Source organism: Parasteatoda tepidariorum, chromosome 2 (genome assembly GCF_982258835.1).
Source record: "Parasteatoda tepidariorum strain Cologne lab strain chromosome 2, Ptep-v5.0, whole genome shotgun sequence".
In the NCBI taxonomy this organism is placed as follows: domain Eukaryota; kingdom Metazoa; phylum Arthropoda; class Arachnida; order Araneae; family Theridiidae; genus Parasteatoda; species Parasteatoda tepidariorum.
The window spans coordinates 128,064,488-128,208,666 of NC_141756.1; the positions used below are offsets into that span (position 1 = coordinate 128,064,488).

The 144,179-nt window shown below is 31.0% G+C and overlaps 2 protein-coding genes, 1 long non-coding RNA gene and 1 pseudogene across 3 annotated transcripts; 2 read left to right on the forward strand and 2 right to left on the reverse strand.

Moving 5' to 3' along the window:
* Positions 1 to 1,014: 1,014 nt before the first annotated feature.
* LOC107438911 (uncharacterized) lies at positions 1,015 to 12,054 on the forward strand. Its single transcript, XM_087156730.1, has 5 exons — positions 1,015 to 1,081; positions 4,495 to 4,513; positions 9,023 to 9,146; positions 9,657 to 9,767; positions 11,855 to 12,054. Exons 1-5 carry the CDS (start codon positions 1,015 to 1,017, stop codon positions 11,930 to 11,932), a joined length of 399 nt encoding a protein of 132 aa, XP_087012856.1. The 3' UTR covers positions 11,933 to 12,054.
* An 8,387-nt stretch (positions 12,055 to 20,441) lies between these two features.
* LOC107438914 (uncharacterized) lies at positions 20,442 to 68,654 on the reverse strand. The gene is made up of 16 exons (XM_087158379.1): positions 68,432 to 68,654; positions 61,840 to 63,029; positions 45,316 to 46,010; positions 43,421 to 43,471; positions 39,479 to 39,601; positions 36,875 to 36,958; positions 34,252 to 34,383; positions 33,589 to 33,649; positions 33,278 to 33,329; positions 31,619 to 31,715; positions 31,416 to 31,496; positions 29,611 to 29,803; positions 27,929 to 28,022; positions 26,981 to 27,145; positions 24,875 to 25,121; positions 20,442 to 21,744 (listed from the first exon to the last, which is right to left on the reverse strand). Exons 2-16 carry the CDS (start codon positions 62,978 to 62,980, stop codon positions 21,595 to 21,597), a joined length of 3,366 nt encoding a protein of 1,121 aa, XP_087014505.1. The 5' UTR covers positions 62,981 to 63,029; positions 68,432 to 68,654; the 3' UTR covers positions 20,442 to 21,594.
* LOC147816197 (uncharacterized) lies at positions 64,145 to 73,196 on the forward strand. The gene is made up of 3 exons (XR_015431873.1): positions 64,145 to 64,249; positions 72,744 to 72,814; positions 72,904 to 73,196. It is a non-coding gene; the product is annotated as an uncharacterized LOC147816197 (long non-coding RNA).
* Positions 73,197 to 97,920: 24,724 nt separating this feature from the next.
* Positions 97,921 to 98,838, reverse strand: LOC147816198 (small subunit ribosomal RNA; annotated as a pseudogene; the record flags this gene model as incomplete).
* Positions 98,839 to 144,179: the final 45,341 nt, after the last annotated feature.

Here is a 144,179-nt window from a genome sequence, read left to right on the forward strand (position 1 = left end):
TCTCCTAAATAAAAATCCATGACATGCATGGTTAAATGTAAAAGTATTGCCTATAAACTCGTGCAAAACGTGTCATTATTAAGACACTACAGTGCATCAAATAATTCGGTATAATTATTATGGTATACTGATATAATACTTTATATAATAAATATTCTATATTTATATAATATATCGTCTAACCTATCCGATTGTCGAATTTATATAATATATCGCCTAATTTAACCTATTGATACGAGAATGTAAACAAATGTAAAAACAATAATGCTGCATAGCATCACCTGATAATTAAGATTTTACAGAGACTCTAAGAGTGCGTCCAATAATATGACAAAGGGACTGTATAGCTCTAAAAATAGCATTAGCAAGCATTTCTGTAATAGATTTTTAGTTTGATAACAAATTACTTGTTTCTTCCCCTTTCCTCTGTATTAGTTAAAAAGGTGGTTGTAATAAAATGGCGTGACACACGTAAATCATCAGTTCAAAAACCCTGAGGAAAATCTAAAATAAAGCAGACCTTGAACTTCTGCTTAGTTTTGATCACAAATTAGTTTTTCATGTTCCTTGAAAATATAGGCAACCTATTTGTCGAATCAAGCGAACTATTTATCGCAATATATCGTGACATTTCAATAACATAAACAAATAGGGGAAGAAATAAATTCGCATTTAAAAGAAATATTTTTACTTACCACACATTTGAAATATTATAATTTTAATCTATTTATCACAAAATTATTTCAAGAAAAGTAAACATGAAAACATTTATTTCTACGAGACATAGGAACGCATCGCTTTCAAAAGACGGGGGGGGGGCACATGTAGTGGACAAAGATTTAGGTGTGTTAGAAATAATAGTCGTCTTAGGTGTGGTAGAAGTAAAATTATTTTTTTCTTTATCACTATTAAATCTGCATACAATACTATGCAAAAAAAACAATAAGTTAATAAATTGTTGGGCGGGAGGAGTTATTAATGAAGCTGATTTTGAACCCAATGCGTCAAAAGAGGATGGATAAAAGGCAGGTCATGAGACGCGATAGCTCAGGGGGTGATAGAGCGTTCACCTTTCAATTGGGTGAGCTGGTTGGAATCCCGGCGATGGCTGGTCGATACGAATTCAGCATCCGGCTTGCACAGATCCCAGTGTTGACGTGAAATATCCTTAGTGGTAGATGGATCATGGGTCGCTTTGCCGTCAGGCTGACCATGGAATGTTCTCGTGGTCTTCCTCTCCATGTTAGTCCCGCAGTGGACTGATCATTAAGACACGGTTCCCAGCAGATCACCGAAGTCAAGCATCACTGGCTACGGTCAGTGTGCGGGTGGGTGACCACTTGGATCAGTCTGCGTAGGGACCGAGGGTGTGCGGTATGGGTCCTCGTTAAACTGTGCTACCGTAAAGTGCTCGACTTCGCGCGCAGGTCGTCGGGCTACCGAAGCGGGGGTGCCATCCCCTCCGCAGAGGATCAAAATTGTGATGGAATGTCTTCGGATCATCCTCCGGGATGTTTCCCAGACCGTCGCCAATAGCCCATTGTGCAGCTCTAGTGCGACGTAAATTAACAACAACAGCAACAACAACATCCTCTCCATGTTACGCAAATGCGAGTTAGATCCATCAAAAAGTCCTCCACGAAGACAAATTTCACCAGATGCTTGATCCAAGAGTTCCCTTGTCTTCTGCAGCGGGTTCAAATTGACTAGGCTATGGAGTTGAACACGAGAAGTCATAAACCCAAATTTGGGTCAGCCTGTTGAACGGTGGTTATAAAATATTAAATAAAAAGGAAGGCCGATATATTTGCTTTGAGAAACACACTTCATGTACAGATTATGTGAACTGTCCACACAAAAAAAAAATAGAACTTGTACAAATTACGTCAAAATTGAAAATGACTAACCTTCGAGTCAATCGAATAATCTGAAAAAAAAGAGAAGGATTTTCATCTAAATTAAGAGAAGAAGGCTTTGCAGCAACATTTATTTGATAAAGTTTGATTTAATAAACCTGAATATTACTTTGCAGAACTACTGAAAACGAAACATGAATGTTTTGAGGCAAATTTTGCAATGCAATCCTTTTTAAATGTATCCAAATGCAGCATCTGTTTCTGAATAATTTAATAACCTGAATTTACCTGAAAGTGTCTTTTAGAGTCTCCTCCACAAACATAGACAGAGAAAGAAAATATTTTTCATTTGAGAGGTAGAACCGAGAGCCCGCGTCCAAGAGGTCGTGGGTTCGATCCCCGCGTACTAAATGGTGACTGATGTGCGTAAAATCTGTCGAGTGGCCTCCATGTTCCCACAACAAATCAAAACCTCTAGGGGTACTGATACAAGAGTTCCCTTGTCTTCTGGATTGGGATCAAAATGACAGGGCTAACGGATCGGCTGTTCAACTGTTGTAAAATAAATTAACAGAAATCAAGAGAATGTCGCTTTTGTGAATGGTTGAGATATCCGATTTGAAATTAATTTATTCGTTGTTATTATTATGTGTTGAGGATAGATTGGGAGAAACATCAGTGCCGGTTAAATGTAGACTCGAAAGCGGCACAACTACAAAGTATACTTCAACATAGACAGAAATTATTTGTGAATTAAGAACAAATATTTGCTGGGTGAGCCCTTCTGTGGTGGCAATTGCTTATCTCAGCTGATGTTATCAACTAATAAATAGCCTATATAAAACTATTGATTCAACGACAAGTTCGGACACCTTATATATAAAACTCAAGATTTCATAAAATAACATTTGCTACCTTCAAAAGTCCAGCAGTGGACACTGTTCCCAGTAGAACACTGAAGTCAAGCATCATTGGCTGCTGTCACTTGGATCAGCCTACATAGGGACCGAGAGTGTGCGGTATGGGTCCTCGTTAAACTGTTATACCTTAAAGTGTCAGACATCGCTTGCAGGTCATCGGGCTACCAAAGCAGGGGCGCCACCCTCTCTGCAGAGGATCAAAATTGCATTGATATGTCCTCTGATCATCCTCAGGGATGCTTCCCAGATCGTTGCTAATAGCCCATTGCGCCGGTCTCGTGCGACATAAATAAAGTACCAACCCACCTATCTAGTAAGCAAGAAAAAATAAACCTAATTTGAAAAGAACAGAACAATCATGTATTCAGTGGAATTTGAACCTGCTACCTCCACGTTTTAAAGCTCTTGGCGGAAGAGCATCCACCGATATGATTCCTAGACCGCTGCCAATAGCACATTGTTCAACTCCAGGGCGACGTAAATAAATTACTACCGCGTTCTTTTTTTATGATATATAAGAGGATTGTAATTGTAATCGTGGTTCATTTACGTCGCACTAGAGCTGCACAATGGGCTATTGGCGACGGTCTGGGAAACATCCCTGAGGATGATCCGAAGACATGCCATTACCATTTTGATTCTCTGCAGAGGGGATGGCACCCCCGCTTCGGTAGCTCGACGACCTGCAAGCGAAGTCGAGCACTTTACAGTAGAACAGTTTAACGAGAATCCATACCGCACACCCTCGGTCCCTACTCAGACTGATCCAAGTGATCACCCACCCGCACACTGACCGCAGCCAGTGATGCTTGAATTCGGTGATCTGCTGGGAACCGTGTCTTAGCTATCAGTCCACTGCGGGACTTTTATGAAATATAAGAGGATAAAAGCGAAAATTTATTAATTTATTGGTACAACATACATTTAGTGTGCTCAATTAAGGCTCATAAACCTTAGACAAATAGAAGGACTGATTGCACAATGCAGAGAAGAACAGCACGACAATGGGATTCGAATCCGCTACCTGCACGCTTTGAAAGAGAGAAATACAGATTCTTTTCAACATCAACTCAGTTTATAATAAAACTGGCATAAATCAGTGTAACGTGAAGGTGGTGGGTTCGAATTCCTTCTTAACCCTGAATGTGTAGATATTGACTGATGTTGAGTTTGAAAAAGAGCCTCAGAGCTCATATTAATCTTGATAGGATAAATTAAGCCTTACCTATTGAAATGCAGAGCTATAAGCGAAAACAGAGAGCTCGTAGAACTTTACTATACTCAATACTCAATAAACATTCTAAGGGGCCTCCCTGGCCGAGCGGTATCGCCGGTCCAAACGCTCTGTTAAGCGTGGAGGTAGCGGGTTCGAATCCCGCCGTAACCCTGGATGTATTCTTTGTGATGTCTTTCTCTGAATTGTTCTATCTGTATTTTCTACTTGACAATGACTTATAAGTCTATATATTGAGCACACAAGTCAACAAATGTATGTAATTTCAATAAAATCAAAATCAAACATTCTAAGCGTGCATCTAGAGTTACTTGGTGCTGTCTCTTCTACTTGACGAAGGTTTATAAGCCTATTTTGAGCACACAAGCCTTTACGTAATTGCTATAACGTGCATCTAAAAACGTAATTTCACGCGCATATTTCGTAAATAACATAACGTGAAATAATTCCTCAATAATATAATTCATTGCGAGAGTGTGCTAAGTTCTAAGTTTCAATCCAAAGTAAGTAGAACATATTTACTTTTCGCTACTTTTTAAATACGAAATTTTCAAGTAAATAAGCAGGAATACTTAGTTTAAATTAAATAATGTTGTTTAATTAAATAATAATTTTAAGATACTTGATCTTGTGAAGTTATCCTTAAGTAACTTCAATTTTTACGTTGTTTGAAATATCGAGTTACAATAAGTAATTCTAAATTAGAGTTAATGTTTTCAGTTTGTCAATTAACTCTATCTCACTTATTCTATTTTAATTTGTTACAATGTTTTACTACAATGTGTGCTGCATTAATGTTACGTTAATGTTTTGCTACAATGATTTACTATATGAATACTATTTTGCTTGAAAAAATTTGAAAAATAATAATTCAAATCTAATCAGGGACCGTTTTTAATGATGAATTTTTTAAAAATATAAAGCGTTTGAAACATAATTTGTAGTTTTATTTAATAGTTTAGAATGTCTACTTATCCTTTGACTGTATAAAAAAAATTCAGTTGCGTTTGTCAGTATTAAAAATCAATATTAGTGTGGGACATGGTATAATCGACTCTGCCAACCTTCATCTATCAATAGGTAGCTCAAGATTGAATCAAGTTAGCACGTCTTATATATACTAGTGAATTGACATTTAAGTTATATTCAAGTGAATTGACATGTAGTGGTAGTTGCGCTACAATACTCCCCCACCAGAATTTTATTAGGGATAGAACTCGATGAACGGATACCACTAGTTGCTGTATTTGTGAAAGACCGGGAGAGCTGGATTAAGGTCACCAGATTTTGAGTTTTAGCTATGAGAGCTGTATTAAGATCATGGTTGTGTGTGTAGTCACTCCTGTGTTGCTATAAGCAGTCTAGTGCGTGCAGGATCCCGTTGTGTATAAATCAGACTGAGAAGCAACAACGATGATGCAGTCACAAATAGCAAGTCGACTATTCTATGTGGACCATACATCGAAGTTGTCGTGATTGTATCTCGTCGGGGTCACCAATTAGGGGAAAGACCATTAAACATTGCCAACCTTCATCTATAAATAGATATCTCAAGATGGGATAAAGTTAGCATTTCTTATATACTAGTGAATTGATGTTTAATATTCGTAGTGGTAGTTACGCCACAATAGCTCTGAACATTTCGCTAATTACGCCCTAAAGAGGCGAAACTGTGCACACTCGAGACATTTCGAGCGGCGTTGTACTTAATGATGCTGTAATTCTTCACACTCGAATATAATCCAGAATTGAAAATAACAATGTGAAGAGAAAAAAATCGCTTTATTGATATTTATCATTTGCATAGGATTGTAAACTATAACACTTATTTATTCAAGAATAAAATATACAGAGAGGCCAACTTGCTCCGGACAGCAAATATATATTTTAAAGTGGTAGTTTATCAATTGTGATTTTTGGTTTAATAATTTTAATTTAGTTGATTTTTATTCACCATTATTTTTAAATGATAGGCTTATATGGTATACTTAATCTCCTATTTCTAAATGGTAGGTTTATATAATTCACCACTTCATAATAGTTACGTCATGCTATACCTTTTAAAAAGTGAGCAAAAATAGTCAAATATTTGCAACATTTACTTTGTTGTTATATACCGTTTTTTTTAAAATTATTTGGGCGTGCCCGGAGCAGTTGACGTCTCAGAATATAGCCTCTTTCCATGGGACAAAAGCGCAGTATATCAATGATTTGATTTGATTTGTTCATTTACGTCGCACTAGAGCTGCACAATGGGCTATTGGCGACGGTCTAGGAAACATCCTTTAGGATGATCCGAAGACATGCCATCACAATTTTGATCCTCCGCAGAGGGTATGGCACCCCCGCTTCGGTAGCCCGACGACCTGCACGCGAAGTCGAGCACTTTACGGTAGAAAAGTTTAACGAGGACCAATACCGCACACCCTCGGTCCCTACGCAGATTGATCCAAGTGGTCGCCCACCCGCACACTAACCGCAGCCAGTGATGCTTGACTTCGGTGATCTGCTGGAAAACGTGTCCTAACGCTCAGCCCATTGCGGGACCGCAGTATATCAAAATTGTCCACCATAAAGAAACACAAAGTTCTAAAGTGTGTTTATTTTGCAAATAGATTTTTTGGCCGGTTTTTTTTCAAAAGATCTGTGCGTTAAGGGATTAATGTTCGTCTTGAGTGAGAAAAAATCTTATTTTTGCTTAAAAAATCTATATTAGTTCCAAACGAGTTCGTTTTGAAAAACTATGGTATGTTATAGAATATGTTGAATTTACGACAAAAACAAGTAAGGTATTCTCTTAACAACCCATTTCGGAGATTAAACTCAATGTTTTTATGAGCAATGGTAAGATTGAGATAAAGTGTTTAACTGCTTAACACAATAGTCTTGTCTAAGGACAAAAGTAGCCCAAAATTCTCTTTTAATTCCAAGAGAATCGGAAAACTCAATAGATTGGATTTGCTGAGTCGACATTCCTTCTCCTATATAGATCTCAAAGTATTATTAAAAGATAGAACAAAAATTACTTTAGCATGTCTCTCAGTTATTGTCCTGCTTTTTTGAGAAATCTGGATTTCGAAATTTTCATGTGCAAATTGATAGATTTAAATAGTACATTGAAAATTTTCACAATTAAAATAGTCTTTAACTATTTCTTGACATGAGTTTCTAAACCCTTTTCAAAATGCGTGTTTTACTGTCATTTTAAAGCATTAGAATCAGTATAGAACATAATAAAATGACATCTCAATAGAATTCCGAAAATTTGATGCCTGATTTGAATTTTAAGAATGAAGTAGAAATGTTTTTCTCATTTAAAATTTAAATGAACATAAGATGATGATTATCCTAAAAGAAATTTTTTATTCGTAATTTTAACCAAACATCGGAAGTCACAATCTAAAAAAATTGAATATTTCAGGTGAATTTTTAAAATTTTATTGAAATCTTATAGCTATTTAATTGCAGTTGTATGTATTTTTAGCTTTCCGATAACAAGTTTATTCTCTCACTCTCTAAGAAAATGTAATTTTTTTGTAAAGTCTAAAATTTCGATTCTGAGCTGAGATGGAAAATTAGATCATGGTACTTTATGAAGGAATATTTTTTTTAATGTATTCGCAAATACAATTTCTACTTTATAAAATAACCCTTTATTAGTACATATTTTACAAATATTCTCTTTATTTTATTAATATTCTCCAGGAATTATATGGATCTCTAAAAATTTATATAAAAAATGAGTTTCTAAATTAAGGGTGCTGCAGTCATTTTGAAATCAAATATCACTTTTTCTGAAATAGGAATAAATTTAAATGTTTAAAATAAAATTCAGATTTTAAAACAAATAAAAGATAAAAGTTTATTTTTGCCAATTTGTTCAAACTTTCAAAATCAGTCAATTGTAAAAGAATTCATTATTTAACGGAAAAGTTATATATAGCAGAGAAATTTTAGTACAATATTGCTCCTAAACGTTTGCAGGATTTAAATATGTTTAAACAGATATTTTCTAAGCAAACAGAGACCAATACGTTTTGAGCAAAAAAAGTTCTTTCAATTAAAGAGCCTTGGCTTAGTCCTAGCATGTTAAATTGTAGATTTGGCGATATTGGTAAAGCCTGGGAGGCTGATAAAGTTAGATTTATTTCCATAGATTTATGCTTTTTTTCTTCATTTTATATTTATGTATTTGTCGTTTTCAGGTTATGATTTTTTTTTATTTTTGAAGACGCCAGTTCTTAGAGCGTCTTGCGACATTTTTCGAAATCGCGCCAAACGTACATTCGGATTTCACCGAAGCTTCGGTATCAGTTAGAACTCAAGTTAATTTTCATTGGCAAATATTTAAGAAGAGAAGATCTTTCAGTATAAAATTTCCATATATTTATAATAAACGTTTCGTTTATTGAAACAGCAGTTCTTCAAAAATCTCTTTGTGTTTGAAATTTAATTTTGAAGAAAGAATAAGATAGAGAATAAGTGATAAAAATTTTCAAAAATAGAAAGAGCTTCTAATGCTATTAAAGCTAATGCTTCTGAAATTTATGACGAAATTGAGATTTAGAATTGAGATTAAGAAAGTAAGAATTGATTAAGATCTGAAAGGAATAATTGATCTATTATGTGTTATGTGAGACCCAAAATGTGTACTAACATTTCATTTCAATATTTCAAGCACAATTAAAACGAAATCATTGTCTTCTTAGCTTCGCAAAAGGGTATTAAAGATTCCAGAAAAGATTTTTTAAATCTTTAAGTTGCTTTTTATGTAGTTGTTAACGTCAATGACAGAAATAAATTAAATGTAGAATTTCACTGATGTCAACAATCACAGTCGCTTTGGTCAAACCGAATATTTCTCGTATCTGGTTTGATAATTATTCGTTGATATTACTTTTTTATTCGATACCTTAATGTCTGCTGAGGATTAATTAAGAGAAACATCAGTTTTTGGAGTAAAATACCTTTATTAAATGTAGCACTAAACCTCAAAAAATTTTTTTATGTAGGGCATGCCGGGCAGTGGTACTTAACTGGACGTGTTTCGAACAATTACCAAAGCAACTATGTAATTCTCAACATTCATCGGAGGAAGTCAATATCGTTCATTCGCAGTTCAAAGAGTTCCCCAGAGTAAGTAGCATCCTTTGTTTAGATATTGTTCTGGGCAAGTCTCATTCGTTAAACTATTTATTTAAATAAACTGCAATCACAATGCTGATTTTATCCAAAGAAACGATGTTGATTCAATGTCAATGTTTGTGGTGTGACTAACTTTATTATGAATAAGTTAGTTTTGATCAGTATACGGTCGTTGAAGAAAATCTTTAAAGATAACAGGTTTAAATCTGTATTTAAAGTTTCAAAAATAATTTTACAAATTTTGACAAATTATTTCAAACAATTATGTACAGTCCGCAAGAAAAAAATAACCCTGAATAACTTTCGTTCTAATGGCGGAGAATAACGAATGCAAACTTTGATCCTCCTCCCCTTCTACTCGAAGAGTTTCATGTGAGGAATATTTCGGATGTCAATTTGAATCCACTTTTTTTTCACTCGCAATAAATTTTCTTGATCTTCATCAAAGACAGTCATCATTAGCTTTACTTTCAACGATCATCATTTCGTTGCTACTTTCAGAAGCGGAGAATAACGAATGCAAACTTTGATCCTCCTCCCCTTCTTCTCGAAGAGTATCATGTGCGGAGAATTCCGGATGCCAACTTGAATCTTCTTTTCCTTCCACTGGAGGTAATCTTTCTTGAACTTCATCATTTGAAACTTCACTTTTTGTGACTGGTTGTATGTAAGAATGATGTAAAAAGTAACATATGTTAAATACCATAAACATAATTATTATTTTTCAGTGTGATTTAAGTCTAAACTATTTTTCAAACGGAATCTAGTTTATTCATTTCGTTTTCCAATTAATTTTTGGAAGTTTTAAAATACTGCTTTTTTTTCAAATACTTAGCTCTCTCTACGATAAGATTATGGCAGCAAGTATTATTGTAGAGTTTTTATTGAATTCTGATTTCGAGTATTTTTTACAAAGGAAAAAAATTGCGTTATAGAAAGTAAACTGTTCCCAAAAATTATTCATACTTTAACTATATGCCGATAGAATTAAATGCTTTTTAGTATATTATTTTTAACGAATCTCTTCCTTATTGTCTGTTGCCTTAAATACACTTGTTTCTCATTTCTTAATATGTTTTTCTTATGAGTATTGCAGCGATGAAGAGTCAAAATCTTTATTAATGGCGAGAGGTGTTTTTTAGAAGCAATAGACTTCCTTTGCAACTAAGGTACGTACCTTCGATCGAAATTAAATAAGGGTATAGACAATAGCTGAGAATGAAAATAATTTGGTAAAAAGAAAATACAATTTGGGGGGGGGGTGAATCATGCATTTGGAATCAAAATTTTATAACTCCAAGGGTAATGAAGGAAGGATCACAATTTATTGATTAAGCAAAAGAGGGATAGTACAGAGATAGGTTTAATACAATTGACGTGATAACAAACTTTACAACAAAGGATTTGATATGATTTACAAAGTTATGTAAGAATGAAGTGAAAAATAAGGATAATAAAATATAGTAAGGGATATAATGCTTACATAATCGCAATATGATTGGGTATAATAGAATAAAATTATAAGATTTGATAAAGATAAAAATAGGAATATGGCAAGCAGGAATTAGAAAAATAATGTGATAATACATCAATAGGTGGGGAAAGTTTCAAATGAAAAGTACACTCATTAAACTCTTGAAAAGAAAAAATAGAGTATTTGGAATCACCCTATTATAAGCATAGCCTATTATAATCATATACTTGATACAAATCGTCATTATCTTCAAAAATATAGAAATAGGAAATAGCAGTCGACACATTTTAAATGTTCAAAATTAGGCTCCCATTTTTCTTTATATTTTATTTAGATTACCCATTTTCATTCATTTATTTATAAAAAAAATAATGTATCATGATTGCTGCTGTAGTGTTATTTTTTATTATTATTCTTTTCAATTCATTGATATGGGGGGCAATACCAGAAACTCTGGAACTTTTTTTCTAACACTTTATTTATTTCACACAGACGCAAATTTAATTTCAGATTTCACTTGTCTATTTTATTGTCCTTTAGACAGGGAGAGGTAATTTTCCCCTCTTGGGTTGTAATCAGAAGTGGTAAGTTGATTGACAAAGCGTGGTTAAAAGAAGTATCAGAGTTTAAATTGCAAAACTTAAGAGTGAATTTTTTCTTCTTTTGATTCTGGCCACCTAATAAATCAAAAATGCTTGTTTTGAAGCTGCGGAATGTCCTACAAATAGATTTTGAATAAAGCTTCTCCTTATCCAATGGAAACATTCTGCAGGCTTGATCTGTCTGCAGTTCTTCTGAACATTCCATTACAAAGCCTGTTCCTGATTGCATTGAAAGCGATGAAATTGAGCCGAAAATTTTCTGAGGCACAGAACTGATCAAGAGTTTGAAAGCATAAAACTCGGAAACCTTTGCAGTTGTGAAGTAAATAGCCTGCAAAGATGACTCAATTTTTCCGATAGTATCCATTTTTTCGGAAAAATATCCTTTCTCTCCTCAATTTTACTCTCCTGTTTCGGGAGTTAAAAAGTCCAAAGGAAAGTTTAAAATTGGGGTTTCACACTATATTTATATTATGTTAGCCAACAAGAAAAAGGAAATTTTATTTTCGCTATATTTCGGCATGTTTAAAGGTACCAAAAGTATATTTTAATTTAAGCTTTGAAATTATGAACCAGTTTTTCTTTATTAATTATATTAAATAACGATAAATGTTCTATTTCAGAAAGATATCGAGTATTACACCACCAACCCCCTCTTACAAAAAGTGTACGACATGGGTCTTTTGCAGCCAAAAGATTGAGATTCTCAACATATTTTAATGGCTGAATGATAGGTGCGATTTGCACTGAAAAGTTTTCTTGCTGTTTTGCAATAAATATTTAAATATTATGTAATTTAATAAATTTTTCTCTCTAAAACTTATTTATTTTTCGAAATTCTACATTTATTTCTGCACCGATCTTACGGTTAATCATAGATGAATCGCTTCATAATCAATAAATTTATGGAATTAATAAAATATAGAATTATCAATTAAAGATACACTTTTGAAATTCAGGCATATGTACGTAGCTGCTAACTTTTACGCTTCCTAGAGAAAAAAATGTTCCTAGTGGTAACAAATTTCATACAATACGTGACTTTTAACTGAATAAAATAACTTTATAATGAATTAATCGAAGACTGCACATAAATAATTCAAATCATATGCTGGATTATGTGAAATGTTTTTCAAAAAGGCTTAAACGTTGACAGTGTAACGTAACAAGCTGTATTAATAACCAGTTCTTTTTATTTATTTATAAAACAAACATTTATTTCACAACAACAGTACGACATTAAATTACCCGGGTTAAGGGTTTGTAATAATCATGTAATAAAATATAGAAAAACCAGTAACGGAATAGTATAAACTTCAAATTCCAAAAACAAAACTATTCTCTAAAAAAATCAACAACTATCTGTTCGAAAATTTGCTTTTACTTTTAATGTGTTTAGTATTCTCGATCGCAACGAACTATAGGGGGTGTTGTTGTATGAGACGAATACCTGCAATTTCTATATGAACAGTCATTCAGTTACTCTAGAGACGTCTTTAATGTAGCGTGCAGCATTGCAACGTTCCTTCTTTACTGTGGCTTATTAAATTTAAAAAAGAAAAATGTTTGATATTCTTTCTTATGAAAGCGAAAACAAAATGGTATCTCTTTTTTTTTAGAGAAGGAACATCCAAAACACATCTGAAAAATATTTGTACATAATCAGAAAAAAATATGTATATATTCTAAAAAATATGTAAGAGTTAAAACCTACTGCCCGAGAAATAGTTTTAGTAAATTTAATGATGTAACATAAAAAGCCTATTTAAACTTTCCATAGTTTTAAGAATCATATTACTTCAAAAATTAAAATGAACAAAAAGTGTACATAAGCCTCAAAATTTTATAAAATTTAATTTTGTAAAAAAAGTTTTTTAACAACAATTTTTATCAAAAAATTTTAAGTTTCAATGAAAATCATTATTTAGAAACTGAAAAACGTAAAATAAAGAATGCTTACGAAACAAAAAAACAATTCCTTTTTGACGCCATTTTTTAGGGCTACGAAAATTCGTCTTTGTGATTTGCCAAAAACAAAATAAGATGCAATTTTATTTTTTCAGGAGCGAAATATTTTACCGAAAAAACGAAAATGTACCAATTCTCATGACATGAAACTTTATTATGGTAAACGTACGTTTTGGAATTGTAATTTCATTTGGAATCTTATTTATTAGAGTTCATATGGCGACGAAAGAAAATGGAGATTGTTTTGAATTAATGTTAAAATCTATATCGGCCCATTTACCACCGAAATTCGATAAACTACTTTGATTTTAAATAAAGTGTTTTGAATTTTGAAAGTGTTTTGATTTTAAATAAAGTGTTTTATTTTATGATTTGTCGTAAAATTTTAGGTGCAGATTGGCGGAACTTAAAAACCGCCAAATCTGTAGTTGCGGTGGCGTTAAAACGTAAGTACCGAATTTTTATTCCATACTTTTCAGAATCATATTACTTCAAACATTAGATTATGCAAGAAGTATACATAAACACATAATGTTATACCATTTAATTTTTCAAAAAATGTAATTTGACAACAATTTTTATCAAAAAATTATAAACTAAAAAACGTAAAATAAGGAATTCTTTGGTTAAAAAAACGATTTTAAAAATTCCTCATATTGAAATAAAAACTTCCATATTGTTTGTTTTTTTATTCTTATAGTTCTTAATCAGACATAAAAAAACCATTCTGTAGAGAACTGTCATCAAATAAGAAATAAAAATTATTTACAAGCAAATTTTTTATTATAAAAATCATAACACTTACCTGATTTATAAATCCGGAGAATTCCAAAATATGTCCTTTGTTTGAAAACTTTATTCTCAAATAATATATACATAGTTTATCCCTTCATTACTTTTAGATAACATACCACACAGCAAAATTTTGTAACTGTAAGATCTCGATATGAATTTTAATATGTAACTTAAAAACAAAATAGCTGAATTCTAGTTGAAATTCTTTCAAAACTAAAAACACTTACCAAGAAAACAAGTAATTCGGATTATTCTTTATTGTTGTTTTCCGAATTATATAGATACAGAAATATATACTTTTCCATAAAGAAGAATATTCTATAACTATTACAGTTCTGTACGTTCTGAATTCACAATTATTCATTTGAATGAAGAAAGCAATGTTGACTTCACTTTAATTTGTAATGAGTTGAAGACAGAAGAAATGTATTTTACCGTAATACACACATGTGTAACACAGTATGCGAATCCGAAATCGGAAGTTATCAGTTACAAGTTTGTTGATAACAGAAGTTAAAAATTATTGAGGAATTTTTCTTCAAATGTTTGGCGTGTTCTGTTTCTGAAAGATTTAACAATATTTTGGTGAGTTTTTTCAAGTTCTTCGGCCTTTTCCTTAGGTAAATTTTGCGTTTTATTTCCTGTAAAGAAAATGACATCTGATTCTGCAATAATAATAATTTAATGCCCGATATTTTCAGGCTCCCGCTAGAGGGTGTACTCGAGCGTTGCGATCACGAATTCTTATGTGTTTATTTTATTTTATTCATGCTTTTGCTAGCCTTATAATTTTTAATATTTTTATACATTATTATAACTCCTCTCCCCTTGGAAAAACTTTTCCTGAGAAAACGAAGAAAAAAAAATTTATGAACTTATTTGTGTATTTCTTTAAAAAAAATGGTTGAACCCAATGCATTATGTTACAATCAAAACATTTCATTTTTAAATCTAAATTTTATGCATATCCAATTAAATGCAACTTGCAGTTTTTAAATTAGAAGTGATGTACAATTCTTAAATTTAAAACTTAAAATTACTGAATTATCTCTTGCAGTAAATATGCTCATCACCTAAAATTATAAAGTTTTAAAATATTTTATCGAATAACTTAAACTTAAACTTAACTTAACTTAACTTAGTAACTTAAAAATAAACTTATTAAACACTGATTATAAAACCAACTTTTACCGAGCAATATTATACGAGTACATGAAAATTTTATTTCCGAAAGCCATGTTAAGCTGCAGTTACGTTTGCACTAGTACCAGGATTAGTCTTTGAAATAAAATCTGGACTAGTGTTTATACTAGGGTTTAGACAAGAATCGTCAGCTTTTTGCAAAAATAACTTCTGATATCACTCATTTTAATTTGTTTTTACAAGCATTACTTTCCTGTAAGAAAAAAAAATTAAATGAAGTATTGAACAAACACTCATTCAGCATTAAAAAATATTACTCTCGGATATTCATTATCGTAAATACTGACTTAAAATTTCTGTTAAAAATTTAATGTATAAATCTGTAAAAAAATATAGACGTGAAGTTACTTTTTTCTACAAAAAATATCATCATTTGTAAATCGAACACTCGAAAGCAACTTTTTATCTATCAAAAAAAGTTTTTTTTTCTTGGGCAGCTTTCTAAGCTATATTTTTAAATTTCATTTAATAAAATATAAATAATATTATATTTTCTATTAGTTATTTAGTTTAACAAAGGTGTATAGCACAAACTGACTTCTCACAACTGTAAAACTTCATAAACATACCATAAATACCAACGTTAAGGCATGTAAGTATACGAAACTACTGTTAGTAGTTATTGTGTTTCAAAGTCAGTAGCTATGCCAACGCCATCAATACAGTTTCTAGTGGCAAAATTTGCAAGTACGAGAAATTCGTACTTTTTTTTAAATATCTTGTTAACAATGAAGAAATTTATTTTGAAAAAAATTAACAGATGAAAGAATAGGTAATAACAAAACAAAATGTAATAACAGAATATTTTAAAAAAAATTAATTTTTTTTTTGGGGGGGGGGGTGGTTAGTTTGTTAGAGGATTGCATCCCCTTTTATATTATTCTGCCGGGCCCTTGGTATTGATTCAGTATCCATACTTAATAAAACTAACTTTCCTAATATAACTAGCAATTTTTTTTAATACGATTACGATTCGATACGATTTGAAAATCAACATTCATTTCTTTTCCTTCTTCTTTTCTTTCTTCTTAATAAGTTGAAATAAAACATAATTTCAATTTATTTTAATTTCAGTAATGCTGCCATCTATCTTCAAAATTTTCTAACAATAAGCATCACGAATAAAAATGTTCATTATCTATTTCATTATCTATTCTGGGTGATAAATTATTTTCTTTATTCTTGACTTTCATTTATATTTACCATCTCACACTTATAACAACACCAATGAAATAAATAATTTGTTTATAATGTATAATTCAATACATTTAAATTGTAGAATAGTCAGGTATTGAATTAACTTTTTATTGAAGAAAATTGAAAGCATTGCTCATCCACTCTCTTAACACTTACACTTTATATACTGAATTAAATTGAAATAAAACATTATTTTAATTTCAATGCAGCTGTTATGTATGAAGAATTTCAAAATTTTATGCGTATAAATGTCACACAAAAAAAAACTTGACACTTTTCCTAACCTGATCCATTCAAAGTTATTTTATCTCATTAATTTCTTATTTTATTTATCACATTATACTAACAACATCATCAAATATAAATGAACTAGATAATTTATCTCTTTAATATATTTTAAAAGAAATTCTATTTATTCATAATATCCAGTATAAAAATCTTACGAGAGTAATGTCTGTGGTGCTGCCATCTACAAATATTCTTTGAGTTAAGTTTCTAGTTGAAAATCTCAAGAGCAACCGCCTCACTATTCAAATTTAAAAACTAAATAAACAAGTTAAACGCAATAGTCCAGAAATTAGAAGAAAAAGAGATTTAATTTTCAAATGTCTATAACCAAGATCAGGCCGAAACCAATCTAGGTTATGGCCAGACCACACTCATTATCTGAACCTATCATTTTCATTTTCGTTATTTATCGGTTATAAGAGCTATGTCGGTAATAAGAACCATTAAATAAAACTTATCAAAACTTACAATTAAATAGTATTCAATAATTATCGTTATCCAAAACCTTGGCGAACAAAGAACACGGTATTCTTTGGCCAAGTCCAAAACATTTGCAGTGTTATCTTTTTGATTTGTTACGGTATCGATAATATTTGCGATATACGTATTCGACGATTCGTAATAATATACGACGATACGTATATTATTACGATTATCAACAATAATTATAAAAGTGCATTCATTGCACACCCAAGACCGTACTCAAAAAGGGGAATTAAAGGGACAACTATCTAGGGGCCAGGGACCATCGGCGAAAATTCTGGAAAAGAATACAGCATTTATTTATTAGGTTTTTAAAAAAAACTAAAATTGCAAAAACTTTCTTAGTAACCACAAAAAAGAAATTATAATTTTGTAAAGAACATTCGCCTTGGGCAACACTATATCTACTGGTGACTTTGCTTGTTTTGGACAAAAGAATATATTCATATTAAGTCTCTATGAATATTTCAAAGCATGTATTTGGCTCGCTTGTGTTGATAAATAAACCAGATTCAAATGGTAAAATTGACGCAAAATATGAAGGAAAATTCTCAAATTGTCCACTCCTATGCAGCACTATATCTACTTTGCCTAATTTGGACTGAACAATATTTTATTTTTTTAAAAAAAAAAATTTGGAATTGTATTTTAAAACATGGGTATTTTCAGAAAAATTGTCGAGCTTATTTTAATATGGAACCAGTTTTAAATGAATATCACGTCTCAAAGAATGTTTGCTGAGTATTCCATATCATCTTCTAATACAACATATATCAGAGACTAGTTTATTCAGAATAATAGTTGTTTTATCTTTTTATAAATATTTTTAGGGATATGTGATTGTGTTCTGAAAATTTGATGCATTTCTTTAAGAAGAAATCAGTTTCCAAAGCTTGTCTGGTCGAAAGAAAATATTCTTTAATTAGAAATAAATTATTAATATTATAAACAACTAGTAATTTTTTAGAATTTTCGGAAAGTTTTATACCTTTTTATTTTAATGTGGAATTGATGATTTACTAATCTTTATGAACAACTTTAAGAAATTTAGCAGTTTAATTTAAATGTTTCTTATATAAGTGTAAATATTCCACTAAGTTCAACATGTGTTTTTAAGATGGCACCTATTTTAAATAAGTTTAACGGCTGAAACACTTACGAACTAAAGTGCTTGTCTGATGCTATCAAATAGATAGGGACGATTTCACTATAAGGTAAGAGTGAGTTTAGCGCTGTATAATCGCATTCAGCTCCTGCACAAAATCGCAGGAAACTTTATATAGAAAATATATATTGAAAATTTCAATATAGAAAATGTAAAGAAAAGCAAAATTTATATTAAGGTCATATTAATAAATTTTTGTTATTTAATTTATATTGTTAAATTTGTTTCAAAGTTATAACAGTGAATATAACTTAAAAACTCGTTTCAAATTTCAAAAATATTTTTATTTTCCTACTTTATTTTTTGAAATAAAGTATTCATTAAAGCATATAATGTAACAATTTCTCAAAATTCTTTGAAGCAATAGAAAAAAATTGAAAAACTAAAATAGTAAATTAAAAACCTAAATATAATTTAATTGTAGAATGAAAAACAGTAAAACATTTCTAATAATACTACACTAGAAAAAAACTTAAATATTCTGCTTACAAAATAATGATATTGTACCATTCTATAAAATCATTCATGCTAAAAAATATATATATGGTTTAAAGATTTTTAGCAGAGATTACATCCAAAAAACAATTTTTAGATTGTCTCGAAAATAAGATTTTCAAAATTATTAAAATATTCTTTCTGAGAAACGATTCTGAATAACTCCTATATACAAGAAGTAAATAGCGACCCATTTTTTAATTTTTATTTTCAAACATTTCGGCGAGTAAACTCTTATTTTCTTGTCATTAAAATAGAATAGAAAGAAGCGAAATTTAAATGGATTCAGTATCTAATAAGTTTTTTTATTTCCAATGAGCTGCACAATCAGTCTTCCCGATGAGCAGACCTAGTGCGTTCTCCAGAAGTGGTATCCACTCCTTCAGGATCACCACAATGGGTGAGACACCGTTGGCCATGTGAATTTGGACGTCTAGTTTCTGCCACACTAGATGGCAGCACCGAGACTCTATTTGGATGCTAAAGTGCACTAGGGATTTAATTTTGCCGGAAATGCCAAGAGCCAATAAGGCACTTCAGGGATTGCATGCCGCATAATCATACGACATGGCCGCTGAGGATTTTCTGCATCCCGAAAATCCGGCGTCTGGGCTGGGGATCGAACCCGCAGACTTGGGCTCAGAAGGTCGACGACAAGCAAACTGCGCCACCCAGCCACGTATCTAATAAGTATAAATACATAAAGAAAGATTGATGTTTCTTAACAAAATTTAACCACTTCCCTTACCAATTTTGTTGAAACAAAATGCAAAACAATCAACTTTCTTTCACGGGAAACTAAAATAAAACATAATACACACATTTTAAGTTGAAATTTTAATTTTTTTATGCGTAAAAAAATATTTAATTGACCATCTGCTTACTATCCCAAATGATCTCTTGTAAATTAAAAAAGTTAAATATGAGTCTTTGTAAAAGTTCACATCATCTGCATTACTTTCGCTAGCAAAAACCATTTTTTAACTCCTTTTTTTCTTTTCTATATAGATTTAGTAAAGATCGTCTACATGACACTGCAGTCCCACAAACCTCCCAATCACAGAAGATTATTTTTTGCTTTGCTTCCGGCCGAGTAAAAACGCGATAAAACAAAAGGTATTCACGAATTCTGCCATGCCCGAGTTTACTCGGGATAATAGCTATTTGCAATCTATACATGCCCGAGTTTACTCGGGATAATAGCTATTTGCAATCTATACATACCCGAGTTTACTCGGGATAATAGCTATTTGCAATCTATACATGCCCGAGTTTACTCGGGATAATAGCTATTTGCAATCTATACATGCCCGAGTTTACTCGGGATAATAACTATTTGCAATCTATACATGCCCGAGTTTACTCGGGATAATAGCTATTTGCAATCTATACATACCCGAGTTTACTCGGGATAATAGCTATTTGCAATCTATACATACCCGAGTTTACTCGGGATCATCAGGGAAGATGTTAAACAATGAAAATGAATGTTTTGATCGCTCTTGAGAAATATGTTTCTATCCTATAACAAAGTAGGATGAAAAGCTGAAATAACAATTGAAACGCTCGAATGATATCTTTTTGCAACTATTTTAAATAAAAGAACACGAATGAAATTTCAGCATTAAAATATGTTTATTCATATATACTATACAATATTTACAATGATGAAAATTTTACAAAGCACATTTATCATAAAATGATTTTTTTTTACTCATAGAAAGTATATAAAGAGAATTGATTTTTCTTCATTCTTTTAGAACATTTTTAACACAGGTTTAATGGTTGAGATCCAAATTTGAATATAAATATATATTCACTTTGAAGTCCATTAGCGTTTATAGTAATTTAAATTTATGGAAAGTAGGCACGAATTCTTTAAAAATATACAAATATACTTAATTGAATGGTTTAAAAAATTAGTTTACTTAAATTTTGCAAAGAATTTTTTTTTTTTTTTTTTTTTTTTTGCATTAAGTAGAAGCATAGATCTATACTGTGAAATAAAATCCTATATTTCGTTATTTTTATTTTTAAAAAAAATAATAGGTTTTTGAAAGTGGTTTAGAATCTTGAACGGAAGTTGCATGCTACCGTAAAATTCTGATGTCTGGTAAATCCCATGTTTTACCGCAAAGGCTTGGAAAGAGTAACAATCGGACTTTTACCGAGCTAATTTGGTCATTTTACCGGTAAAACCAAGTATTTATTAAATTTCGTGTTTTTATTTTACCGCAGCACATAGCAATAGTTCATCTTACCACTTAATTGGTAGTGTGTAGACTAAATGATTCATTTGAAGAATGTAATAGTGTTACGTTATTACACAACTATCGTTGAATTTGAAAATCAAAACTAAATTTTCAGTTAATAGGCTGCAAAAACTCTTGAATAATTGAAATATATTTCCAAGCTAATCGACATTTTTCGTCGTTTCATTGCCTTCAAATTAATCGTTTCATTAAATGACGTCAATAAAGGCGATTAAAAAATGGCAACTGTTCTAGAAATTGTTGCTGTCTGTGTCACATTTATTCGCATGATCTTTAAAATTTTCGTTAGGGTTCATACTTTCTTAGCGCTGTAACTTCTGTTTGTTCTAGTTCTCTCTCTTTGTAACAGCGTGAGTGCTACCTTTTCCAGTTTTCAATGAACGATCGCTTACACCGTGAGCTTCGAACGCACTCTATTCGATTTAAACTGACTTCGCACATTTTTACAACACTTTTGCTATGAAAGACAAACGGATACTTTTTGTTTGCTTTAAACTCAAATGCAGAGAGCAAATTTCTTGAGGGATGTGTGTTGATTCCTTCGATATTCTTCTCTTGAAATACACACTTGAGGGAAAACATCCATTCTGGCAAACCGACAAGCACCAATGAAAGTACAGTGGTATCGGTACTCAGAGGCAAATACCTGGAAGGAAAGAGTTAAAATAATAAGCATACAGTATTCCAAAAAAGACTTCACATAACAGATATTGTCTAAAAAGTGTATACTTTGTGCTACGTTGACAAAAAAGCACAAATCAGGGTACAGAAATCCTTCCTAAGTGTCTGAACACAAAATGACAGAAGAAAGGTAACCATGCACACACGTGGATAGTGATTTAACGTCCAGAGGACATACCTGTGGGTTAGGGGTGCACGATCTACGGCCCACCGACTGTTCATGTGCAGCTCGCAAAAGCTTCTGTGCCCAATAAATTTTTTAAAAAAAATTTGAAGAGTAAAAAAAATGACGAAAATGTTGAATCATACATTTGAGTCATCGCTTTTTGATGAGCTCAATTTGCATAAATTCTATTGTAAATCCGTGTTACTCGATCGCTTTTTTCGCCATAATTGCTTCAGAATTTCGCAAGGTTTTTAAAAAATCCTATACTTTTAATACTATATTAAATACGCGAATTTTGAATTTGAGTCATCACTTTTTATCTCGCATTATTTTTGCCGATTTCGTCTCAATCCAAGTGATTTTTCCTACACATTTTGTTCAATTAAAATATTTCATTTGAATTTGTATTCATCATTAAAATACGTACTTATTGATTTTTTTAAACTTTCATTCTGTAAAGATTGTTTTTTTTTTTAAAGTTAGATTTTTTTTAAGAAAAGAATTTTAGTGATATGACAGAAAACACCCCATTTTTGTTATCCAATTTTTGTATTTTTTTTATCATTAAAAGTATTTTTAAAAATTAAAAGTACTTAAAAGCATTCATTAGGCGATTTTTTAATTTCAAGAAAAAGTAAAATCATTTCATTTTGGTATTGTTTGTCTAAAAATAAAGGAAGATTGAGTACAGAGAGAAAATAGGATACACCATAAAAATTAAGAGCTTGTCAATTTAATCACCCAAATAGTCCATATACAATACAAGCTGCTTTTTCTGAACCTCTTTAAATGCAATTTTTGATAATAGTTCTTAGAAAACAAAAAATTAAGGTAATTTAGATGGATAAAGCTACCAGCAAGGAGTTAAACACTGCATTATATAAGAGCTAATTTTTTTAAAGTTTTGGTTTTTGTCTATACATCTATACATAATAATAAACGCGGCTGTGTGTGTGTCTGTCTGTAATCACAATATATCGCCCCAGAAGCCTCGCCCAGGCACGAAACTCGGCACATAATTGTGTTTTGACATAATGAAGAAGTATTTTTTTTCTTTTTCAAAAATTTGGATTAGTTTTTTAGTTATCAGTCATTTTTTTAGAAAATGTAAGCTTTTTCGTCTTCAAAGAGCCATATCCAAAAAACTATAGAAAATGCATATCTCTCATAAATGTATGCTAATGCGAACCTTACAATTGAAATATTAATTTTCGACAACTTAAACCAATAATATACGAAGGAATTAATAATTCAATTGTAAAGTTCGCATTAGTTTACATTTATCAAAGTGGAGAAAAGTTTGACTTTTGTATTAAAAATGTGGCAACATATTCCATACGTAAATAGAACGCTTCGCTTTGATATATTTGTCGCTGTTCATCTGGATATGAAGACAAAATTGCAGGACAGTAACACTTTAATTGTCAACTAATCTTCAGATTTCCTGCTATGTTTTAAAAAACTTTATTTGTGAAAACCTTCAGCGTGACGGACAGCTGGCCGCCTTAAGCGGCTAGTAACATAATAAAATGACGATTAAAATGCGAACAATAAGATGAAAAAATGTATTAAGTTCATCACAATTGTTTTAAAAAAAATCCTTTTTCACTAGTTTTTGCTGTGTTATTCCCTCTTAAGGGTAATAATCATCACGAAAAACCCTGTACTTTAATAAAGTATCAATAAACATTATAAAATTTTTTCTCTACCATTAACCTTGTGTATTGTTTCTTTTTGTCGAAATTTTAAGCTCTGGAAATTCTTTGCCGACTATCAATGAAAATATTTACAGGGTATCTGCTACATTTGAGATTTTCAAATTCATGACTCATTCCAAGAACTATTCATGACTTAATGAAGTTACTAATTTCTCCAGAGAAAAAAAAATTTAAAAAGCATTTTAAAAACATTAATTGAAATATATAACCAAAACTGTTACACTCTGCATCTTCATATTTATAGATTTTAAATTTAAATGACAGAGTTAAGAAAAAGTTTTTTTTTCTCAAATGGCAGGCACTGATCATTATTCTTCGCCTTAGAAGATACCGGAATTGTTATTCTTTTCACGTTACCCAGTGGGCACCTGTCAACCAAAGTCACGGAGGCGAGCAACATGACCCACGCCACACTGCTACAAACCCGTTTATAGGGTGGGCCACATTCACACGTCACACACAACAGAGGACAACACATAGAGAGAGAAACATCCATGCCCAGAGCGGGATTCGAACCTGCAGTTAGGCGCACTAACCGCTCGGCCACCTGGCCGGCAGTAAAGAAAGAGTTGAAGCAATAAAATAAACAAAAAAAATTCAGAAGCAAAAAAAAATTTTTTTTTCATTTTTTTTTCAGCAGAATTATATTCTAAAGATGCTTTTCTTGCTCATCGGAAAGGAAAGAAATACTCTGGATTTTTCTGTTCTCATTTCAGAATATATAAAAAAAAATCACTAATGACTAGTTTGCTTCAGTTAGAATTTTAAATTGATAAAATAAAAATAATAAATAACAAAATTTCTGAAATCACAGAAGTTTAAAAGATAATTCGCTCTAGAAATGATGTTTTTTCTTTCATATTTTGAAAAAACACCGTAACTTTTAAAGAACATGATAAAAACATTTTATATTTTAATAAAATATGACTGTGAGTGGGGATTTTGTTATACATTGAGATATTCGGAACACCGTGGAATTGGGGAGGAGGGTTTAATTCCATTTTTAAAAAAAATTTGATTTTTCGGTGACCCCTAAATCCATGACTTTCCATGATTTTTTTAAAGAAAAAAAAATAGTTAAAATCGTGACATTTCGTGACACATACGATTCAGTACCGAAATTCATGACTTTCCATGACTTCTCATGAGTTTCCAGGTGAGCAGATACCCTGTATTTATTTTTAAGAAGAAAAAAGTAGACTCTTGCTTACTTTGGGTGTGATTCGTGGTTGGTTCAATTTTGAGACTTCTTTCCTCAAACGCTCCACAAATCCAGGAATTAAAGTCACACCACCGCTCGTGTAAATATTTTCGGCAATTTTTTTACGCGTATCGACACCAGCAGCCTGTATTGCTTTCTGCACCAATTTGTGGATACCAGGAAAATCCAGACCCCACAGATCAGGATTGAAGAGGCCTTCGGGTACTTTGAATCGAGCCTCTTCCAAAGTAGCGAACCTAAAAGAAAAATTCGAAAAAGCTGAGAACAAAATAAATCAATTCAATGACTTTTAACTGCTTCCCTTAACATTTTTTTTTTAAAAAATAATATGCAGAAATTTAACGTATTTTTTTTTTATTTCAGGGAACTAAAACAAAGCATAATACGCAAGTTCCAAACTGAAATTTTTATTTTTTTATGTGTCAAAAATATTTAATTGACCATCAGTTTACTATCCCAAATGATCTCGGGCAAATGAAAAAAGTTAAATGTTACTCTTTGTGTATGTTCACATTTTCATCATCTGAAAAATCACCTCCATTGCTTTCACTTCCGCTCGCGAACGCCATTTTTTTTACTCTTTTTTTTTCTTCTATGTAAATTTATCAACCATCGTACATACAGTTATGGAAAGGAAAAGCATTTGATCCTTGGGTAACCAGCTATCGCAAATTTTGTTTAATATTTAAAAATAATACAGTCAAGAACATGCAGGTTCACGTATGTGGTACGGAAAGCGAAATTTATGACATCGAAATCTCGTAGCATTATGAGTATTTATTTATTGAGAATTGTATTTAATTTTTTTGAACGAGTCCCTTATTTCCGAGTTAAAATATGTGATCTTCGCACGCGTTATTTCATAACCGTCATTGAACAGCCGAACCCAATTTTTTTTGGGTTTACGACTGCTCATGTTCAACTCCGTGGCCTTGACATTTTGAACCCAATCCAGAAGACAAGGGAACTACTGTATCAGTACCCCCAGAGGTATTGATTTGTTTATGGGAACATGGAGGACTTTGTGACTCGACAGATTTAGCGTGCATCAGTCACCATTTACTACACGGAGAGTCTTCGGCCTGTAAGGATCGAACCCACGACCTCTTGGACATGTGCCCAGTGCCATACCAGCCTGGCTATCCCGGCCTTTGGCATAAGTTATTTATCGAAAATAGTGGTTTCGAACCATCAAACTTTGTTTAAAATGCACTATTTACTGTGAAGTATTACTTTAAAGCAGGGAAGGGCAAACTTTTTTGGTCGAGGGCAAAAATACGAAGAAAAAAAGTTTAGAGGGCCAAGTAGAAACTTCTAAAATAGAAAAACGATATGCAAGTTTTAAATTAAATATTTAATGATATGAATGAAATTGCGATTTCATTTTTAAAAGAAGTTTATATTGAGGTTCCAAGTGAGATGTACTTATTTTAATGCTCAAAGCTAAATGTTTGACTGTTAGTCTAGTTCTGAAGGGATTTTTTCTAAGGTTTATAGTTGAAAACACTTGTTCAAGCAAACATAGCACTGATGAAGCAAATGAAGCAAACATAGCACTGATTTTCTGGGCATGAATGTTAAATTTGGGAAACTAGCGTTTGGTAATGATTTGTAAAACTCAAACTATGGCATATTTAGAAACAACTGCTTCAAATGGCGCCAATCTACGGCTATTTTATAAAGAAATTTTGCTTTCAACATTTTACCAATTGAAGCTGCATATTTCCATCAATTTTTGTTTTGTAGAACAAAAATAGAGCAAGTAAAAAGGTCTTCAATACTTTGTTAAAAAAGAAGGAACAAAAATAGCTTTAAACAAAGTAGACAAAAAATGGATGTATATTGTTTATATTCGTCACAGATCGGCAAGTTAAAATTCTATCCGCAGGCCGGATAAAACCTTACGGCGGGCCGTAGTTTGCCCATCCCTGCTTTAAAGGGTGCTTTTACGCATACATTAAAAGGGTGGGGGGAGGCTGCGTTATGACCCATTTTTCCGTTAGTTATCACATTCTTATGAAAGCCTCTGAGGTCATGAATATTTTATTTCTGGAAGAAATTTTGAAAAAAAAAATGATTCAAAAAAGTATCTTACGGCAAACAGGTTTCGTCTTTGGCAAAGGATTGTAAATTGATGGATTTTCTGACCATTTCCGGGTGAGAAGTGGCCAAATGTTGCTCCGTTTCATAATCCAAAGCAATATAGGAAAGTTTCTCTGTTATATATTGTACAACAAATGAGTCTATTTCGTTTGATAAACTGCGAAAGAGAAATATGTATATAAATAATGCATCTTATTTTGAGACAGTCACGAGCTGCAAAAAGTTGTAAAAATAATAAATTTCGTATTAAGGACAATTTCAATATTAAAAGTTACGTCGGAAAAATAGTTCACCTAAGTTACTTTAACTTTATTAAATTTTAAGCAGTCACTTCCTAAATACAAGAAAAATTTTCATTGCTTTTTTTATTATTTTAAGATATAAAATATTGAAAATTTAGTTTATCATGATCACACAAAAAAATAATAAATTAATTATTATTCAAATAACTTCGTTCGAGTAACGATTGTATTATATTAGTGTATTATTTATAAATTTTCAAAAAGAGAAATTTATTTAGTTTAAAATGTTTATGGCACAATTATTTGTTGTAGGTGAAGAGCAAAACAGTTAAACTCTGTTTCATTATTCCAAAGTTGTTTTCTTTCATGCTTCATTGAAAGTTTAGTTTTTCTTATTAAAGTTTTTTTTAAAGTGAAGTAAAATTGAGTACCTTTCGTTTAACTGGGCGAAACGATATTAAACTATTTATTCATTACTACTCTTTTTGAAATTTTCTTTTTTTCATTATACTTAATTTTTTTGTAAACGTCCATTTTGTTTCGGAGATTTAAAAAAAAAAAATTTGGCGACTTTTCTCTTGTGCCAGCTAATTGAAAATTACCTAAAATTTTGCTCAAACTGAAATAATGCTTAATAATTTATTGAGAAGAAAGAAATAATGCATGTGAGGGAGCCTAATTAGTGTGTAAATAATGACCTTATATGTTTCTGAGCTAAAGCATGTTTCATATGATGAATAAGTCTTTGGCCTCCATACGGTAGTCGGGTGACTCCACTTTCAACAACAAATCCTAAAAATAAATAAATAAAGCTGTTTTTATTTGTATCCCTATTTTTAAATTAACATATTTATAAATAAAGAGGAGCAGTGAAACGTTCATTTTAAACAAATTTATAGATATCGATAACAGTCATAAGAATATGCTCTATCTTACGAAAAATTATCTTTACAAGAAAATTTAAGTTTTGATAAATTTGTACTCGAAATATTTTTAACTTAATAATAACTCGAAATTAATACTAACTCGAAATATTTATATTTTACGTCTCATAATTTGGCCATAAACTGTAGAACCCTCGCCTTCTAATGAAGCAAAGAATATGCATAGGGAAGGAAGGCTATCTTCCATAGACGTAAGGTCCCTAAATGCAGTAGAAAGAACGGACGGTTCTTCTTATGATGGGTTTTTTCTCTCTCCCAATCACTGCTAAGGTTGGGGAAATGCTTTCTCTTTTTAGATATAGTTAGCCTGCTGCTGCCATTTTGCTCAATTTATGAACGATACTGTCATTGAGATATTGATTTGAGAAGTCGTTCTTATGCGCATACGCTGAATCTTAGCACATAGGATGATCTGCTGAATTTTGATAGAGTTTGTCTATGTTAAAAACTCTCCTAGCCATCCGTCTGGAGTAGTGACTGTGACTATGGTGACGAGGCTTAACCAGGGCTCTGGTCGACGAGAAAAAGGGAGAAAGGAGTTCCAAACTTTGAAATGCTCTTGTTTCCATAGCAACAGACTTCATGGCGAGGGAGACAAATAAGTGGTTTTTCTGGTGCAGCATACCGCACCAAGCCATTCCCCGTATTGCTTACGTATTCGGTAAGCTAGACTTCTTCTCTCTACATTTCTTTTTTTACCTAAGTTCAAATTCCGATGATAGACGGTTGATGAAAAGAGTACGCAGAGTCTGCAGCGTATTTAACGCAGCACAGTACTGGCGTTAAATATCGTCAGCGAGAAGAGGCTAGTGTGGGCCAATCTTTTGAGGGGATTGCATTCCCTTTGTGATGGGTTACGAAAACGTCCTCAATAAAGTCGAATAGCTGGAGAAGTTTCTTTGTCTTCTGGGTCAGGTAACAACTGGGGAGTTAAACACGGACAACCATTTATCCTGTTACCCTGTCAATAACCATTTATCCAAATTATTCGACGATGTAAGAAAAACGCTCGAGTATGATTTGCATTACAGCAGAAAGCATTCACTTGTGTTTTTGATTTTCAGTACAATCTGTTGATCGTTTTTTTAACATTAAATATTTCATAAATTGGGTGATATTTCTCTCTTTTAAAAGAATGGCTCACTTTGAGACTTGTTGATGGTAAAACAGCAGTTTTTAAATTTTAAATGTGTTTAATTAGCTAGAGGAAAGAAAGGTACAATAGCAGATGATAAAGCGAAATGAGTGACTGAAAAATAATTCTCTGTTAGCGCTTGGCTCGCGCTAAGGGTTTTCTCCATTTCAAGCGCGGAGACGTTTCTTCTCTTACTTCCGCACTGAAATGAGCTCTTTGTCCGAGGAGGTGGAGCCAAGTGTACGAACTATACTAACAAATCCGGAATCAATAACAGAGATAAAAATGAACAACAACCCACCATCAATGACAGGCATTATATCCATTCTGTCTCCTATATCGACCACAACACCAGTGCTGACATTGTGAGCGTACATTGTTAATATCGCTTGATGAGCCAAGCTCACAGCTTTCACATTCACCTCCTCCAGCAGCACCTTGACGAGGGAATTTTGAGCGCTGATACTCAAACTCCTCGGCAGACACACCAGAACCTATAACATATTTACAAACTCATTTATGATCTAATACATTTACCAATAGGTCTTAAATAACAATCGGTATTTTCTTTGGTTTCAGAATATGCTAATTCTACTAAATTGACATATTCTAGTGTATGTTTCTTTTAATATGCAGTTTGAGCTGATTCCTTTTAGCGTTCGAAGGAACAGAACAAAATTGTGTGTAAAAATATTATAAGATATGCGCTTCCCTAATTATCCCGAGTTAACTCGGGTATGCATGCATACATTGCAAATATTTATTATCCCGAGAAAACTCGGGGGTAGCAAAAATTATCAGTATTTTATCACTCTTTTACTAGGCTGGAAGCAAAAAAAAAAGATAATAATAATCTGCTATGATTGGAAGTTTTGCTGTTGGATTGTGGGACTGCACACGTATTTTGTGCGATTGTATATACGATGACTGCTGAATTTACATAGAAAAAAGATTTTAAAAAATGGCTTATCACTTCACTGGCGTTTGGAAATTATCACTTTGCGTCGCTTTCTGTTTTAAAAACTATCATACAAAGATTAATATTTAACTTTTTTCATTTGTCCGGGATAGTAAACTGTTGGTAAATTATATGTTTTTTTATGGATAAATTAAAATTTCTGCTTAAGACTTATGTGTTATGTTTTGTTTTAGTTCCTTGCATTTATTAATGAAATAAAAAAATATGTCAATTTTTTGTATTTTTTTTTCTTCAAAAAAATTAGTAAGGTTAAGAGTTGAGTTATCCAGCATATCAGTGGCAGAATAATCGGTGGCGAAATATCAGATGGGCAATATCTGCTTTTTATATCATCCAAACATAAACAATTTTAAAAAGTTGGAATGATATTTTTAGAAAAATAGTGTTGATTCTAAACGGATACAAAGAGAGAAATCTGCTGAATCCAAATCACGGTGCTTTCGTCCCTTTGCCCTTAGAGCACATTCTAGAGTTGAATTGCTTACTCGTCGGCAATTGGGTATACTATAGCCTACGTCACAGGTTGTGTTGTTCCTACTAAATTTAACACATGAACGGCATTTTCTGCGAGCATAACTTCAAGCCACAAATAAACAGACGAAGTGCTCGATCGTTTAAATAGCTGCTCGCCAGATTTTATTGCATTACAAAGAAAAGTTATCGAAACTAAATAAACAACAACAACTAAAACAAATAACAACAACTACTAATAACAATAACTAAATAAACAACAACTAAATTCCATTCGTTTAGCATTGCGTCATATGTTGTTCCTACTAAATCGAAGTAGTTGTGTTTTTTTCATATTATGACCAATTTATGGAATTTTTCAAAATAGCGCCGTAATTTTCAATGCTAAAGATATCGTTTGAATAGCCTTTTAAGTAATAATCACGCTTCAATACATAAGAGTTATCGTCTGAAAATTTTATAATTATTTCACTGTATCCGTAACCATGCATGAGAGCCAATTAAAATTCTTTCCAAAAGCATTCTTTAGCAGACGTTTAATTCCATATTCGGGTACGATAAGTCACACATTATTTATTTTGAAAACATCCTGTTACATTCATCTTTTTTTTAAAAAGTTAAATGAATTAAAATTGTTCAATACCTATTCAACTTACTGTGTAGTTTTCCGGATCGACTCGAAGGTGTTTGAATATCTTTTTGAAAATCCCCGTTACTTTTTCCACGTCTATGTTGTGCTGCAAAATCAAATGAAAGTCATGTCGTTTTTTTTTCCTTTTTTTTAAATTAAAAAAAAAGAAAGTGAGTTACTTTTTTTTGGGGAAAAGATATTCTAAGCTAAATAAAATTTTAACCAAACCTTTATGATTTGTAGAGATGGTCTTATGGGGAAAGATATGGTCGAGTTTTGCCTCTTCGATGGCTCTAGGGCTTCCATCCCGAATTCATTTTTGCCCCTAAAGGAAAACCAAACAAACAAAAATTATGCCATAAAAATAATTTAAATTAAGCTCAAACATACAAAATTTTTGAGTGCCATAGTTATATTTTTGAAATATAAAATTATGGCACTCAAATTATGGCAATTGAAATATATTTCTGGAAATCCTAGTTAACACTAAACATGCCATAACAGGTCAAATGACCGCTTAAGAACTTTTGCATCGAAAATGCGCTTATCATCTTATCGTTTTTGCACACTTGACTTCATGACTTTTTCTAACAATTCTATGCAGTTAATGCTCTATTGTTATAATTTTTTAATATTTTGTTGGTTTTGAATAACAATTGTCGAATACCTATTTCTACCATAATCGATCAATTGAGAGGCTGAACGATGTATTGCTTTATAAGGATCAGAAATGACGATGTTATGCTTGTTCAACGTATTGCATTCGATGAGTTGCACATTTCTGCTGAGACATGTTGCTTAGTGAGTTCAGTCAGATTAAGTGTGAATTCAAATTTCAAGAAAGTACCTAACATTTCAGATTGGCATTTTTGTGTCAGAAAAAGTGACCAAAACTAAATATGTTGGTAAGTAAGAAGCTTTATATTTTATTTTGATAACTTAACTTCATTTCTAACTAACTGTTAGTTTTTACCCAGAAAAATGTCGAAACAATCGAGACAGCACAAGCTCTTAGAAGAAATAACATTATAATAATAATTATAAGAATGGCAGAAATAATAATAATTAGAAGAAATATGTTTGAGGAAAATGTGCAATAGAAACACACTGTATGTGTAAAAAATGCGTAGAGCCCTGAATTAAAAATTCTTATGCTTTGTGTTTGTAATACATAAAAATTGACACTATACAATTTTGTTTAATTATAATTTTAGTTTATTTCCTTCCCAACATCCATATTTCATACATGCAGTCAAGAAACATAAAGTCCGGTAATTTGACCGGCTGTGGTAGAAATAGATTAAGTGTTGGTATGTTTAGTGTTAAGATTCAAAAATGCAGTCATTATGAAAAATTCTGTACGAATAAAACCAACAATTTGAATTATATTAGATTTTTTTATATCATTTTTATGTTATTTAGCTTCTGAAATATTCAACAGACTAGTGCGCACCCTATCTTAAAAATATTATTTGTGCAGTTCGATAAATGTTCAACGAAGATGATAAATGTCCTTTATTTCTGTATTCTGCAGCTAATATTTGAGAAGAACGAAAACGGTTGCATAGCAATTTTCACTTTTCTAACTGTTATAACTCTATTAGTTTTTAAATAGCAAAACAAATAGGCTTATCTTTTTTCTATGCTTAAGCGGATAAGTCAGAATGACCTTCTCATTTTTTGTGACTCTTTGTTTCCTGGTAAAAATCCTTTCATTACACATGCATAATTTTCTGATATATTTCCTTTGAACAAAAATTTTTTTTTTAATGATGTCACAAAAAGTACTGAAATATATTTAACTATACATAACAATTACATTATGATATATAACAATAGAATCACATAGGAAGACATATTCACAGATAAAGTTTTACAAATGCTTACGTAGTTTTGTCTGTGGCACAGACGCTGGGAAAGAAAAACATCGGCAATGTAGCTGAAAATGAATAATAAATTCTATGAAAAAAATTCAATTAAAAGTTCGATGCTAACATTTTTTAAAGTAAGTCATACTTATTTTATAAATTCAAACTAAAATATATTTTTTGAAATACATTTTGATTAGTTTTACCTTTGATTAGCATATATCTATGCTAATTTTAATCAACGTGTGAGGAATTAAATAATTAAAATGTGATCGAAAAAAAAATCATTTTACTCGTTTGAAAATTATTGTAAAGAGAGATGTTACTTACGCTGGTCCATTAATATTCCTGCTCTGGTTGAACAACTTCCGAGGTCAATTATGAGTGTGTTCTGCAAATACATTACAAATATTCAACAAAAGCACATGAAAAGTTTTTCTTTTTTCTCTGTTCATTGCTAAATCAGTTCTAAATAACCCATCATTGAAGTTATTATTTGCTAATGAAACTATTTTAAATAATTATAAAAAAAAAATTAAATATGCTAACAGTAAGTCTGAAAGAGTAAGCGATGGATAGAGGTGTTTGTCACCAAGTTAGAATCGAGTGCACATGCTTTATATACTAGTAAATTGTTATTTAATAATTGTAGGGCAGTTGGGAAATGCTTTACTGACATAGAGAGCTGCACATCAAAAAAGTTCTCTTTTAAGGGTCGTCATGATTTGGTTGAACGGTCTCTTTTAAATGTCACTAGAAATAAAAAAAAATTGTTGTCTGATACCACATGCCTTTCGTGTCCAATTCCTAATATTAGTTCACACTCTCCCTATATATATATATTCATATATCTTGTTCAAGTTTTCAATCATTAATAAAATACTTTTTTACGCAAAAATAAGTTTTCCAAGTTTTTTGTGAGTCCTGTTTCTGACCTTTCTTTAAACATGAATCAACCCTTAAAAAAAAAAAAAGAATTATTTGATGACTTACCTGATAAGATTTCAAAGGATAGTGTACGAGGTTAATACACTCCGGTTGTCTGTCACTTAAGGTCTGCAATGTTTCTATCCAATCTAGACTCTCTCTTTTACTATTACTTTTCATATATAAACTTCGACCCATCTATAAAATAATAATAATTACAGAATACATTTCAAAATGTTGGAATAGAGACAATTGTCATAAAAACCTCTTCAAACATTAAAGGATACAAAGATGACACAGTGATTTAAAATTGAGTCGATGCTTTCTGTGGTGTAAGATATTATGTGCTTATGCTCATCGAATTTTTTGGTAAAATAATTTACTTATTACATGTCAGTTAGTAGATGGTAACGAGTAGAGTTTTGTGGTTGCCATGGGGATATTTTTGGAATGTGAATAGTTTGTTTAAGATGTCTCTTCGCAAAGGCGATGCTGTCATTTTGTTCTAGAATTAATAAATCTTCCCTTTTATGAAACGAAATAGAAGAGTTTTCTTAATTATTTGAATCGAAGTCCTTTGAGTTTTATTTGGGGTCATTTTTTTGACAGTGGTTTTAATAAGCATCGACGCTTGATTTCTTCTTTAATGAAGGTTGAAAAACATTGAAAGTATTTTGAATCAACCTGTTTTCAGTGCGGAAGAGAAATTCTTTTCATAAAAATTCTCATATTTATAATTCATTCACGAAATATTCATAAAAAATATGTCACAACATTGAGTTTACTAATATGTTTGAAAACTGAAAACGAAAATTGAAAGTTTAATTTCTTAAATAGGATGTTCAAATTGAACAACTCAATGACGCTGTTATTCTATTCGGTATTATAAGATATAGCTGCGAATTGGATGTAATATTCTTTATTTTCTTTTTTATAAATACAATCTATAAAAATAAGCTTTAGTGTCATTAAGGTGTGGCATAGTACATGTTTCACAAAAGACTAAACTATTTGAACACCAAAAAAATCTATATCTCAACAACACTATAGATTTTAAAAACCCAACACTTTTTCGTACCTTGAATTTCACACCTAACGCAAAAGTCTTTTTATTTTATAATTTAAGAAATAAAGATACTTCATGAGTTGAATGATATGTTTTCAACTGACGCTTCTTTTGTGTTAACTACCTGTTTTCTTGTGGTTTTCGTACTCTTCTGCCACAAAGCAAACCTTTTTTTTTATCTTTAAAAATTGCCATTTAGAATTCGATGAGTGGCATAAGCAGTAAGTAAGTCGCTTTTGGTGGAAAGTTACATTGCTTTTCTAAAAAAATTAAGAAAATGGAATTCAGGCGACTTTCTATGAAGTAAAATAAAGTGGAAATTATGTATTTCTTCTATTGACCAGTTATGCTTGAAACTACATTCATTATACAGAGTGTTCCAAAATGTTATATATTCCTAGATTCCTTAAAAAAAAAGCTTATGAAAATATTTAAATGATAAAACTATATCGAAATCTGCCGAATCACTAAATTGAAAGGTGGAATGAAATATATCAAATCCAGTTTGCTTGCCCAATTAAAATCACGCTTTAACTCCCCTCTATTTCTTTCGGCAATCAAATATGTGTTGATGTTTTCAATTCTGCTTTCCCCAGAAAAGATTGAGTAACATTTTTCTCTCTTGAATATTAATGCGCGATCCCTAACATGCACGTTTTTTTGTCATCATTTAGATCAAGAATTCTAAAAATACATATCAAAAGCGAGGCACATTATATTCTATAAAATTTTATAATGAGTCGCGATGGGAATAGAACGTTCGCCTTCCAATGAGGTGAACCGGGTTCAAATCCCACTAATGGCTGGTCGATAGGAATCCGCATCCGGCTTGCACCGACCACAAGGCAGACTTGAAATATCCTCAGTCGTAGACGGATCGCGGGTTAGAGTCCCTTTGCCGTCAAGCTAACCATGGGAGGTTCTCGTGATCTTCCTCTCCATGTAAAGCAAATGTGGGTTAGTTCCATCAAAAACTTCTCCACGAAGGCAAATTTCTCCTAATACTCGATCCAGGAGTTCTCTTGTCTTCTGGATTGGGTTTAAAATGGCAAGGCTACGGAGTTGAACGTTAGTAGTCGTAAATCCAAAAGATTGGGCCGGCTGTTCAACGGCGGGTATAAAATAAAATAAAAATTATAAAATAAACTTGTATAGTATATTATATACTACTAAACTCAGTGGCGCGACAGCCCATAGAGGGCCAAGGCCTACTGTGCCCATCTTAGTTTTCTTGACCTTGGGCTCTGGGGTGCAGGAGCAGATGTTCCGGTCAGGTGGTCAGCCGAACGCGGAACCCCCAGTGTTTAGTTCCCAAGCATGCTTGGTACTCATTTATCGACCCACTGAAGGGATGAAAGGCTGAGTCAACCTTGCCCGGCCCGAGGATCGAACCAGGGACCTGTGGCACGACAGCGCGAAGCGCTCCCGCTCAACCACCGGGCGTCAGTGTATTATATACCTAACTATTTATTCTGTGACTTTTAAAGTGGAAAGTAAGGAGTTGTAGATGCAGGTAATTATAAAATAAAATGAAATTACATATTACACTACTGATTACATTACTATGCAATAACTATACAATAAAAATACTGATTACATTACTGTACGCCATGAATAGTTCACCTTATTATCTATTCTCAGAATATCTCCAACGTCCAATGAAAATTCAGCATACGACAAAGAAAAATTGAGAATACTTTCAGAATTCTATAATTAAAAATAATAAACTATATTAAGATTACAAAATTATTCACCAGAAAATAATCATAGCAATTAGTTGATAAAAAAAGTTTTATACCATATTGAATAGATGCCAAAAGACGTACACAAAAAACACACAAATTATTACAATCTAAGATTAATATAAGAAACTAATTCCTGCCTTAAAAGAGCAATTGCAAATTTATTTGGACAAATAGCCATAAACACAAAAATTGATCTCGTTCTTTCTTTCTCAAAATAATAAATTTTAAGACCAAAATAATGATTTAATAAAGTTTTTATCAAAAGAAAAGTTTAGTCAATAGGGTTTCTAAGTAAATGAGCTTTTAAAATGTTTGAAAACGCTTTAAAACCTTAATAAAATGTTAAAAAGAAAATTTTTATTAAAATTTTAATATAACTAAAATTTGCGAGTTATTCATCTTCAATGAAACTAAGGAATACAAATTGCTGCAGCTGTTACCAGGAATCGTGAAATCTTTTCCTGTTTTTTTTCAGGGGGGGGGTTAGGTTTTTTTCACCGGCGTCAGATGCAACATCTGACGCCGGGGAAATCTCTTCACATTTTTTTTTTAATTCTTGAAATTTTAAAAACTTTTGGGGCACCTTAGCTACAGTAGTTGTCGCAAACAAGTACTGACGATGCATGTCAGTTGAACTTGAAAAATATGGTTCATTCGCTTAGAGGGCCCTATTATTTTAATTTAACACTTATCATTTCCATTATTATAATTCTTTTTTACTTCTTATCATAATAACTTTCAACCATTGCATCAACTATTTCCAACAATCTAATTCTAATAATATAAATAGTCCTATCAATATTCTCATAACAACAGTTCGTGACTATGAAATTATATTTTATGAAGTTTCTAAGTTTCGTTCTTACATTGCACTCTATTATTTAAACAACTTTGTAGTCGTCGACCCATTTTTCTCCTATTTTTTCAATTATTTGAACAATTTTTCTCAAATTGCCATGTAAAACAATATTCTTTATAATGATTCAAAAATTTTCATACATCAATTAAAACATTTTTCGGTCATTATGAAATAAAATAATAAAAAATAATAAATATTTACTTAAAAATATTTTCTGCACGGAATTATATTTGGACACACGAGTTTTATAATTGTGCGCAAAAACTTTTCAAATAGGCGTAAAAAGTTTTGGACATATAGCGAAATACGCAAACGGGTATCATTAAGGGGTCAAAACTTTGGACACCCCTCTCCTCACCAAACTATTGGGACCTTATTTCCCGGATCGCAACTACCCCCTATATTGTGGGGGTCAAAAATCCAAATCCGTAGAAAAGAAAGGTTTGTTTATTCAGAGAAAGTACGCTTTTGTGTCTGACTAAAATATTGTCAGCACTTATTAATTAGCATATTCTGTACTTATTAATAGCACCCCCTCAAGTCATTCAAATTGAGGTCTAGGACGTGCAGATCCCACAATTATATCAAAAATTATTCAGGGTAGTGCGTTTTTTTTTTTTTTTTTTTGCTCACATGTACCCTAAAAGTCGTGTAAAGCAACGTTTCCTGTTATTTCAGGATTGATATTGTGTAAAGAAAATGTCTATGGGCTGAAAAGGTTTGTTAATTCTAGGTTTCTTAATCTGCAAAACTCTTGTCAGGCCTTGACATACGCTTCTGAAGCTTGGACCATGACAAAACTGGAGGAAAATTGCATCATATTAAATACGTTGCGATATTATTAAATACATAAAAATAAATAGAATGAATTGGATGGTCCACGTGATTCGATTGAGTGATGACAATACGATAAAGAAGCTGCTGCTTTTTAAGCCTAGTAGAACGAGAAAGCGGGGAAGGCCGCGGTTGATATGGGCGGCTGATTTTCATGCAATTCGTGAAAGAATTGGAGATCAAAAATAAATCGGAGATCATTATGGAGAAATCTTCAGAGTAAGGCATTGGCCCACATTTGACTGTCTGGCGAACTATGATGATGCACTTATTAATAGAACCCCTTCCAGTCGTGAAGATCCCATCATTATATCAAAACTTATTAAAGGTAGTGCGTTTTTTTCGTGTAAGTCGTGTAAAGCAACGTTTCAGGGTTGTGTAAAGAAGGTGCCACCATTTTTGGTTATAGGATTCATTGACGTCACACTATACCTGCATAATGGGTTATTGGCGACGATCTGGACCCTGAGGATGATCCGAAGACATCACAATTTTGATCCTCTGCAGAGGGGATGGCACCCCCCGCTTCGGTAGCCTGACGACCTGCACGCGAAATCGAGCACTTTACGGTTTACGAACAGTTTAACGAGGACCCATACCGCACATCCTCGGTCCCTACGCAGACTGATCCAAGTGGTCACCCACCCGCATACTGACAGCAGCCAGAGATGCTTGACTTCGGTGATCTGCTGGGAACCGTGTCTTAACTACAGTGAACTGCGGGACATTTTTTTTTGTAGTAACAAACTATACTATTGCCCAAAATGAAGTAAAAGAATAAAATCTTACCTGTAAGACCGTTAAGTTGTTGTCATCAACTTTAATTTCATAAACTCCTTCGGGATATTTAGAAAATGAACCTTTAGACAGGAGAAGGACTTTGGTTTGGAGCATTTGTTCGCACGAATGAACCTGCAAAAAATATACAATTCAACTCTCTACTAGTTTACATGTTAGTATAAAATCTGCATAAAATTACTAGTATAAAATCTGACGTCATTTTATTAGGAAAGATTTTAAATATTTCAAAGAGTTGACTCAAAAAAGTATTTCGCACTGTCAAAACTATGGTATAATGCCTAGTCGAGTTTGGTGATGAAAAGTTTTCAAAAATTGTGTCAGGAAACAATTTATTTCAAGTGAATACTTTAAAAAATGTGGTTCAATTCAAGCACCAGCTTCACTACACCGGTAACTATCCTTTGTTTTAATGTAGTGTAACTCTTAAGGCCTGGTTTCTTAGCCTGTCGTCCTAAACGTCGGCGTCAGCTGGAAATCAGCGCTAACCTCTGATTGGTTTATTTGTGAGTTTGATAGTATACGTCATCGAACGCTTATCTTGAGCTTCAATTGCCGTCCAACTCAACTGCAGTTGGATTACAGCGTGACGTTAACCACAGAAGCAATGGCGGACAACATCCAACAGCACATTGAAATCAGCCAAGATTTTGATTTTGACATTAAACATAGCTTCTTCATTAAACATAGCACTCTTCATTTAGCTCAGCTATAATGTGTTTTTTCTTGAACAAAGTCATTATTTGTTCTCTAAAACACTGGTTGACAATAACAAAATCAATACAAATTCAAAATAAATATTTGTTTACGTTATTAACGCATGCGCAATGAGAGATAATGTCTGCGTTGGACCGACTGCTCACGCTGAGCTAACAAAAAAGTATTTTTTTGGCGTCAGATCTACGTCAACTTTCCGCTGACGCCCAGATAAGGCGTTAGTTCTAAGAAACCAGGCCTTGAGCTAACAAACCAGTATTTTGTTGGCGTCAGCGTGACGTTGACGTCACGCTGACGCCCAGATAAGGCGCTTGTCCTAAGAAACCAGACCTTAAGTGAATCACCACTAAGGTCTAACTAAAGTTTATTTAGTTGTCATTTCAATGTTTGCTTCATTTTATTCAAATGAAATAGGAATAAAAATTCTTTTCTTAAACAAAAATAGGGCGACTATTTCCGTATAATCAGTCACTTGGATTTAAAGTATCAAAATTACAAATTGTTATAATCTCTCTATTCTAAAAAAAAGTTTTTGCAGTTAATTTTGTCCCCTGAAAAACTTTTTAACTACGTGATGAAAATCTAAGATTAAGGAATCAATTCATTCAGAATCTTTCAGGGAAGACATTTAGGGCATTCAAATCTTTTACATAATTTTAAATTTTTATTTATTTTAGTTTTAAAGCACGATTTTGCAGTTAATAATGAAGAATAACCGCCGTTCACAACAGCCAATCACATGTCTGAAAACGGCAAGCTTAAAAAAGCGATTTACAAGTCTGAATTTTCTTTTTCAGAGATGCAACCAATCACAAAATAGTTAGAATTTCATTCTTCAGTTTTACAACATCTCAACTTAATACGTATTGATATATTGATTAATCTGATTATTTGTTTTCTAAAACGTTAATTCGTAAGTTTAATCTGGTTCCGGCATATAAGATAAAGTTGAATGACAAGGAATTTAATTAATATGCAATACAGTAAATAAGCGAAGAGATATTTTATAAAAGTATTTAATGAAAAATAATAACAGCGAAATATATGCGTTTGCGAAGCGTTCTATTTACATCTCTGAATGTTGCCACCTATTTTTATGAAAGTTAAACTATTCTCTGCTATAATAAAATTAGACTTATGCGAACCTTACATTCTATTGATCTAAGTGACGATGGGATTTGTATTTTAAAAAAAATGTGATAAGATTCGCTTAAAAAATGTTGACGTTATTATATGGGACGAAGCAAGTATGATTCCCAGAAAAGCAATAGAAATGATCGATAGAACTTTTCGTGATCTTCTAGCTAATGAGATACCATTTGGTGGTAAGATAATCATTTTAGGTGGAGATTTTCGACAAGTGTTACCTGTCGTTAAAAAAGCTACACATATGCAGGTTATTAATGAAACTATAAAATACTCTTTTCTTTGGCCATTTTTTGAAATCCTCCATTTGACAATTAATATGAGAGTTAAAGCTGGTAACCAAGAATTTGCCAATTGGTTGTTGACAATTGGCAATGGAGAACTTTTACATCTTGATGCAAGCACTCCTGATCTTTATTGTAAAGATATCATTTCTTGGTTTTTTGAAAAAATTGATTGTCTTAATACTAACTTCATTAATCACATCATATTATCACCGCAAAATGATGAAGTTAACAAAGTTAATGAAAATATTTTATCACGTGTGCCAGGTGAAGAGGTTATAAGTTATAATATTGATAAGGCCACACTATATGGAGTAGATAAATCACACGGGAGAGAAGAAGAAGCTACTTTAAGGTATTCTATTGAATATTTAAACTCCATAAATCTCCCGGGACTGCCACCTCATCAGCTCAAATTAAAAGTTGGATGCATTGTAATGCTGATCAGGAACATATCTATTGTTGATGGCCTTTGCAATGGAACTCGATTGACTGTTCTTAAAATAGGGAAAAGAGTATTGACTTGCCAAATTGCTACTGGTAATAAAAATGGTAGTATTGTCAATCTTCCAAGAATAGAATTAAATACATTATCAAGTAATTCTTCCTTACCATTTGTGCTTTATCGACGACAATTTCCTGTTAGATTAGCTTATGCCTTAACAATTAATAAGGCCCAGGGCCAAACCTTCGATAAAGTTGGGCTATATATTGAACGGCCTATTTTTTCTCATGGTCAATTATATGTGGCATTGTCAAGATGCACAACGAAGGAGAACATTAAAATATTTATTAAAGATGATCCTGTCATTAACAATATTGTATATAGAGAAATATTATAACATATATATATAATGTCAAATTTATAAATGTATTTAGCGTAAAGAAAATGCTATTGGTGCATTGTTTATTTTAATTCCGCAAAATTAATGTTTTCATTTATAGTTATTTTGCTGAATATTATTAAAATATTTTTTTAAAAATTACCCTGCTCTTAACAATATTGCTTATTGAAAAATATTATAGTGTTTGCATATATATATATATATATATATATATATATATATATATATATATATATATATATATATATATATATATATATATATATATATATATATATATATATATATATATATATATATATATATATATATATATATATATATATATATATATATATATATATATATATATATATATATATATATATATATATATATTGAATTAAATGTGTTAAAAATATATTCATTTCTTTGGGACAAAGTCTGTATTATTGTGATTATCATTTTTTTTAAACAAGTTTCATATTAAGATTATATCTGCACATTGATGTTAATTTCTGACAATTTTGGCTCATTTAAAGAACAAATAGGACATAGAAGGAACTGTAGTCAACGAAAAAAAGTGACATTGATATTGACACACTGCTTATTCTGCACTTAAGAAAATTAATTCTTTTCGATGATAACAGTTAATATTCAGTTTAATATTGAAATATATGAAATCAAAGCATTCTTGGTTTTGCGAAGCAAACCAAGCAAGAATTGCGAAGCAATTCTCCGGGGGTTGGCGAGCGTCAGCGAGCAGGGGACGGAGCCCTCTAGTTTTTTAAAAAAAAGTTTTAAATCATGGAAGAAATTTTATTTTTGAAGCCAAAATTTATGAATTAAGAACAAGATTAGATCGTTTCTCAATACTAAAATAAAGAAGACACGTTTTCCTTACACTATTTCCAAATGTGCACTTAATGAGTATGAAAATAATAGGCATAAGTATTTGATACCTTCCGTGGTTGCGGCTCTGGAATAGCGTACAGTAATTTCACAATGGACACCTGCAACATAAATCAGAAACTAAAAATCGTATTATAACACAATGAAATTATTTTTCTTGACACACTTATATGAAAGGGAGAAAGTGGTACACACAACAGATATTTCTGACTACAAATAATTATATCCAACCGGAGATATTTATTCTGCTAGTATTGTATGAAGTCTCTGTCGAGAGATGGCAGCACACTACTCATTCACTTTTATAGAAAGCTTCAGATCTCTGTAGTACAGAGTGATTATGCTTCACTTTTAAATGGTTTGAAATAGAACCTTCGGACAGAATGACCTGATATTTCATGAGCGTGTATGAAACAATGGGAATTCAAAAACAGTTCAAAATTTGACCCATAGATGGCGGAGTACTCTCATAAAATCGACTACTGTAAGAGGCACGGTCATTTTTAACTGCTAATGAGCTTGAGTTCCTCACATTGCACTTGCGATTAAAAGTATGTGAAGTAAAAATTTGTGAAGCAGCTTCACAAGCACCTTCTCTGATGAATAATAACAGGAACAAAACTTTAACTAAGTTATGTTATAAAACACCTCACTTATTCTCATAGCCCGTAGGTGACTGGGAGTATTGTAGAAGAAATCACATAGCTGTGGTTGAGGAATATTACACGAAAAGTATGCACTTTTTTAATTGCAAGTGTAATTCTTGAATTACCATTTTAAAACGATATCTTACAGCAATCGTTTCTTTAGCATCTGCCATGGCGCCACATCTCAATCAAATTTCGAACTATTTTTTTGACTTAGGTAAATTCCGATTGCTTCTCTCGCTACTACGATATCCGATAAAACTATGAACCCCTCTATTATAATAATGTTTCGCAGACCCGACGAACTTGCATATGAATTAATGTTATCTCTCTCTCAATAGTGCGATATTCTCTAAATCAATTAATCCCAGCAAAGCGGTTTTTTTCCCTTCAAATTTCAACCTTATTTTCTCCATTTATTATTGGTTGACCACAGTGCTGACGTGAAATATCCTCAGTGGTTGACGGATCATGGGTTAGAGTCCCCTGGCCGTCCGGCTAACAGTGGGAGGTTCTCGTGCTCTTCCTCGCCATGTAACTCAAATGCGGGTTAGTTCCATCAAAAAGTTCTCCACGAAGGCAAATTTCTCCCAATACTCGATCCAGGAGGAATACTGGATTGGGTTCAAAATGACAAGGCTACGGAGTTGAACGTTAGTAGTCGTAAATCCAAACATTGGGTCGGCTGTTCAACGGCGGGTATAAAAAGAAATAAAAATAATGTAAAAAAAACTTATTTTTTCCGGTCTTTTCTGACAAGAGAAATCTCACTGCTGATAATGTACCTTTTCTTTTCCCCGCTTTTGTATTTAGATTTCAATTCCCCATCCTTGATGTACACCCCAAGACCTTCCATTCTTAGAATTGCCTCCTCCCTTTCCTCTTAAGAAGTCACTGATTTCATATTGAACCATAATTAACACTCTGCAAATTAAATTCTTTATATAATATATAAATAGATTTATGGTTAATACATATATAACATTAAAACTATAAAAAACATAGTATGATGTCCCCAAAAGTATGTAGTCCCTCTACAACACTCTATTTATTGGGTCCCCAGAAGTAGCGTTGTAGCGAGGTTTCACTGTATATGAAATAGCAGGTCATTCTGACAAATAGTACTATTTTCTATAACATTTTAAAAACGGAAATTTAATTAGTATCACGCTACAAATGTGACAGAAAAATCTGCATCTATGTGCCTCCTTGTAGTCTTCGATGAGTAACATTTAATTATTTTGTAATCATTTCCCTTCTTATATCTAAAAACTAGTCTTACAAAATGTGCAACTTACGAGGTCCCAGGAAGAGGTAATAAATTTCTTTTTGACCTCTAGTGAATCGTTTGCATCCATTTTCTGCACCACTCCATTGGTGTTCAACTCAATATGAGCTTCATTTTTGATAGCCGGATTCGCTTCCTTTAAGTAGCCATCTTTCATTTCATGTGTTTCTTCTTCGTCTCTTTTGGCATTTTTGTTCGACCCGCCTCCACTTAGATTTGATCCGACGATGGAATGATTAGAATCAGACAAATCCGTTGATTGGACATTTGGCATATATTTGCAGGTTTCCGTAAATACCTCGTACTGATTGTAATTCTCTTCTATGCTTAATGGACGTTTATTTTCTACAGTTACGGTTTGTTCGACAGCATTCGGGACATCAGTCAGTTTATCACATTTGCTTTCTGGGGAAGTGTCAGTCGAGAGGGGGGTTCGAACACACTCCAATTGGGTTTGCTCTGTCAATGATACGATATTACCATTTGAGGTTTGATTGCTTAAAGGCGGACTAGAATCTATGAGTTGTAGTTTTAATGTTGTTTCTGGATGAGAAGCAAGTTTTTCATGAGCTGATCCATTCTTTAAACCATCGCTTAGCTGCGTTTCCTTTCCTACTAACTGGTTTATGGGGGTGGATTTCAACGCCACTTTATCCAAGGTGTCATCGTTTTCATTTGTGACGGCTGCAGAAGATTTAATGTCAGCTGAAACCAAAAGATTTCATTATAATTCTATAAACCTCTTAGATCAACTTGAAATGAATGCTATTAAAAAATGTATGGTACTATTAATCAACACAAACCAAAAATAATTACAATGATGCTTTTTTTAAAAAAAAACATTTCATATGACTTCGACACTTCTTTTTCAAGTAGTCTGTCATGTTTCAAAAATTGAAATAACAAGGAAAAAGTCTCGCAAATAACGTGCAAATGACGTTAAAATGTCTTTACATACTAGTGAATTGAAATTGTATTCTCGCAGTGGTAGACACACTGCAGGTTACTCGACTTATCCTCGTGGAAAATATATAGAAGTAAAAAATAATCTGGGTACCCTATTGCACACACATTGCGAACACTGCAAATCGTTATAACAATTAAAAAGCGTTTTGTTTAGATAATTATTAAAAGACCTTAAAAAAATTAATTAACTATAACTATCGTTTTAGCAAATTCCTGAAAAATGAAGTTGAATTAGTCGCGTTACATGGTAAATAAAATCAAGCACATTTTTCAAAATAATGAACAAAAATAATTTTAAGAAACACTATTTAAACAATTAACAAAATTAAATATTCAACATTATCCTTGTTCGGGCTACATAACTTCTTTGTAGATATTGAGTGAATATACTTTTCCTTGTTCAGTCAATTTTCCTTAATATTAACATATCGAAATGTTTCCTTTTAAAAAACCCTATCTCAAATATATTTACCCTTAACATAAATGAATATATTTATTATATATATCAAATATATATATATATATATATATATATATATATATATATATATATATATATATATATATATATATATATATATATATATATATATATATATATATATTATATATATATATATATATATATATATATATATATATATATATATATATATATATATATATATATATATATATATATATATATATATATATATATATATATATATAATAAATATATTTTATATTGTATGTATTATATATATTTATATTACAGAAATATATTTCCCACCCATTTCATTGTTGACTTTTTTTCTACCTATGACGCCATCTGTGGACAACTTCAGAAAAAAAATAAAAACCAATATTGAACTTTGTTTGCATAAATAGTGTGCAACGGTAAAAATTAGATTTTAGGAGAGATACCAATACTGGGAAGCTATTTTCTCTTGTGTATTATACGTTTATTCATTTGAGCATTTTTTATTAGATTTATCTGCAATTATAAGCACAGAATTAATGAATATAGAAGTTCAAATTTATGGCCGATCCATTTTGATGACCCCACTGAACTAAAAAAAAAATCAATTTAGTTTCAGATAGCAAGTTTTTGAATTTGTTTTCTTCTCAATCCCAATAAATATTTTAAAATAACCCTCACATAGACTAATGCATAATATTGTATTAACTTTAATTTATAACGCCACATATATTTATAACGTTACATAATTTTAGTGTAAAACATAAAATGGTTGGTACTAAACCTTCAACCTTTAAATAGTGTTCTGACTATTATTTCAGGTATTTCTAGCGTGAAATGCAATTCACTAAAATGTCACATAATTTTAGTGCAGAGCATGATAATGTTTGAACAAATCTTTCATATGGATAAATACATTTGACAATATTGCTAAAGTAAAACAAAACATTGTTTTGAGTAGAACTTTGCATTTTAAAAGAGTAAAACGTAATACTGTTTGGAATAAAACATTCCAACTTTAGCTTAAAATACAGTATTATTTTGAATACAACTTCACATAGTATCGCGTTGAATGTACTCAATTGGATTAAAATGACATACCATTAGTGTAAAACACAATAATGTTTTGACTAAAATTTCTCATGTTGCTAGCGTATAACACAATGTAGTTTCGAAAAGAGCTAAAAGACGAATGATAGACAATCATAAAATTTACACATTTATAGATGCAAATTATTATCATTATTTATTAATTTATTTTGCTCTCAATAATGACCACGTCATAATATCACCAAAATATGCATCATTTGGATCCCGCGCTACGCTTCCCAACCCCACAACAAATTATTAGTTTCATATTTACACTAAAAAAAATGTTTTTTTGCAAGAAGAAAAAAAAAAACAGCGTTAATAAAGAAGTTGTTTTTCATTTTTAGAATCATTTAATCTGTCAAACGATTCACGCCCTCCTCTCAAGCCGCCATCTTGAAATTTGTATTTTGTCAAAGCAAATAAATAAATTCTACGCTATCTTACGAATTTTATTTAATATCGCAAAACAAACAGGCATAAAGTGAAATTTTCTATTATGTTTTCCCAGTTTATTGTAAAACTAAATTAGACTGTTTTGCAAATATTTTTTACGTTTGAGAGCGATATTTTCCTATGTGAAAGCGGAAATATTAAAAAAAAATCTATATTAAAAAAGCATATCTGAGAAACATACCTGAATAATCCGGCTGTTTGTTTTGCTCCATTTTTCTATTAAAATTTATTGGATTGACGTTTTCTTTAGTTAAGTGAAACGGAAATCGCTGTGTTTATCAGTCGCACGACACACTCACTCCCTTTATCTGTGTTTACTTGGGTGCGGCGGCTATTACTTGTTTCCTCCTATTTTTATTTTTCAGAATTAAAATTTATCAACATGCTTCAGTTTTTCGTAAACTAATTTACCAGCCTCCAATTTTATAATAATTATCTCTATTACTTTCTATCCATATTACCTTTATACCTTATAATTATCTTTATTATCCAATTTTATAATAATTATCTTTATTATCCAATTTTATAATAATTATCTTTATTGTCCAATTTTATAATAATTATCTTTATTGTCCAATTTTGTAATAATTATCTTTATTATCCAATTTTATGATAATTATATTTATTATCCAATTTTATAATAATTATCTTTATTACCAATTTTATAATAATTATCTTTATTATCCAATTTTATAATAATTATCTTTATTGTCCAATTTTGTAATAATTATCTTTATTATCCAATTTTATGATAATTATATTTATTATCCAATTTTATAATAATTATCTTTATTACCAATTTTATAATAATTATCTTTATTATCCAATTTTATAATAATTATCTTTATTGTCCAATTTTGTAATAATTATCTTTATTACCAATTTCATGATAATTATATTTATTATCCAATTTTATAATAATTATCTCTATTACCAATTTTATAATAATTATCTTTAATATCCAATTTTATAATAATTATCTTAGTAATATTGCTTGTTTCATCATACTAATTATAATAACAGTAATAACAGTCCCTGGACAAATTATTAGACGCACTGTAAGATTCTATGTAAAATTATAATTATCAGGTGATACTCTATACAGCTGTATTGTTTTTATGTCACTGTGGCACTTGTTTACGCTCCTGCATCAGTGAGTTAAGATTGTAATGCAATTTTTTCGAAAATAAATACTAATAGGAAGTATATAAAAAATCTGAATAAAAACCCATTACATGTATGTTTAAATATAAAATTATTACTCGTGCAAAACCATGTCATTATTAAAACACTGCAGTGTGCCTCATAATTGGATCTAATTATTATAATATACTAATATAATGATTGATATAATAAATATTCCATATTTACATAATATGTCGTCTAATGTATCCTGACAAATTGATACACTAGTAAACAAGTTCAAACCGGTTTCATCTGAGTCAGAACAATACAGCTGTCTAGTAAGTAAATACAATAAAGCTGTTAAAAACAATACAGCTGTCTAGTAAGTATCACCCGATAATTATAATTTTACATAGAATCTTACAGTGCGTCTAATAATTTGTCCAGTGACTGTATATCATAATAATGTAAATATTGCTATTTTTATAATTATTATAGATTGGAAGCAATTCATTTGTCATGATTAATCGCTTATTTAAATAATAATTCAATTATAATAATGTTTTAATGATAATTATTAATTTTTAAACTAATATTATTATATTAAAAATATATTTTTTAATAATAATGATAACTAATGCTAATAATAATATAAACGTTTTATTTATTTCGTAAATTGAGCTATATTATTATTATTATTATTATTATTATTATTATTATTATTATTATTATTATTATTAAAATTATTATTATTATTATTATTATTATTATTATTATTATTATTATTATTATTATTATTATTATTATTATTATTATTATTAAAATTATTATTATTATTATTATTATTATTATTATTATTATTATTATTATTATTATTATTATTATTATTATTATTATTATTATTATTGTTGTTATTATTATTATTATTATTATTATTATTATTTAGAGCAATAAAGTATTGAAGAAAATTATCACGATTCGAAATATACAATAGAATAATTTCAATTCAATTTATAAAAAAAAATTTAATTTATTAAAAATGTACAGATATTTCCAGCGCGTGTGTTATTTAAATATGTTTTTGTTACCCCCTTCACGCTCCCACACTAATATTTAAGAATAATTATAGACAAATTTCCTCAAATATTATATCAAATTGAGTAAGCGAAATCAAAATTATTAATCAAAAATCGGACCTGTTATATCCTTACTATAAACGAATACAAAAGACCCATCCAACAGCCCAATTGCAAAAATAAATAGATAAAAATTTCCTTTTACGATTGAAAACTGTCAATTCATAAATTATATATTTCGGTACGAGAGAGGTAGAAATAAAAGGGAAAAAATCTTTTCAGTTTTTATTATCGAAAAGTGGGACACACAAAAAGCGGAATTATTTTTATGAATGAAACGATTGTCGATCAGAAATACAGACAGTTAAACAGGAAGTAATCCTAATAACGCGATGGTGTCATTTTTAACACAATGGGCATGATTTAAAAGTGAAGCACTATTCCAAGTGCTCAAAATATCTGGAAAATATTTTTATTATTGAAATGTTTTTAATTTGAGAAATAACGTTAATCATTAAAAATGTTAGCGATTTGCTTGAAAATACATTAACAATAAATATATTTTCAGAATTTTTGTCAAAATTAATTGAACAGCTTCCTTTACCAATTTTTTTGAAGAAAAAAAATGCAAAAAACTAACATATTTTTTTATTTCATTCATAAATACGAGGAGCTAACACAAAACATGATACAAAAATTCTAAGTTGAATTTTTAGATTTTTTTTATGTGTAAAAATTATTTAATTTACTATCAGTTTACCATCCTGAGTTTTCTCAGGCAAATGAAAATTTTTTTTAACCATTTTCAATTAACATTTTTCAAAAACGTAAAAAAAAATTATCATTTAACTAGAGATAGGATCTCGGCTTTTCGCAAGGTAATGGACATTGGAGAGTGCCGGACATTGGAATTCTTCATGTGTTGAAGGGAATGGAGGAAATAGTGTGGTGTCAACACTAGGACTCGAACTCCAGTTCTGCCGGCCACGAGATTGACAGATACGCCCGCTTGGCAATGATATGCACGCAGTTGCGCAGAACTAAGTAACTTCATTAGGTGGTGCGATAAAATTCTGGTTGTTTAACCGTATTAGGTGAAAGCAGTTAATAAATAGTTTTTCTCAAATTTAACAGTTTGATTACCGTTTTATTTATGGTTATTTGACTGTTTTGATTAAATAGGGTAAAATAACCATTCAATAAATTGTTATTGAACCATTTTTCCATAGAAATTTCCATCCGTGTGAAACTAGTAGAATTTTCTTGACGAACGAATCAGTTAAATTTGTAAAAGTACAATTTTTTCACGGAATATTTATTTTTTGATGACTCTTATTAATAATATAGCAGCTGGTGAATACATATTTTCATCTGCACTCTCCTTTTAATTTAGAAAGATGAATAGAAAAATGACCTTGAACTATCAAGTTCGCCGCTTTGGTGTTTATTATGACTTACAATTCTCTCTGCGCATTCAATTAAGTTTTCCTTAACTAACTCAATGTTCCATATTTTCAGAAGTTTAGCATTAAAAAAGTTTTTAACTTTAATGTACAGAAAAGTATAGAAATTTTCTCAGATGTTTTGTTAATTGAAGAAAAACAATTTGTTTCAAATTCAAAGATAAATTTTATAAAGATAATTTTTACATGCTTATCAAATAAAGTAATTTATTTTATAATGAAATTGTTGCGAAAATTAAACATTTTTAAATTTTTGTTACTTTTGTTACTTATACATCTATAATTCGAAATGATATAAAACTTTCGTCATTGTGTCATTCATTGCAAAATTGCTTTTTCTTTCTTAATAAACACTTTTTTATCTTCGCTTCCTTGCCATTTTTCAATTTATTGTCAGTACTTATCACATACTTAGTCATTTTCTCATTCGTCAAGATAACTCACACTTGGAGAAAAAAAATTTGTCGCATTTATACAAATACTAAATCTTTCAGGATTTCCATTCTGAAAGTAAATTTTTATCTTAAAGCCATTGATTTTTTTAAATCACATTTTCACTCTATTTTTTGTTGAAATATACAATTTTAACAAGTATAAGAGTGGGTCGTGTAAATGTTTCTAGGGGCATTATCAGGATTTCATAGGACTTCATAAGCACACAGGGATAGATGGGTTCCTATGCAATTTTAATACCCTAGAAATTTTTCGCGACATTCATCCGTTTTATATGCATTAAAGCGTTTTTAAACATTTTGACAAAAAAAAAATATTTAAATAAAAAAAAACTGTTGCTAGGAGAAAGACAAAATTATCTAAGAGAGATATTCATAAGAAATTATCAAAAAAAAAGTATTACTTTAATATTTAATTATTTATTATTTAGATATTTATTAAATAATTTAAATTTTTCAATAACATTTAACAATGAGTTATGTAAATATTAACAAAATCTTGAAATCATTTTATTATTAGAAATATTAAAAAAAAAATACTTATTTGTATAATTTCATCTTAAGAATAACTTATATTTTATTGATGCTCTTAACTTTGTCCTATGTTTTCATGTTTTCTTTTAAATATATCTTTTTGTAGTAATAAGATGTAAAAATCAAGCGAGAGGAAATTTTATATTTTATTCATGTATTTTACTTATGACTCTAGTTCATTTTTAATGTGAAATATAGAAAATATAGAAATATACTACCTACCGATTGATAATACAGTAGTTACAGTATTTAGTAATCAGCAGATTATCTATAGTAATCCTTTAAAAAGTGCGGAATCAAGAGTTTTTCACAATTTCACGAAGGAATTGTGCGGATTAACGGTTTTCAAAAGTTTGTTTCTCTCAACTAATGTGTTGGTTCTTTAAAAACCAAAAAGTAAATAAACGGTTGATTTCTTTATTTTATACTTTATAACTGTATAACTGTCATTGAACAGCAAACCCAATTTTTGACCTTTATGGGGTGTGTAGTTTACGACATCTAATATTCAACTCCGTAGCTTTGTCATTTTCAACCCAATCCAGAAGACAAGGGAACTCCTGGATGATCAAGCATTGGAACCTTCGCGTAGGACTTCTTGATGGAACTAACACGCATTTGTGTTACGTGGAGAGGAAGACCACGAGAACCTCCCACAGTTAGTCTAATGGCAAGGAGACTCTAACCCATGATCCGCCTACCACTGAGGATATTTCACGTCAACACCGTGGTCGGTGCAAGCCGGATTCGTATCAACCAGCCATCGCTGGGATTCGAATCCGGTTCACCTCATGGGAATGCTCTATCCCCTGAGCCATCGCAACTCTGATTTCCTTTAATGTAAACATATTTTAAACGGCTTAAACTTTGATTGATTCTGACACCAGGTGACTGAGTGAAAGCGCTCCCCTGCCATAGGTCCTGGGTTCGGACCTCAGACCGGACAAGGTTGACTTAACCTTCCATCCCTTCAGTGGGTCGATAAAATAAGTACCAACCATGCTTGGGATCTAAACACTAAGGGTTCCACATGACCACCCAACCGAAACATCTGTTCCTGCATCCGAGAGGTCAAGAAAGGGGGCACAGTAGGTCCTCTATGGGCTGTAGAGCCACTGAGTTTTGATAATAGATTCTAACAACTGATTGTAGTGAAACAGTGAAAAGTAAATAGCATTAATATGTTAATTTAAACAAACGGCAAAGATGACCCTAGCGAGAATGATTTTCTTTGAGAAATGAAACAATAAATCATCATCGCTAGGTGGATTAACTCACTTCTACAATTTAACACTAAACATATCAACTCTTAATGTATACCTATGTCTACCATAGCCGGTCAAATGACCGGACTTGATTGAATGTATGAAATATGGAAATAAACTAAAATTATAACTAAGCAAAATTGTGTATTGCCAATTTTTATGTATTACAAACACAAAAAATAAGAATTTTTATACAGAGTGTTTCCACTGTACATATCTCTTTTAATGATTATTATTCCTATGATTCTTATAATTATAAGAATATATAAGAGTTATAAAAATTATAATTCTTCATTTGTGCTGTCTTAATTGTTTCGACATTTTTCTAGGTAAAAACTAACAGTTCTATAGAAATGAAGTAATAAAATATAAGCTGCTTACCAAAACATTTAGTTTCTGTCTCTTTTTCTGACACAAAAATGTCAATCTAAAATTTCAGGTACTTTCTTGAAATTTGTATTCGCAGTCATTTTGCAGAAATGTGCAGAACTCATCGAATGCAATACGTTGAACACGAATCAAATCGTGATTTCTGATCCGATCACTTTATAAAGCAATAAAAAATTGTTCTCCCGGTCAAGACCGGAAGTGGTAGAAACAGGTATACGACACGTATATTTCGAAACAAACAAAGTAATAAAAATAATTATAATAATAGAATATTAACTGTATATAATTTTTAGAAAATGTGCAAAAACGATAAGATGATAAGCGCATTTTAGATGCAGAAGTTCTTTAACTGTCATTTGACCGGTTATGGTATGTTTAGTGTCAAGAGTAAGTATATGACACCATTCCGTCAACTTCTATATCTTACCCTTTCCGAGTTAGGACCACTCAATTCGCAGTTATCCACCACGTAAGCGGTATCGTGCACTTTATTATATCTAGATATCACTTTTATAACTACAACTTAAAGCGTTTGACGTTGCTAAAACAACAAATAAATATCCGTAAAAAACATTTGAAAGAAAAAATAGAGTTTCCTCTTTTTCTATATTTCTAGAAAAACAAAACACATTCTCTTCGATACGAGAACATAGTTTAAAAAATGAAAACAACGAAAACATGCCACTTAATAAATAATTTATGGCCAAGAGAAAGTATATAAAAAAAAAAACTTTTAAGACTGTATTCAACATGTGAGAATTTGTTTTACAAGGAAAGGCATTCTATTGTTTAAACAGATGATGTTTGGAAAAAAAATGCTTCTTGTCACTGATGTTTTTTTTTTAACAAAGACTTTTGATATTTCCTCAAACATAAAATAGCGTGTGTTTTTTAAAAATAATGGTAAAAGCTTGTTGGGAAATGACATTCATAAATTTAATAAATTCAGAATCTTTAATGTAAACCTTCAACGTTAAAATTAGGTTTTACTTTTGAACTTTTTACAAATCATTGCTGTATATTAACGCTGTAGTGTGAACCACCACAACAAAAATACAATTCCATTTCACTAGTATATATAAGACATGTTAACTCGATTCTATGTTGGGGATGCCTTTTCACAGATGAAGGTTGATAGTGTCGATTTCTACTATCCCCACAAACGCCTTAACCCAAAAAGCGCCTAGATACACTTCATTTTAATCGAAAAAACAAAATTCAAAATAAAAGAACTATTCAGAAAAGCCAGCTTTTACTCCTGAGGCAAAAAACAATGGCAGAAAATGCGATCAAAAATAGGTGAGCGAAAGTGAACACATAATTGTGATAATGAACCTGCTGAATTCTAATGAAAGCCTTCACGTAATTAGAAAATAATTTTCAACCCAAGCGCAAAGTGCATAAAAAATGTAAACATTGATGACTTACTTTTTGGGGGTCATTATAGGTTTTTGAAGTCAAGTTGGTAGAATAAAAATTTGGTAAAAACACAAATTCAAATATTTGGTGAAAAAAAGTATTCATTTATCAACCCTGTTTACCTTAGAAACAAGTAAAATGCTATAATTTCAAAAATTTTTTTTAAGTTACAAAAAATTGTAATTTGGTCAGAGTTAAAATGCACTTGTAAGAGAATATGGTTTTTACTGTTTGTTTTACTAATTCATGTTATGTCCCTGGGGCCATATTATGAGACGCACTCTGAGATTCTACGTAAAATCTTAATTATCAGGTGATACTTTACACCTTTATTGTTTTTATGTCACTGAAACCTGTTTACACTTGTTTATGTTCCTATATCCATTGGTTAAATTAGACGATAGATAATATAAATTAGGCGATATATTATATAAATATCGAATATTTATTATATCAGGCATTATATCAAGTATAGTATAATAATTAGATCCAATGATTAGATGCACTGTGGTTTTTTAGTAATAACATGATTTGCACGAGATTACAGGCAATACTTTTATATTTAAACATACATGTGATGGGTTTTTATTCGGAAGATTTTTTTTATACTTCCAAATTGTATTTATTTCTAACGTACTGCATTACAATGTTAACCCATGGACACACTAACGTAAACAAGTGCAAACCGGTTTCAGCTATGGGACAATAAAGCTGTATAGAGTTTCACCTGATCATTAAGATTTTACATAGAATCTTTACAGTGCGTCACATAATTTAGCCAGTGACTGTAGGTTGTAAAATGAATGAGAAATTCTAATTTCGAAATAAAAATGGATGGTATAATTCATTTATTTTTCAAATAAATTTTATTTTTTAACAACAACAACACAAGACACTGATTACTTACAATTTTGGCACAGAATGGATCCTATGTAATCAAAAATATCAAGCATTTCCGAAAATGCGGCCAAAGTATGCATTCCTTCCATCATATAATCCATAGCGTACATTTTTCAATAACAGCTCATCGAGCTGTTTACTCAACGAAATAGAATAAAAAGAGAGGTATTTTAATAGCGAGAGATATCGAATGACTATTTATGCTTTTTTGGAGCTCCTCTCTTACTGCAAAAATCCGATCGCTTATCTCTCATGGCGTGTAGATGGATGCTCTATTCAGAGAGAGAAAAATAAATCATAATAAATTAAAGTGAGTGCCTTATAGATCTGTCAGTATACTTCCGCCTTATCAAGGTTCAAGAAAGAGAACGTTTTATGGCTTAGATATTATCAGAGATTTTTAAAAAATGCTTACAATTCTAGAATTGCTATGAAATTCAGTTTTTAAAAATTGTTTAATATATTTTCGTGCGTAGAAGCCAGTGACGTAATGCACGTTCCAGTGGGTTATTGGTTTCCTCCTTCTAATATATATATATATATATATATATATATATATATATATATATATATATATATATATATATATATATATATATATAATTTTGAAATTTTTACATAAAATACAGATTTTTGAAACCATTTATTGGGTGGAATGCAGCCATATGCAATTTTTGAAGTTATACTTCTTATGCGACTTCCAACAAGGTTGCGTTAAACGTTTAGCGCTACATTTTTCATTGACCGGGAAATCACGTGGTAGGATCCAGTTTTTCCCTCATTCATTTCCATATTGCTTTGGTTCTCACTAGCATAAAAATAATAAAAGTGTTGTTTTTCTATAAATATTTTTTTTAGTTTGATTTGATACACATATAATTTATTGGAGAGTATTTTTTATTTTCAAATTTAGTGGATAACAATTGTAAAAAATGAGTGAAAACAATCCCACGGACAATGCGACGGATTTAAGGTTATGTGAAGGTACGTCTCTTGTGAATATCAATTGATTGTTTCTCTTCTGAAATTACATTATGACGCATTCACATACATTATTAATACAAATACATTTTCCATGGCGAAACGATGAGGCAACCCCAAGCACTTCCACTGGTTCAAGAGGTCCACGAGGGAAAAATGCACAATATTACCGTGATTACAGAGCACGGAAGCGAGTGGAGCAGGAAAAAGAGTCGTTGAATAGAACTAGTGATCCTTCTACGACTACTGATTCTTCTACTATTAACGTCGCAGGGTGCGAAGTTTAACTTCTTCCACGCGGAGGGACTCCACGCACTATTTTTTTCTTTTTTGCTTCTTCTATCTCAATTTTCTATTCCTCAATAGAGGCAATTTCTACATTTTTTAAAAGCAAGACGAAGAGTCATAAAAAATAAAATTTGACACATTTTTGTGACTGCATATTGTCTTTTATTCATTTTTGTATTTTATTTTTATGGGTCATTTATTTAAATAATGTGTCATAAAAGGGAGGAGTTCGGAAAAATGAGTTAAAATTGTTTGCAGTACGGATATAGTGAACTCCCGGTTATAGTGAACCGATATTTCGGCTCCTTGAAGGTTCACTATAGCGGGGTTTAATAATAATAAAAGCTGCTTTTCGCATCTTTGAATAAATGAATATTATAATTGTGTGAAATAATTCTCGTGACCTAAAAGAAATTCTCAAAACATGATCATTTCTTTCATGCTCACTGTGGTGCACAAAAATAAAAAATTTTTAAGCTATCTAAAATTATTTCCGTTACATTATAAAAATTGCCGCCGGCCCAAAAATGCAATTAAAATTTAGAAAACAGACTACAAAAAATGTCGTTGAATCAGAAAATGATTGAGAGGTCACTCTTTAAGATGACGAAAATGGACACAGAATTCAGGACACGAAGACCACTTATGTTTAACAAAGGAACAATTAAATCAGAAGAAGGAATGCTTAGTTCAAAAGCTTGCGTATTATTAACCGGTTCGAACAGAATATCATAAGGCACCTTAAAAGTGGTTTTCGAGGTCATGGCGTGCAGGACAATTATTAGAATGGAATAAATAAAACTAGACTATGTTCAATTTTAAGCAGGAAGGGGAAAAAATTGATTATCATGTTTGTTTAGAGGTACAGTTATTTATCTATCGTTAAATGAGGCTGGATTTGTTTATTCTATTAGCTACACAGGTAATTCAACTCAACTCCAATTAGACTTTCAGACGATTACTTAAATACAGTCAAATCCCGAACTTTCAAGAGACCGAAATTTCGGTTCACTATATCCGTGGTGCAAACAATTTTAACTCATTTCTCCGAACTTCTCAGTTTTATGACACATTATTTAAATAAATGACCTATAAGGATAAAATACAAAAATGATTAAAAAAAACAATATGTGGTCACAAAAAATGTGTTCACTTTTATTTTTTATGACTCTTGCGTACAAAACAATTGAGGGATGGCTTTTATTGAGGGCTAAGAAACTGAAATAGAAGAAGCAAATAAGAAAAAAATACTACATTTCACTCAATAGATGGATTTAAAAATCGGTCTATGTATTTCAGGTAGACATTTCAAAATCACAGAAAAATGAAGGAAAATAATGAGTCGAAGGCAGAAAGAAGTTCATCATAGCCAATCTTCACTATGTCCCCACAAAATAATATTATATGTTGTATGGCAAGGCACGGGAGCGAACATTTCGTTCACTATAAATCATGTTCTCTATAACGGGTTGTGACTTTATGTGCATATTTTTTTAACTATTTAAATGTAGTATTGCGAAGCATGACACGTAGAAATTGAACAGAACGCTTCGGTAGAAACTTTTGTATTGTAGTGAAATTTTTCCTTTTAAGCACAGTCCCACAGATGGAGAAGACACGCTTCCCAGTAGAACGTTGAAATCAAGCATCACTGACTGCAGTCGGTAAGCGGGTGGGTGACCACTTTGATCAGCCGGCGAGGGGACCGAGGTTGCGCGGTATTGGTCCTCGATAAATTGTTCTACAGTGAAGTGCTCGACTTCACACTTAGGTAGTTGGGCTACCGAAGCAGGGGGGTGCCATCCCCTCTGCAGAGGATCAAAACGGCGATCGGATCATCCTCAGGGATGTTTTCCAGACCGTCGCCAATAGCCCATTGTGCTCTAGTGCGACGTAAATCTACCTTAATCTGTCAGAAATATCATCGAGACGATTCATGGTAATAGATTCCTTCAACCCTATTACTGTTCATTATTGAACAATACTCAATTAAAAGTATTTTGTTTTTGCATGTTAGGCAAGTGAATAAAATACTAGGGGTAGATGCGAATAGTTCATATAGCTCTTTAGGATCGCTTTACTTATCATGAACGTAACTTTTAATAAACAATCTACAAATAAATGCTTCCTTTACACGGCGACAAGAAAAAGTTCTTTTTCGCGATTGCAACAAGGAACTGAAATATCAAGCTTACAATCATATGTTCATAAATTTTTGAATGAAAATTATTTTCTCAGGTGGACAACGAGAAATAGAAACAAACTGAGCTAATGAAAAGTTACCAGTTCATGTCAACAAACCATATTTTGTGATTAATTATACATTTAAGTATGTTCAATAAGGATTTAGAATTACCGCGGGAAAAATTTTATAAGCCCGATCTAAAATGCTTTTTTTTTCCATTTCTTATCCTTTCCGCGAGTTAATATTAGAGCAAATTTACTGAAAGTATGTGCAAACAATGAATTTTATTAATTTTGCACATAAAAGATCGTAAAGTATATATACATTTAAAAAATGAAAATTTAAATCAAAGTTTCACAAGATGAATATGCTGCCTATATTCAGAACTTTATTTTAATTTGTTTTCGAAAAAAAAAATCAGTATGAAAAGAAAGCTAAACTGAAACAAAAATTGAAAAGAACAAGTATGAAACTCTAGTCCTTCCATTCCCAGTGGCTCCCTCTAGGAATGAACTGTTCTTGTCTTTAAAGGTAGCGTAAAGTAGGGGATGCGTGCCATTTATCTTTAATCAGATATAGCAGACAAAATTTGGAAACAGAAAATAAAATATTACTTTTCTAAAAATAAAACGCATTCGAGTACGTCACACTTTTTTAATCCACTTTTTGTATTCATTTCTATTTTATATTATTCATTTTTCTTCAGAAATTTGAGCTTTTTTTTTCCGCCTCGGAATATGTTACGAATTCCTCGCAATTTAGAATCGAAAAAGTTTTTGCGTAAGGAAATACATACCAATGGCCCTTAAGCATCAAAGTGAGAAGAAATGAGCAAATGGATTCTTCAAAATTATCAGTGGTGATGTATACAGTCAAACCCCGCTTTAGTAAACTCCCGGATAGAGTAAACTAAACGTTCGCTCCCGTTCCTTGCTGAACTTTTTTTTCTGTCTTCGACTGATTTTTTTCTTCATTTTTTGAATGTCTACATATAATACATATACCGATTTCTAAAATCATCTATAGAGTGAATTTTGTAGCCGTAAGCATTCTTTCTTGTCAGTTTTCGATCCCTAAAGTGTTTGTACCCAATACGAAGAGTAATGAAATAAAAGTGAACACATTTTTTGTTAATAAATATTGTTTTTTAGTCATTTTTGTATTTCATTTTATGGGTAATTTTTTAAATAATGTGTCATTAAAAGGGAGGAGTTCAGAGCCATTAATTAAAATTGTTTGCTGTATGTGAACTTCCCGTTATAGTGAACCGAAATGTCGGCCTCTTGAAAGTTCGCTATAGCGGGGTGTGACTGTAATACATTTATTGACTTTCTAAACCAGCAAAAGAAAGACAACAATCCATTCCGTATAGGGATGCATCTTGGCATTGAAAGACTATAGTAACAGATTAACAACTCTTATATAATAACAGATTAATAATTCCTCTAGTAACAAAATTATAAAAAAGAATTCCATAAATCTTACCTAAAATATCAAAGACTGTGGACGATTCCATCATCCTCTCAGAATGATCCGTGCTACCTCGAGGGTCAGGAGCGTCGCCATTTTGTGAGGAATAAACTATCATCCCAGTGTCCACTTCAGAAATACTTACCAGGTTGTCATCACATTGCTTTTGAATTTTGTCATTCGTTGTGACTTCTTTATTTGGTAATGTTTCAGAATCACCTGTCGTGTTATCCTTAAAATCAAGAGAGTGTTTTAAGTAGGTTGAACTGTGTTCTAGAACGCTAGGATTCTTGCAATTGTGTTCCTGTGAATGATCAGCATTTTTATCGTAACTGCTGTTGATTTCATCCACATCCATATGGATAGAGTTACTGGGCCAAAAATGAGAAAATTCATTATTATTCGAAAATTCTATTGTATAATATAACTTATTGATGCCCTCAGTGTCCTTCAATTTACTACTTTCCTCAGCGTCTTCTGGATCTGCGTCAAATGTAGGATCTGAGCCATTTTCTTTATCTGAGTCGAATTCAAAATTTGAGCTACATTTTTCATTTTTGCTTTCATCAGTGCAGTGACTCTGGTCATCTTCTTGTTTAGATACGATGCTTTCGATGATGTTAGCTCCGCTTTCTGAATGGAGCGGATTTGCAACACCGTGCGTTTTAAAACAAGTGTTTTCCGAATCGTTTGAAATACATTCTTGATCAATGACAAAGTTCTCAGTTGAGTAAATGGTCCCTCCCTTCTTCACAATAATGACGTCGTTTTCTGTGACCGTCTTTTCGAAAGGGACTGAATTTTGTGTTTTTTGACCTACGCTGGACAGCATATTGCTCATGGGCCATCTTTGTTCCTGACTTTTTTGAATCGCCCTGAGAACTTTCACACTTTCCAGGATAGTCTCGACAGTAGGAATTGAAATTCTACAGCTACTCAAGGACTTGGTGCCATCGTTTGTTTCGTCTCTTGGAAGATCGTTGTTGAATTTGGAGGTGATGCCATTCTTGGAAATGTGAATATTTGGTGATGATGGAAAGTGATTTCCTTCCAGATTCAACTGCTCTTGAAAAAACCGCAAACTTTCGTGAAAGTTAATGCTCGCCAGTTCGGGTTCTTCATCTGAGGGTGTGATGAAGGAAGTGACGTCGGTCATGGCACCCTCACCTATGCTTTCTGGTATATCATAAGGGTTTTCGACCTACCTATTCAATAGAAGAGAGAAAAAATTATTGAACGTAATTTTTAAAACGATGTATTTGAATTAAATATTAAAACTTTTCATAAACAATATGAATGAAACAAACTTACAGCATTTAATGAACAATGACATTGAACTGAACAAAAAACTTTTTATAAAGAAACGTCATTCAACATGTTTCAAACTGTTGTCAATGAATGAAATGAACAATTCTCAGAAACTGAAAAGTATATACTTATCAGTAGGAAAACTTCTTTAAAAATAAAATTGAGAAGAGAAATGCATCCAGTCCTGATTTGCGTTTTTCGGCCACCGGTGATTCTGTCGGCTACCGCGGTTTTTTTAATTTTATTTATTTATTTTTTCCACCTTTATTTTCCTTTTTTCTTTCCTCATTCGTAACTGTGTCTTTTGAGCCTCCCAGTTCCAACCGTTACAAAAATATAATTTTCATGCTATTAAAACTTTTCGATGTAGAGAATGTTATCTAGTTCCCTTTAAGAGATTTCTTTTTTTAATGGTTTGTATATTTTACATATGGTCATTTTGAATATACTTATTCGTACTTAATAAATCAAATTTTTACTTAAAACGATTTTATTCATTTTCCTTGAGACAATACTTCAACCATCACTATAATATCTATACAGTCATAGACAAAAAAAAATTAGCTGACCTAATCTTTGATTTTCTAATCATTTACTCATATCAAAGTAGTCATTACGTATGCAAAATTTCGTCTCATTTTGACGACTCCTTGGTGAGCTAACTTTTTTTTTTGTTCATGAGTGTATAATGGTGATCACCGCCTTCATTTTCTAGATGACTGAATGACTGAACAGTTATAGAAATTATTATTTATCTTTTCTCTTGATTATGAGTTGTGAGAACTCATAATAGATAGTGTGTGTGTGTGTGTGTGTACAGGTTTTTCTTTGTAGTCGAGATGTTTTGACTTATAAATAAATATAAGATACCAGGCTTTTAAATAAGATATGACGCAATTCAATTCTACTAAAACGTAGTCTATTGTTTTGATGCACGGCGGAAAAGAATCATGATGAAATGATGATGCATTCTTTCTTTATCATTATTATGACCATAATTATTGTCCGCTCTAGAGACGGTAAAATAACTGAAGCGAGAATATTTTTGAAAATCGTTGTAGAGAATTTTAAGACCGAGTAATTCTAAATGATTTTAATTATGTTTTGATTCACTAAGGTATTGTAAGTATGAATATCATCAAATAATTTCTGCTTTTTTTTTTATCTAGTTTTGAAGAAGAAAAATGACAATTTTAACGAATGAACAAATACCTTAGTTCAAATCTGTTATTGCTAAATCTAATGTTGACTCGATTATTCTTTTTTTGAATTTTAAATGTCGTAATAATTTGAATTAAAACAAAAATAATGAATAATAGAGACAAAAAAATTGCTTTACTAAATGATTTTTTGAATAGCGATTTTTCGCAATATTTTTCAGCTTTAAATTTTTGACGTGGAATAAAACATATGCCTGGGATTAATTTTCAGGTTACGTATTATTCAAATAATTCTCCAACAATAAAACGCAAGATACAATTTTAAGCTATGCAATGTTTGATAGTTATAATGACTAGATATTTCCTTCAGAAAAGGTCATAATTTGTTGGTTGTAGACGCAATTTGTTTGTTTCAACATGTATTTGCATGCATCCGATGAAAAAATGGCAAGTGAGTAGATTGCCCTCATGTTAGAAGCAGCTACGTAACGCTTTCAAGGACATTAAGGGCATTGACAGTTAGAATTAATGACCACTATATTTAATTAAAATAAAAGTTTGGAAAAGTCTCGAATTATTACAGAAAGTATTACAGTAGAGTGTGCTGCTTCTGGAATGATTGTCATAATTTCAAACCTTTTAAAATATAATTAAATAAAAGTAATGTGAGAAATGCTAAAAAAATAAAATAAAATATCATTGAGTTTATAATTGTTAAAAAAGTAATAACAAACAAGATCAGAATAAAAAAATGGCCTTCTTATTTAAGTTTTACCCGCTTATTTTTATGGTGAATAATCTCCTCAAAAATTCAAAAATATTATTTTTTAAAGACCTAAAAAAGTTTTTTTAAAACCATAATAATATTTTTAATATCAAACTAAATAAAAATTTCCAAAATTTCGACGGTTCCAAAATTCTGGTTTATTCTTTGAGACCTTTAAAAATATTATTTTACAGTTGCAGAAAAATTCTAATGATATTTTTAGAAAAATTATCTTAATTTAGTAATATTTTTTTAAAAAACACTTGAATGAATGGTTTGAAACTTGAAAAAAAAATGGTTTAAAAAATAAATAAATAATAAAAAAGAATCCTGATAACAACTTTCCTTGAAATATATAATTTATGCAATAGATAATGAATATTCAATAGATAATGAAGGTCTAATATATTTTTTTTATAATTTAATTTGATAACAGTTTATAGAAAAGAAACTAAATAAAGTTTGTTATTGTTCGCAAACTTTCCTTGAAAACTCAATATCATTTGATTTTTCTTTACTTTTATTTTTATATTTTAATTTGATAATAGTTAATAGAAAAGAAACTAAATAAAGTTTTTTATTGTTTGTAAACTATCCTTGAAAACTCAATATCATTTTCTTTTTTACTGCCACAATAATTTCAATAAATGTTGTCCTATTTTTTCTTTTTTTATAAAGTGATGGAAATTGCTCTAGATTTCTTATGAAATCTTAATGTAAATCTAATAATTCTTATATAAAGAGAAGTATTAATAAAAGAATAAAAATCTAGTAAAAATGTAAATTCACGAGAGTTCCTTAAAAAACATCTTATCAGTTTCTTAAAAAACATCTTCATTGGAAAGCTCATTGGATGTACTGGCATAATTAATTCAATAAATGTTGTCTTATTTTTTATGACTCCTAATTCATAATGTGAGCGAAAATCTTTCGCATGAAATTCTTCAACATGAGAATAGAATCATAATTTGTCTGCTTAATTCTTATCACGTCATTCGTTCTTTGGAAGGTCGACATTCAGAAACTATTCAGAATTAAGAATGAATTGCCATTACATAATATAACTCTGTACAGTTAAAAAAAAAAAAACAAGTAATTTAAATTACGACTAAGAAAATATTTCAGATTAAATATTAACTCTCTTCTGATGTCTGCTATTAAACAAAACAAAACATTTATACATTTTGTATTAGTTTTCTTTTTGGCCTTCAGACATCTGAGATAATTTTTAAAAACAAAATTTTTTAATAAAAATGTTAGTCTGTTTTTAAATAATAAAAAATATACGTGCCATTGAACCAACATTTTTAAATGTATGAATGTACAGTTATGAGACGCACTGTATGATTCTATTTAAAATCTCAATTATCAGGTGATACTCTATACAGCTTTATTGTTTTTACCCGTTATTGTTTTTACCCGTTATTGTTTTTACCCGTTATTGTTTTTACCCGTTATTGTTTTTACCCGTTATTGTTTTCCCTCGACTGAAACCGGTTCGCACTTAATTATATTCGTGTATCAATGGGTTAACATTGGAATGCAATACGTTAAAAATAGATACAAATGGAAAGTATATGAAAAATCTCTCTAATAAATACCCATTACATGTATGTTTAAATATAAAAGTATTGCGTATGAACTCGATCAAAACATACAATTATTAAAACACTATAGTGAGTCTAATTATTTGGTCTAATTATTATTATATACTAATATAATACCTCATATCGTCTAATTTCACCAAATGATAGACTAACGTAAACAAATGCAAACCGGTTTCTGCCGGTTAAAAAACAATAAAGCTGTATAGAGTATCACGTGATAATAAAGATTTTACATAGAATCTTAGAGTGCGTTTAATAATTTGGCCTAGTTGGATTTAAGGGTGAAAGAAAATGAAAAAAATTGTAGCCATAGGGTGCTACTAAAATGGTTATCTCACAATTATGTAAATATTATAACCTTAAAAGAGTTTCTCAATGGAAGAATTGATTATTCATGCAGAGGAAAAAGTCTTTCATTTACGTTAGTTAAAATTTCCTTATTCCAAAAAAATAATTTTTATCCCTCATTCAGGAAAAAAGTTTAAAAATAAATTATAAGAATATTCCTTTTACTAAAAGAAGGAAATGATAGAGTAGATACTTTTAAACAGGTATAAAAATTAAAAACATGTCACAAACACAGCCTCCGGTAATTCGCAATAATAACTAATAGTCAAACACTTTCGAATGTATAATGTTTGATTTTTTTTCAGATTCAGAATTTTTTTTTTTATCAATTCCTATTTAAATCTTTGTTAAAGGAATATAAAAGTTTTTAAAGATTAAAAAACAATTAATCAAAAAACCGTTGTAAAATAGTTTGTGCATATATTTGATATTAGAAAGGAAAATTTATTTTCTTAAAAAAAAAAAACTTTCATGAAAAATCAGCTATAACCTAATTTTTCGTGGAAAAAAATAACGCGTTCTAAGCGTTGTAGTTTTTTATTTCTTCTCGTTAACATTATAATGAGCATAATCATCATAATAACGTTTTATAACATTGATAGGCTAGAAATAAAAAGAAAACATGAAGCAACAACGTACACGAAAAAGAACGTTATCCTGACCAAAAAAAAAGGGAGTCTTATTTGTTTTTTTCTATTTTAGGTGTCACTGTGGATGCAGTATTCTTATTATAATTACTTACATCTGACACAGCATTAATTAATTCAATATTTATCGTTTAAATTAATTAATAGTTTTTATAGATAAAATTTTTCGAAAAACTCAACTGCAAAGCACTTTTACTTTCAGTATAGCGCTTATATAAAATTAAACGTAAATTTATCTGGACAACACATACAAATATCAAAATCACTTACAAAATACACCTTTTGAATACATTTTTTTTTTGATAAATGTCTTTTTCGGGATAACACTTTCATAAACATAACTATTTTAATCACTTTTCACTTATCACTTTTAATAGGGTTAAATGAATCACTATTATAGAATTTAAAAAAGGTTTTTTTTTTTTATTAATTTGTCCAGATAACACTTTCATAAGAATAAATATTTTTTCGGAAATCCCTCTTTTAAAAATTTTTTTTTCGGAATAACACTTTCATAGACATAACTATTTTAATCACTTTTCACTTATCACTTTTAATGGGGTTAAATGAATCACTATGAATGAATTTAAAAAAGTTTTGTTTAATTAATTTGTCCAGATAACACTTTCATAAACATAACTATTTTACCAGGAAACACTTTCATAAAAATAATTATTTCTTCCGAATAACACTCTCAAAAAAGCAATGAAACTCTTTCATAATAATAAACACGATCAAGGTGTCCTCTGTCATAAAAATAAAGCTACTCACCGCTGAATGTTAGAAGAGCAGACGAGAATGAAGAAATAAAAATGCGCGATTTCCACTGTTGATGCAAAGATTGTCAACACAACCAGCAAAAAGTTTTTTTCCTTGCACCTACAACTCCAACACACACACCGGGGAGAGGGATGGAGAAGAGGACTATTGTCAGTGCGCAGGTTACAGCAACGGCAATCATCAAACCGTGACGCGGGAAGGTCACACGCGTTTCGCGGACCAGAAACGTCACGTCATGTCTTTAACGATGCGAGTCGGGTTTTTTTTTTTTCTCTCGTCAGAGGACCCAAAGAAAGAAAGCTTCCATGACACGACTTAACGGAACGTTTTTAATTCTTTCTATTCCATCCCTTTATTGTGTCTGTTCTTTAAAATCGGATTATTTGTAAAGGAGGACAATTACTAAAGTTTTTGGCATTCATTGCATCATTTGATCTATGGCAGATTTAAATGTGAATTCCCACTATCAAAAATAAAACAGTTAAACCTCGCTACAAATCTATTTTGGGGCCCAAAGAAATAGAGTGTTGTAGAGGTGGCCGGGATAGCCTGGTCGGTAGGGTGCTGGGCCCATGTCCCAGATTTCGTGGGTTCGAACCCCGCCGGCCGAAGACTCTCCGCGTAGTAAAGTGACTGATGCACGCTAAATCTGTCGAGTCTTAAAGTCCTCCATGTTCCCATAACAAATCAACACCTCTGGGGGTACTGGATCGATCGTTCTCTGATTCAGGTCAAAATTACGATCTGTGGATGAATGAATGGATGTATGAATGGGTTCGTCCTATAAACGGGTGTGACGTATGGTGTGACTGAAGTCGAATTCTGGGCCATAGATGGCGCCACTGGAAAACAAGAACAATCGCACCCCCTCTGCCTAAACAGGCTGACGTCAAGAACAGCAGAGGATATGTTATTATTTATCGAGGGGCAGTGGCGTAGTTTTCGTTTATGTTCGAGGAGTTCCCTTGTCTTCTGGATTGGGTTCTAAATGACGAGGCTACGGAGTCGAATATGAGTAGTCGTAAACCCGAAAGCTGGGTCGACTGTTCAACCGACGGTTATATATTTAAAAAAAAATAGCATTAACGGTAAAAGTTTTGAGAAAAAGAAATTTACATTTGCATTATAAAGAGAGATTAACCATAAAAACCTCTTATTGTTAGCCCGAAGACATGGATCCATTATCCTGGGAATATTTTTCATCAGAAAAGCGGGCCTAAAACCAGTGATCGCCGATCCATACAAATCCTTATTTTTACTATTAACCTGCTGTTATTAGATAATTAAATAGTAATCAACTCATGGTAATCACTCTGCTCATTCGAAGCAGACCATTTATCATTTGGAATTATTTTGGTATACCTAGCAGGAATTTTTACTATTTTAAATTAAATTAATTAAGCTATTGTTTTCGAATCGTTTGATTCATTTCATCACTCATTCGTTTAAATGATTCTAATACTTTCACTTTCTATTCATAGATTTAAATTAGATAAATAATAGAGAATTTATTCATTCGTAGAATATCAAATTGTTTTAATCGATTCGTGAAACAAAATCGTTTATACGATTTGAAACTTCAAACGTTTTCTTTTTTGTTCTGTCTTTTTTTTTCATGATAAAGCATCTATTGGTAGCTCTTATGTTTCCCTTTATAAAGAAAGATAATTCCACAAAAATAATTAAAATCTTTTTGCATCATATGTCTCTACCGAACCTTTAAATAATAATTTAGAATTTTTATTAACCAAGGAAAACATTCTTCAAATAAGAGCCAAATTAGTTAGAAAAAATAATTAATTGGATAATCTATCAGAGTTGTGTTTTAACATAGCAAGACGTGTGCAAAAGTTACGAAAAACACTCGTAAACCACAGTCTCTAGCCAAATGATGAGACTCGCACTCTAAGATTCTATGCAAAATCTTAATTATCAGGTGACAACTTTATTGTTTTCATGTGATTGAAACCGGTTTACGTTAGTGCAGTGGTCGCCAAAGTGGTCTATATAGACCCCCAGGGGTCTATTTAACAAAAGCGGGGGTCGATATGAGACAGGGGGGCGAATGGGGGTCGATCCGAATCGGAAGGGTCGATTGTGGATCGAGAAAAAAAAAACAGTTCTCAACACGCAAATCATACATACCTAATTAAGTATGCAAAATTTGTGAATTTTTTTTTATAATTGACTCAATATCAGTTTCTTTATGAAACATAAATTAATAAACGTATATTTATTGGGGTGAAACATGTATTTACGTACCACCGCGCAGTGGCACGAACTCAGGGCAGTTTATAAGTCATATGCACATGTGCACTTGTCCAAATGTAACGTGTGACGAGCATTGACGTTACAAATGCAAATATCATACGCAGTTTCAGCTATCTTAGCAAACTGTGTTGAATATTTGCAGTGTCATTATTAAAACTTTTATAGTTTTAGATAATTAGTTATTGTTTCGATAAAACCATTCGTTTGGTTTAGATATCAATTTTAATTATCAATGCACAAAAAAGAAGATAAGCATTAATGATATGGATTAGTACAGCCCGCGACAAAACTATAGCACCCTTTGTATTTTTTTACGAAAATTGCAAAATTGACCAATTTTGACGAAAATTAAAATTGACCAATTTTGAATCCAATATAGCGAACCTTGCAAAAAAAAACACCAGGCACACCCATCTCATTGATCAAGAAGCACCTTAGTTACTTTACTTATTATATCTACTTATGCATGATTACTTATTATTTAATAATAAGGTATTTAAATTTCAATACTAATATATTTTTCATAAAACTATTGTTACAAAATGTACTATTACTATAATAAATGTTTAAAATCATAAAATAAATTTACACAGTATCTAATAGAGTTTTATTTTAATTAATAGAAAATTACTTTTGTGGGGGTCGATGGAGATTTCGAAAAATTATATAGGGGTCGATGATCAAAAAAGTTTGGCGACCCCTGCGTTAGTGTATCAATGGGTTAAATGAGACGATAAATAATATAAATTTGACGAATATTTATTATATCAGGTATTATATTATAATAATTAGACCCAATTATGAGACGCATTGTAGTGTTTTAATAATGACGTGTTTTGCGCGAGTGTATAGGCCATACTTTTATATTTAAACATCCATGTAATGGGTTTTTATTCCGATTATTTTTTTATATACTTCCTATTTGTATTTATTCTTAGCGTATTGCATTACAATGTTAACCCATTGACGTAAACAAGTGCAAGCAGTCACATTAAAAACAATAAAGCTGTACAGTATTTCATAATAATTAAGATTTTACATAGAATCTTAGAGGGAGTCTCATCATTTGGTCAGGAACTGCATAGCATAAGTTATTTTTGGCTCCTTCTTTTTTCAGGAAAAAAAAAGTGGATATATGTTTTAAAAAGTCAGCTGATTGACTCTCCAGTTGAAAAAAGTGTCTAATTTCGCCCCATACTTTGCCTGTCTTTAAATGCCTGTAAAAAGCTAATGCTAAATGGGTAGCGATCTCCAACAAAAGAAAATGAAAATCGAAATACACTGGCTGACAGAAAAAAAAAGATTTCTGAATCGATGTCATTTCGAGAAGTTGTGCTTTGTTGTTGAGGAAGAAGGGGGGGATTGCACGGTTGGAAGAATCATCCCATGAGAAAGAACATTCATTTCCTCATTCCTTCCTCTTATCATTTTCTTCTATTCTGTATTGATTTCCGAAATGTGACTAGATTTCATCATTTCATTCGATCCAGTCAGTAATAACTTACTCAATCATTCACAAACAATATGTAAAGCACAACTCTTCGATATCTGCAGTCCCTTGGTATAAATTATCAGATTCCATGTAAAATCTCGATTTATTGTTTTGACGCGGTTTGCACTTGTTTACTTAAATGTATCAGTTGGTTAACATTGTAATGCAATACGTTAAGAATAAATACAAATAGGAAGTATATAACAAAAATCTTCTGAATAAAAACCCATGACAGGGATGTTTAACTATAAAAGTATTGCTTATACAGTCGCGCAAAACATGTCATTATTAAAACACTACAGTGCGTCTCGTCATTGGACCTAATTATTGAAGTTATACTTCTTATGCGACTTCCAACAAGGTTGCGTTAAACGTTTAAGGCTACATTTTTATTGGCCGGGAAATCAGTTTTCCCTCATTCATTTCCATAGTGTTTTGGTTCTCACTGGCATAAAAATAATAAAAGTATTGTTTTTCTATAAATATTTTTCTAGTTTGTTTTGAATTTAATAGGGTAGTATTTTTTATTTTCAAATTTAGTGGATAACAATTGTAAAAAATGAGTGAAAACAATCCCACGGACAATGCGACGGATTTAAGGTTATGTGAAGGTACGTCTCTTTTGAATATCAATTGATTGTTAGGTTTTCTCTTCTGAAATTACATTCACATACATTATTAATACAAATACATTTTCCAGGGAGAGACGATGAAGCATCCACAAGCACTTCCACTGGTTCAAGAGCTCCAGGAGGGAAAAATGCACAATATTACCGTGATTACAGAGCACGGAAGGAAAAAGAGTCGTTGAATAGAACTAGTGATCCTCCTACGACTGCTGATTCTTCTACAACTAACGTCGCAGGTTACGAAGTTTAACTTCTTCCGCGCGGAGGGATTCCACGCACTTAAATATTATACTAATATAATACATGATATAATTGTATATTTATATAATATATCATCTAATGTATCGAATTTACATTACTCTAATATAACCTATAGATACGTGCAAACAGTCGCATAAAGAACAATGCAGCTGATAATAAAGATTTTACATAGAATCTTAGAGTGCGAGTCTCATAATATGGTATTTTTCAACTGCTGAAACGCGTGTTTTAACGAAGTTCAATAAAAGCTTTAAATGCACGCAAAGAAATACAAACTAATTTGGAAACTTGTAATGGGACTAATAACTGTAGTACTTTATTAACATCGCACTAAAAATGGGCTATTGGCGACGATCTGCGAAACATTCCTCAGAATCATCCAAAAACATGCCATGCCATTACAATTTTGATCCTCTGCAGAGGGTATTGCTCTCCCGCTTTTTTAGCCCTGCGAACTGTTTTAACGAGAACCGATACTACCCACCCTCTGTCCCTTCGCAGAGTAATCAAAGCGACCGCTAACAGTGATACTTGTCTTCGGTGATCTGTTGGGAACATTTAATGGAAAGAATGAATTTATTCATTATTTCATTTATAACTAACTGTTTCGAAATCAGGTTATATTGGGCAGTTGAATTCATAGGTTTTTTTACCTGGTGTAGGTTAAGATGACACTAGAGTTTTTTTTAAATTTTTTACATTTTGTTCTCAATACTCATATTTCGCTCAAAATATGTTGAATGGAGCCGTGACGTGTGAGGGACGTTCGTCTTAGAATGAGGTCAACCGGGTTTGAATCCCACCGATGGCCAATATCCTCAGTAGTAAAGGGATCATAGGTTAGAGTCTTTTCGCCGTCAGGCTAACCGACAGCGGTTCTCCTCTCCATGTGGGTTAGTTCCATCAAAAAAGTCCTCCACGAAGGAAAAATTTCTCCCAATCCAGGAGTTCCCTTGTCTTCTGGATTGGGTTCAAAATGGCAAAGGCTACGGAGTTGAACATGAGTAGTCGTAAATTGTTATTAAAAATTATTATGATTGTTAATTGAGAAATAAACTATTAAGGAAACCATTGATCAATGTTTTTTACCAGAATTTCAGAAAATAGGTACTCAGGGGTCAAGTTTTTTTGAGAGTTACCTATTTTGTGAAAATTAAAAATTATATTAAAAAATCAACATAAAAATAGAATAAAGTAAGAAAATATTTTCTAATTACAAAATATTTCGGCTGTTCAACGACGGTTATAAAATAAAATAAAGAAATGTATTCATGAGAATTAAAATATGCATAAACATTTCTTGTATCTTTATTCTTTGTACTTTTATGTCGATTGGAAAGAGAGAAAAAAAACTATGGCTATATATTCTAGACTTACCCTATATATAAGTGAAATTGAATAAAATATTTGCTGAATTATGGAAACAGAACTTTTAAAAATCTTAGAATCCAAGAAATATAATTTTCTTATTCTTGAATTCGGTTATTTTAAGATTCGATATGAATAGAACGTTGATCTTTCATTCATAATTTCATAAAAATAATCCAAATATTAAATAAATAATACAATATTGGTTGGATACAAGACTGTTGCAGGTTTCAAAAATCATTACTTATTTTTAAGAAAAAACTTTTTTTTCGGAACCTATGTGACTCTTCTACTGAACAACTCTAAGTTTTCGAGGAACACTTTTTTGAGAACCGTTGAACTAGATACACTAAAATTTTCAACGAATTCATTTCAGAAGTGGGAATGAAACTCCATCATTTAAAGATTCTTCTAATCCGTTATAACTTCTATAAAGATTCCCGAACAATAAATAGTATAATACAATCGATATACCGAACTTGGATAACACGATTTTTTCGGTACCTAGAAGTTCTCTACACGTTTTCTATTGAAATGAGAGTAGATTTGCCGCTGCTCTTTTTTTTCTTCTTTTTTTCCTTTTTTCTTTTTTTTCTTTTTGCGACCTTCGCGGAGCTTGAAGAAAGGGTCTTCGACATTATCAATATGGTTAAAGGAAGCAGTAATTTTTTGATTAATATTTTATATTATTATTATTCTTTCACTTGCAAATTTTTTAAAAAAAAATATCTTCAAAATTTTAATTTCCTTCCGAATTTTAACTATGTTTACTATTTTAATTCTATCATTTCTTTTAATCCTTTACAAAAAATTTAAAAAGATTCGAAATCATAGTCTGTTTTAGAACTGTTGTAACTTTTAAGCAATCGAAATCTAAAAAGATTGAAAACTAATTGCTTAAATCGTCATTTACAAATGGTTATATGAGCAAAATGTACAAAAGTATATTTGAGATAAAGTTTTTAAGCCTTTTTTACAATCACACAGCCTGTTTAATTTCAATGAAAGTGATTTTAAATCATCCTTAAACATAAAAACATCTACATGTTAAACAGAAAAACAAAACATGTTTTAATAAAAAAATTTTTTTTTACAGAATTAACTATTTTTATCTCCCAATCAATAAAATTCGAAGGAAATTGTTTTCTATCTACTATATTTAAGAAACAAAAATCATTGTACCGATACAGTGATTATTACTTCCTCGCATTTTTTTTTTCTTTCTTTTTTTCTTCTTATTTCCTTATTGCCATTGCTGAGTCGAAAGTTGATATCTTTTTAGAAACTTCGCTTGGATTTCGCTTTTTTTTTCCCTCTTTTTTAACAAAGCGTAACGACCGCTAGCTTTTGTTTTCATTTGAAAACGATAACTTTGAGGAAGAATTGAGTGATTTTTAATCAATTAGCATTCTTTCCTACAATCCATTTAAAAAAAAAATTAAAAAAAAAAGACGCAATTATTTTTACAATTTCGAATCGAAGAAAATTATTAATTTTCTATCATAATTGCTTTTTCACAAACTTTGTTTTCATTTAGTAAAATTGAAATTGCTTTTTACTTGTTCGAATAAAATTTGACACACTTGCTTATTAATTAAGATAATAAAATTGAACAACAGTCAAATTACTAGACGCACTCTGCGTAAACTCTTAATTATCACGTGATACTATACAACTTTATTGTTTTTATGCGACTGTTAAGCACTTGTTTACATTCGTGTACCAATGGGTTAAATGAGATGATAAATAATATATATTTGACGATATATTATATAGAATATTTATTATATCATGTATTTTATTAGTATATTATAATAATGAGTAGTTTTTTGAATAACGACATGATTTATACGAGTTTATGGGCAATACTTTTATATTTAAACATACATGTAATGATTTTTTATTCAGAATATTTTTTAAAGTCTAAACCGTTTGCAAATATTACTAAGTCTGAAATACTTCCATATATTTCTCAGTGGAAAATGCGTCAGAATTTTTCAAAGTCAAAATCGTTTGAAAATATTACTAAGTCTGAAATAACCCCAAATGTTTCTAAGTGGAAAAAGCTTCAGAATTTTTCAAAGTTCAAACAATATGAAAATATTTCTAAGTACGAAAATCTTCAAAATTTCTCTAAGTCAAAACCGTTTGAAAATATTACTAAGTCTAAAATACCTCCAAGTATTTCTAAGTAGAAAAAGCTTTAGAATTTTTCAAAGTTAAAACCGTTTGAAAATATAACTAAATCAGATATACCCCCTAATATTTCTAAGTGGAAAATGCGTCAGAATTATTCAAAGTCAAAACCGTTTAAAAATATTACTAGGTCTGAAATATCCCCAAATATTTCAAAGTCGAAAAAGCTTCAGAATTTTTCAAAGTTCAAACAACATGAAAATACTTCTAAGTAAAAAAAACTTGAAAACATTTCTGAGTACCAAAATCTTCAGAAATTTTTTAAGTCAATACAGTTTTAAAATATTACTATGTCTGAAATTCCTCCTTAAGTGAAAAAATCATTATTTTTATAAGTCAAAACGGTTTGAAAATATTACAAAGAGCAGAAAACATCATATTGTTCATAAAAACAGAAGTGATGTATTAAAGTGTTAAAACTGTCGGCGCTACGTTGATTTCGGTACTTAGAAAAATTCTGTTGATTTCGGTACTTAGAAAAATTCTGTTGATTTCGGTACTTAGAAAAATTTTGACGATTTCGGTACTTAGAAAAATTCTGACGTTTACGGTACTTAGAAAAATTCTGATGATTTCGGAACTTGGAAAATTTCTGCCTTTTTCGGTACTTTGAAAAGACTCAGAAGTTTTCAGTACTTAGAAAATTTCTGACGTTTTCGATACTTAGAAAATTTCTGACGTTTTCGGTACTTAGAAAAATTCTGCCGATTTCGGTACTTAGAAATTTCTGTTGATTTCGGTATTTAGAAAAATTCTGTCGATTTCGGAACTTAGAAAAATTCTGTTGATTTTGGTACTTAGAAAATTCTGACGATTTCGGTACTTAGAAAAATTTTATCGATTTCGGTACTTAGAAAAATTCTGTTGATTTTGGTACTTAGAAAATTTCTGCCTTTTTCCGTACTTTGAAAAGACTCAGAAGTTTTCGGTACTTAGAAAATTTCTGACGTTTTCGGTACTTAGAAAAATTCTGATGATTTCGGTACTTAGAAAATTTCTGACCTTTTCGGTACTTAGAAAAATTCCGACGATTTCGGTACTTAGAAAAATTCTGTCGATTTCGGTACTTAGAAAAATTCTGATGATTTCGGTACTTAGAAAATTTCAGACGATTTCGGTACTTAAAAAAATTCAGACGATTTCGGTACTTAGAAAAATTCAGACGATTTCGGTGCTTGGAAAATTTCTGCCTTTTTCGGTAATTAAAAAACATTCAGAAGTTTTCGGAACTTAGAAAAATTCTGTCGATTTCGGTACTAAGAACAATTCTGTTGATTTCGGTACTTAGAAAAATTCTGTCGATTTCGGTACTTTGAAAAGACTCAGAAGTTTTCGGTACTTAGAAAATTTCTGATGATTTCGGTACTTAGAAAATTCTGACGATTTCGGTACTTAGAAAAATTCTGACGATTTCGGTACTTAGAAAAATTCCGACGATTTCGGTACTTAGAAAAATTCTGTCGATTTCGGTACTTAGAAAAATTCTGATGATTTCGGTACTTAGAAAAATTCTGACGATTTCGGTACTTAGAAAAATTCTGCCGATTTCGGTACTTAGAAAATTCTGACGATTTCGGTACTTTGAAAAATTCTGCCTTTTTCGGTACTTTGAAAAGACTCAGAAATTTTCAGTACTTAGAAAATTTCTGACGATTTCGGGACTTAGAAAATATCTGTCGTTTTCGGTACTTAGAAAAATTCTGTCGATGTCGGTACTTAGAAAACATTCAGAAGTCTTCGGTACTTAGAAAATTTCTGACGTTTTCGGTACTTAGAAAAATTCTTACGATTTCGATACTTATTAAACATTCAGAAGTTTTCGGTACTTAGAAAAATTCAGCCGATTTCGGTACTTAGAAAAATTCTGTCGATTTCGGTACTAAGAACAATTCTGTTGATTTCGGTACTTAGAAAATTTCTGCCTTTTCCGGTACTTTGAAAAGACTCAGAAGTTTTCGCTACTTAGTAAATTTCTGACGTTCTGCCTTTTTCGGTACTTTGAAAAGACTCAGAAGTTTTCGGTACTTAGAAAATTTCTGACGTTTTCGGTACTTAGAAAAATTCTGATGATTTCGGTACTTAGAAAAATTCTGCCGATTTCGGTACTTAGAAAATTCTGACGATTTCGTACTTTGAAAAATTCTGCCTTTTTCGGTACTTTGAAAAGACTCAGAAGTTTTCGGTTCTTAGAAAAATTCTGTCGATTTCGGTACTTAGAAAACATTTAGAAGTTTTCGGTACTTAGAAAATTTCTGTCTTTTTCAGTACTTAGAAAACATTCAGAAGTTTTCGGTACTTAGAAAAATTCCGTCGAATACGGTACTTAGAAAAATTCCGTTGACTTCGGTACTTAGAAAATTTCTGCCTTTTTCGGTACTTTGAAAATTTCAGACGTTTTCGGTACTTAGAAAATTTCTGACGTTTTCGGTACTTAGAAAAATTCTCACGATTTCGATACTTATTAAACATTCAGAAGTTTTCGGTACTTAGAAAAATTCAGACGATTTCGGTGCTTAGAAAATTTCTGCCTTTTTCGGTAATTAGAAAACATTCAGAAGTTTTCGGAACTTAGAAAAATTCTGTCGATTTCGGTACTTAGAAAAATTCTGTTGATTTTGGTACTTAGAAAAATTCTGTCGATTTCAGTACTTTGAAAAGACTCAGAAGTTTTCGGTACTTAGAAAATTTCTGACGATTTCGGTACTTAGAAAAATTCCGACGATTTCGGTACTTAGAAAATTCTGACGATTTCGGTACTTAGAAAAATTCTGACGATTTCGGTACTTAGAAAAATTCCGACGATTTCGGTACTAGAAAAATTCTGATGATTTCGGTACTTAGAAAAATTCTGACGATTTCGGTACTTAGAAAAATTCTGCCGATTTCGGTACTTAGAAAATTCTGACGATTTCGGTTTTTAGAAAAATTCTGGTGATTTCGGATCTTAGAAAAATTCTGTCGATGTCGGTACTTAGAAAACATTCAGAAGTCTTCGGTACTTAGAAAATTTCTGACGTTTTCGTTACTTAGAAAAATTCTTACGATTTCGATACTTATTAAAAATTCAGAAGTTTTCGGTACTTAGAAAAATTCAGCCGATTTCGGTACTTAGAAAAATTTTGTTGATTTCGGTACTTAGAAAAATTCTGTCGATTTCGGTACTTAGAAAAATTCTGTTGATTTCGGTACTTAGAAAATTTCTGCCTTTTTCGGTACTTTGAAAAGACTCGGAAGTTTTCGCTACTTAGTAAATTTCTGACGTTCTGCCTTTTTCGGTACTTTGAAAAGACTCAGAAGTTTTCAGTACTTAGAAAATTTCTGACGATTTCGGGACTTAGAAAATTTCTGACCTTTTCGGTACTTAGAAAATATCTGTCGTTTTCGGTACTTAGAAAAATTCTGTCGATGTCGGTACTTAGAAAACATTCAGAAGTCTTCGGTACTTAGAAAATTTCTGACGTTTTCGGTACTTAGAAAAATTTTTACGATTTCGATACTTATTAAACATTCAGAAGTTTTCGGTACTTAGAAAAATTCAGCCGATTTCGGAACTTAGAAAAATTCTGTTGATTTCGGTACTTAGAAAAATTCTGTCGATTTCGGTTCTAAGAACAATTCTGTTGATTTCGGTACTTAGAAAATTTCTGCCTTTTCCGGTACTTTGAAAAGACTCAGAAGTTTTCGCTACTTAGTAAATTTTTGACGTTCTGCCTTTTTCGGTACTTTGAAAAGACTCAGAAGTTTTCGGTACTTAGAAAATTTCTGACGTTTTCGGTACTTAGAAAAATTCTGTCGATTTCGGTACTTAGAAAAATTCTGATGATTTCGGTACTTAGAAAATTTCAGACGATTTCGGTACTTAAAAAAATTCAGACGATTTCGGTACTTAGAAAAATTCAGACGATTTCGGTGCTTGGAAAATTTCTGCCTTTTTCGGTAATTAAAAAACATTCAGAAGTTTTCGGAACTTAGAAAAATTCTGTCGATTTCGGTACTAAGAACAATTCTGTTGATTTCGGTACTTAGAAAAATTCTGTCGATTTCGGTACTTTGAAAAGACTCAGAAGTTTTCGGTACTTAGAAAATTTCTGATGATTTCGGTACTTAGAAAATTCTGACGATTTCGGTACTTAGAAAAATTCTGACGATTTCGGTACTTAGAAAAATTCCGACGATTTCGGTACTTAGAAAAATTCTGTCGATTTCGGTACTTAGAAAAATTCTGATGATTTCGGTACTTAGAAAAATTCTGACGATTTCGGTACTTAGAAAAATTCTGCCTTTTTCGGTACTTTGAAAAGACTCAGAAGTTTTCAGTACTTAGAAAATTTCTGACGATTTCGGGACTTAGAAAATTTCTGACCTTTTCGGTACTTAGAAAATATCTGTCGTTTTCGGTACTTAGAAAAATTCTGTCGATGTCGGTACTTAGAAAACATTCAGAAGTCTTTACTTAGAAAATTTCTGACGTTTTCGGTACTTAGAAAAATTCTTACGATTTCGATACTTATTAAACTTTCAGAAGTTTTCGGTACTTAGAAAAATTCAGCCGATTTCGGTACTTAGAAAAATTCTGTTGATTTCGGTACTTAGAAAAATTCTGTCGATTTCGGTACTAAGAACAATTCTGTTGATTTCGGTACTTAGAAAATTTCTGCCTTTTCCGGTACTTTGAAAAGACTCAGAAGTTTTCGCTACTTAGTAAATTTCTGACGTTCTGCCTTTTTCGGTACTTTGAAAAGACTCAGAAGTTTTCGGTACTTAGAAAAATTCTGTCGATTTCGGTACTTAGAAAACATTTAGAAGTTTTCGGTACTTAGAAAATTTCTGTCTTTTTCAGTACTTAGAAAACATTCAGAAGTTTTCGGTACTTAGAAAAATTCTGTCGAATACGGTACTTAGAAAAATTCTGTTGACTTCGGTACTTAGAAAATTTCTGCCTTTTTCGGTACTTTGAAAATTTCAGACGTTTTCGGTACTTAGAAAATTTCCGATGTTCTCGGTACTTAAAAAATTTCTGCCTTTTTCGGTACTTTGAAAAGACTCAGAAGTTTTCGGAACTTAGAAATTTTCTGACGTTTTCGGTACTTAGAAAAATTCTCACGATTTCGATACTTATTAAACATTCAGAAGTTTTCGGTACTTAGAAAAATTCAGACGATTTCGGAGCTTAGAAAATTTCTGCCTTTTTCGGTAATTAGAAAACATTCAGAAGTTTTCGGAACTTAGAAAAATTCTGTCGATTTCGGTACTTAGAAAAATTCTGTTGATTTTGGTACTTAGAAAAATTCTGTCGATTTCGGTACTAGAAAAATTCTGATGATTTCGGATCTTAGAAAAATTCTGTCGATGTCGGTACTTAGAAAACATTCAGAAGTCTTCGGTACTTAGAAAATTTCTGACGTTTTCGTTACTTAGAAAAATTCTTACGATTTCGATACTTATTAAAAATTCAGAAGTTTTCGGTACTTAGAAAAATTCAGCCGATTTCGGTACTTAGAAAAATTTTGTTCATTTCGGTACTTAGAAAAATTCTGTCGATTTCGGTACTTAGAAAAATTCTGTTGATTTCGGTACTTAGAAAATTTCTGCCTTTTTCGGTACTTTGAAAAGACTCGGAAGTTTTCGCTACTTAGTAAATTTCTGACGTTCTGCCTTTTTCGGTACTTTGAAAAGACTCAGAAGTTTTCAGTACTTAGAAAATTTCTGACGATTTCGGGACTTAGAAAATTTCTGACCTTTTCGGTACTTAGAAAATATCTGTCGTTTTCGGTAATTAGAAAAATTCTGTCGATTTCGGTACTTAGAAAACATTTAGAAGTTTTCGGTACTTAGAAAATTTCTGTCTTTTTCAGTACTTAGAAAACATTCAGAAGTTTTCGGTACTTAGAAAAATTCTGTCGAATACGGTACTTAGAAAAATTCTGTTGACTTCGGTACTTAGAAAATTTCTGCCTTTTTCGGTACTTTGAAAATTTCAGACGTTTTCGGTACTTAGAAAATTTCCGATGTTCTCGGTACTTAAAAAATTTCTGCCTTTTTCGGTACTTTGAAAAGACTCAGAAGTTTTCGGAACTTAGAAAATTTCTGACGTTTTCGGTACTTAGAAAAATTCTCACGATTTCGATACTTATTAAACATTCAGAAGTTTTCGGTACTTAGAAAAATTCAGACGATTTCGGAGCTTAGAAAATTTCTGCCTTTTTCGGTAATTAGAAAACATTCAGAAGTTTTCGGAACTTAGAAAAATTCTGTCGATTTCGGTACTTAGAAAAATTCTGTTGATTTTGGTACTTAGAAAAATTCTGTCGATTTCGGTACTAGAAAAATTCTGATGATTTCGGATCTTAGAAAAATTCTGTCGATGTCGGTACTTAGAAAACATTCAGAAGTCTTCGGTACTTAGAAAATTTCTGACGTTTTCGGTACTTAGAAAAATTCTTACGATTTCGATACTTATTAAACATTCAGAAGTTTTCGGTACTTATAAAAATTCAGCTGATTTCGGAACTTAGAAAAATTCTGTCGATTTCGGTTCTAAGAACAATTCTGTTGATTTCGGTACTTAGAAAATTTCTGCCTTTTCCGGTACTTTGAAAAGACTCAGAAGTTTTCGCTACTTAGTAAATTTTTGACCTTCTGCCTTTTTCGGTACTTTGAAAAGACTCAGAAGTTTTCGGTACTTAGAAAATTTCTGACGTTTTCGGTACTTAGAAAAATTCTGTTGATTTTGGTACTTAGAAAATTTCTGCCTTTTTCGGTACTTTGAAAAGACTCAGAAGTTTTCGGTACTTAGAAAATTTCTGACGTTTTCGGTACTTAGAAAAATTCTGATGATTTCGGTACTTAGAAAATTTCTGACCTTTTCGGTACTTAGAAAAATTCCGACGATTTCGGTACTTAGAAAAATTCTGTCGATTTCGGTACTTAGAAAAATTCTGATGATTTCGGTACTTAGAAAATTTCAGACGATTTCGGTACTTAAAAAAATTCAGACGATTTCGGTACTTAGAAAAATTCAGACGATTTCGGTGCTTGGAAAATTTCTGCCTTTTTCGGTAATTAAAAAACATTCAGAAGTTTTCGGAACTTAGAAAAATTCTGTCGAATTCGGTACTAAGAACAATTCTGTTGATTTCGGTACTTAGAAAAATTCTGTCGATTTCGGTACTTTGAAAAGACTCAGAAGTTTTCGGTACTTAGAAAATTTCTGATGATTTCGGTACTTAGAAAAATTCTGATGATTTCAGTACTTAGAAAAATTCTGACGATTTCGGTACTTAGAAAAATTCTGCCGATTTCGGTCCTTAGAAAATTCTGACGATTTCGGTACTTTGAAAAATTCTGCCTTTTTCGGTACTTTGAAAAGACTCAGAAGTTTTCAGTACTTAGAAAATTTCTGACGATTTCGGGACTTAGAAAATTTCTGACCTTTTCGGTACTTAGAAAATATCTGTCGTTTTCGGTACTTAGAAAAATTCTGTCGATGTCGGTACTTAGAAAACATTCAGAAGTCTTTACTTAGAAAATTTCTGACGTTTTCGGTACTTAGAAAAATTCTTACGATTTCGATACTTATTAAACATTCAGAAGTTTTCGGTACTTAGAAAAATTCAGCCGATTTCGGTACTTAGAAAAATTCTGTTGATTTCGGTACTTAGAAAAATTCTGTCGATTTCGGTACTAAGAACAATTCTGTTGATTTCGGTACTTAGAAAATTTCTGCCTTTTCCGGTACTTTGAAAAGACTCAGTAGTTTTCGCTACTTAGTAAATTTCTGACGTTCTGCCTTTTTCGGTACTTTGAAAAGACTCAGAAGTTTTCGGTACTTAGAAAAATTCTGTCGATTTCGGTACTTAGAAAACATTTAGAAGTTTTCGGTTCTTAGAAAATTTCTGTCTTTTTCAGTACTTAGAAAACATTCAGAAGTTTTCGGTACTTAAAAAAATTCTGTCGAATACGGTACTTAGAAAAATTCTGTTGACTTCGGTACTTAGAAAATTTCTGCCTTTTTCGGTACTTTGAAAATTTCAGACGTTTTCGGTACTTAGAAAATTTCCGATGTTCTCGGTACTTAAAAAATTTCTGCCTTTTTCGGTTCTTTGAAAAGACTCAGAAGTTTTCGGAACTTAGAAAATTTCTGACGTTTTCGGTACTTAGAAAAATTCTCACGATTTCGATACTTATTAAACATTCAGAAGTTTTCGGTACTTAGAAAAATTCAGACGATTTCGGTGCTTAGAAAATTTCTGCCTTTTTCGGTAATTAGAAAACATTCAGAAGTTTTCGGAACTTAGAAAAATTCTGTCGATTTCGGTACTTAGAAAAATTCTGTTGATTTTGGTACTTAGAAAAATTCTGTCGATTTCAGTACTTTGAAAAGACTCAGAAGTTTTCGGTACTTAGAAAATTTCTGACGATTTCGGTACTTAGAAAAATTCCGACGATTTCGGTACTTAGAAAATTCTGACGATTTCGGTACTTAGAAAAATTCTGACGATTTCGGTACTTAGAAAAATTCCGACGATTTCGGTACTAGAAAAATTCTGATGATTTCGGATCTTAGAAAAATTCTGTCGATGTCGGTACTTAGAAAACATTCAGAAGTCTTCGGTACTTAGAAAATTTCTGACGTTTTCGTTACTTAGAAAAATTCTTACGATTTCGATACTTATTAAAAATTCAGAAGTTTTCGGTACTTAGAAAAATTCAGCCGATTTCGGTACTTAGAAAAATTTTGTTCATTTCGGTACTTAGAAAAATTCTGTCGATTTCGGTACTTAGAAAAATTCTGTTGATTTCGGTACTTAGAAAATTTCTGCCTTTTTCGGTACTTTGAAAAGACTCGGAAGTTTTCGCTACTTAGTAAATTTCTGACGTTCTGCCTTTTTCGGTACTTTGAAAAGACTCAGAAGTTTTCAGTACTTAGAAAATTTCTGACGATTTCGGTACTTAGAAAAATTCTCACGATTTCGATACTTATTAAACATTCAGAAGTTTTCGGTACTTAGAAAAATTCAGACGATTTCGGTGCTTAGAAAATTTCTGCCTTTTTCGGTAATTAGAAAACATTCAGAAGTTTTCGGAACTTAGAAAAATTCTGTCGATTTCGGTACTTAGAAAAATTCTGTTGATTTTGGTACTTAGAAAAATTCTGTCGATTTCAGTACTTTGAAAAGACTCAGAAGTTTTCGGTACTTAGAAAATTTCTTAAGATTTCGGTACTTAGAAAAATTCCGACGATTTCGGTACTTAGAAAATTCTGACGATTTCGGTACTTAGAAAAATTCTGACGATTTCGGTACTTAGAAAAATTCCGACGATTTCGGTACTAGAAAAATTCTGATGATTTCGGATCTTAGAAAAATTCTGTCGATGTCGGTACTTAGAAAACATTCAGAAGTCTTCGGTACTTAGAAAATTTCTGACGTTTTCGTTACTTAGAAAAATTCTTACGATTTCGATACTTATTAAAAATTCAGAAGTTTTCGGTACTTAGAAAAATTCAGCCGATTTCGGTACTTAGAAAAATTTTGTTCATTTCGGTACTTAGAAAAATTCTGTCGATTTCGGTACTTAGAAAAATTCTGTTGATTTCGGTACTTAGAAAATTTCTGCCTTTTTCGGTACTTTGAAAAGACTCGGAAGTTTTCGCTACTTAGTAAATTTCTGACGTTCTGCCTTTTTCGGTACTTTGAAAAGACTCAGAAGTTTTCAGTACTTAGAAAATTTCTGACGATTTCGGGACTTAGAAAATTTCTGACCTTTTCGGTACTTAGAAAATATCTGCCGTTTTCGGTACTTAGAAAAATTCTGTCGATGTCGGTACTTAGAAAACATTCAGAAGTCTTTGGTTCTTAGAAAATTTCTGACGTTTTCGGTACTTATAAAAATTCTTACGATTTCGATACTTATTAAACATTCAGAAGTTTTCGGTACTTAGAAAAATTCAGCCGATTTCGGAACTTAGAAAAATTCTGTTGATTTCGGTACTTAGAAAAATTCTGTCGATTTCGGTTCTAAGAACAATTCTGTCGATTTCGGTACTAAGAACAATTCTGTTGATTTCGGTACTTAGAAAGTTTCTGCCTTTTCCGGTACTTTGAAAAGACTCAGAAGTTTTCGCTACTTAGTAAATTTCTGACGTTCTGCCTTTTTCGGTACTTTGAAAAGACTCAGAAGTTTTCGGTACTTAGAAAAATTCTGTCGATTTCGGTACTTAGAAAACATTTAGAAGTTTTCGGTTCTTAGAAAATTTCTGTCTTTTTCAGTACTTAGAAAACATTCAGAAGTTTTCGGTACTTAGAAAAATTCTGTCGAATACGGTACTTAGAAAAATTCTGTTGACTTCGGTACTTAGAAAATTTCTGCCTTTTTCGGTACTTTGAAAATTTCAGACGTTTTCGGTACTTAGAAAATTTCCGATGTTCTCGGTACTTAAAAAATTTCTGCCTTTTTCGGTTCTTTGAAAAGACTCAGAAGTTTTCGGAACTTAGAAAATTTCTGACGTTTTCGGTACTTAGAAAAATTCTCACGATTTCGATACTTATTAAACATTCAGAAGTTTTCGGTACTTAGAAAAATTCAGACGATTTCGGTGCTTAGAAAATTTCTGCCTTTTTCGGTAATTAGAAAACATTCAGAAGTTTTCGGAACTTAGAAAAATTCTGTCGATTTCGGTACTTAGAAAAATTCTGTTGATTTTGGTACTTAGAAAAATTCTGTCGATTTCAGTACTTTGAAAAGACTCAGAAGTTTTCGGTACTTAGAAAATTTCTGACGATTTCGGTACTTAGAAAAATTCCGACGATTTCGGTACTTAGAAAATTCTGACGATTTCGGTACTTAGAAAAATTCTGACGATGTCGGTACTTAGAAAACATTCAGAAGTCTTCGGTACTTAGAAAATTTCTGACGTTTTCGTTACTTAGAAAAATTCTTACGATTTCGATACTTATTAAAAATTCAGAAGTTTTCGGTACGTAGAAAAATTCAGCCGATTTCGGTACTTAGAAAAATTTTGTTCATTTCGGTACTTAGAAAAATTCTGTCGATTTCGGTACTTAGAAAAATTCTGTTGATTTCGGTACTTAGAAAATTTCTGCCTTTTTCGGTACTTTGAAAAGACTCGGAAGTTTTCGCTACTTAGTAAATTTCTGACGTTCTGCCTTTTTCGGTACTTTGAAAAGACTCAGAAGTTTTCAGTACTTAGAAAATTTCCGACGATTTCGGTACTTAGAAAAATTCTGTCGATTTCGGTACTTAGAAAGATTCAGATGATTTCGGTACTTAAAAAAATTCAGACGATTTCGGTACTTAGAAAAATTCAGACGATTTCGGTGCTTGGAAAATTTCTGCCTTTTTCGGTAATTAAAAAACATTCAGAAGTTTTCGGAACTTAGAAAAATTCTGTCGATTTCGGTACTAAGAACAATTCTGTTGCTTTCGGTACTTAGAAAAATTCTGTCGATTTCGGTACTTTGAAAAGACTCAGAAGTTTTCGGTACTTAGAAAATTTCTGATAATTTCGGTACTTAGAAAATTCTGACGATTTCGGTACTTAGAAAAATTCTGACGATTTCGGTACTTAGAAAAATTCCGACGATTTCGGTACTTAGAAAAATTCTGTCGATTTCGGTACTTAGAAAAATTCTGATGATTTCGGTACTTAGAAAAATTCTGACGATTTCGGTACTTAGAAAAATTCTGCCGATTTCGGTACTTAGAAAATTCTGACGATTTCGGTACTTTGAAAAATTCTGCCTTTTTCGGTAGTTTGAAAAGACTCAGAAGTTTTCAGTACTTAGAAAATTTCTGACGATTTCGGGACTTAGAAAATTTCTGACCTTTTCGGTACTTAGAAAATATCTGTCGTTTTCGGTACTTAGAAAAATTCTGTCGATGTCGGTACTTAGAAAACATTCAGAAGTCTTTACTTAGAAAATTTCTGACGTTTTCGGTACTTAGAAAAATTCTTAAGATTTCGATACTTATTAAACATTCAGAAGTTTTCGGTTCTTAGAAAAATTCAGCCGATTTCGGTACTTAGAAAAATTCTGTTGATTTCGGTACTTAGAAAAATTCTGTCGATTTCGGTACTAAGAACAATTCTGCTGATTTCGGTACTTAGAAAATTTCTGCCTTTTCCGGTACTTTGAAAAGACTCAGAAGTTTTCGCTACTTAGTAAATTTCTGACGTTCTGCCTTTTTCGGTACTTTGAAAAGACTCAGAAGTTTTCGGTACTTAGAAAATTTCTGACGTTTTCGGTACTTAGAAAAATTCTGATGATTTCGGTACTTAGAAAAATTCTGCCGATTTCGGAACTTAGAAAATTCTGACGATTTCGTACTTTGAAAAATTCTGCCTTTTTCGGTACTTTGAAAAGACTCAGAAGTTTTCGGTACTTAGAAAAATTCTGTCGTTTTCGGTACTTAGAAAACATTTAGAAGTTTTCGGTACTTAGAAAATTTCTGTCTTTTTCAGTACTTAGAAAACATTCAGAAGTTTTCGGTACTTAGAAAAATTCTGTCGAATACGGTACTTAGAAAAATTCTGTTGACTTCGGTACTTAGAAAATTTCTGCCTTTTTCGGTACTTTGAAAATTTCAGACGTTTTCGGTACTTAGGAAATTTCCGATGTTCTCGGTACTTAAAAAATTTCTGCCTTTTTCGGTACTTTGAAAAGACTCAGAAGTTTTCGGTACTTAGAAAAATTCAGACGATTTCGGTGCTTAGAAAATTTCTGCCTTTTTCGGTAATTAGAAAACATTCAGAAATTTTCGGAACTTAGAAAAATTCTGACGATTTCGGTACTTAGAAAAATTCTGTTGATTTTGGTACTTAGAAAAATTCTGTCGATTTCAGTACTTTAAAAAGACTCAGGAGTTTTCGGTACTTAGAAAATTTCTGACGATATCGGTACTTAGAAAAATTCCGACGATTTCGGTACTTAGAAAATTCTGACGATTTCGGTACTTAGAAAAATTCTGACGATTTCGGTACTTAGAAAAATTCCGACGATTTCGGTACTAGAAAAATTCTGATGATTTCGGTACTTAGAAAAATTCTGACGATTTCGGTACTTAGAAAAATTCTGCCGATTTCGGTACTTAGAAAATTCTGACGATTTCGGTTTTTAGAAAAATTCTGGTGATTTCGGATCTTAGAAAAATTCTGTCGATGTCGGTACTTAGAAAACATTCAGAAGTCTTCGGTACTTAGAAAATTTCTGACGTTTTCGTTACTTAGAAAAATTCTTACGATTTCGATACTTATTAAAAATTCAGAAGTTTTCGGTACTTAGAAAAATTCAGCCGATTTCGGTACTTAGAAAAATTTTGTTGATTTCGGTACTTAGAAAAATTCTGTCGATTTCGGTACTTAGAAAAATTCTGTTGATTTCGGTACTTAGAAAATTTCTGCCTTTTTCGGTACTTTGAAAAGACTCGGAAGTTTTCGCTACTTAGTAAATTTCTGACGTTCTGCCTTTTTCGGTACTTTGAAAAGACTCAGAAGTTTTCAGTACTTAGAAAATTTCTGACGATTTCGGGACTTAGAAAATTTCTGACCTTTTCGGTACTTAGAAAATATCTGTCGTTTTCGGTACTTTGAAAAGACTCAGAAGTTTTCGGTACTTAGAAAATTTCTGATGATTTCGGTTCTTAGAAAAATTCTGTCGAATTCGGTACTTAGAAAAATTTTGTTGATTTCGGTACTTAGAAAAATTCTGTCGATTTCGGTACTTTGAAAATTTCAGACGCTTTCGGTACTTAAAAAATTTCCGATGTTCTCGGTACTTAGAAAATTTCTGCCTTTTTCGGTACTTTGAAAAGACTCAGAAGTTTTCGGTACTTTGAAAATTTCTGACGTTTTCGGTACTTAGAAAAATTCTTACGATTTCGATACTTATTAAACATTCAGAAGTTTTCGGAACTTACAAAAATTCTGACGATTTCGGTACTTAGAAAATTTCTGACCTTTTCGGTACTTGAAAAATTTCTGACCTTTTCGGTACTTAGAAAATTTCTGACCTTTACGGTACTTAGAAAAATTCTGACGATTTCAGTACTTAGAAAACAATCAGAAGTTTTCGGTACTTAGATAATTTCTGACGTTTTCGTTACTTAGAAAAATTCTGAAGATTTCGGTACTTAGAAAAATTCTGTTGATTTCGGTACTTAGAAAATTTCTGTCGTTTTCGGTACTTAGAAAAATTCTGTTGATTTTGGTACTTAGAAAATTCTGACGATTTCAGTACTTAGAAAAATTCTGATAATTTCGGTACTTAGAAAATTTCTGACCTTTTCGGTACTTAGAAAATTTCTGACGATTTCGGTACTTAGAAAAATTTCGACGATTTCGGTGCTTAGAAAATTTCTGTTGATTTCGGTACTTAGAAAATTTCTGCCTTTTCCGGTACTTTGAAAAATTCTGATGATTTCAGTATTTAGAAAACATTCAGAAGTTTTCGGTACTTAGAAAATTTCTGACGTTTTCGGTATTTAGAAAAATTCTGCTGATTTCGGAACTTAGAAAAATTCTGTCGATTTCGGTACTTAGAAAAATTCTGTTGATTTTGGTACTTAGAAAATTTCTGCCTTTTTCGGTACTTTGAAAAGACTCAGAAGTTTTCAGTACTTAGAAAATTCTGACGATTTCGGAACTTAGAAAATTCTGATGATTTCGGTACTTAGAAAATTTCTGACGTTTTCGGTATTTAGAAAAATTCTGCTGATTTCGGAACTTAGAAAAATTCTGTCGATTTCGGTACTTAGAAAAATTCTGTTGATTTTGGTACTTAGAAAATTTCTGCCTTTTTCGGTACTTTGAAAAGACTCAGAAGTTTTCAGTACTTAGAAAATTCTGACGATTTCGGAACTTAGAAAATTCTGATGATTTCCGTACTTAGAAAATATACGACGTTTTCGGTTCTTAGAAAAATTCTGTCGATGTCGGTACTTAGAAAACATTCAGAAGTCTTCGGTACTTAGAAAATTTCTGACGTTTTCGGTACTTAGAAAAATTCTTACGATTTCGATACTTATTAAACATTCCGAAGTATTTGGTACTTAGAAAAATTCTGCCGATTTCAGTACTTAGAAAATTTCTGACATTTTCGGTACTTGGAAAATTTCTGACCTTTTCGGTACTTAGAAAATTTCTGACCTTTACGGTACTTAGAAAAATTCTGACGATTTCGGTACTTAGAAAAATTCCGACGATTTCGGTACTAGAAAAATTCTGATGATTTCGGTACTTAGAAAAATTCTGACGATTTCGGTTCTTAGAAAAATTCTGCCGATTTCGATACTTAGAAAATTCTGACGATTTCGGTTTTTAGAAAAATTCTGGTGATTTCGGATCTTAGAAAATTTCTGGCCTTTTCGGTACTTAGAAAATATATGACGTTTTCGGTACTTAGAAAAATTCTGTCGATGTCGGTTCTTAGAAAACATTCAGAAGTCTTCGTTACTTAGAAAATTTCTGACGTTTTCGGTACTTAGAAAAATTCTTACGATTTCGATACTTATTAAACATTCAGAAGTTTTCGGTACTTAGAAAAATTCTGCCGATTTCAGTACTTAGAAAATTTCTGACATTTTCGGTACTTGGAAAATTTCTGACCTTTTCGGTACTTAGAAAATTTCTGACCTTTACGGTACTTAGAAAAATTCTGACGATTTCGGTACATAGAAAAATTCTGATGATTTCGGTACTTAGAAAAATTCTGCCGATTTCGGTACTTAGAAGATTCTGACGATTTCGTACTTTGAAAAATTCTGCCTTTTTCGGTACTTTGAAAAGACTCAGAAGTTTTCGGTACTTAGAAAATTTCTGACGATTTCGGTTCTTAGAAAAATTCTGTCGATTTCGGTACTTAGAAAAATTCTGTTGATTTCGGTACTTAGAAAATTTCTGCCTTTTTCGGTACTTTGAAAATTTCAGACGTTTTCGGTACTTAGAAAATTTCCGATGTTCTCGGTACTTAGAAAATTTCTGCCTTTTTCGATACTTTGAAAAGACTCAGAAGTTTTCGGTACTTTGAAAATTTCTGACGTTTTCGGTACTTAGAAAAATTCTTACGATTTCGATACTTATTAAATATTCAGAAGTTTTCGGTACTTAGAAAAATTCTGGCGATTTCGGTACTTAGAAAAATTCTGTTGATTTCAGTACTTTGAAAAATACTGTCGATTTCGGAAACTTAGAAAAATTCTGTTGAGATCGGTACTTAGAAAAATTCTGCCTTTTTCAGTACTTAGAAAACATTCAGAAGTTTTCGGTACTTAGAAAAATTCTGACGATTTCGGTACTTAGAAAACAATCAGAAGTTTTTGATACTAAGAAAATTTCTGTCGTTTTCGGTACTTAGAAAAATTCTGTTGATTTTGGTACTTAGAAAATTTCTGACGTTTTTGGTACTTAGAAAAATTATTACGATTTCGATACTTATTAAACATTCAGAAGTTTTCAGTACTTAGAAAAATTCTGAAGATTTCGGTTCTTAGAAAAATTCTGTTGATTTCGGTACTTAGAAAAATTCAGTCGATTTCGGTACTTAGAAAAGACTCGGAAGTTTTCGGTACTTAGAAAATTTCTGACGTTTTCGGTACTTAGAAAAATTCTGATGATTTCGGTACTTAGAAAATTTCTGTCCTTTTCGGTATTTAGAAAATTTCTGACGTTTTCGGTACTTAGAAAAATTCTGATGATTTCGGTACTTAGAAAATTTCTGACCTTTTCGGTATTTTGAAAATTTCAAACGATTTCGGTATTTAGAAAAATTCAGACGATTTCGGTACATAGAAAACATTAAGAAGTTTTCGGTACTTAGAAAATTTCTGACGTTATCGGTACTTAGAAAAATTCTGACGATTTCGGTACTTAGAAAAATTCTGTCGAATTCGGTACTAAGAACAATTCTGCTGATTTCGGTACTTAGAAAAATTCTGACGATTTCGGTTTTTAGAAAAATTCTGGAGATTTCGGATCTTAGAAAATTTCTGACCTTTTCGGTACTTAGAAAATATCTGACGTTTTCGATACTTAGAAAAATTCTGTCAATTTCGGTTCTTAGAAAACATTCAGAAGTCTTCGGTACTTAAAAAATTTCTGACGTTTTCGGTACTTAGAAAAATTCTGTCGATTTCGGTACTTAGAAAAATTCTGTTGATTTTGGTACTTAGAAAATTTCTGCCTTTTTCGGTACTTTTAAAAGACTCGGAAGTTTTCGGTACTTAGTAAATTTCTGACGTTCTGCCTTTTTCGGTACTTTGAAAAGACTCAGAAGTTTTCTGTACTTCGAAAATTTCTGATGTTTTCGGTACTTAGAAGAATTCTGATGATTTCGGTACTTTGAAAATTTCTGACCTTTTCGGTATTTAGACAATTTCAGACGATTTCGTTACTTAGAAAAATTCAGACGATTTCGGTGCTTAGAAAATTTCGGCCTTTTTCGGTACTTAGAAAACATTCAGAAGTTATCGGAACTTAGAAAAATTCTGTTGATTTCGGTACTTGGAAAATTTCAGCCTTTTTCGGTACTTTGAAAAGACTCAGAAGTTTTCGATACTTAGAAAATTTCTGACGTTTTCGGTACTTAGAAAAATTCTGTCGATTTCGGTACTTAGAAAAATTCTGTTGATTTTGGTACTTAGAAAATTCTGACGATTTCGGAACTTAGAAAAATTCTGATAATTTCGGTACTTAGAAAATTTCTGACCTTTTCGGTACTTAGAAAAATTCAGACGATTTCGGTACTTAGAAAAATTCCGAAACCGAAAACGTCAGAAATTTTCTAAGTACTGAAAAGGTCAGAAATTTTCTAAGATCCAAAATCATCAGAATTTTTCTAAGTACCGAAATCGTCAGAAATTTTCTAAGTACCGAAAACTTCTGAGTCTTTTCAAAGTACCGAAAAAGGCAGAATTTTTCAAAGTACCGAAAACTTCTGAATGTTTAATAAGTATCGAAATCGTAAGAATTTTTCTAAGTACCGAAAACGTCACAAATTTTCTAAGTACCGAAAACTTCTGAATGTTTTCTAAGTCCCGAAATCGACAGAATTTTTCTAAGTACCGAAAACGTCAGAAATTTTCTAAGCACCGAAATGGTCAGAAATTTTCTAAGATCCAAAATCATCAGAATTTTTCTAAGTACCGAAATCGTCAGAAATTGTCTAAGTAAATGAAACTTCTGAGTCTTTTCAAAGTACCGAAAAAGACAGAAATTTTCTAAGTACCGAAATCAACAGAATTTTTCCAAGTACCGAAATCGACAGAATTTTTCTAAGTACCGAAATCAACAGAATTTTTCTACGTACCGAAATCGGCAGAATTTTTCTAAGTACCGAAAACTTCTGAATGTTTAATAATTATCGAAATCGTAAGAATTTTTCTAAGTACCGAAAACGTCAGAAATTTTCTAAGTACCGAAGACTTCTGATTGTTTTCTAAGTACCGAAATCGACAGAATATTTCTAAGTACCGAAAATGTCGGATAATTCCTAAGTACCGAAAAGGTCAGAAATTTTCTAAGTACCGAAAAAGGCAGAAATTTTCTAAGTACCGAAAACTTCTGACTGTTTTCTAAGTACCGAAAACGTCAGAAATTCTCTAAGGACCGAAAAGTTCAGAAATTTTCTAAGATTCGAAATCATCAGAATTTTTCTAAGTACCGAAATCGTCAGAATTTTCTAAGTACCGAAATCGTCAGAATTTTTCTAAGTACCGAAATCGTCAGAAATTTTCTAAGTACCGAAAACTTCTGAGTCTTTTCAAAGTACCGAAAAAGGCAGAAATTTTCTAAGTACCGAAATCAACAGAATTTTTCTAAGTACCGAAATCGAAAGAATTTTTCGAAGTACTGAAATCAACAGAATTTTTTCTAAGTACCGAAATCGGCAGAATTTTTCTAAGTACCGAAAACTTCTGAATGTTTAATAAGTACCGATAAGGTCAGAAATTTTCTAAGTACCGAAAAAGGCAGAAATTTTCTAAGTACAGAAAACTTCTGAATGTTTTCTAAGTTCCGAAAACGTCAGAAATTTTCTAAGGACCGAAAAGGTCATAAATTTTCTAAGATCCGAAATCATCAGAAATTTTCTAAGTACCGAAAAGGTCAGAAATTTTCTAAGATTCGAAATCATCAGAATTTTTCTAAGTCCCGAAATCGTCAGAAATTTTCTAAGTACCGAAAACTTCTGAATTTTTCAAAGTCAAAGCCCTTTGAAAATATTACTAATTTTGATATATCATAAAATATTTGTAAGTACGAAAATCTTCTAAATTTTTCAAAGTCAAAACCGTTTGAAAATATTACTAAGTTTGAAATACCATGAAATATTTCTAAGTACGAAAATCTTCTGAATTTTTCAAAGTCAAAACCGTTTGAAAATATTACTAAATTTGAAATACCATGAAATATTTCTAAGTGGAATAAGCTTCAGAATTTTTTGAAGTCCAAAAGATTTTGAAAATATTTCAAAGTCAAAAAAAAAAAATCTTTTTTGAAATTCGAACACACGATCATCAAAAGACATGAAGAAAAAAACAATTGTGAAATTCGCACACACGATCAACGGAAGACTTATGAAGAAAGAAAAAAAATTTAGAAATTCGCACACACGACCAACGAAAGACATGCAGAAAAAAAAATTTGTGAAATTCGCACACACGATCAACGAAAGACATGCAGAAAAAAAAAATTGTGAAATTCGCACACACGATCAACGGAAGACTTATGAAGAAAGAAAAAAAAATTTAGAAATTCGCACACACGATCAAGGAAAGACATGAAGAAAAAAAAACAATTGAGAAATTCGCACACACGATCAAATAAGACATGAAGAAAAAAAAATTTATGAAATTCGCACACACGATCAACGGAAGACTTATGTAGAAAGGAAAAAAAAAAGTGTGAAATTCGCACACACGATCAACGAAAGACGAAGAAAGAAAAAAAAATTTAGAAATTCGCACAAACGATTTAGGAAAGACATGAAGAAAAAAAAATTAGAAATTCGCACACACGATCAAGGAAAGACTTGAAGAAAAAAAAATTGAGAAATTCGCACACACGATCAACACATGAAAGAAAAAAAAAATTTAGAAATTCGCTCACACGATCAAGGAAAGACTTAGGAAGAAAAATAAACAATTGAGAAATTCGCACACACGATCAAATAAGACATGAAAGAAAAAAAAAATTGTGAAATTCGCACACACGATCAACGGAAGACTTAGGAAGAAAGAAAAAAAAATTTGAAATTCGCACACACGATCAAGGAAAGACAGGAAGAAGAAAAAACAATTGAGAAATTCGCACACACGATCAAATAAGACATGAAGAAAAAAAAATTACGAAATTCGCACACACGATCAAATAAGACATTAAAAAAAATCACGACGGTCTCCTGATGACTAACTAAAAGGGATTCTGACTGAGGGCGATCAGTCATTATGCCACAGATGGCATCTTCGCTCCATTGGTCATTCGACCCACTCATGTACTAAAAATTTACCAACCACTTGTTTAAAATGAACCCACAATGCGCCAATCACATTCAGAGACTAGAGTCGTTTTGCGTTCGAGAGTTTCAAATCAAGAGTTTTCCTCCGAGAAGGGGGAAAATGCGTCGGCACCAACGGGGCGGGGAGCTCTCTCAGGTCGAGCACCCTCTTCAAGCCTAGCCCTTAAAAGGACCTCCCTCTTCCCCAGGACGAAGGGATGGGAAACAGGCACGCCCACACGGCACTGACAATTGCGTTCGAGGCGGGGATCGCCAGTGAAGGATCCCCGGATGTAGGCCGATGTCGGAGCCTACTGGCACCCATCTTTAATTGCCTAAAAGGGATGGTGACTTAGGGCGATCAGTCCTTATCCCACAGATGGTATCTTCGCACCACTGGTCATTAGAACCACATGTTCTGCGTTCTTCGCCGACCCGTGAGCCGAGTGATCCACTGCTCGGAGTGGTACTTTCGTTTCGGCTGACTAGAGTCGTTTTGCGTTCGAGAGTTTCGAATCAAGAGTTTTCCTCCGAGAAGGGGGAAAATGCATCGGCACCAACGGGGCGGGGAGCTCTCTCAGGTCGAGCCCCCTCTTCAAGCCTAGCCCTGCAAAGGACCTCCCTCTTCCCCAGGTCGAAGGGCTGGGAAACAGGCACGCCCACACGGCACTGACAGTTGCGGTCGAGGTGGGGATCGCCAGTGAAGGATCCCCGGGAGTAGGCCGATGTCGGAGCCTACTGGCACCCATCTTGAATTGACCTTCCGCAGGTTCACCTACGGAAACCTTGTTCCGCGTTAACTTCCTCTTAATGATCAAGTTCGATCAACTTTCCGGCACACCGGCTCGACCCGAAGGTCAGTCCGAGCGCCAGTCCGAGGACCTCACTAAATCATTCCATCGGATGTTGCGACGGGCGGTTTGCACAAAGGGCAGGGACGTACTCAACACGAGCTGATGACTCGTGCTTACTGGGAATTCCTCGTTCAAGGCAGATATATACCTTTATTCCAGTAGTGCCCTTCCGTCAATTCCTTTAAGTTTCAGATTTGCAACCATACTTCCCCCGGAACCAAAAAGCTTTGGTTTCCCGGAAGCTGCCCGGCGTGTCATTGGAGGAACACAGCCGGATCGGTGGCTGGCATCGTTTATGGTTAGAACTAGGGCGGTATTTGATCGCCTTCGAACCTCTAACTTTCGTTCTTGATTAATGGAAACATTCTTGGCAAATGCTTTCGCAGTAGTTCGTCTTGCGACGGTCCAAGAATTTCACCTCTAGCGTCGCAATACGAATGCCCCCGTCTGTCCCTCTTAATCATTACCTCGTGTTCCGAAAACCAACAAAATAGAACCGAGGTCCTATTCCATTATTCCATGCACCATTATTCATGCGTCATGCATACTTTGAGCACTCTAATTTTTTCAAAGTAAAATTGCCGAAACCGAACGACAACCGGTAAAGATCATCGGACAATTTCGGCGGCAATGCTCAGAACGGGCAGTGACCACCGGAGGGCGGACCACCCGTCTTGAACTAAGATCCAACTATGAGCTTTTTAACAGCAACAACTTCAATATACGCTTTTGGAGCTGGAGTTACTGCTGCGGCCGCAGCAGACTTTCCCTCCTTCTTTGATACAAGCATATGACTACTGGCAGGACCAACCATGTTACTTTCACGTTCAGCGAGCGTTCGAAGCGGCGCTTCGAATCTCAGAGGTGGTGGTGCCCCCGGCTGGCGAGGGTGCCGGACCCGGCATGACGGCCGGGTCCCCGTTCGCACAGATCGAACTAGAGCCTTCTTCCTCTAGTCGGTTCGAGACTCACTTCGTCCCCCTTGGCGTCAACGCCTGGACGCGAGAGTGCTCTGCCGTCGAGAGTCGTGCTCGCGCCGGAACAAACTGCAGAAAACCTCGTAAATGCTTCCATCACTGTTCAGTCTCCACGCGGCTACAAACTACTGTCCGAGCCACTCGCTGAAAAGCCGAGACCTTTTGTTTCCGTGAGGCGAGCCCTCGCCCTTGTCGAGACGAGAGCGTTGCGTTTCTTGAGACACGCTCACTGTGCCTCACATGTATAGTCCCGCACGAAGTTCATGTTCCAAGCGAAAGATTTTTCCCCAGGCGGTGGCCGTCGACGTCCGCATCCCCGGCCTCTCGCCGAGGAAATTTAAATTTGAACGGAAAACGCATATCGGCCTTTCCGGCCTCGCTCGGGCTTCGTCTCAGACTTCCCGTCGCCGGACTTAGAAGAATTTCCACAATTTTCGAGACTTAGAAAAATTTCGGAAAAAATTGGACTTTGACAAAAAAACACTCGAAAATTAATTAAAAAAAAATTAACTAAAAATTATTAGTACATAATTATAATTAAAAATATTATTTATATACATTTATCATATTATATAAATTTCATATTAAAATAATTTAAAATAATTAAAAGAAAATAACATAAAATTATTATTATATAATTATATTATCAAATTTATATTATATAACTATTATTAAAAATTATATTTTTATACATTATATTATATACATTTTTTATTAAAATATTTTAAAATTTAACTATTATTATACATCTTTTAAAACCAATTTTGATAATAAACACATTGTTTTATATTATAAAGTTTCTTCATTAGTACAATTGCTTTTAATTGCTTAATTTGCTTTTTTTTTATTTCTAAGTACGAAAATCTTCTGAACTTTTCAAAGTCAAAACCGTTTGAAAATATTACTAAGTTTGAAATACCATGAAATATTTCTAAGTACGAAAATCTTCTCAATTTTTCAAAATCAAAACAGTTTAAAAATATTACTAAGTTTGAAATACCATGAAATATTTCGAAATACGAAAACCTTCTGAATTTTTCCAAGTCAAAACCGTTTGAAAATATTACCTAGTTTGAAATACCATGAAATATTTCTAAGTACGAAAATTTTCGGAATTTTTTAAAGTCAAAACCGTTTGAAAATATTACTAAGTTTGAAATACCATAAAATATTTCTAAGGACGAAAATCTTCTGAATTTTTCAAAGTCAATACTGCTTGAAAATATTTCTATGTTTGAAATACCATGAAATATTTCTAAGTACGAAAATCTTCTGAATTTTTCAAAGTCAATACCGCTTGAAAATATTTCTAAGTTTGAAATACCATGAAATATTTCTAAGTACAAAAATCTTCGGAATTTTTCAAAGTCAAAACCGTTTGAAAATATTACTAAGTTTGAAATACCATGAAATATTTTTAAGTACGAAAATCTTCTGAATTTTTCAAAGTCAATACCGCTTGAAAATATTTCTAAGTTTGAAATACCATGAAATATTTCTAAGTACGAAAACCTTCTGAATTTTTTAAAGTCAAAACCGTTTGAAAATATTACTAAGTTAGAAATACCATAAAATATTTCTAAGTATGAAAATCTTCCGAAATTTTGAAAGTCAAAACCGTTTGAAAATATTACTAAGTTTGAAATACCATGAAATATTTCTAAGTACGAAAATCTTCTGAATTTTTCAAAGTCAACACCGCTTGAAAATATTTCTATGTTTGAAATACCATGAAATATTTCTAAGTACGAAAATCTTCTGAATTTTTCAAAGTCAAAACCGTTTGAAAATATTACTAAGTTTGAAATACCATGAAATATTTCTAAGTACGAAAATCTTCTGAATTTTTCAAAGTCAAAACCGTTTGAAAATATTACTAAGTTTGACATACCATGAAATATTTCTAAGTACGAAAATCTTCTGAATTTTTCAAAGTCAAAACCGTTTGAAAATATTACTAAGTTTGAAATACCATGAAATATTTCTAAGTACGAAAATCCTCTGAATTTTTCAAAGTCAAAACCGTTTGAAAATATTGCTAAGTTTGAAATACCATGAAATATTTCTAAGTACGAAAATCTTCTGAATTCCCGCACAAAGTTCATTTTCCAAGCGAAGAATTTTTCTCCCGGGCAGTGGCCGTCGACGTCCGCATCCCCGGCCTCTCGCCGAGGAAATTTAAATTTGAACGGCAAACGCATATTGGCCTTTCCGGCCTCGCTCGGGCTTCGTCTCAGACTTCCCGTCGCCGGACTTAGAAGAATTTCCACAATTTTCGAGACTTAGAAAAATTTCGGAAAAAATTGGACTTTGACAAAAAAAACACTCTAAAACTAATTTCAAAAAATGTAACTAAAAATTATTATTACATAATTATAATTAAAAATATTATTTATATACATTTATCATATTATATAAATTTCATATTAAAATAATTTAAAATAATTAAAAAAAAAATAACATAAAATTATTATTATATAATTATATTATCAAATTTATATTATATAACTATTATTAAAAATTATATTTTTATACATTATATTATATACATTTTTTATTAAAATATTTTAAAATTTAACTATTATTATACATCTTTTAAAACCAATTTTGATAATAAACACATTGTTTTATATTATAAAGTTTCTTCATTAGTACAATGTCAATAACTAATGTTTTTAGGCAACAATGTTACGATATTTGAAGTGTTTACGTCTGGTCTAACAGATCTTTCGAGTTTCTTTGCATAGGTGCTTTTAATTGCTTAATTTGCTTTTTTTTTATTTCTAAGTACGAAAATCTTCTGAATTTTTCAAAGTCAAAACCGTTTGAAAATATTACTAAGTTTGAAATACCATAAAATATTTCTAAGTACGAAAATCTTCTGAAATTTTCAAAGTCAAAACCGTTTGAAAATATTACTAAGTTTGAAATACCATGAAATATTTCTAAGTACGAAAATCTTCGGAATTTTTCAAAGTCAATACCGCTTGAAAATATTTCTAAGTTTGAAATACCATTAAATATTTCTAAGTACAAAAATCTTCGGAATTTTTCAAAGTCAAAACCGTTTGAAAATATTACTAAGTTTGAAATACCATGAAATATTTTTAAGTACGAAAATCTTCTGAATTTTTCAAAGTCAATACCGCTTGAAAATATTTCTAAGTTTGAAATACCATGAAATATTTCTAAGTACGAAAACCTTCTGAATTTTTTAAAGTCAAAACCGTTTGAAAATATTACTAAGTTAGAAATACCATAAAATATTTCTAAGTACGAAAATCTTCCGAAATTTTCAAAGTCAAAACCGTTTGAAAATATTACTAAGTTTGAAATACCATGAAATATTTCTAAGTACGAAAATCTTCTGAATTTTTCAAAGTCAACACCGCTTGAAAATATTTCTATGTTTGAAATACCATGAAATATTTCTAAGTACGAAAATCTTCTGAATTTTTCAAAGTCAAAACCGTTTGAAAATATTACTAAGTTTGAAATACCATGAAATATTTCTAAGTACGAAAATCCTCTGAATTTTTCAAAGTCAAAACCGTTTGAAAATATTGCTAAATTTGAAATACCATGAAATATTTCTAAGTACGAAAATCTTCTGAATTCCCGCACAAAGTTCATTTTCCAAGCGAAGAATTTTTCTCCCGGGCTGTGGCCGTCGACGTAAGCATCCCCGGCCTCTCGTCGAGGAAATTTAAATCTGAACGGCAAACGCATATTGGCCTTTCCGGGCTCGCTCGGGCTTCGTCTCAGACTTCCCGTCGCCGGACTTAGAAGAATTTCCACAATTTTCGAGACTTAGAAAAATTTCGGAAAAAATTGGACTTTGACAAAAAAAACACTCTAAAACTAATTAAAAAAAAAGTAACTAAAAATTACTATTACATAATTATAATTAAAAATATTATTTATATACATTTATCATATATAAATTTCATATTAAAATAATTTAAAATAATTTAAAAAAAATAACATAAAATTATTATTATATAATTATATTACCAAATTTATATTATATAACTATTATTAAAAATTATATTTTTATACATTATATTATATACATTATATTATATACATTTTTTATTAAAAGATTTTAAAATTTAACTATTATTATACATCTTTTAAAACCAATTTTGATAATAAACACATTGTTGCGAACAACATTATATTTATATTATATTATAAAGTTTCTTCATTAGTACAATGTCAATAACTAATGTTTTTAGGCAACAATGTTACGATATTTGAAGTGTTTACGTCAGGTCTAACAGATCTTTCGAGTTTCTTTGCATAAGTGCTTTAATTGCTTAATTTGCTTTTTTTTTAGTCAGAAGTTTTCGGTACTTAGAAAAATTCTGCCGATTTCGGTACTCCCGGGCGGTGGCCGTCGACGTCCGCATCCCCAGCCTCTCACCGAGGAAATTTAAATTTGAACGGAAAACGCATATCGGCCTTTCCGGCCTCGCTCGGGCTTCGTCTCAGACTTCCCGTCGCCGGACTTAGAAGAATTTCCACAATTTTCGAGACTTAGAAAAATTTCGGAAAAAATTTTCGGTACTTAGAAATATTCAGTCGATTTCGGTACTTAGAAAAATTCAGTCGATTTCGGTACTTAGAAAAATTCTGTTGAATTTGGTACTTAGAAAAATTCCGTCGATTTCGGTACTTTGAAAAGACTCAGAAGTTTTCGGTACTTAGAAAATTTCTGACGTTTTCGGTACTTAGAAAAATTCTGATGATTTCGGTTCTTAGAAAAATTCTGACGATTTCGGTACTTAGAAAAATTCTGCCGATTTCGGTGGTTAGAAAATTCAGACGATTTCGGTACTTTGAAAAATTCTGCCTTTTTCGGTACTTTGAAAAGACTCAGAAGTTTGCAGTACTTAGAAAATTTCTGACGTTTTCGGTACTTAGAAAAATTCTTTTGATTTCGGTACTTAGAAAATTTCTGTCTTTTTCGGTACTTTGAAAAGACTCAGAAGTTTTCGGTACTTAGTAAATTTCTGACGTTCTGCCTTTTTCGGTACTTTGAAAAGACTCAGAAGTTTTCGGTACTTAGAAAAATTCTGTCGATTTCGGTACTTAGAAAACATTCAGAAGTCTTCGGTACTTATAAAATTTCTGACGTTTTCGGTACTTAGAAAATTCTGACGATTTCGGTACTTTGAAAAATTCTGCCTTTTTCGGTACTTTGAAAAGACTCAGAAGTTTTCGGTAGTTAGAAAATTTCTGCCTTTTTCGGTACTTAGAAAAATTCTTTTGATTTCGGTACTTAGAAAAATTCTGTCGATTTCGGAACTTAGAAAAATTCTGATGATTTCGGTACTTAGAAAATTCTGACGATTTCGGTACTTTGAAAAATTCTGCCTTTTTCGGTACTTTGAAAAGACTCAGAAGTTTTCGGTACTTAGAAAATTTCTGATGATTTCGGTACTTAGAAAAATTCTGACGATTTCGGTACTTAGAAAATTCTGACGATTTCTGTACTTAGAAAAATTTTGATGACTTCGGATCTTACAAAATTTCTGACCTTTTCGGTACTTAGAAAATTTCTGACGTTTTCGGTACTTAGAAAAATTCTGTCGATTTCGGTACTTAGAAAACATTCAGAAGTTTTCGGTACTTTGAAAAGACTTAGAAGTTTGCAGTACTTAGAAAATTTCTGACGATTTCGGTACTTAGAAAAATTCTAACGATTTCGGTTTTTAAAAAAATTCTGGTGATTTCGGATCTTGGAAAATTTCTGACCTTTTCGGTACTTAGAAAATATCTGACGTTTTCGATACTTAGAAAATTTCTGACGTTTTCGGTACTTAGAAAAATTCTGATGATTTCGGTACTTAGAAAAATTCTGACGATTTCGGTACTTAGAAAAATTCTGCCGATTTCGGTACTTAGAAAATTCTGCCTTTTTCGGTACTTTGAAAAGACTCAGAAGTTTTCGGTAGTTAGAAAATTTCTGCCTTTTTCGGTACTTTGAAAAGACTCGGAAGTTTTCGGTACTTAGAAAATTTCTGACGATTTCGGTACTTAGAAAAATTATGATGATTTCGGTACTTAGAAAAATTCTGACGATTTCGGTACTTAGAAAAATTCTGCCGATTTCGGTACTTAGAAAATTTCTGCCTTTTTCGGTACTTAGAAAACATTCAGAAGTTTTCGGTACTTAGAAAAATTCTGTCGAATTCGGTACTTTGAAAATTTCAGACGTTTTCGGTACTTAGAAAAACTCTTACGATTTCGATACTTATTAAACATTCAGAAGTTCTTCTGAATTTTTCAAATTTAAAACCGTTTGAAAATATTACTAATTTTGATATACCATGAAATATTTCTAAGCACGAAAATCTTCTGAATTTTTCAAAGTCAAAACCGTTTGAAAATATTACTAAGTTTGAAATACCATGAAATATTTCTAAGTACGAAAATCTTCTGAATTTCTCAAAGTCAAAACCGTTTGAAAATATTACTAAGTTTGAAATACCATGAAATATTTCTAAGTACGAAAATCTTCTGAATTTTTCAAAGTCAAAACCGTTTGAAAATATTACTAAGTCTGAAATACCATGAAATATTTCTTAGTACGAAAAGCTTCTGAATAAGTCAAAACCGTTTGAAAATATTTCTAAGTTTGAAATACCATGAAATATTTCAATGTACGAAAATCTTCTGAATTTTTCAAAATCAAAACCGTTTGAAAATATTACTAAGTTTAAAATACCATGAAATATTTCTAAGTACGAAAATCTTCTGAATTTTTCAAAGTCAAAACCGTTTGAAAATATTACTAAGTTTGAAATACCATGAAATATTTCTAAGTACGAAAATCTTCTGAATTTTTCAAAGTCAAAACCGTTTGAAAATATTACTAAGTTTGAAATACCATGAAATATTTCCAAGTACAAAAAACTTCTGAATTTTTAAAAGTCAAAACCGTTTGAAAATATTACTAAGTTTGAAATACCATGAAATATTTCTAAGTACGAAAATCTTCTGAAATTTTCAAAGTCAAAACCGTTTGAAAATATTACTAAGTTTGAAATACCGTGAAATATTTCTAAGTACGAAAAACTTCTGAATTTTTCAAAGTCAAAACCGTTTGAAAATATTACTAAGTTTGAAATACCATGAAATATTTCTAAGTACGAAAATCTTCTGAATTTTTCAAAGTCAAAACCGTTTGAAAATATTACTAAGTCTGAAATACCATGAAATATTTCTTAGTACAAAAAGCTTCTGAATAAGTCAAAACCGTTTGAAAATATTTCTAAGTTTGAAATACCATGAAATATTTCAATGTACGAAAATCTTCTGAATTTTTCAAAGTCAAAACCGTTTGAAAATATTACTAAGTTTGAAATACCATGAAATATTTCTAAGTACAAAAAACTTCTGAATTTTTAAAAGTCAAAACCGTTTGAAAATATTACTAATTTTGATATACCATGAAATATTTCTAAGTACGAAAATCGTCTGAATTTTTCAAAGTCAAAACCGTTTGAAAATATTACTAAGTTTGAAATACCATGAAATATTTCTAAGTACGAAAATCTTCTGAATTTCTCAAAGTCAAAACCGTTTGAAAATATTACTAAGTTTGAAATACCATGAAATATTTCTTAGTACGAAAAGCTTCTAAATAAGTCAAAACCGTTTGAAAATATTTCTAAGTTTGAAATACCATGAAATATTTCAATGTACGAAAATCTTCTGAATTTTTCAAAGTCAAAACCGTTTGAAAATATTACTAAGTTTAAAATACCATGAAATATTTCTAAGTACGAAAATCTTCTGAATTTTTCAAAGTCAAAACCGTTTGAAAATATTACTAAGTTTGAAATACCATGAAATATTTCTAAGTACGAAAATCTTCTGAATTTTTCAAAGTCAAAACCGTTTGAAAATATTACTAAGTTTGAAATACCATGAAATATTTCTAAGTACAAAAAACTTCTGAATTTTTAAAAGTCAAAACCGTTTGAAAATATTACTAAGTTTGAAATACCATGAAATATTTCTAAGTACGAAAACCTTCTGAATTTTTTAAAGTCAAAACCGTTTGAAAATATTACTAAGTTAGAAATACCATAAAATATTTCTAAGTACGAAAATCTTCCGAAATTTTCAAAGTCAAAACCGTTTGAAAATATTACTAAGTTTGAAATACCATGAAATATTTCTAAGTACGAAAATCTTCTGAATTTTTCAAAGTCAACACCGCTTGAAAATATTTCTATGTTTGAAATACCATGAAATATTTCTAAGTACGAAAATCTTCTGAATTTTTCAAAGTCAAAACCGTTTGAAAATATTACTAAGTTTGAAATACCATGAAATATTTCTAAGTACGAAAATCCTCTGAATTTTTCAAAGTCAAAACCGTTTGAAAATATTGCTAAGTTTGAAATACCATGAAATATTTCTAAGTACGAAAATCTTCTGAATTCCCGCACAAAGTTCATTTTCCAAGCGAAGAATTTTTCTCCCGGGCTGTGGCCGTCGACGTAAGCATCCCCGGCCTCTCGTCGAGGAAATTTAAATCTGAACGGCAAACGCATATTGGCCTTTCCGGGCTCGCTCGGGCTTCGTCTCAGACTTCCCGTCGCCGGACTTAGAAGAATTTCCACAATTTTCGAGACTTAGAAAAATTTCGGAAAAAATTGGACTTTGACAAAAAAAACACTCTAAAACTAATTAAAAAAAAAGTAACTAAAAATTACTATTACATAATTATAATTAAAAATATTATTTATATACATTTATCATATATAAATTTCATATTAAAATAATTTAAAATAATTTAAAAAAAATAACATAAAATTATTATTATATAATTATATTACCAAATTTATATTATATAACTATTATTAAAAATTATATTTTTATACATTATATTATATACATTTTTTATTAAAAGATTTTAAAATTTAACTATTATTATACATCTTTTAAAACCAATTTTGATAATAAACACATTGTTGCGAACAACATTATATTTATATTATATTATAAAGTTTCTTCATTATTACAATGTCAATAACTAATGTTTTTAGGCAACAATGTTACGATATTTGAAGTGTTTACGTCAGGTCTAACAGATCTTTCGAGTTTCTTTGCATAAGTGCTTTAATTGCTTAATTTGCTTTTTTTTTAGTCAGAAGTTTTCGGTACTTAGAAAAATTCTGCCGATTTCGGTACTCCCGGGCGGTGGCCGTCGACGTCCGCATCCCCAGCCTCTCACCGAGGAAATTTAAATTTGAACGGAAAACGCATATCGGCCTTTCCGGCCTCGCTCGGGCTTCGTCTCAGACTTCCCGTCGCCGGACTTAGAAGAATTTCCACAATTTTCGAGACTTAGAAAAATTTCGGAAAAAATTTTCGGTACTTAGAAATATTCTGTCGATTTCGGTACTTAGAAAAATTCAGTCGATTTCGGTACTTAGAAAAATTCTGTTGAATTTGGTACTTAGAAAAATTCCGTCGATTTCGGTACTTTGAAAAGACTCAGAAGTTTTCGGTACTTAGAAAATTTCTGACGTTTTCGGTACTTAGAAAAATTCTGATGATTTCGGTTCTTAGAAAAATTCTGACGATTTCGGTACTTAGAAAAATTCTGCCGATTTCGGTGGTTAGAAAATTCAGACGATTTCGGTACTTTGAAAAATTCTGCCTTTTTCGGTACTTTGAAAAGACTCAGAAGTTTGCAGTACTTAGAAAATTTCTGACGTTTTCGGTACTTAGAAAAATTCTTTTGATTTCGGTACTTAGAAAATTTCTGTCTTTTTCGGTACTTTGAAAAGACTCAGAAGTTTTCGGTACTTAGTAAATTTCTGACGTTCTGCCTTTTTCGGTACTTTGAAAAGACTCAGAAGTTTTCGGTACTTAGAAAAATTCTGTCGATTTCGGTACTTAGAAAACATTCAGAAGTCTTCGGTACTTATAACATTTCTGACGTTTTCGGTACTTAGAAAAATTCTTACGATTTTGATACTTATTAAACATTCAGAAGTTTTCGGTACTTAGAAAAATTCTGCCGATTTCGGTACTTAGAAAATTCTGACGATTTCGGTACTTTGAAAAATTCTGCCTTTTTCGGTACTTTGAAAAGACTCAGAAGTTTTCGGTAGTTAGAAAATTTCTGCCTTTTTCGGTACTTAGAAAAATTCTTTTGATTTCGGTACTTAGAAAAATTCTGTCGATTTCGGAACTTAGAAAAATTCTGATGATTTCGGTACTTAGAAAATTCTGACGATTTCGGTACTTTGAAAAATTCTGCCTTTTTCGGTACTTTGAAAAGACTCAGAAGTTTTCGGTACTTAGAAAATTTCTGATGATTTCGGTACTTAGAAAAATTCTGACGATTTCGGTACTTAGAAAATTCTGACGATTTCTGTACTTAGAAAAATTCTGATGACTTCGGATCTTACAAAATTTCTGACCTTTTCGGTACTTAGAAAATTTCTGACGTTTTCGGTACTTAGAAAAATTCTGTCGATTTCGGTACTTAGAAAACATTCAGAAGTTTTCGGTACTTTGAAAAGACTTAGAAGTTTGCAGTACTTAGAAAATTTCTGACGATTTCGGTACTTCGAAAAATTCTAACGATTTCGGTTTTTAAAAAAATTCTGGTGATTTCGGATCTTGGAAAATTTCTGACCTTTTCGGTACTTAGAAAATATCTGACGTTTTCGATACTTAGAAAATTTCTGACGTTTTCGGTACTTAGAAAAATTCTGATGATTTCGGTACTTAGAAAAATTCTGACGATTTCGGTACTTAGAAAAATTCTGCCGATTTCGGTACTTAGAAAATTCTGCCTTTTTCGGTACTTTGAAAAGACTCAGAAGTTTTCGGTAGTTAGAAAATTTCTGCCTTTTTCGGTACTTTGAAAAGACTCGGAAGTTTTCGGTACTTAGAAAATTTCTGACGATTTCGGTACTTAGAAAATTTATGATGATTTCGGTACTTAGAAAAATTCTGACGATTTCGGTACTTAGAAAAATTCTGCCGATTTCGGTACTTAGAAAATTTCTGCCTTTTTCGGTACTTAGAAAACATTCAGAAGTTTTCGGTACTTAGAAAAATTCTGTCGAATTCGGTACTTTGAAAATTTCAGACGTTTTCGGTACTTAGAAAAACTCTTACGATTTCGATACTTATTAAACATTCAGAAGTTCTTCTGAATTTTTCAAATTTAAAACCGTTTGAAAATATTACTAATTTTGATATACCATGAAATATTTCTAAGCACGAAAATCTTCTGAATTTTTCAAGGTCAAAACCGTTTGAAAATATTACTAAGTTTGAAATACCATGAAATATTTCTAAGTACGAAAATCTTCTGAATTTCTCAAAGTCAAAACCGTTTGAAAATATTACTAAGTTTGAAATACCATGAAATATTTCTAAGTACGAAAATCTTCTGAATTTTTCAAAGTCAAAACCGTTTGAAAATATTACTAAGTCTGAAATACCAAGAAATATTTCTTAGTACGAAAAGCTTCTGAATAAGTCAAAACCGTTTGAAAATATTTCCAAGTTTGAAATACCATGAAATATTTCAATGTACGAAAATCTTCTGAATTTTTCAAAGTCAAAACCGTTTGAAAATATTACTAAGTTTAAAATACCATGAAATATTTCTAAGTACGAAAATCTTCTGAATTTTTCAAAGTCAAAACCGTTTGAAAATATTACTAAGTTTGAAATACCATGAAATATTTCTAAGTACGAAAATCTTCTGAATTTTTCAAAGTCAAAACCGTTTGAAAATATTACTAAGTTTGAAATACCATGAAATATTTCCAAGTACAAAAAACTTCTGAATTTTTAAAAGTCAAAACCGTTTGAAAATATTACTAAGTTTGAAATACCATGAAATATTTCTAAGTACGAAAATCTTCTGAAATTTTCAAAGTCAAAACCGTTTGAAAATATTACTAAGTTTGAAATACCGTGAAATATTTCTAAGTACGAAAAACTTCTGAATTTTTCAAAGTCAAAACCGTTTGAAAATATTACTAAGTTTGAAATACCATGAAATATTTCTAAGTACGAAAATCTTCTGAATTTTTCAAAGTCAAAACCGTTTGAAAATATTACTAAGTCTGAAATACCATGAAATATTTCTTAGTACAAAAAGCTTCTGAATAAGTCAAAACCGTTTGAAAATATTTCTAAGTTTGAAATACCATGAAATATTTCAATGTACGAAAATCTTCTGAATTTTTCAAAGTCAAAACCGTTTGAAAATATTACTAAGTTTGAAATACCATGAAATATTTCTAAGTACAAAAAACTTCTGAATTTTTAAAAGTCAAAACCGTTAGAAAATATTACTAATTTTGATATACCATGAAATATTTCTAAGTACGAAAATCGTCTGAATTTTTCAAAGTCAAAACCGTTTGAAAATATTACTAAGTTTGAAATACCATGAAATATTTCTAAGTACGAAAATCTTCTGAATTTCTCAAAGTCAAAACCGTTTGAAAATATTACTAAGTTTGAAATACCATGAAATATTTCTTAGTACGAAAAGCTTCTAAATAAGTCAAAACCGTTTGAAAATATTTCTAAGTTTGAAATACCATGAAATATTTCAATGTACGAAAATCTTCTGAATTTTTCAAAGTCAAAACCGTTTGAAAATATTACTAAGTTTAAAATACCATGAAATATTTCTAAGTACGAAAATCTTCTGAATTTTTCAAAGTCAAAACCGTTTGAAAATATTACTAAGTTTGAAATACCATGAAATATTTCTAAGTACGAAAATCTTCTGAATTTTTCAAAGTCAAAACCGTTTGAAAATATTACTAAGTTTGAAATACCATGAAATATTTCTAAGTACAAAAAACTTCTGAATTTTTAAAAGTCAAAACCGTTTGAAAATATTACTAAGTTTGAAATACCATGAAATATTTCTAAGTACGAAAATCTTCTGAAATTTTCAAAGTCAAAACCGTTTGAAAATATTACTAAGTTTGAAATACCATGAAATATTTCTAAGTACGAAAATCTTCTGAATTTTTCAAAGTCAAAACCGTTTGAAAATATTACTAAGTTTGACATACCATGAAATATTTCTAAGTACGAAAATCTTCTGAATTTTTCAAAGTTAAAACCGTTTGAAAATATTACTAAGTTTGAAATACCATGAAATATTTCTAAGTACGAAAATCCTCTGAATTTTTCAAAGTCAAAACCGTTTGAAAATATTGCTAAGTTTGAAATACCATGAAATATTTCTAAGTACGAAAATCTTCTGAATTCCCGCACAAAGTTCATTTTCCAAGCGAAGAATTTTTCTCCCGGGCTGTGGCCGTCGACGTCCGCATCCCCGGCCTCTCGTCGAGGAAATTTAAATTTGAACGGCAAACGCATATTGGCCTTTCCGGGCTCGCTCGGGCTTCGTCTCAGACTTCCCGTCGCCGGACTTAGAAGAATTTCCACAATTTTCGAGACTTAGAAAAATTTCGGAAAAAATTTTCGGTACTTAGAAATATTCTGTTGAATTTGGTACTTAGAAAAATTCCGTCGATTTCGGTACTTTGAAAAGACTCAGAAGTTTTCGGTACTTAGAAAATTTCTGACGTTTTCGGTACTTAGAAAAATTCTGATGATTTCGGTTCTTAGAAAAATTCTGACGATTTCGGTACTTAGAAAAATTCTGCCGATTTCGGTGGTTTGAAAATTCAGACGATTTCGGTACTTTGAAAAATTCTGCCTTTTTCGGTACTTTGAAAAGACTCAGAAGTTTGCAGTACTTAGAAAATTTCTGACGTTTTCGGTACTTAGAAAAATTCTTTTGATTTCGGTACTTAGAAAATTTCTGTCTTTTTCGGTACTTTGAAAAGACTCAGAAGTTTTCGGTACTTAGTAAATTTCTGACGTTCTGCCTTTTTCGGTACTTTGAAAAGACTCAGAAGTTTTCGGTACTTAGAAAAATTCTGTCGATTTCGGTACTTAGAAAACATTCAGAAGTCTTCGGTACTTATAAAATTTCTGACGTTTTCGGTACTTAGAAAAATTCTTACGATTTCGATACTTATTAAACATTCAGAAGTTTTCGGTACTTAGAAAAATTCTGCCGATTTCGGTACTTAGAAAATTCTGACGATATCGGTACTTTGAAAAATTCTGCCTTTTTCGGTACTTTGAAAAGACTCAGAAGTTTTCGGTAGTTAGAAAATTTCTGCCTTTTTCGGTACTTAGAAAAATTCTTTTGATTTCGGTACTTAGAAAAATTCTGTCGATTTCGGAACTTAGAAAAATTCTGATGATTTCGGTACTTAGAAAATTCTGACGATTTCGGTACTTTGAAAAATTCTGCCTTTTTCGGTACTTTGAAAAGACTCAGAAGTTTTCGGTACTTAGAAAATTTCTGATGATTTCGGTACTTAGAAAAATTCTGACGATTTCGGTACTTAGAAAATTCTGACGATTTCTGTACTTAGAAAAATTCTGATGACTTCGGATCTTACAAAATTTCTGACCTTTTCGGTACTTAGAAAATTTCTGACGTTTTCGGTACTTAGAAAAATTCTGTCGATTTCGGTACTTAGAAAACATTCAGAAGTTTTCGGTACTTTGAAAAGACTTAGAAGTTTGCAGTACTTAGAAAATTTCTGACGATTTCGGTACTTAGAAAAATTCTAACGATTTCGGTTTTTAAAAAAATTCTGGTGATTTCGGATCTTAGAAAATTTCTGACCTTTTCGGTACTTAGAAAATATCTGACGTTTTCGATACTTAGAAAATTTCTGACGTTTTCGGTACTTAGAAAAATTCTGATGATTTCGGTACTTAGAAAAATTCTGACGATTTCGGTACTTAGAAAAATTCTGCCGATTTCGGTACTTAGAAAATTTTGACGATTTCGGTACTTTGAAAAATTCTGCCTTTTTCGGTACTTTGAAAAGACTCAGAAGTTTTCGGTAGTTAGAAAATTTCTGCCTTTTTCGGTACTTTGAAAAGACTCGGAAGTTTTCGGTACTTAGAAAATTTCTGACGATTTCGGTACTTAGAAAAATTATGATGATTTCGGTACTTAGAAAAATTCTGACGATTTCGGTACTTAGAAAAATTCTGCCGATTTCGGTACTTAGAAAATTTCTGCCTTTTTCGGTACTTAGAAAACATTCAGAAGTTTTCGGTACTTAGAAAAATTCTGTCGAATTCGGTACTTAGAAAAATTCTGTTGATTTCGGTACTTTGAAATATTCTGCCTTTTTCGGTACTTAGAAAAATTCTGCCTTTTTCGGTACTTTGAAAATTTCAGACGTTTTCGGTACTTAGAAAAACTCTTACGATTTCGATACTTATTAAACATTCAGAAGTTCTTCTGAATTTTTCAAATTTAAAACCGTTTGAAAATATTACTAAGTTTGAAATACCATGAAATATTTCTAAGTACGAAAATCTTCTGAATTTTTCAAAGTCAAAACCGTTTGAAAATATTACTAATTTTGATATACCATGAAATATTTCTAAGTACGAAAATCTTCTGAATTTTTCAAAGTCAAAACCGTTTGAAAATATTACTAAGTTTGAAATACCATGAAATATTTCTAAGTACGAAAATCTTCTGAATTTCTCAAAGTCAAAACCGTTTGAAAATATTACTAAGTTTGAAATACCATGAAATATTTCTAAGTACGAAGATCTTCTGAATTTTTCAAAGTCAAAATTGTTTGAAAATATTACTAAGTCTGAAATACCATGAAATATTTCTTAGTACGAAAAGCTTCTGAATAAGTCAAAACCGTTTGAAAATATTTCTAAGTTTGAAATCCCATGAAATATTTCAATGTACGAAAATCTTCTGAATTTTTCAAAGTCAAAACCGTTTGAAAATATTACTAAGTTTAAAATACCATGAAATATTTCTAAGTACGAAAATCTTCTGAATTTTTCAAAGTCAAAACCGTTTGAAAATATTACTAAGTTTGAAATACCATGAAATATTTCTAAGTACGAAAATCTTCTGAATTTTTCAAAGTCAAAACCGTTTGAAAATATTACTAAGTTTGAAATACCATGAAATATTTCTAAGTACGAAAATCTTCTGAATTTCTCAAAGTCAAAACCGTTTGAAAATATTACTAAGTTTGAAATACCATGAAATATTTCTAAGTACGAAGATCTTCTGAATTTTTCAAAGTCAAAACCGTTTGAAAATATTACTAAGTCTGAAATACCATGAAATATTTCTTAGTACGAAAAGCTTCTGAATAAGTCAAAACCGTTTGAAAATATTTCTAAGTTTGAAATACCATGAAATATTTCAATGTACGAAAATCTTCTGAATTTTTCAAAGTCAAAACCGTTTGAAAATATTACTAAGTTTAAAATACCATGAAATATTTCTAAGTACGAAAATCTTCTGAATTTTTCAAAGTCAAAACCGTTTGAAAATATTACTAAGTTTGAAATACCATGAAATATTTCTAAGTACGAAAATCTTCTGAATTTTTCAAAGTCAAAACCGTTTGAAAATATTACTAAGTTTGAAATACCATGAAATATTTCCAAGTACAAAAAACTTCTGAATTTTTAAAAGGCAAAACCGTTTGAAAATATTACTAAGTTTGAAATACCATGAAATATTTCTAAGTACGAAAATCTTCTGAAATTTTCAAAGTCAAAACCGTTTGAAAATATTACTAAGTTTGAAATACCGTGAAATATTTCTAAGTACGAAAAACTTCTGAATTTTTCAAAGTCAAAACCGTTTGAAAATATTACTAAGTCTGAAATACCATGAAATATTTCTTAGTACAAAAAGCTTCTGAATAAGTCAAAACCGTTTGAAAATATTTCTAATTTTGAAATACCATGAAATATTTCAATGTACGAAAATCTTCTGAATTTTTCAAAGTCAAAACCGTTTGAAAATATTACTAAATTTGAAATACCATGAAATATTTCTAAGTGGAAAAAGCTTCAGAATTTTTCGAAGTCCAAAACATTTTGAAAATATTTCAAAGTCAAAAATAAGAAATCTTTTTTGAAATTCGAACACACGATCATCAAAAGACATGAAGGAAAAAAAAATTGAGAAATTCGCATACACGATCAATGAAACACATGAAAGAAAAAAAAAATTTAGGAATTCGCACGCACGATCAAGGAAAGACGAAGAAAAAAAAATTAGTGAAATTCGCACACACGATCAAGGAAAGACTTTTGAAGAAAGAAAAAAAAATTAGAAATTCGCACACACGATCAAGGAAAGACATGAAGAAAAAAAAAAATTGTGAAATTCGCACACACGATCAAGGAAAGACTTTTGAGGAAAGAAAAAAAAATTAGAAATTCGCACACACGATCAAGGAAAGACATAAAGAAAAAAAAATTTAGAAATTCGCACACACGATCAAATATTGTCTTTTAAAATAAAAAAAAATTTTACTTAATGATTCGAAAGACTCGATTCAAAGTACGAAATTCGCACACACGATCAAGGAAAGACTTTTGAAGAAAGAAAAAAAAATTAGAAATTCGCACACACGATCAAGGAAAGACATGAAGAAAAAAAAAAATTAGTGAAATTCGCACACACGATCAAGGAAAGACTTTTGAGGAAAGAAAAAAAAATTAGAAATTCGCACACACGATCAAGGAAAGACATAAAGAAAAAAAAATTTAGAAATTCGCACACACGATCAAATATTGTCTTTTAAAATAAAAAAAAATTTTACTTAATGATTCGAAAGACTCGATTCAAAGTACGAAATTCGCACACACGATCAAATAAGGCCTTAAAAAAATTTTTTTTACTTAATGATTCGAAAGACTCGATTCAAAGTACAAAATTCGCACACACGATCAAATAAGGTCTTAAAAAAATATTTTAAAAGTTTTAAAGCTTGAATGAAGCTTTACAAACCTTCCAGTCAGAGGACGAGTCTCAATAGATCGCAGTATGGTAGCTGCTCTACTACGTACAACACCCAGACTAGTACCTAAGTCGTCTACAGACGATTTGGCACCCGTGCATCACACCCACAGGGTTGGACTCGGAGCCGAGAGCGCGCTGTCTAGGCGCCCCCTAGAGTGCTCTAAATCGAACAGGCCTCGTCGCCGGGGTATTCCGCCCGCAAGGGAGGGTAGTACGCCCCGGCTAACTTTGCCATCGACGCGACGGATGCGAACGGTATCGTTGCAGTGACTAGACGGGATTCTGACTTAGAGGCCTTCAGTCATTATCCCACAGATGGTATCTTCGTACCACTGTTCATTCGACCAAATCATGTACCAAATGTACCCACACATGTACCAAATGTACCCACACTTTACCACAACCACTTTACCACAAAGGCGAGCCCTCGCCCTTGTCGAGACGAGAGCGTTGCGTTTCTTGAGACACGCTCACTGTGCCTCACATGTATAGTCCCGCACGAAGTTCATGTTCCAAGCGAAAGATTTTTCCCCAGGCGGTGGCCGTCGACGTCCGCATCCCCGGCCTCTCGCCGAGGAAATTTAAATTTGAACGGAAAACGCATATCGGCCTTTCCGGCCTCGCTCGGGCTTCGTCTCAGACTTCCCGTCGCCGGACTTAGAAGAATTTCCACAATTTTCGAGACTTAGAAAAATTTCGGAAAAAATTGGACTTTGACAAAAAAACACTCGAAAATTAATTAAAAAAAAATTAACTAAAAATTATTAGTACATAATTATAATTAAAAATATTATTTATATACATTTATCATATTATATAAATTTCATATTAAAATAATTTAAAATAATTAAAAGAAAATAACATAAAATTATTATTATATAATTATATTATCAAATTTATATTATATAACTATTATTAAAAATTATATTTTTATACATTATATTATATACATTTTTTATTAAAATATTTTAAAATTTAACTATTATTATACATCTTTTAAAACCAATTTTGATAATAAACACATTGTTTTATATTATAAAGTTTCTTCATTAGTACAATTGCTTTTAATTGCTTAATTTGCTTTTTTTTTATTTCTAAGTACGAAAATCTTCTGAACTTTTCAAAGTCAAAACCGTTTGAAAATATTACTAAGTTTGAAATACCATGAAATATTTCTAAGTACGAAAATCTTCTCAATTTTTCAAAATCAAAACAGTTTAAAAATATTACTAAGTTTGAAATACCATGAAATATTTCGAAATACGAAAACCTTCTGAATTTTTCCAAGTCAAAACCGTTTGAAAATATTACCTAGTTTGAAATACCATGAAATATTTCTAAGTACGAAAATTTTCGGAATTTTTTAAAGTCAAAACCGTTTGAAAATATTACTAAGTTTGAAATACCATAAAATATTTCTAAGGACGAAAATCTTCTGAATTTTTCAAAGTCAATACTGCTTGAAAATATTTCTATGTTTGAAATACCATGAAATATTTCTAAGTACGAAAATCTTCTGAATTTTTCAAAGTCAATACCGCTTGAAAATATTTCTAAGTTTGAAATACCATGAAATATTTCTAAGTACAAAAATCTTCGGAATTTTTCAAAGTCAAAACCGTTTGAAAATATTACTAAGTTTGAAATACCATGAAATATTTCTAAGTACGAAAATCTTCTGAATTTTTCAAAGTCAATACCGCTTGAAAATATTTCTAAGTTTGAAATACCATGAAATATTTCTAAGTACGAAAACCTTCTGAATTTTTTAAAGTCAATACTGCTTGAAAATATTTCTAAGTTTGAAATACCATGAAATATATCTAAGTATGAAAATCTTCTGAATTTTTCAAAGTCAATACCGCTTGAAAATATTTCTAAGTTTGAAATACCATGAAATATTTCTAAGTACAAAAATCTTCGGAATTTTTCAAAGTCAAAACCGTTTGAAAATATTACTAAGTTTGAAATACCATGAAATATTTCTAAGTACGAAAATCTTCTGAATTTTTTAAAGTCAATACCGCTGGAAAATATTTCTAAGTTTGAAATACCATGAAATATTTCTAAGTTCGAAAATCTTCTGAATTTTTTAAAGTCAAAACCGTTTGAAAATATTACTAAGTTAGAAATACCATGAAATATTTCTAAGTACGAAAATCTTCTGAATTTTTCAAAGTCAAAACCGTTTGAAAATATTACCTAGTTTGAAATACCATGAAATATTTCTAAGTACGAAAATCTTCGGAATTTTTTAAAGTCAAAACCGTTTGAAAATATTACTAAGTTTGAAATACCATAAAATATTTCTAAGGACGAAAATCTTCTGAATTTTTCAAAGTCAATACTGCTTGAAAATATTTCTATGTTTGAAATACCATAAAATATTTCTAAGTACGAAAATCTTCTGAATTTTTCAAAGTCAATACCGCTTGAAAATATTTCTAAGTTTGAAATACCATGAAATATTTCTAAGTACAAAAATCTTCGGAATTTTTCAAAGTCAAAACCGTTTGAAAATATTACTAAGTTTGAAATACCATGAAATATTTCTAAGTACGAAAATCTTCTGAATTTTTCAAAGTCAATACCGCTTGAAAATATTTCTAAGTTTGAAATACCATGAAATATTTCTAAGTACGAAAACCTTCTGAATTTTTTAAAGTCAATACTGCTTGAAAATATTTCTAAGTTTGAAATACCATGAAATATTTCTAAGTATGAAAATCTTCTGAATTTTTCAAAGTCAATACCGCTTGAAAATATTTCTAAGTTTGAAATACCATGAAATATTTCTAAGTACAAAAATCTTCGGAATTTTTCAAAGTCAAAACCGTTTGAAAATATTACCTAGTTTGAAATACCATGAAATATTTCTAAGTACGAAAATCTTCGGAATTTTTTAAAGTCAAAACCGTTTGAAAATATTTCTAAGTTTGAAATACCATGAAATATTTCTAAGTACGAAAATCTTCTGAATTTTTCAAAGTCAAAACCGTTTGAAAATATTACTAAGTTTGAAATACCATAAAATATTTCTAAGGACGAAAATCTTCTGAATTTTTCAAAGTCAATACTGCTTGAAAATATTTCTATGTTTGAAATACCGTGAAATATTTCTAAGTACGAAAATCTTCTGAATTTTTCAAAGTCAATACCGCTTGAAAATATTTCTAAGTTTGAAATACCATGAAATATTTCTAAGTTCGAAAATCTTCTGAATTTTTTAAAGTCAAAACCGTTTGAAAATATTACTAAGTTTGAAATACCATGAAATATTTCTAAGTACGAAAATCTTCTGAATTCCCGCACAAAGTTCATTTTCCAAGCGAAGAATTTTTCTCCCGGGCAGTGGCCGTCGACGTCCGCATCCCCAGCCTCTCGCCGAGGAAATTTAAATTTGAACGGCAAACGCATATCGGCCTTTCCGGCCTCGCTCGGGCTTCGTCTCAGACTTCCCGTCGCCGGACTTAGAAGAATTTCCACAATTTTCGAGACTTAGAAAAATTATATTTTTATACATTATATTATTAAAAATTATATTTTTATACATTATATTATATACATTTTTTATTAAAATATTTTAAAATTTAACTATTATTATACATCTTTTAAAACCAATTTTGATAATAAACACATTGTTTTATATTATAAAGTTTCTTCATTAGTACAATTGCTTTTAATTGCTTAATTTGCTTTTTTTTTATTTCTAAGTACGAAAATCTTCTGAACTTTTCAAAGTCAAAACCGTTTGAAAATATTACTAAGTTTGAAATACCATGAAATATTTCTAAGTACGAAAATCTTCTCAATTTTTCAAAATCAAAACAGTTTAAAAATATTACTAAGTTTGAAATACCATGAAATATTTCGAAATACGAAAACCTTCTGAATTTTTCCAAGTCAAAACCGTTTGAAAATATTACCTAGTTTGAAATACCATGAAATATTTCTAAGTACGAAAATTTTCGGAATTTTTTAAAGTCAAAACCGTTTGAAAATATTACTAAGTTTGAAATACCATAAAATATTTCTAAGGACGAAAATCTTCTGAATTTTTCAAAGTCAATACTGCTTGAAAATATTTCTATGTTTGAAATACCATGAAATATTTCTAAGTACGAAAATCTTCTGAATTTTTCAAAGTCAATACCGCTTGAAAATATTTCTAAGTTTGAAATACCATGAAATATTTCTAAGTACAAAAATCTTCGGAATTTTTCAAAGTCAAAACCGTTTGAAAATATTACTAAGTTTGAAATACCATGAAATATTTCTAAGTACGAAAATCTTCTGAATTTTTCAAAGTCAATACCGCTTGAAAATATTTCTAAGTTTGAAATACCATGAAATATTTCTAAGTACGAAAACCTTCTGAATTTTTTAAAGTCAATACTGCTTGAAAATATTTCTAAGTTTGAAATACCATGAAATATTTCTAAGTATGAAAATCTTCTGAATTTTTCAAAGTCAATACCGCTTGAAAATATTTCTAAGTTTGAAATACCATGAAATATTTCTAAGTACAAAAATCTTCGGAATTTTTCAAAGTCAAAACCGTTTGAAAATATTACTAAGTTTGAAATACCATGAAATATTTCTAAGTACGAAAATCTTCTGAATTTTTTAAAGTCAATACCGCTGGAAAATATTTCTAAGTTTGAAATACCATGAAATATTTCTAAGTTCGAAAATCTTCTGAATTTTTTAAAGTCAAAACCGTTTGAAAATATTACTAAGTTAGAAATACCATGAAATATTTCTAAGTACGAAAATCTTCTGAATTTTTCAAAGTCAAAACCGTTTGAAAATATTACCTAGTTTGAAATACCATGAAATATTTCTAAGTACGAAAATCTTCGGAATTTTTTAAAGTCAAAACCGTTTGAAAATATTACTAAGTTTGAAATACCATAAAATATTTCTAAGGACGAAAATCTTCTGAATTTTTCAAAGTCAATACTGCTTGAAAATATTTCTATGTTTGAAATACCATAAAATATTTCTAAGTACGAAAATCTTCTGAATTTTTCAAAGTCAATACCGCTTGAAAATATTTCTAAGTTTGAAATACCATGAAATATTTCTAAGTACAAAAATCTTCGGAATTTTTCAAAGTCAAAACCGTTTGAAAATATTACTAAGTTTGAAATACCATGAAATATTTCTAAGTACGAAAATCTTCTGAATTTTTCAAAGTCAATACCGCTTGAAAATATTTCTAAGTTTGAAATACCATGAAATATTTCTAAGTACGAAAACCTTCTGAATTTTTTAAAGTCAATACTGCTTGAAAATATTTCTAAGTTTGAAATACCATGAAATATTTCTAAGTATGAAAATCTTCTGAATTTTTCAAAGTCAATACCGCTTGAAAATATTTCTAAGTTTGAAATACCATGAAATATTTCTAAGTACAAAAATCTTCGGAATTTTTCAAAGTCAAAACCGTTTGAAAATATTACCTAGTTTGAAATACCATGAAATATTTCTAAGTACGAAAATCTTCGGAATTTTTTAAAGTCAAAACCGTTTGAAAATATTTCTAAGTTTGAAATACCATGAAATATTTCTAAGTACGAAAATCTTCTGAATTTTTCAAAGTCAAAACCGTTTGAAAATATTACTAAGTTTGAAATACCATAAAATATTTCTAAGGACGAAAATCTTCTGAATTTTTCAAAGTCAATACTGCTTGAAAATATTTCTATGTTTGAAATACCGTGAAATATTTCTAAGTACGAAAATCTTCTGAATTTTTCAAAGTCAATACCGCTTGAAAATATTTCTAAGTTTGAAATACCATGAAATATTTCTAAGTTCGAAAATCTTCTGAATTTTTTAAAGTCAAAACCGTTTGAAAATATTACTAAGTTTGAAATACCATGAAATATTTCTAAGTACGAAAATCTTCTGAATTCCCGCACAAAGTTCATTTTCCAAGCGAAGAATTTTTCTCCCGGGCAGTGGCCGTCGACGTCCGCATCCCCAGCCTCTCGCCGAGGAAATTTAAATTTGAACGGCAAACGCATATCGGCCTTTCCGGCCTCGCTCGGGCTTCGTCTCAGACTTCCCGTCGCCGGACTTAGAAGAATTTCCACAATTTTCGAGACTTAGAAAAATTATATTTTTATACATTATATTATTAAAAATTATATTTTTATACATTATATTATATACATTTTTTATTAAAATATTTTAAAATTTAACTATTATTATACATCTTTTAAAACCAATTTTGATAATAAACACATTGTTTTATATTATAAAGTTTCTTCATTAGTACAATTGCTTTTAATTGCTTAATTTGCTTTTTTTTTATTTCTAAGTACGAAAATCTTCTGAACTTTTCAAAGTCAAAACCGTTTGAAAATATTACTAAGTTTGAAATACCATGAAATATTTCTAAGTACGAAAATCTTCTCAATTTTTCAAAATCAAAACAGTTTAAAAATATTACTAAGTTTGAAATACCATGAAATATTTCGAAATACGAAAACCTTCTGAATTTTTCCAAGTCAAAACCGTTTGAAAATATTACCTAGTTTGAAATACCATGAAATATTTCTAAGTACGAAAATTTTCGGAATTTTTTAAAGTCAAAACCGTTTGAAAATATTACTAAGTTTGAAATACCATAAAATATTTCTAAGGACGAAAATCTTCTGAATTTTTCAAAGTCAATACTGCTTGAAAATATTTCTATGTTTGAAATACCATGAAATATTTCTAAGTACGAAAATCTTCTGAATTTTTCAAAGTCAATACCGCTTGAAAATATTTCTAAGTTTGAAATACCATGAAATATTTCTAAGTACAAAAATCTTCGGAATTTTTCAAAGTCAAAACCGTTTGAAAATATTACTAAGTTTGAAATACCATGAAATATTTCTAAGTACGAAAATCTTCTGAATTTTTCAAAGTCAATACCGCTTGAAAATATTTCTAAGTTTGAAATACCATGAAATATTTCTAAGTACGAAAACCTTCTGAATTTTTTAAAGTCAATACTGCTTGAAAATATTTCTAAGTTTGAAATACCATGAAATATTTCTAAGTATGAAAATCTTCTGAATTTTTCAAAGTCAATACCGCTTGAAAATATTTCTAAGTTTGAAATACCATGAAATATTTCTAAGTACAAAAATCTTCGGAATTTTTCAAAGTCAAAACCGTTTGAAAATATTACTAAGTTTGAAATACCATGAAATATTTCTAAGTACGAAAATCTTCTGAATTTTTTAAAGTCAATACCGCTGGAAAATATTTCTAAGTTTGAAATACCATGAAATATTTCTAAGTTCGAAAATCTTCTGAATTTTTTAAAGTCAAAACCGTTTGAAAATATTACTAAGTTAGAAATACCATGAAATATTTCTAAGTACGAAAATCTTCTGAATTTTTCAAAGTCAAAACCGTTTGAAAATATTACCTAGTTTGAAATACCATGAAATATTTCTAAGTACGAAAATCTTCGGAATTTTTTAAAGTCAAAACCGTTTGAAAATATTACTAAGTTTGAAATACCATAAAATATTTCTAAGGACGAAAATCTTCTGAATTTTTCAAAGTCAATACTGCTTGAAAATATTTCTATGTTTGAAATACCATAAAATATTTCTAAGTACGAAAATCTTCTGAATTTTTCAAAGTCAATACCGCTTGAAAATATTTCTAAGTTTGAAATACCATGAAATATTTCTAAGTACAAAAATCTTCGGAATTTTTCAAAGTCAAAACCGTTTGAAAATATTACTAAGTTTGAAATACCATGAAATATTTCTAAGTACGAAAATCTTCTGAATTTTTCAAAGTCAATACCGCTTGAAAATATTTCTAAGTTTGAAATACCATGAAATATTTCTAAGTACGAAAACCTTCTGAATTTTTTAAAGTCAATACTGCTTGAAAATATTTCTAAGTTTGAAATACCATGAAATATTTCTAAGTACAAAAATCTTCGGAATTTTTCAAAGTCAAAACCGTTTGAAAATATTACCTAGTTTGAAATACCATGAAATATTTCTAAGTACGAAAATCTTCGGAATTTTTTAAAGTCAAAACCGTTTGAAAATATTTCTAAGTTTGAAATACCATGAAATATTTCTAAGTACGAAAATCTTCTGAATTTTTCAAAGTCAAAACCGTTTGAAAATATTACTAAGTTTGAAATACCATAAAATATTTCTAAGGACGAAAATCTTCTGAATTTTTCAAAGTCAATACTGCTTGAAAATATTTCTATGTTTGAAATACCGTGAAATATTTCTAAGTACGAAAATCTTCTGAATTTTTCAAAGTCAATACCGCTTGAAAATATTTCTAAGTTTGAAATACCATGAAATATTTCTAAGTTCGAAAATCTTCTGAATTTTTTAAAGTCAAAACCGTTTGAAAATATTACTAAGTTTGAAATACCATGAAATATTTCTAAGTACGAAAATCTTCTGAATTCCCGCACAAAGTTCATTTTCCAAGCGAAGAATTTTTCTCCCGGGCAGTGGCCGTCGACGTCCGCATCCCCAGCCTCTCGCCGAGGAAATTTAAATTTGAACGGCAAACGCATATCGGCCTTTCCGGCCTCGCTCGGGCTTCGTCTCAGACTTCCCGTCGCCGGACTTAGAAGAATTTCCACAATTTTCGAGACTTAGAAAAATTTCGGAAAAAATTGGACTTTGACAAAAAAACACTCGAAAACTAATTTAAAAAAAATGTAACTAAAAATTATTATTACATAATTATAATTAAAAATATTATTTATATACATTTATCATATTATATAAATTTCATATTAAAATAATTTAAAATAATTACAAAAAAATAACATAAAATTATTATTATATAATTATATTATCAAATTTATATTATATAACTATTATTAAAAATTATATTTTTATGCATTATATTATACACATTTTTTATTAAAATATTTTAAAATTTAACTATTATTATACATTTTTTAAAACCAATTTTGATAATAAACACATTGTTGCGAACAACATTATATTTATATTATATTATAAAGTTTCTTCATAAGTACAATGTCAATAAATAATGTTTTTAGGCAACAATGTTACGATATTTGAAGTGTTTACGTCTGGTCTAACAGGTCTTTCGAGTTTCTTTGCATAAGTGCTTTTAATTGCTTAATTTGCTTTTTTTTTTATTTAAATTATCTAAATGCAATCAATAAATATTCAATTAAAAACCAAAAAAAAATTTTTTTTGAATATTTCGGCAAATGAGTGCCAGCGTAATCGGGAACTTTAAATAATTAAATATAATACAAAATATGAGTGTTGACAAGATCTGAGCATCGCACGGTGACCAGAGAGAGCTGTTATACCAGTTCAGACACGTCAAAAAATTTTCCCGATTTCGAAAGTTAGCGATGAAATTCATTTGCATTAAATTGCATGCTAAAATGTAAAATTTAGATAGGGACAGAAGGGAATCTCGTTACCCCATTCTTGCGCATCACTAATTAGTTCAGGAGACATCTGGTATCCTTAAGACATTCATAGTATCTCCCGCCGTTAACAAAATTACACGTCCATGCAGTCCAACTAGAGGCGAAACGGAGTCTCGTAACTTTTTTTTAAATTAGGCAATAAATGCAATTTTTTTAGAAACTAGTGAAAGAAATAATCTCTTTTCATTTAATATATATTAAATTAAAAACTAAAAAAAAATTTTTTTTTTCTCGAGATTTTTGGCAAATAAGGGCCAGCGTAGTCGAGAACTTTAAATTATTAAATATAAGACAAAATATACAGATTTCCATGATTTGAGCATCGTTTGGTAACCAGAGAGATTCCTTATTAGGTTTTTTCATTCCTTATTATTTTTTCTTTCATTGTTAAAAGCTAAAAATTAGAATCTAAAATTTATTATGATTTAAATAGTTGTGTGATATTTGCTTCAAAATAATAAATTTAAAATGAAATGATAATGAAGAAAGAAAAAAATTTAGAAATTGTCACACACGATCTCAAAACCGTTTAAAAATATTACTAAGTCTGAAATACCATGAAATATTTCTAAGTACGAAAATCTTCTGAATTTTTCAAAACATTCAGAAGTTTTCGGTACTTAAAAAATTTCTGCCTTTTTCGGTACTTAGAAAACATTCAGAAGTTTCCGGTACTTAGAAAAATTCTGTCGAATTCGGTACTTAGAAAAATTCTGCTGATTTCGGTACTTAGAAAAATTCTGACGATTTCGGTTTTTAGAAAAATTCTGGTGATTTCGGATCTTAGAAAATTTCTGACCTTTTCGGTACTTAGAAAATATATGACGTTTTCGGTACATAGAAAAATTCTGTCGATTTCGGTTCTTAGAAAATTTCTGCCTTTTTCGGTACTTTGAAAAGACTCGGATGTTTTCGGTACTTAGTAAATTTCTGACGTTCTGCCTTTTTCGGTACTTTGAAAAGACTCAGAAGTTTTCGGTACTTAGAAAATTTCTGACGTTTTCGGTACTTAGAAGAATTCTGATGATTTCGGTACTTAGAAAATTTCTGACCTTATCGGTATTTAGAAAATTTCAGACGATTTCGGTACTTAGAAAAATTCAGACGATTTCGGTGCTTAGAAAATTTCGGCCTTTTTCGGTACTTAGAAAACATTCAGAAGTTTTCGATACTTAGAAAAATACTGTTGATTTTGGTACTTAGAAAAATTCTGTTGATTTCGGTACTTAGAAAAATTCTGTCGATTTCGGTACTTAGAAAAATTCTGTTGATTTTGGTACTTAGAAAAATTCTGACGATTTCGGTACTTAGAAAATTCTGACGATTTCGGAACTTAGAAAACAATCAGAAGTTTTCGGTACTTAGAAAATTTCTGACCTTTTCGGTACTTAGAAAATATCTGACGTTTTCGGTACTTAGAAAATTTCTGTCGATTTCGGTACTTAGAAAAATTTTGTCGAATTCGGTACTTAGAAAAATTCTGTCGAATTTGGTACTTAGAAAAATTCTGTTGATTTCGGTACTTATAAAAATTCTGTCGATTTCGGTACTTAGAAAAATTCTGTTGATTTCGGTACTTAGAAAATTTCTGCCTTTTTCGGTACTTTGAAAATTTCAGACGTTTTCGGTACTTAGAAAAATTCTGATGATTTCGGATCTTAAAAAATTTCTGACCTTTTCGGTACTTTGAAAATTTCTGATGATTTCGGATCTTAGAAAATTTCTGACCTTTTCTGTCCTTAGAAAATTGCTGACGTTTTCGGTACTTAGAAAACATTCAGAAGTTTTCGGTACTTAGAAAATTTCTGCCTTTTTCGGTACTTCGAAAATTTCGGACCTTTTCGATACTTAGAAAATATCTGACGTTTTCGGTACTTAGAAAATTTCTGCCTTTTTCGGTACTTTGAAAAGACTCAGAAGTTTTCGGTACTTAGAAAATTTCTGTCGTTTTCGGTACTTAGAAAAATTTTTACGATTTCGATACTTATTAAACATTCAGAAGTTTTCGGTACTTAGAAAAATTTTGCCGATTGCGGTACGTAGAAAATTTCTGACGTTTTCGGTACTTAGAAAATTCTGACGATTTCGGTACTTAGAATATTTCTGACGTTAGCGGTACTTAGAAAAAATCTTAGGATTTCGATACTTGATAAACATTCAGAAGTTTTCGGTACTTAGAAAAATTCTGCCGATTTCGGTACTTAGAAAAATTCTGTTGATTTCGGTACTTAGAAAAATTCTGTCGATTTCGGTACTTAGAAAACATTCAGAAGTTTTCGGTACTTAGAAAAATTCTGATGACTTCGGATCTTACAAAATTTCTGACGTTTTCGGTACTTAGAAAAATTCTGTCGATTTCGGTACTTAGAAAACATTCAGAAGTTTTCGGTACTTAGAAAAATTCTGTCGAATTCGGTACTTTGAAAAGACTCAGAAGTTTGCAGTACTTAGAAAATTTCTGACGATTTCGGGACTTAGAAAAATTCTGCCGATTTCGGTACTTAGAAAAATTCTAACGATTTCGGTTTTTTAAAAAATTCTGGTGATTTCGGATCTTGGAAAATTTCTGACCTTTTCGGTACTTAGAAAATATCTGACGTTTTCGGTACTTAGAAAATTTCTGACGTTTTCGGTACTTAGAAAAATTCTGATGATTTCGGTACTTAGAAAAATTCTGACGATTTCGGTACTTAGAGAAATTCTGCCGATTTCGGTACTTAGGAAATTCTGACGATTTCGGTACTTTGAAAAATTCTGCCTTTTTCGGTACAGTCGTCCTCACTTAATCGCCCCTCGGATAATCGAATAACCCGCTTATACGAATAAAATTTAATGGAACCAAATCATTTTATATTAAACTAATGTTAAATTGTCCCGTTTAAACGTTATTTGTTGTTTTTTGCCCCCGCTTAATTGCATAAAGAAGTGGTACTGAAATAAAAAAAATTTGTTTATTTTTGAGAAATGTTTCACCAACTAAAATACAATTTCCCTTTTTAAGATAAGGATACAAGATGGTAATTTCAATAGGGACTTCTTATTCATTAGTAGGTGTTTGGGATGAAGTTGAAAAATTAATCGAATCTTGTTGCCAGTTATACATTGGAATAAACAAAGGGTGTTTTACTCCTCTTTGACTTACTTCACTCGCACATCATTTAGTATGTGAAAAAGATATAGAGTGATTTGTTTTTAGGTCAAGACTTGTGGTCTCCTCTTGATGCATTATTAAGTTTTAAAAACTTAATACACTAGTGTAAAGAATGTTTTCTCTTAAGTAGAATAATTGCTTAATCCTGAATATAATTTTGAGTTGGTTGCAAGTTAAGAGCGAAAAGGAATGATTTAAATTAATTGAAAAAAAAACAACAAAGAAACAAAGAATCTTAGAATCAAAAAATTTCAAAAAAATCCCCAACTAAAATAGCGCATTAATTAGGAATTTCTCAAATTTCGAAGATTTAAAAAAAAATTCTGAATGTGTTTAAAAGGAAGATGAACAAGTTATGAAAATTTTAGTAGAAACTAAAAGGGAAAATCTAATTTTGATAAATTGACGAATTAAACGGGTACAAAAAACAGTCTTCAATTATAGAATTTTTCAGATGGGATCAAATAATATTTTAATTCCAACATGATTCACCAAAATAGATAAAATTTTTATGTCACTTTGAATTATATTTTTTTATGATACTAAGGCAGAAAGTTTTAATTATAATTATTTATTGATCATAAAACTGAGTTTATTTAATCAAAACGCTACACTAAGCATTAAATAACATTAAAAAGAAAAATTTCACAAAAATTCAGAATTTAAGATTGAATATAGCACTCCCCTTTTAATCGAATAACCCGCTTAATAGCATAAACTTGGCTGGAACCGATGGTATTCCTTTAAGCGGGGTTGACTGTACTTTGAAAAGACTCAGAAGTTTTCGGTAGTTAGAAAATTTCTGCCTTTTTCGGTACTTTGAAAAGACTCGGAAGTTTTCGGTACTTAGAAGAATTCTGATGATTTCGGTACTTAGAAAATTTCTGACCTTTTCGGTACTTAGAAAATATCTGACGTTTTCGGTACTTAGAAAATTTCTGTCGATTTCGGTACTTAGAAAAATTTTGTCGAATTCGGTACTTAGAAAAATTCTGTCGAATTTGGTACTTAGAAAAATTCTGTTGATTTCGGTACTTATAAAAATTCTGTCGATTTCGGTACTTAGAAAAATTCTGTTGATTTCGGTACTTAGAAAATTTCTGCCTTTTTCGGTACTTTGAAAATTTCAGACGTTTTCGGTACTTAGAAAAATTCTGATGATTTCGGATCTTAAAAAATTTCTGACCTTTTCGGTACTTTGAAAATTTCTGATGATTTCGGATCTTAGAAAATTTCTGACCTTTTCTGTCCTTAGAAAATTGCTGACGTTTTCGGTACTTAGAAAACATTCAGAAGTTTTCGGTACTTAGAAAATTTCTGCCTTTTTCGGTACTTCGAAAATTTCGGACCTTTTCGATACTTAGAAAATATCTGACGTTTTCGGTACTTAGAAAATTTCTGCCTTTTTCGGTACTTTGAAAAGACTCAGAAGTTTTCGGTACTTAGAAAATTTCTGTCGTTTTCGGTACTTAGAAAAATTTTTACGATTTCGATACTTATTAAACATTCAGAAGTTTTCGGTACTTAGAAAAATTTTGCCGATTGCGGTACGTAGAAAATTTCTGACGTTTTCGGTACTTAGAAAATTCTGACGATTTCGGTACTTAGAATATTTCTGACGTTAGCGGTACTTAGAAAAAATCTTAGGATTTCGATACTTGATAAACATTCAGAAGTTTTCGGTACTTAGAAAAATTCTGCCGATTTCGGTACTTAGAAAAATTCTGTTGATTTCGGTACTTAGAAAAATTCTGTCGATTTCGGTACTTAGAAAACATTCAGAAGTTTTCGGTACTTAGAAAAATTCTGATGACTTCGGATCTTACAAAATTTCTGACGTTTTCGGTACTTAGAAAAATTCTGTCGATTTCGGTACTTAGAAAACATTCAGAAGTTTTCGGTACTTAGAAAAATTCTGTCGAATTCGGTACTTTGAAAAGACTCAGAAGTTTGCAGTACTTAGAAAATTTCTGACGATTTCGGGACTTAGAAAAATTCTGCCGATTTCGGTACTTAGAAAAATTCTAACGATTTCGGTTTTTTAAAAAATTCTGGTGATTTCGGATCTTGGAAAATTTCTGACCTTTTCGGTACTTAGAAAATATCTGACGTTTTCGGTACTTAGAAAATTTCTGACGTTTTCGGTACTTAGAAAAATTCTGATGATTTCGGTACTTAGAAAAATTCTGACGATTTCGGTACTTAGAGAAATTCTGCCGATTTCGGTACTTAGGAAATTCTGACGATTTCGGTACTTTGAAAAATTCTGCCTTTTTCGGTACAGTCGTCCTCACTTAATCGCCCCTCGGATAATCGAATAACCCGCTTATACGAATAAAATTTAATGGAACCAAATCATTTTATATTAAACTAATGTTAAATTGTCCCGTTTAAACGTTATTTGTTGTTTTTTGCCCCCGCTTAATTGCATAAAGAAGTGGTACTGAAATAAAAAAAATTTGTTTATTTTTGAGAAATGTTTCACCAACTAAAATACAATTTCCCTTTTTAAGATAAGGATACAAGATGGTAATTTCAATAGGGACTTCTTATTCATTAGTAGGTGTTTGGGATGAAGTTGAAAAATTAATCGAATCTTGTTGCCAGTTATACATTGGAATAAACAAAGGGTGTTTTACTCCTCTTTGACTTACTTCACTCGCACATCATTTAGTATGTGAAAAAGATATAGAGTGATTTGTTTTTAGGTCAAGACTTGTGGTCTCCTCTTGATGCATTATTAAGTTTTAAAAACTTAATACACTAGTGTAAAGAATGTTTTCTCTTAAGTAGAATAATTGCTTAATCCTGAATATAATTTTGAGTTGGTTGCAAGTTAAGAGCGAAAAGGAATGATTTAAATTAATTGAAAAAAAAACAACAAAGAAACAAAGAATCTTAGAATCAAAAAATTTCAAAAAAATCCCCAACTAAAATAGCGCATTAATTAGGAATTTCTCAAATTTCGAAGATTTAAAAAAAAATTCTGAATGTGTTTAAAAGGAAGATGAACAAGTTATGAAAATTTTAGTAGAAACTAAAAGGGAAAATCTAATTTTGATAAATTGACGAATTAAACGGGTACAAAAAACAGTCTTCAATTATAGAATTTTTCAGATGGGATCAAATAATATTTTAATTCCAACATGATTCACCAAAATAGATAAAATTTTTATGTCACTTTGAATTATATTTTTTTATGATACTAAGGCAGAAAGTTTTAATTATAATTATTTATTGATCATAAAACTGAGTTTATTTAATCAAAACGCTACACTAAGCATTAAATAACATTAAAAAGAAAAATTTCACAAAAATTCAGAATTTAAGATTGAATATAGCACTCCCCTTTTAATCGAATAACCCGCTTAATAGCATAAACTTGGCTGGAACCGATGGTATTCCTTTAAGCGGGGTTGACTGTACTTTGAAAAGACTCAGAAGTTTTCGGTAGTTAGAAAATTTCTGCCTTTTTCGGTACTTTGAAAAGACTCGGAAGTTTTCGGTACTTAGAAAATTTCTGACGATTTCGGTACTTAGAAAAATTCTGACGATTTCGGTACTTAGAAAATTCTGACGATTTCGGTACTTAGAAACATTCTGATGATTTCGGATCTTAGAAAATTTCTGACCTTTTCGGTCCTTAGAAAATTTCTGACGTTTTCGGTACTTAGAAAACATTCAGAAGTTTTCGGTACTTAGAAAAATTCTGTCGATTTCGGTACTTAGAAAAATTCTGTTGATTTCGGTACTTGGAAAATTTCTGCCTTTTTCGGTACTTTGAAAAGACTCAGAAGTTTTCAGTACTTAGAAAGACTCAGACGTTTTCGGTACTTAGAAAAATTCTGCCGATTTCGGTACTTAGAAAATTCTGACGATTTCGGTACTTTGAAAAATTCTGCCTTTTTCGGTACTTTGAAAAGACTCAGAAGTTTTCGGTAGTTAGAAAATTTCTGCCTTTTTCGGTACTTAGAAAAATTCTTTTGATTTCGGTACTTAGAAAAATTCTGTCGATTTCGGAACTTAGAAAAATTCTGATGATTTCGGTACTTAGAAAATTCTGACGATTTCGGTACTTTGAAAAATTCTGCCTTTTTCGGTACTTTGAAAAGACTCAGAAGTTTTCGGTACTTAGAAAATTTCTGCCTTTTTCGGTACTTAGAAAAATTCTTTTGATTTCGGTACTTAGAAAAATTCTGTCGATTTCGGAACTTAGAAAAATTCTGATGATTTCGGTACTTAGAAAATTCTGACGATTTCGGTACTTTGAAAAATTCTGCCTTTTTCGGTACTTTAAAAAGACTCAGAAGTTTTCGGTACTTAGAAAATTTCTGATGATTTCGGTACTTAGAAAAATTCTGACGATTTCGGTACTTAGAAAATTCTGGCGATTTCTGTACTTAGAAAAATTCTGATGACTTCAGATCTTACAAAATTTCTGACCTTTTCGGTTCTTAGAAAATTTCTGACGTTTTCGGTACTTAGAAAAATTCTGTCGATTTCGGTACTTAGAAAACATTCAGAAGTTTTCGGTACTTAGAAAATTTCTGTCGAATTCGGTACTTTGAAAAGACTTAGAAGTTTGCAGTACTTAGAAAATTTCTGACGATTTCGGTACTTAGAAAAATTCTAACGATTTCGGTTTTTAAAAAAATTCTGGTGATTTCGGATCTTGGAAAATTTCTGACCTTTTCGGTACTTAGAAAAATTCCGACGATTTCGGTACTTAGAAAAATTCTGCCGATTTCGGTACTTAGAAAATTCTGACGGTTTCGGTACTTTGAAAAATTCTGCCTTTTTCGGTACTTTGAAAAGACTCAAAAGTTTTCGGTAGTTAGAAAATTTCTGCCTTTTTCGGTACTTTGAAAAGACTCGGAAGTTTTCGGTACTTAGAAAATTTCTGACGATTTCGGTAGTTAGTCCGTGGTCCAATTTAAAAATTATAGGTCAATATTAAGGTCCGATACCGTGCCGTTAGTTAACATAGAAAAATGTCTTTGAATTTTTAAAGCTTTTTAGAAGGCTTATTTCTTCATTTTAAGCTTCTCAGAACACTTTATTTGACATAGGCTTGCATAGTAAATTTTAGGGTCACGCTGTGTACCCCCTAATTGACCTATAATTATTTCCTGTGGCAGGGTACACTAATACCCTGTAATATAATACGTGGTCCAATTTCAAAATTATAGGTCAATATTAAGGTCCAATACCGTGCCGTTAGTTAACATAGAAAAATGTCTTTGAATTTTTAAAGCTTTTTAGAAGGCTTATTTCTTCATTTTAAGCTTCTCAGAACACTTTATTTGACATAGGCTTACATAGTGAACGTTAGGGTCTACAAAGTTTGAAATGCCATGAAATATTTCTAAGTACGAAATTCTTCTGAATTTTTCAAAGTCAAAACCGTTTGAAAATATTACTAAGTCAGAAATACCATGAAATATTTCTAAGTACGAAAATCTTCTGAATAAGTCAAAACCGTTTGAAAATATTTCTAAGTTTGAAATACCATGAAATATTTCTAAGTACGAAAATCTTCGGAATAAGTCAAAACCGTTTTAAAATATTTCTAAGTTTGAAATACCATGAAATATTTTTAAGTACGAAAATCTTCTGAATTTTTCAAAGTCAAAACCGTTTGAAAATATTACTAAGTTTAAAATACCATGAAATATTTCTAAGTACGAAAATCTTCTGAGTTTTTCAAAGTCAAAACCGTTTGAAAATATTACTAAGTTTGAAATGCCATGAAATATTTCTAAGTACGAAAATCTTCTGAATTTTTCAAAGTCAAAACCGTTTGGAAATATTACTAAGTCAGAAATACCATGAAATATTTCTAAGTACGAAAATCTTCTGAGTTTTTCAAAGTCAAAACCGTTTGAAAATATGACTAAGTTTGAAATACCATGAAATATTTCTAAGTACGAATATCTTCTGAATTTTTCAAAGTCAAAACAGCCATTTTAGAACGCTTATTTCTTCATTTTAAGTTTCTCAGAACACTTTATTTCGCATAGGCATACATAGTAAACTTTAGGGTCACGCTGTGTACCCCCTAATTGACCTATAATTATTTCCTGTGGTAGGGTACACTATTACCCTGTAATATAATACCTGGTCCAATTTAAATATTATGGGTCAATATTAAAGTCTGATATCGCGCCTTGCGTTAGTTAACCATTGAAAGATGTCTTTGAATTTTTAAAGCATTTTTGAACGCTTATTTCTTCATTTTAAGCTTCTCAGAACACTTTATATCGCATAGGCATACATACTAAACTTCAGGGTCACGCTGTGTACCCTCTAATTGACCTATAATTATTTCCTGTGGTAGGGTACACTATTACCCTGTAATATAATACGTGGTCCAATTTCAAAATTATAGGTCAATATTAAGGTCCAATACCGTGCCGTTAGTTAACATAGAAAAATGTCTTTGAATTTTTAAAGCTTTTTAGAAGGATTATTTCTTCATTTTAATCTTCTCAGAACACTTTATTTGACATAGGAATACATAGTAAACATTAGGGTCACGCTGTGGACCCCCTAATTGACCTATAATTATTTCCTGTGGTAGGGTACACTATTACCCTGTAATATAATACGTGGTCCAATTTAAAAATTATAGGTCAATATTAAGGTCCGATACCGTGCCGTTAGTTAACATAGAAAAATGTCTTTGAATTTTTAAAGCTTTTTAGAAGGCTTATTTCTTCATTTTAAGCTTCTCAGAACACTTTATTTGACATAGGCTTGCATAGTAAATTTTAGGGTCACGCTGTGTACCCCCTAATTGACCTATAATTATTTCCTGTGGCAGGGTACACTAATACCCTGTAATATAATACGTGGTCCAATTTCAAAATTATAGGTCAATATTAAGGTCCAATACCGTGCCGTTAGTTAACATAGAAAAATGTCTTTGAAATTTTAAAGCTTTTTAGAAGGCTTATTTCTTCATTTTAAGCTTCTCAGAACACTTTATTTGACATAGGCTTACATAGTGAACTTTAGGGTCTACTAAGTTTGAAATGCCATGAAATATTTCTAAGTACGAAATTCTTCTGAATTTTTCAAAGTCAAAACCGTTTGAAAATATTACTAAGTCAGAAATACCATGAAATATTTCTAAGTACGAAAATCTTCTGAATTTTTCAAAGTCAAAACCGTTTGAAAATATTACTAAGTTTAAAATACCATGAAATTTTTTTAAGTACGAAAATCTTCTGAATAAGTCAAAACCGTTTTAAAATATTTCTAAGTTTGAAATACCATGAAATATTTCTAAGTACGAAAATCTTCTGAATTTTTCAAAGTCAAAACCGTTTGAAAATATTACTAAGTTTAAAATACCATGAAATATTTCTAAGTACGAAAATCTTCTGAGTTTTTCAAAGTCAAAACCGTTTGGAAATATTACTAAGTCAGAAATACCATGAAATATTTCTAAGTACGAAAATCTTCTGAGTTTTTCAAAGTCAAAACCGTTTGAAAATATGACTAAGTTTGAAATACCATGAAATATTTCTAAGTATGAAAATCTTCTGAATTTTTCAAAGTCAAAACAGCCATTTTAGAACGCTTATTTCTTCATTTTAAGCTTCTCAGAACACTTTATTTCGCATAGGCATAGTAAACTTTAGGGTCACGCTGTGTACCCCCTAATTGACCTATAATTATTTCCTGTGGTAGGGTACACTATTACCCTGTAATATAATACCTGGTCCAATTTAAATATTATGGGTCAATATTAAAGTCTGATATCGCGCCTTGCGTTAGTTAACCATTGAAAGATGTCTTTGAATTTTTAAAGCATTTTTGAACGCTTATTTCTTCATTTTAAGCTTCTCAGAACACTTTATATCGCATAGGCATACATACTAAACTTCAGGGTCACGCTGTGTACCCTCTAATTGACCTATAATTATTTCCTGTGGTAGGGTACACTATTACCCTGTAATATAATACGTGGTCCAATTTCAAAATTATAGGTCAATATTAAGGTCCAATACCGTGCCGTTAGTTAACATAGAAAAATGTCTTTGAATTTTTAAAGCTTTTTAGAAGGATTATTTCTTCATTTTAATCTTCTCAGAACACTTTATTTGACATAGGAATACATAGTAAACATTAGGGTCACGCTGTGGACCCCCTAATTGACCTATAATTATTTCCTGTGGTAGGGTACACTATTACCCTGTAATATAATACGTGGTCCAATTTAAAAATTATAGGTCAATATTAAGGTCCGATACCGTGCCGTTAGTTAACATAGAAAAATGTCTTTGAATTTTTAAAGCTTTTTAGAAGGCTTATTTCTTCATTTTAAGCTTCTCAGAACACTTTATTTGACATAGGCTTGCATAGTAAATTTTAGGGTCACGCTGTGTACCCCCTAATTGACCTATAATTATTTCCTGTGGCAGGGTACACTAATACCCTGTAATATAATACGTGGTCCAATTTCAAAATTATAGGTCAATATTAAGGTCCAATACCGTGCCGTTAGTTAACATAGAAAAATGTCTTTGAAATTTTAAAGCTTTTTAGAAGGCTTATTTCTTCATTTTAAGCTTCTCAGAACACTTTATTTGACATAGGCTTACATAGTGAACTTTAGGGTCTACTAAGTTTGAAATGCCATGAAATATTTCTAAGTACGAAATTCTTCTGAATTTTTCAAAGTCAAAACCGTTTGAAAATATTACTAAGTCAGAAATACCATGAAATATTTCTAAGTACGAAAATCTTCTGAATTTTTCAAAGTCAAAACCGTTTGAAAATATTACTAAGTTTAAAATACCATGAAATTTTTTTAAGTACGAAAATCTTCTGAATAAGTCAAAACCGTTTTAAAATATTTCTAAGTTTGAAATACCATGAAATATTTCTAAGTACGAAAATCTTCTGAATTTTTCAAAGTCAAAACCGTTTGAAAATATTACTAAGTTTAAAATACCATGAAATATTTCTAAGTACGAAAATCTTCTGAGTTTTTCAAAGTCAAAACCGTTTGAAAATATGACTAAGTTTGAAATACCATGAAATATTTCTAAGTATGAAAATCTTCTGAATTTTTCAAAGTCAAAACAGCCATTTTAGAACGCTTATTTCTTCATTTTAAGCTTCTCAGAACACTTTATTTCGCATAGGCATAGTAAACTTTAGGGTCACGCTGTGTACCCCCTAATTGACCTATAATTATTTCCTGTGGTAGGGTACACTATTACCCTGTAATATAATACCTGGTCCAATTTAAATATTATGGGTCAATATTAAAGTCTGATATCGCGCCTTGCGTTAGTTAACCATTGAAAGATGTCTTTGAATTTTTAAAGCATTTTTGAACGCTTATTTCTTCATTTTAAGCTTCTCAGAACACTTTATATCGCATAGGCATACATACTAAACTTCAGGGTCACGCTGTGTACCCTCTAATTGACCTATAATTATTTCCTGTGGTAGGGTACACTATTACCCTGTAATATAATACGTGGTCCAATTTCAAAATTATAGGTCAATATTAAGGTCCAATACCGTGCCGTTAGTTAACATAGAAAAATGTCTTTGAATTTTTAAAGCTTTTTAGAAGGATTATTTCTTCATTTTAATCTTCTCAGAACACTTTATTTGACATAGGAATACATAGTAAACATTAGGGTCACGCTGTGGACCCCCTAATTGACCTATAATTATTTCCTGTGGTAGGGTACACTATTACCCTGTAATATAATACGTGGTCCAATTTAAAAATTATAGGTCAATATTAAGGTCCGATACCGTGCCGTTAGTTAACATAGAAAAATGTCTTTGAATTTTTAAAGCTTTTTAGAAGGCTTATTTCTTCATTTTAAGCTTCTCAGAACACTTTATTTGACATAGGCTTGCATAGTAAATTTTAGGGTCACGCTGTGTACCCCCTAATTGACCTATAATTATTTCCTGTGGCAGGGTACACTAATACCCTGTAATATAATACGTGGTCCAATTTCAAAATTATAGGTCAATATTAAGGTCTGATATCGCGCCTTGCGTTAGTTAACCATTGAAAGATGTCTTTGAATTTTTAAAGCATTTTTGAACGCTTATTTCTTCATTTTAAGCTTCTCAGAACACTTTATATCGCATAGGCATACATACTAAACTTCAGGGTCACGCTGTGTACCCTCTAATTGACCTATAATTATTTCCTGTGGTAGGGTACACTATTACCCTGTAATATAATACGTGGTCCAATTTCAAAATTATAGGTCAATATTAAGGTCCAATACCGTGCCGTTAGTTAACATAGAAAAATGTCTTTGAATTTTTAAAGCTTTTTAGAAGGATTATTTCTTCATTTTAATCTTCTCAGAACACTTTATTTGACATAGGAATACATAGTAAACATTAGGGTCACGCTGTGGACCCCCTAATTGACCTATAATTATTTCCTGTGGTAGGGTACACTATTACCCTGTAATATAATACGTGGTCCAATTTAAAAATTATAGGTCAATATTAAGGTCCGATACCGTGCCGTTAGTTAACATAGAAAAATGTCTTTGAATTTTTAAACCTTTTTAGAAGGCTTATTTCTTCATTTTAAGCTTCTCAGAACACTTTATTTGACATAGGCTTGCATAGTAAATTTTAGGGTCACGCTGTGTACCCCCTAATTGACCTATAATTATTTCCTGTGGCAGGGTACACTAATACCCTGTAATATAATACGTGGTCCAATTTCAAAATTATAGGTCAATATTAAGGTCCAATACCGTGCCGTTAGTTAACATAGAAAAATGTCTTTGAAATTTTAAAGCTTTTTAGAAGGCTTATTTCTTCATTTTAAGCTTCTCAGAACACTTTATTTGACATAGGCTTACATAGTGAACTTTAGGGTCTACTAAGTTTGAAATGCCATGAAATATTTCTAAGTACGAAATTCTTCTGAATTTTTCAAAGTCAAAACCGTTTGAAAATATTACTAAGTCAGAAATACCATGAAATATTTCTAAGTACGAAAATCTTCTGAATTTTTCAAAGTCAAAACCGTTTGAAAATATTACTAAGTTTAAAATAGCATGAAATTTTTTTAAGTACGAAAATCTTCTGAATAAGTCAAAACCGTTTTAAAATATTTCTAAGTTTGAAATACCATGAAATATTTCTAAGTACGAAAATCTTCTGAATTTTTCAAAGTCAAAACCGTTTGAAAATATTACTAAGTTTAAAATACCATGAAATATTTCTAAGTACGAAAATCTTCTGAGTTTTTCAAAGTCAAAACCGTTTGAAAATATGACTAAGTTTGAAATACCATGAAATATTTCTAAGTATGAAAATCTTCTGAATTTTTCAAAGTCAAAACAGCCATTTTAGAACGCTTATTTCTTCATTTTAAGCTTCTCAGAACACTTTATTTCGCATAGGCATAGTAAACTTTAGGGTCACGCTGTGTACCCCCTAATTGACCTATAATTATTTCCTGTGGTAGGGTACACTATTACCCTGTAATATAATACCTGGTCCAATTTAAATATTATGGGTCAATATTAAAGTCTGATATCGCGCCTTGCGTTAGTTAACCATTGAAAGATGTCTTTGAATTTTTAAAGCATTTTTGAACGCTTATTTCTTCATTTTAAGCTTCTCAGAACACTTTATATCGCATAGGCATACATACTAAACTTCAGGGTCACGCTGTGTACCCTCTAATTGACCTATAATTATTTCCTGTGGTAGGGTACACTATTACCCTGTAATATAATACGTGGTCCAATTTCAAAATTATAGGTCAATATTAAGGTCCAATACCGTGCCGTTAGTTAACATAGAAAAATGTCTTTGAATTTTTAAAGCTTTTTAGAAGGATTATTTCTTCATTTTAATCTTCTCAGAACACTTTATTTGACATAGGAATACATAGTAAACATTAGGGTCACGCTGTGGACCCCCTAATTGACCTATAATTATTTCCTGTGGTAGGGTACACTATTACCCTGTAATATAATACGTGGTCCAATTTAAAAATTATAGGTCAATATTAAGGTCCGATACCGTGCCGTTAGTTAACATAGAAAAATGTCTTTGAATTTTTAAAGCTTTTTAGAAGGCTTATTTCTTCATTTTAAGCTTCTCAGAACACTTTATTTGACATAGGCTTGCATAGTAAATTTTAGGGTCACGCTGTGTACCCCCTAATTGACCTATAATTATTTCCTGTGGCAGGGTACACTAATACCCTGTAATATAATACGTGGTCCAATTTCAAAATTATAGGTCAATATTAAGGTCCAATACCGTGCCGTTAGTTAACATAGAAAAATGTCTTTGAAATTTTAAAGCTTTTTAGAAGGCTTATTTCTTCATTTTAAGCTTCTCAGAACACTTTATTTAACATAGGCTTACATAGTGAACTTTAGGGTCTACTAAGTTTGAAATGCCATGAAATATTTCTAAGTACGAAATTCTTCTGAATTTTTCAAAGTCAAAACCGTTTGAAAATATTACTAAGTCAGAAATACCATGAAATATTTCTAAGTACAAAAATCTTCTGAATTTTTCAAAGTCAAAACCGTTTGAAAATATTACTAAGTTTAAAATACCATGAAATTTTTTTAAGTACGAAAATCTTCTGAATAAGTCAAAACCGTTTTAAAATATTTCTAAGTTTGAAATACCATGAAATATTTCTAAGTACGAAAATCTTCTGAATTTTTCAAAGTCAAAACCGTTTGAAAATATTACTAAGTTTAAAATACCATGAAATATTTCTAAGTACGAAAATCTTCTGAGTTTTTCAAAGTCAAAACCGTTTGGAAATATTACTAAGTCAGAAATACCATGAAATATTTCTAAGTACGAAAATCTTCTGAGTTTTTCAAAGTCAAAACCGTTTGAAAATATGACTAAGTTTGAAATACCATGAAATATTTCTAAGTATGAAAATCTTCTGAATTTTTCAAAGTCAAAACAGCCATTTTAGAACGCTTATTTCTTCATTTTAAGCTTCTCAGAACACTTTATTTCGCATAGGCATAGTAAACTTTAGGGTCACGCTGTGTACCCCCTAATTGACCTATAATTATTTCCTGTGGTAGGGTACACTATTACCCTGTAATATAATACCTGGTCCAATTTAAATATTATGGGTCAATATTAAAGTCTGATATCGCGCCTTGCGTTAGTTAACCATTGAAAGATGTCTTTGAATTTTTAAAGCTTTTTAGAAGGATTATTTCTTCATTTTAAGCTTCTCAGAACACTTTATTTGACATAGGCATACATAGTAAACATTAGGGTCACGCTGTGGATCCCCTAATTGACCTATAATTATTTCCTGTGGTAGGGTACACTATTACCCTGTAATATAATACGTGGTCCAATTTCAAAATTATAGGTCAATATTAAGGTCCAATACCGTGCCGTTAGTTAACATAGAAAAATGTCTTTGAATTTTTAAAGCTTTTTAGAAGGCTTATTTCTTCATTTTAAGCTTCTCAGAACACTTTATTTGACATAGGCTTACATAGTGAACATTAGGGTCTACTAAGTTTGAAATGCCATGAAATATTTCTAAGTACGAAATTCTTCTGAATTTTTCAAAGTCAAAACCGTTTGAAAATATTACTAAGTCAGAAATACCATGAAATATTTCTAAGTACGAAAATCTTCTGAATTTTTCAAAGTCAAAACCGTTTGAAAATATTACTAAGTTTAAAATACCATGAAATTTTTTTAAGTACGAAAATCTTCTGAATAAGTCAAAACCGTTTTAAAATATTTCTAAGTTTGAAATACCATGAAATATTTCTAAGTACGAAAATCTTCTGAATTTTTCAAAGTCAAAACCGTTTGAAAATATTACTAAGTTTAAAATACCATGAAATATTTCTAAGTACGAAAATCTTCTGAGTTTTTCAAAGTCAAAACCGTTTGGAAATATTACTAAGTCAGAAATACCATGAAATATTTCTAAGTACGAAAATCTTCTGAGTTTTTCAAAGTCAAAACCGTTTGAAAATATGACTAAGTTTGAAATACCATGAAATATTTCTAAGTATGAAAATCTTCTGAATTTTTCAAAGTCAAAACAGCCATTTTAGAACGCTTATTTCTTCATTTTAAGCTTCTCAGAACACTTTATTTCGCATAGGCATAGTAAACTTTAGGGTCACGCTGTGTACCCCCTAATTGACCTATAATTATTTCCTGTGGTAGGGTACACTATTACCCTGTAATATAATACCTGGTCCAATTTAAATATTATGGGTCAATATTAAAGTCTGATATCGCGCCTTGCGTTAGTTAACCATTGAAAGATGTCTTTGAATTTTTAAAGCATTTTTGAACGCTTATTTCTTCATTTTAAGCTTCTCAGAACACTTTATATCGCATAGGCATACATACTAAACTTCAGGGTCACGCTGTGTACCCTCTAATTGACCTATAATTATTTCCTGTGGTAGGGTACACTATTACCCTGTAATATAATACGTGGTCCAATTTCAAAATTATAGGTCAATATTAAGGTCCAATACCGTGCCGTTAGTTAACATAGAAAAATGTCTTTGAATTTTTAAAGCTTTTTAGAAGGATTATTTCTTCATTTTAATCTTCTCAGAACACTTTATTTGACATAGGAATACATAGTAAA

Coding starts and splice junctions, on each gene's coding strand:
- LOC107438911 (XM_087156730.1), top strand. CDS start 1,015: ATGGATAAAAGGCAGGTCATGAGACGCGATAGCTCAGGGGGTGATAGA. Junction 9,147..9,656: donor AGTTCAAAGAGTTCCCCAGA/GTAAGTAGCATC, acceptor TGCTACTTTCAG/AAGCGGAGAATAACGAATGC. Junction 9,768..11,854: donor TTCTTTTCCTTCCACTGGAG/GTAATCTTTCTT, acceptor GTTCTATTTCAG/AAAGATATCGAGTATTACAC.
- LOC107438914 (XM_087158379.1), bottom strand. CDS start 62,980: ATGACCGACGTCACTTCCTTCATCACACCCTCAGATGAAGAACCCGAA. Junction 31,716..33,277: donor TGTGCCACAGACAAAACTAC/GTAAGCATTTGT, acceptor GTTTTCCTTTAG/GGGCAAAAATGAATTCGGGA. Junction 29,804..31,415: donor TCGATCCGGAAAACTACACA/GTAAGTTGAATA, acceptor AATATGTTATAG/GTTCTGGTGTGTCTGCCGAG.